Source organism: Ascaphus truei, chromosome 14 (assembly GCF_040206685.1).
Source record: "Ascaphus truei isolate aAscTru1 chromosome 14, aAscTru1.hap1, whole genome shotgun sequence".
Lineage (NCBI taxonomy): Eukaryota > Metazoa > Chordata > Amphibia > Anura > Ascaphidae > Ascaphus > Ascaphus truei.
The window spans coordinates 35506818-35650996 of record NC_134496.1 but is presented as its reverse complement, the minus strand read 5'-3'; the positions used below and the strand labels follow the sequence as shown (position 1 = coordinate 35650996).

General features: G+C 44.5%; 2 protein-coding genes across 2 annotated transcripts; one reads left to right on the top strand and one right to left on the bottom strand.

Moving 5' to 3' along the window:
- The first annotated feature begins 57498 nt into the window (after positions 1–57498).
- On the top strand, positions 57499–82911 carry PFN2 (profilin 2). The gene is made up of 3 exons (XM_075570430.1): positions 57499–57836; positions 73463–73655; positions 80145–82911. Exons 1-3 carry the CDS (start codon positions 57705–57707, stop codon positions 80240–80242), a joined length of 423 nt encoding a protein of 140 aa, XP_075426545.1. The 5' UTR covers positions 57499–57704; the 3' UTR covers positions 80243–82911.
- A 2779-nt stretch (positions 82912–85690) lies between these two features.
- RNF13 (ring finger protein 13) lies at positions 85691–130712 on the bottom strand. Its single transcript, XM_075570429.1, has 10 exons — positions 130561–130712; positions 121037–121168; positions 116358–116438; positions 112055–112183; positions 94603–94690; positions 94238–94328; positions 93648–93753; positions 93264–93357; positions 88847–88927; positions 85691–86950 (listed from the first exon to the last, which is right to left on the bottom strand). Exons 1-10 carry the CDS (start codon positions 130636–130638, stop codon positions 86589–86591), a joined length of 1242 nt encoding a protein of 413 aa, XP_075426544.1. The 5' UTR covers positions 130639–130712; the 3' UTR covers positions 85691–86588.
- Between the last annotated feature and the right edge of the window lie 13467 nt (positions 130713–144179).

Genomic DNA, 144179 nt, shown 5'->3' with positions numbered 1-144179 from the left:
TCTATACAGTATGTATAGCTGCAAGAATCTCAGGTCCCTGACATATACTTTATGCCCTTATAAAATATTAAAGGCTTTAGTGGTGTGCCGGGCCCAGCTAACAATAGGTGTACAGAAATCATGCATTATTGATTTGATGCGAAGGCAATTAGCAAAGGAGAAGTATTTTGTCACAGCTTGTGGCAAATCCTGACCAGCTAAATGAATGGATTTTACTTACATTGAGCCTATTCACCTTCCCAGTATCCACCATGTAATGAGAATTTGTAGATTTACAATGCAGAGGAAAGATTCCTATTAATGCAAAAGGGGTCTCAAACTCAGTCCTCAAGGGCTAACAACAGGCCAGGTTTTATGGATATCCCAGCTTCAGCACAGGTGACTAAATCAGTGGCTCAGTCTGAGCCACCTGTGCAGAAGCAGGGATATCCATAAAACCTGGCCAGTTGGTGGCCCTTGAGGACTACGTTTGAGACCACTGGCTTAGAGGGTTGATGAAGTAATATTGCTGAAATTAAGATACTGTTGATATATAACTGAAATGGACTGGGGGGGGGGGCGGTCTCTGGAAAAGGATTCAAAGCGATGTTCTGTTTCCATTTTGTCTGTTATGTTTTCAGTATCCATTTTGTGTGCAAGATGTGTGTGTGGTGTGGTTTCGCTCCTAAGTAGATTTACGACTGTGTCTGAGGTATCGCCCACATTCGTAGTGAGAGATTGTACCAGGTACCTATTCAGAGATGTTTTAAGCCAGTTCTAACCAGGTTTAATGATCTGTAAGATGATTGGTTTAAGAATTAAGGAGTGGTTAGTATAATTTGCCTAGTAACACATTTTGAACAAAGGAACCAGAAATGTATAAAGAGCCTGCTTGGACACTCCCTGGTAGAGAGTCTTATAGACTTTTGAATGAGTATGATCATATTTTGCAATAAACTACATATTATCAAATGAACCCCGTTTGTCAGTTTGGAACATTGACAGGGTGCAGGATTCTGATTTAGAACATCCACCAGGGTAAACAGGTTGTAGGGCAATCACAGTAGCTTGACCCAAACAGATGGGATCTCATATAACTGCAGTCCCTTAAGGGTGGCGCAAATTAATCCTTGGTGCATTAAACGGTAGTGCACAAATCATCACTGGAAATTATCAGCATTAATCTTCCATCCTTGTAGATAGTAAACTGCTTGAAGCAGGGTTGGTAATGGTTTATACTAATGTCATTTCATTGACATTGTCTCAATCCCCCCTCCCCCCCATTGTACCGCGTTTCTGTATATGTTGGACTTAAAATATAAATGATGATTTATAAAGTAGATACAGGCCTCCAATTAAGGGGACATTGCAATACTTTACCGTTAGTAGGACTACATTAAATACAATTATTTTGTTACACAAGTGACAAACAGGAAAGCCGGAGATATACTGTAATAAGTAGTTGCATTAAATAAAGAAAGGTTATCAGGGCCGCTGACAGGGGGGGAGAACCAGGGCAAGTGTCCCGGGCTCAGAGGCTGTGCAGAGGTCAGAGCCCAACTTCTGTGTCCAGCTGCCAGGCCTCTAGTTGCCTCCACCGCCAGTCCCTGGCTGCCTGGCTCTTCCCAGCTGCTGCATGCTTCTTACCACACCATCCTCTCCTGTCGATGAACACCGGAAGCTGGGTGGACCCAGATGTCAGGCCCAGCCTCTAGCACACACCGCAGCGTGAGGCAGGCCTGGCATGGGAATAGGCAGGCAGCAGCTAAAGAGTGCTGGGGTCTGGCGGCAGCGGTAACCAGAGGTAAGTGGTAATTGTATTTGGGAGGAGGGTAATTGTATTTGGGGGGGTGGTAATTGTATTTAGGGGGTGTTAACTGTATTTGGGGGGTAATTGTATTTTGTGGGGTAATTGTATTTTGGAGGGTGGTGGTAATTGTATTTGGATGGGAGAAATTGTATTTGGGGAGTGAGGGTAATTTTATTTGGGGAGTTGTAATTGTATCTGGGGGCAGTAGTGTTGTTTGTATTGGGGGTGTAGTGGTCTTTGTATCTGGGGGGTAGTTGTATCTGTATTTGCAGGTGTAGTGGTGTGTATTTGGGGGGGAAGTGTTGTTTTGTATTGGGAGGGGTATTGTGTATATATTGGGGGGTAATTATTGTGGGAATGTAATTATTGTGTGTGGTGGGGGGGGGGGGTTGTGTGGGTATTGGGGGGAATTGTGTGTGTGTGCCAGCGGAGGATATGAGTGTGAGGAGGGTGGGATTGAGGGAGCTGGATTGCGTGAGAGGGTGTATTTGAGTGATAGCGGTTGGAGGGAGAGTGAGAGGAGAGGGGTGGTGTAAGAGAGGGAGGGGAGAGTGAGTAAGAAAGAATCGGAGAAGGGTGAGAGGGGGGAAAGAAATATTGGTGTGAAAGAGAAGGCTACCGATTGGGGGGGGGACGCGAACATGCGGTGGAGGGGCGTTAACATGGGGAGGGGGCACGATGCCGACACAGGGGAGGGTGCAGTGCTGACACAGGGGGAGGTGGGGGGGGGGGTAAAGTTCTAGTAGGCGGCCCTGAAGTTTATACACATTCAGTTTACCGATGTTTCACGGACAGTTAAACATAGGATTATGGGATTATGGGCATAAGTAATATTTACAGACCGGATTAAAATTGTGTTAGAAGAGGTAGGATAGGCCTGCAATGTGTTAGAAGAGGCAGGATAGGCCTGCAATGTGTTAGAAGAGGTAGGATAGGCCTGCAATGTGTTAGAAGAGGCAGGATAGGCCTGCAATGTGTTAGAAGAGGTAGGATAGGCCTGCAATGTGTTAGAAGAGGCAGGATAGGCCTGCAATGTGTTAGAAGAGGTAGGATAGGCCTGCAATGTGTTAGAAGAGGTAGGATAGGCCAGAAATGTGTTAGAAGAGGTAGGATAGGCCTGCAATGTGTTAGAAAAGGCAGGATAGGCCTGCAATGTGTTAGAAGAGGCAGGATAGGCCTGCAATGTGTTAGAAGAGGCCCTGCCTCAAGGTGCTTACAATCTATAGGCAGGGAAAGTAGACATTGGGTATAGGGCAGGGTTGGTGAGTTTCAGAAGCAAAAGGGCAGCTGCACCATTACCAAATGGCAGCAAATGGCGATCACCCTTTGGCTGATGCCTGTGGTGCATGCAGCTATAGACTGAAGGGGTTCTGAATGAATTCATCTGCTCTTTTGAACTTCCTTTGTCCAGTCATAAACACTGCAGGGGGTGGGGTTGACAAAACACATAGCAGCAAGAAATCCCAGATGTTAACCCTTAGCACGCCGATTCTGTGCAGAGGGAGTGTGGGGATCGGACACAGGCTCCGCCCCGTCAAGCTCCGGTCGCCTGATTCCTGCCTGCTGTGCACCTGATTGGATGACCCTGCTATTTAGGCTCAGCCTCTTCCACCAGGAAGAGCATACACATTGTGTGCTAGTCACATTCACTGTTGCCTCGCCTTGTCCTGCATTGCCTTGTTCCCATCTACTATCCTGCTCTCTCCAATCCACGACCTCGGCTTCCCTACGACCACCCTGCTCTCTCCAATCCTCGACCTCAGCTTGCCTTCTACTATCCTACCCTGACCCGGCTACCCGCGACTACGAACCTGCACCCCGGACGCGATCTCGTATTTTAGGTCGGTGTTTTCTAATCCCCACCTTGGCCTCGTGGTGCTGTCCGGTTTGTGGCAAGCATCCGCTACAGGGAGCAGTTCTTGGGGGAACCCTTCCAGGCGTCCACTTTTGAGAGGACGCAGATGTTGATGTATAAATGATAATAATGATAAATTGGTTGTGCACATGCATCGCTGTGTGGCTAAGCCCTGGGTTCTCTGTTTCCAATATTTGGTTCAAGTTAGCAAGGTGCACCCGGCTTAGATGTTGCATCTTAACTGACGCATAGAAAGGGGAGAAAAATAACAGTGAGATTCTCTATTGATGACACATAAAACCAATTATGTGAGTCAAGTGACTCACGTCAACTATCTCACGTCAAGTATTTCTACTTGAGGCTCTTCTGCCGGTTGCCAGCTAGCATAAATGCCTTCATAAATTGGCATATATATATATATATATATATATATATATATATATATATAAATGTGTGTATATGTATATATTTTTTTTATTATTATTATTATGTTTTGTAGTGTCATATTACCCAGTCCTGTAGATTGTTACTTAATCCACAAAATTGCTGCCTCCCTGTAATTCCCACATTTTACATTCCTGTAATAAATACCCATTCTGTCACTTATTTATAGGTGAATGATAAGGCAGCATTGTATTATAGAATTCATTTTTTTAATTGATAAACAGCATTTTATCCTGCACCAATGTAGTTCTTTACACCCATTCTCATCCCCGTGCAGTATATTTGCAGATATTATAATGATGTATGACACAGCCTCTGTTTGTAAGATTTCTACCTATGAAAAACAGCAACAACAACACAGAGCTGTAGTGCACACATCTTTGTGTGGCCACACTCGCCTCTGCATAATCTCATCTCTGTAATACATAAGGTTGTGAGTTTTTTCATGTATGTACAGGAAAATGTGTGTTAATAAAATGGGAGAACATTGCAGAGCGTGGTTAGAGAACGTAGAACTAGAGAGAAGGAAAGAGACCTTGGAAGGAAACAACACTAATTAGCAGTAAAACAGTTACAGTATGTGTATTGTATGTTTTGCATGATCCACATAATCCCTTCTGAAATGACTGTAACAAGGATACTTGCTATCCTTCCAAACAGAGGGATTAGCTATGAGGATATTGCTAATAACTTGCAGATAGGTCCTTGAAGGAAACCTGTCTGGGAAAGTTTACTAGGGCTGTTGAGTGAGAGATTGTGCTGAAAATAGAACCATTGTCAACCATGTAACAACTCTGTATATCCTATATTGCAGGGGTGGCCAACTCCAGTCCTCAGGGGCCACCAACAGGCCAGGTATTAGGGATATCCCTGTTTCAGCACAGATGGCTCAATCATTTTGATTGAGCCACCTCCGCTGCAGCAGGGATTTCCTTAAAACCTGACCTGAAGGTGCATGCATGGCACAAAGCAAGATGGCTGCGTTCTAGGGTAGCTCCGAGCCCGGGAGGTGAACTGGGCGAGCATTGCAGCATAACAGAACACACCAAGAGCATCTAACATGCTGAGGCTCTGTAGGAAGACCCCGCGACCACCCTGATGCCGAGCGTCACCAAAAAATACTGTCCGAGACATACCGGATAGTTTCAAAACAAAAAACAGGACCCTCCCCCTGTACCAAAAGATGGCGGCTCCCTGTGGGGTAGTGCTATGTATGGGGAGGAAGGAGAAAGATTAGCACAAAAACCCTGCACAAAAAAAAAAAGATATAGACGATCTTTACCCAAACCTACTCACGAACCTAAAAACTGCGTTCCAGTCTGAAATAAAGCAGGTGGTGATGGACCTCAGAGGCAACATCACCCATTTGGAAGAGCAGACAACGTCTTGGAGAATAAAATGTTGACTGTCTCCACCGCCAGGAAGAGATGTCCCAGGAAATGATAAGTCTACAGTCAAAGTTTGAAGAAATGTCCAAGCACCACCCCTGGATTTCATGGGCCTTGCATAAGGTCAGCTGCAGAGACATCACTTATGAGGTCTGAACAACAAATCATATTGTCCTGGGACGGCAGCAGTAGAAGAACAGTAGAGGCTCCTCTACCCCACATCTTCCTTTCCACCTGCATTCGGTTTGCTTTAAGATGTTAGTTGAGAAATTACAAGTTACGGTTCCCACATTACGTTATGTAAGATCCTAATTACAATAACACACACGTTCCACGAGTGGAACAGCCTACTTAGAGGGCCAAACAAATGGGCACACTGACACGCAGCTACCCCTATGAGTGAGGCTGTAGGCAGGAGTAACATCCCACACATCCTATATGTCATAGAGTAAAAATATCACTAATTAAGGGTGTGTTACGAAAAGGGATTCATACTCTACACATTGTTTATTGTTCGTTCCTGTGGTGTTATTTGCTTGCAATATATATATACATACATACATACATTCACACACATATACATATATACACATATTTATCTGTTTACTTTACGCCTCCCAGGCCCTGCCCTGAAGGGCAAGATTGCTTGTGCCGTGCTATGTTGACGTCCAAATCAGGTCCATTTTTTTTAGTGCCCATCCTACCCTAATAATGGGAGGTGCATTACCATTCCTGGGTCCAGGTTCTTTTTAGTTCTGTATTTATTTTTGCCCCTTTTTTCTGCGTTCCTCTTTGTCTGTCACTCATGCTCCTTTTCCCACCCGCGCTACATTATTTAAAAGATCCACCTTGCCTGCTGGGTGGGCGGGTCTTAGAGTTCCTTTCTTGCCACCATGGCAGCACTTAAACTAATATCCCATGATGTCAAGGGGTTTGATAGCCCCCACAAGCCTTCTCAAACAATAAACGGGAGGCTGCGGATAAAATCTTCCTACAGGAGACGCACGTTACCAGACGCTCCTCACCCACATACTGCCACAAACAGTATGCCCAATGCTACCACTCATATGCACTGCTCAAGCAAAGAGGAGTAGCTGTACTCATAAACAACAATGTTCCATTCAAGCCTGATCTTATAAAGGACAGTAGAAATGGAAGAAAGCAAAGGATGCACTGCAACTGGATAGTTGTTTGAAAAAATATAGGGCTATATATATAGCCCTATATTTTTTCAAACAACTATCCAGTTGCAGTGCATCCTTTGCTTTCTTCCATTTCTACTGTTCTACGACATCAGGAGTGTACGCAGAGGAACCTTTACTTGGCTTTGGCGTCCTGGATTTCAGCTCACCCCCAGGGCAGGTAATGGGCATTAGCCCTCATTTTATTACCTGTTATCTCCATGGGGTGTTTATACTAATCTGGTGGGATGTGCATTATTGACCATATATGCGGTAGTCATGCAGACTGACCGCTAGGTCTTTATTTTTGCCTCCCCGCATAGGATGAAGCTTTACATATGAGCCTAAGGACTATATACAGTGTTCCTTCTCTGGACTTATGTTTCTAAATACCAAGATGTTTGTGCACACACACAGTATTTGAGCATCGCTCTATCAACCTCTCTTCTGATCTTATAAAGAAGGCTAAAAACAGTTGTTTCATTATACTGGTTGCAATGCTCTGGGGGTTACAAGTCACGCTAGGAAATCTCTATGCCTTCAACTCATCTAGAGGCTTCTTCGTTGAATTCTTTTTCACTCATTTACAAGATATTTGGAAATGCCGACTATCATGGGGGAGGTTAGACAGAGGTGAAGAAAGCTACCTATTGTGTCGCACTAGTGACTAGAGAAACACCCCTCATCGGGCTTCATTTTTTTTTTTATTAACACATTAAATTAAAATATACATGTAGTGCAGTAATCACAAAAACATGAACCAAAAGAAAGTAAAAAAATTTCAAATAAATTAAAATGAGGAGAGACGTCAGGGTGCTAAATCTGAACGCTAATATTGGTCACGAAATCAGCTATTAACTTTATTATGAATCACAATTATACTATTGAATTAATTGTGATGATGGCTGATTTTGTGAAAAACCTTGGAGCGTCAGAAAACAAGGTGATCCTAAACGTAACGTAAAACCCTCTCATGTGAAAAGGTTTTAGTGTGTAACTAGCTGATATACCCGGTGTTGCCCGGGCGTGGAAGGGCAGGGGGCATGGAGTGGAAGGGCAGGGGGTATGGAGTGGAAGGGCGGGGGGGAGTGGAAGGGCGGGGGGGGGGAGTGGAAGGGCAGGGGGGGGAGTGGAAGGGCAGGGAGGGGAGTGGAAGGGCGGGTGTGTGTAATAATGTGCGGGAGTGCTTTACTCTGTTATAAGTGCTCTGATTAACTATACCTTGAATAAGGTGGTATGTCAGAGTATTGTCTCACACTCTTATTACTAAAAATACCAAAAAATGCTGGTTCAATAATTGTGAACCTATAAATCTGTGGTGTAATTATCTACAGGTTGTTAGTGTTGCCAGGTATATTACAACTCTATCCAAGGGATACAAATTATCCAGACTTCTGCTCCCTGAATATTACTAGAGAAACAGGTACAAGGATAAAGAGCCTGCAGACCTATATTTATATTGTGTATAGGATGCTTGATATGCTGAGGACATATACTCCTTGTAATTATAGTCAGATGTTAGCTCTGCCTAAATAATATGCTATTTCCACAACCCTATACACATAAATATCACCAGACCGACAGGTGCAAGAGATTTTGAGCCTGTAGGTCTGTTCTGGTGAACACTTAGCAAACACTATCAAGGCTCTCCTATAAGTGGAGTGGAGTCTTAAGTCAAATGACCCCTAAAACTCCATACTAGGTAGTAGTAGTAGCACAGGATAGTATATAATATATATAATGATAATATTTAATCAAATATAACTCAAATGGTATCAAATAGGATCAGAGTCAGAGCGTTGCGCTTCCAACGGTGAAGGCTCCGAAACGCTCTGACAGGACATCGCACCCGACCTCTCCGATTAGCCTGCGCACCCGGGAGTGACGCTGGACATATCCTACATATGTTTTACCTGATAGGCTTCATCGGGGGCCATTCATTTCAGCTCCGGGGACCCCCTGTTTCAAGAGATACTTATCTTCGTAGGGGCGCAGGAGGATCGCAGGAGCCGATCCACTCGGCTAGCAGGGTTCAAATAATTGCGGAGTTTCAAAGCTCCTCCAATTGGAAGCCGTAACGTCATCAGGTTCGACTTCCTATTGACGCTGGAGCTTTAAACTTTGCCATGATACCGGCACCCCCTTTGGAGATAAGTATCTCTGGAAGCAGGGGGTCCCCAAAGCTGAAATTACTGGGGTTCAGCTCAGGAGACCCCTTGCTTCAAAGTTATGTTAATGTAGCCCTCATTCCCTATGCCTAAGGGAACTACACGGCAACTACGCGGGCTGCTGTACCTGTTTGCTCACAGGAGGCCTAAGCCTCCGCCTCTGGGAGCCTGGGGTGAGCTCTTGCAGTGCAGCGCCTCCACCTATGAGGGAAGCAGCAGAAATATCAGTAAGGGGAAGAGTCCCTATCTGGGCCTTCCCTGCAACACTCCTCTACTATGGCTCAGGGCCAAACTGGGGCCTAGGGGGCAAGATCTAGGCCATGAAGCACTTTTCCCTGGACCTTTTCCCAGGACCTTCTTCTTTGCCTCCTCTGTCAGGACTGGCGCTCGTGCTCCCTGCACACGGAGGATATCCTGTTTTCCTCCTTGCTACAATCCTATTGGCTGGGCAGTCCCATGTGGTACAGTCCCTCCCTCTACAGATTCTGGGACTTGCAGCTCCTCGGCTGCATCTGCGGAGCTATACTAATCTTGCCGCCGCCGCCGCCTCCAACAATGCGCATGCGTGCCTCGCAAAATGGCCGCCCCATCTCCCTATCACGCGGAGGGAACCACTAAACAGATCCCCCTGCACCGGAGGCAGGGTAGGGGGACTCGGCTACATCAAAAATAATCATTTTTAATAAAAGCGCATGAATTGCTTCTTTTAATGCCTTGTTTTAAAATGTTCTATTTACTATTACGGTGTGACTGGTTAGAGCCTGTGGGAGATTTAGTCTGATCTAAGGAGGCGTCCATGGTGATGTTAAAATCTCCTGCAAGGATCAGATGTCCTTTGGCGTGCATGGAGAATAGGGCCTTAAAGAAGTGCCTTTTGTTATTATTGGGCGCCAAAAACATTTCCTAACCTTATCTCATTTCCGGATAAGAGTAATATTCTGCCATCTTGATTTTTTTTGTTTTATTTTAAGTGAAATGGGCAGGTCCCAGATATTAGGGTGGCTACCCCCTGCTTCTTAACATTCTTAACACACCTGACTATTTTGCTTGTCAAAGAACGTCGGGACTTAATTATTTTTGAAGAGAGTCTCTTGTGAGACCAGAATATCACCCGAGAGTATTTTATAATGGGACATAGCTATACAGCACTTAATTGATCTGCTTAACCCCTTAGTGTTATGAGAAATGTTACTGGCATAGAGCAGATGAGGGATTCTGCTGAACATACAACCTGACTGAATATCCACGGATGGTCGTTTTAGGCCATATGGGAAGGCTGCTATTGACCTCCGTTTAATACAGGACCTGAGTAACCGAGTTATCTGAATAACTAAAGCAAAAAAAAAAAAGAAAAGGGAAAAAAAGTAAGTTAATAATATTAATAATAATAATCCAAGGATTAACCATGACCTGGACTAAGCCATTCACTAATTAGAAACATAATTACACTGGGGTAGCACGGTGACGCCACGCAGACCTGCACTGATGTAACTGTGCTTAGTCAGAAAAAGGAAACTCCGCACCCGCAGGTCTATAAAGAAAATATCCGGTGCTACAGAGGTAGATATGTGGTATTGGGTGCAATGCAAAGATTTCACAAGCCCAAAATGGTACCGTATATACATATTTAATACTTCCTTTATATTACCTTGGTGCATGCTGTTTCTTCAGTCTGCAGCCCACCTATACCAGACATAGGGGCCTATCATAGTAGCTCTGAAGTGTGACAAACCGCTTGTAAAGTTCATTTCAGAAGCAGATTGACATGCTGTGCTATTCTGTAAGCCCTTCTCGCATGTCCATGCAGCTTTTAAAAGGCTTTTTTAGAAGCAGTTTCACTCGTGCTCTAACAATCCGATTGGTTTGTCAAAAAAGCCTCCAACTCGCATTTTTTCCCCCACGACTGCTATTCTCGTAGCTCCGCTCTGCAAACCGCGTCTAAAAACTCACAATTTTTGACCACGACCTAAAGAGTGGTGAGATTGGGATTGCGAGTTACATCCAGAGCCTGAATCTTGGGTTTAGCTGAGAGAGCAAAACCCATAAGACCCGTAATATAGTGGGCTCGCTCGCTCGCTCGCTCGCTCCGCGGCACTATTAATTGGCGGTTTTTAGCCAGCCGTTCTATTCTAGGGCCGCGCGCGCACGGCAGCGCGTGGAGCCGGCCAATCGGGGGAAGACAGGGAAAATAATATTTTCGTGCCGCCACAGCTCAGAGTGAGACTGCAATGTATGTGTATGTATGTATGTATGTATGTGTGTGTGTGTGTGTGTGTGTGTGTGTGTATGTGTGTGTATGTAAGTATGTGTATGTGTGTGTGTGTGTGTGTGTGTGTGTGTATGTGTGTGTGTGTATGTGTGTGTGTGTGTGTGTGTGTGTGTGTGTGTGTGTGTGTGTATGTGTGTGTGTGTGTGTGTGTGTGTGTGTGTGTGTGTGTGTGTGTGTGTGTGTGTGTGTGTGTGTGTGTGTGTGTGTGTGTGTGTATATATATTTATCAAAGTTGCACAATGTTAATAACTAATTTATTATTAATATGTCTTTTTTTTTTATATTATATAATATACACACACATATACACACACAGAGTCCCCAATGACATACAAACACACAGACCACTTCAAAGTAACACACAGTTACCCAGTGACACACAGACCACTTCAAAGTGACACACACAGTTACCCAGTGAGACACACACAGTGACTGCTTCCCAGTGACAAACACACACAGAGAGACAGCATCATAGACCGTACACAACAAAAAAGTGTGCATCACGTGCACGAGCATTCGCACACTATATTACGGGCCTTAGTCAGACTGGGGATAGAGTTAGCTCAACCTCTGGTCAGCCGCTAAGGTAATGAAGTTTACTGTAAATGCATTTTTATTGCATGGGATTCATGCCGGTGGTCTCCGGTGCTGATATTAATGGGTATCCGCTCTGGAAACCCCAACATCATCCGATGCAGGCAAAATTCCTTTTTTTTCTAAGTCCTCTCTCGCCGCCTCTGCAAGTTCTCCCCAGCCTCACGCCAACTTTTCCTGACGTGGGGATTTGGGGAGAAACTCGCCATTCTAGAGCCACGATTAGCCTCGATCAACTAATCAAGGCTACTAGAATTGCAGGAGTTTCAGAACCTGCCGATAAGTGGATTATCGCTGCACACCCGGCGATCTGTTTTGGTCAGATCAAAAAATGGCCGATTTATGCCTTTATCGCCCTAGGCTTACAGAATAGCAATAGGCATTTTGGGGGTGAAAAGACCTCGATAAGTGGGTTATGAAGGCTTATAGAATAGGCCCCAGGTCTATTTAGAAAACCCTTAATACAGATACCTTCACAAGCATCCAGGCTCAGAGTTATTAAAGTAAAAATAGTGCAGAATAAATGAGTACTTCAGTATTAGGTGCTACCTTTTTTTATTTGGACTAACAATTGATATTATCCCATCATATATATTATAATATATCAATTGTTATTCCAAATAAAAAAGTTATCACTGGAACTGTGGGTAAGGGGGAAGAGTTACAGAGGGAAATACAAATCTGTGATGCAATGCAGATAGGACTAATTAATCGATTTAAACTTTTATTTAGGTTTTTGTTTGTCAATGTCTAAAGTATATGTCATTTTAATATATTATTTAGTGGTTTAGTGTACAGTTAAATGTAAAGGAATATTGTAGTCACTGTAAACTGGTATTTTGTGGTTTTGTTGTTATGGAAAACTTAATAGAAATATAATGTTAAAAAAAGGTATCACCTATTACTGATGAAGTATTCATTTATTCTGCACCATCACAACTGGATTAAAACGGCTATTTCTTTTTCATTCATAAAGTAGGAACTGAGCAGAAAATTGTGGCCAGAACACTGTGAGGTCATCAGTGACATCAGAATGGGAGGGTGTGACTAAGTTGCAGCTGCTGCCACTTGCCTGGAGTAATCATCAATCACTGGTCAAATACGGTCTGCCTTCAGCTAGCTAGCCAGCTGACAACAGCATTGTGAGGTCACGTGAGCTCATCGGGACATCATAATACACTGAATGTCGGTGAGCTATAAATGCTGGAGCCGGGAGTGGTTGTAATTCATTGTCAATATGGAGCAAAGCAGGAGGAGAGTTTCCTTGTAACAGCATCAATAACATCCTGATGACCAATGGAGACGCAGAGAGATGTGAGTGCAGTTTATTTTAAGGCCTCGGCCATATTAAGTGCTTGCTGGCGGAAGCGCGCTGAGGCGCGCTCCCGCTCAGCACTGAGCCCCTACAGCCGCAATTAGTGCGGCTTTAGTAGGGGCTCACCTGCGCTTCCGCGCTTGCGGAAGTGCAGGTCTTAGGGGAATTTAACATTCCCCCTCTTGCCGGCGAGACAGGCCGGTCACGTGAGCGGTTCGCCCAATGAGGGCGAACCAGCTCCGTGACGTCACTGGCCTGCCCCCGGCCAGTGACGCGCCCGCCCCGGCCCGCCCCCTGAAGGCCCGCTGACGGCACGTGCGGTAAGCAACCGCAAGGCCAAGGAAAGCACCCGCTTCCCCTGCACCTCAGCGCAACAGCAGGCAGCATGGACTCGGCCTTACAAGGGCCAGTTGGGACAAGTGATGGGAGGCCAGTCCACGTGTGCATGGGGAATTTGAGATAGTTGTTGGATTGGTTGAATATTCTTCTTAAAAGCAGCAATTCCCCAACAAACAAATGGGTTTGTTTTTGGTGTCCAGCCATCTTCCGACACACGCAGTTCAGCCCCCAATCCACACACAGACACCATTCAAACACCTATGCACAGTCCTGCCCCTTACACACACACAGTCACTTTCCTAACCCTCTGACTTGTCCTTCTCTCCCTCCGCAGTGGTCACACACAGGCAGGAAGCCAATCAGGATGCAGCCCAGCAGCACTTCTCCTTGGGAGTGGCACCTGCAGCCTCCCTGTCAAATCTGAAGATGCCCCTGATCTGGGCCAGCGAGAGAGTGACTGGCCAAAAACAACCTGTTTGTCAGAAACCCACCCAGACAGTGTCACAGATCCTTAAAAAGAGAATTTGTGAAAGTTGACGAGTTTGGTCAACGACTGTGGCACTAAATTTCTAAAAATGTGGCTACCATGTCTAGCCCAGGTGGACATCCCTGGGGTGAGTATAGCTACAATTATGCTTTAATAGGACAAAATGTGTTCTCCCTTGACGGAAGTGGAGAAGATTATGATACGTTATGAAATCAACATGAGATGATGTTGGTGAAGTAGGCAGAGGTTATGGAAGAGCCCACACAGGGGACAAGATCCTGAGCATATCGGAAGAGGATCTAGCTTGTCCTAGAAGATACTGTACTTCCCCCTTCCCCCCTAGTTAGGTATTTTTTGCTTTTCTTTAAGTGAAGGTGTTAAAAAAGCATATGTAAATATGGTGATATGGAATTTTTGTATGTTGCGCCAAAAATTCAATAACATTTTGAGATTTAAAAAAAAAGTGTGTGTGGATAAAACCGGACATCTGGTAACCCTACTCCGGTGCAGCAAGCTCCAAAGAAAGCCGCATCTGATCCACATGAGCCGGGTGTGGGAGGAGCAGCTGCTAGAAAAGGCAGAATCTATAGCAGAAGTCGCAAGGGGCTGCAGAGATAATATACTGTTATATTGTTACAAATAAAATTGTAATTCTAAAAATGTGTAGACAGCTTCCTATTAAATAACATAAAGGACCTTTCAAGTCTACTGCACTTTTCAATTATGTCAGCAGCAGCCGCCACCCATGGGGTGAAATCTCTACAGAACATACAGTATATTAAAGATACTATTATCTAATTGCTATCAGAGATGCCAAATATATAAACAATGGGTTTTATGTATCAAACGTGTTTTATAGGGATTTTAATTTATTGCTCAGAAATTAAGAATGATATCACTAGGGGTGAAAAAACGTACCAAGAAATACTATATCAAAACAGCACCAGGTAAAGAAAAAGTAACCCAGTTGAATGCAGAAGGATTTATTGCTTTGATAAATATATTGCTGTTATTTTCTCCAATGTTGTCACAGTTTTGCAGCCAGAAGACTTTGATAAATAGACTGTGCTGCCTTACAATACTGTTAGTACTACTACTACTACTACTACTACTACTACTACTACTACTACTACAAATAATATATGCCAGTTTCCTGGGGTAGGTAGCTGGGTAACTGGGATCCTCTCCACCACATTGTGATGTTATCTGGCTACATGACTACAGATGGGATGATGAAACTTCTGCAGCAGTGAAACACGTTTTCTGGCTTGGGAGGGGGGGGGAGGAGGTAGGTAGCTGGGCTCCCTAAAGAGAGAGAGACAGAGAGAGGGGGGTGGAGAGAGATGGAAGAGAGAAGGGGGGGGAATAGAAGGGGGAGAAAGTGAAGTGGAGAGAGATGGAAGAGAAACGGGGGGAGAAGCAGAAGGAGGAGAGAAGGATAGAGTGAGATGGGGGAGGAAAGAGACGGGAGGGGGAGAGAGATAGAAGAGAGAGGGGAAGAAACAGAAGGTGGGATTGAGAGAGATGGGGGAGGAGAGAGAAGGGGGGGTACAGAGAGAATGTGAACGGAGTATCAAAAAATGACAGCTCTTATTTATTTATGTTCTGCACTAGTTATTTTAAAGAAAAAGGTATTTATTGTAGAGTCTCTTCCTGTGCCCGATGTTACAGCATAAATGTTACAGTATGTGTCTATTGCTGTGATTCCCAACCGGGGGTTGAGGAACCCCATAAGGGTTCGCAAAGGGTTCGTCAAAAGAATATAATTGGTGGATCCCAGGGAGTACAGTGGGCCAGTGTGAGGGTCCCCCCCAAGGTCTCTAACTACCCCCTCCCTCAGGTCTATAACGCATTGCTCTGGCAGCGAAGAGGTTAAAACAGGCATTTTTTTTAGTATAAAACCTGTCATGTATAGCTATGCTGAGTTGTTAAAATCATTAAATCCCCTTCCCTTCGCGCCCCAACGCTGATTAAATAACTGCACACTTTTATTAAAAAAACAAACATAGGCCGGAGCCAAGGCTGCCATCTTGTTCTGTTCTTCCGTTCTCCCCACTACCTCTTGAGCCACACCAACTACTCAACACACACGAAATGTCCCCCACCGCAGCTAAATATATAGAAGTAAGAGCAGAGTAAATATGCAATATGAAAACCCCACAGTGAACGCCCGAGCACCTGCAGACTTACTCCAATTCATTTCATTCATGTTTACCTTCAGCCGGTACAAATAACAGAATACAATAATACACACAAACTCTGGCTCCCAATGACAAAATGGTACTGTAATATATACCTTCACCTATAAATTGTTCCCATTCAACCCCTTAGTTACATAGATCAATTTTCCTTAATACTCCAAGCATTAGAACAACAAAACAAAAGTCCATTGCAGACGTATTCGATATTTACCTTCCATTTTTACATAATTAGTATGTTCCTTAAAGGTTATTAAAAAAAAGGCCATACCCATTGCCTGGAAATCTAGTACAACAATTTCTTGTTGTTGCGCAGAGTAATTATGTGTCAGTTTAAGAGGCTATTTTCAGTGAGATTTGTACAATAACCATTACAATTATCATTTCAAATGGAGTCATTTAAAAACACAAAGCCCCTACAACTAAATCTTAATCTACAAAGACATTTTTAATAGAGATGTAATGCGTCTATCTCTGCAGTGGATTTACATAAATTAACTGTAAATCTGTATTAGAAACCCGGGCGTAGCTAGAGTCCGGGCAAAGCCAGGGGACCCGAGATCTAGGGGGGGCCCCCTCTCCTCCCTCTGTCAGCGGCCCATCTCCTCTCACTCTTCAGATAGAGACAAGTGGGGGAGATGGTATATGGTGGCGGGCCCCCGGCGTTAAACAGTGGATACGCCGGCAGAGGAATTCGCAGTCGTTAGAGGCAGAGCGGGGCGGCTGGCGAGGAGCACACTTTAGCGGTCTGACCCGGAAGTCTTTCTAACTTCCGGTATCTGCTGCTGGAGCATGCTCCTCCTCTATTACCACCTATAGGTAGGCATGGAGGAGGGAGAGAGATGATGATGAGGAGAATTGATGATGAGGAGGAGAGGTGAAATGAGGGGAAGAGGTGATGGTGGTGATGATGATGAGGGGGAGAGACGATGATGGTGATGATGATCAGGGGGAGAGCTAATGATGCTGATGATTAGGGGGAGAGATGATTATGACGGGGAGAGCTGATGATGATGAGGAGGGGGAGATATGAGGAGGAGGAGGGAAGAAATGAGGAGGAGGAGGGAGAGATGAGGAGTTGGAGGGGAAGAGATGATGATGAGGGGGAGAGATGAGGAGGTGGATGGGGAGTGATGATGATGGGGAGGGGGAGAGATGATGATGAGAGGGAGAGATGAGGAGGTGAATGGGGAGAGATGAGGAGGAGGAGGAGGAGGAGGAGGAGGGGGAGAGATGATGGGGAGGGGAGAGATGATGGGGAGGGGAGAGATGATGATGATGAGGGGGAGAGATGATGATGGGGATGGGGAGGGGGAGAGATGATGGGTAGGGGAAGAGGTGATAATGGGGACGGGGATACATGATGATGGGAAGGGGGAGAGATGATGATGGGAAGGTGGAAAGACGATGATTAGGAGGTGGAGAGATGAGGAGAAGGAGGAGGAGGAGAGATGAGGAGGAGGAGAATTAGAAGGGGGAGAGAAGATGAGGAGAGGGAGAGATGATTATGATGGGTAAAGTGGGAAAGATGATGAGGGATGAGGAGGAGGAGGAGGTTGAGAGATGATGAGGGATGATGATGAGGAGGATAGGGAGAGATGAGGAAGGATGAGGATGGGAAGGGTGAGAGATGATATGAGGAGGGATGATGAGAGAGAGGATCAGAGAGAGGATGGGGAGGGAGAAAAACATTGCAGTCAGTAAGAATATTAATGGGGCCTTGAATTTTATTTTTGCTCGCGGGCCTGCTCATATCTAGCTACACCACTGATTAGAGCAACTGTTTATGTTCAGGAATCCATTTAAAATCTCCCCAAAAAGGGAACATACAGAAGTAAAAAACAAATAATGTGTATAATTACAATTAATGCTTTCTATACAGAGTAGGAGCTTTGGGAAGCAGAAGGTGTGTCGAGATACGTGGTATCTGTAAGGTACTGCATTTTAATGCGTGTTTATTAACCGCTGATTTCCAAATAGCAAGAAATAAAGATGTATAGTTATAAACAAAAAACTTTTTTTAAATCTTCATTTTAACCTTTTATCTGCTGGGATTTAAAAGAGCAATCCAAGCGCTTTTAAGATTTCTTTTTTACACAGGATTGAAGCATGCGGTCTCCCATTCAGTTCAGCTCCGGACACCCGCTTCCAGAGATACTTACCGTCACAGTAGGTGCCGGCAGCTGCTCTGGCTGAGCTAGCTGGGGTTTAAAGTTTAGAGCTCCTGCTTCACGTGAGCCAATAGGAAGCTGAGTCTAATGTCGTCACGGCTTCCAATTGGCCCACAGGGCACAGGAGCATTGAAACGCCACCATACTATGAACCCTGGTTGTCGAGCAGAGAGGCTCTTGGTACTCCTTACAGAGGTAAGTATCTCTCAAAGCAGGGGTACCCGGAGCTGAAATTAATGGGGTTCAGCTCTGGAGACCAAGGCCACCAACAGAAATCGTGGGGCCCAGGACAAACATCTTAAGCACCCCCCCCCCCCCGTATTGCGAGCCGCCCCCTCCCCCCCCCCCCATTTCACACCTCACAAGCCCCCTCTCTTCCCATGTATTTCTCTCCCTTCCGTCTCACCCCCTCTCACTCTCCCGCCTCGCATGTATTTCTCTCCCCTGCGTCTCACTCTTACGCCCTCTTTTCCTCACTCACCTCCTTTCCCTCCGTCAAGTCAAGTACCCCACACTCACTCATTCCCCCCCTCACACAATTCCCCCCCACAAGATATATACCAATAAACTTCCCACCCCCAAATACATACAAAAAAATAACCACCCCCCAAATATATACAATCCCCCCCCCCCATGCATACAAAAAACCCTAAGCTTGACCCAGCTTCCGGCGCGCTTTGCGCTGATGTCAGAGAGCCCCGTCGCGTGCCAGCAGTGGATGCTCAGCGGCATGGGGCAGAGAAATGAAGAGGCTTATAGGCAGCTGAGAGTCGGGGCCCAGCCGCAACCGGCAGCAGGGCCTGGCCAGAGGTCGGGGGAATTGTGCAGCGCCGGCCTGGCCCCCCGAGCCAGTGGGCCCGGGACACCAACCCCGGCAGACCCCCCTGTTGGCGGCCCTGCTGGAGACATCCTGCTTCAATCCTGTGTAAAAAAAAAATTTGTAAAAAACAAAATCGCTTGGATTGCCACTTTAATGCATTGCCACTGAATGTATTTAATAGAACAAACATAATTTCAGGGTCACTGAGGAAGCTAATGCGAAACGCGTCTGACGGTTTTTGGACATCACAGGCCACCATACAGAGGAGAAAAAGCATTTCCAGTTTGGCCAGCATTTCGACCGGAGCGCATGCGCATGCGCGAAGGAGTGTGTGAGGAAGGAGGCAAACGGAGGGAGACCCGGTTTGTGCACGATTTCCTGGAAATCCCCCCTGCTGCTTACTGGACCCTGCGCACCATCCTAAGACCTTACCAGCTGGAACGGAGGCCACGAGAGACCAGTCACTCTATGGAAGGACGCTCTGTGGAGTCTGGATATATCTCCTCTCTATGCCAAATATAATTGGCCGCTTGGGAGTTTTTAATCTCTATTTTTCTTATTGTTAATAAATAGTGTTACACTATATTTCCCTTCTCTTCCCTATTTTGAGGAATCAAGGGTTTTTTCCCCTCTTCCCTCTCCCCCCCCCCCCATCTGTACCAGAGGACCAGTCCATTGATAGGATCAAATTTTGATGTAAGTGTGTTCCCCCCCCTTTCTCATAAAAAGCTATAAGGTACTCCTATGTTTTGAATTACCCCTGATTGTGGTCCCCCATTTCTTCTTTACGTTGCATGTGTCCTGGAATCACGAGTGGAACGACGCGCCGGAGGATCCTCCCCCCCCCCCCTTTTTTTTCTGCATTACTACAGAGGTTGGTGAATCACCTCTAAGAGACTCGGGCAGCGGGATTACAGGACTGAAATCTTGGACTATACAGTAGGACATTTGGCGCAACTATTCCATTTCTCTTTTAAATAATTTCAGAAGTGGCTCTATCAATGGGCTTTCAGACTAATTCCCACCCTGAATAACGTGATACACATCTGTTTGTCTTAGATACGAACAATGTGGCATTATACTAAGTAGCCACATCAGCCCATTATGCTTTGTTTAAGTGAAGCGTCCCCTCCAAACGCTTTACATGTGTGTATGTATGTATATATATATCTTTATTTATATAGCCACATCCAGGTACATAGCGCCACACAGCAGTGATACACGTGACATCATATTATAACACTTAATGGGAATAAGCGCTTCAGACATAAAACAATAAGTAAAGGAGTTTCTGCTCCGAAGAGCTTACAATCTACACATGGCTCTGAGCATTTACATTACTTATTGGTAATAAATAAAACTCCCATGTGCTTGTTTTAATAAAGCTCCGGCATTGCAGGGAACGTTTCCCAATGTTCAACCCTTTATAGGGACATCTTCAGCGACCAGTATCCTAATCCCTTAAAGGAGCAATCCATGCAATATCTTACGTGTGTTTAAAAAAAAAAGTTCTGTAGGTTTAGATAATACTTACTACATTTGTTTTTTCAACTCTTAATGCCATTTTTAATGAGTTTTAATATACTGAGCATCCTTACATTTCTATAACAGGTTTTAGCACACTTCCCCAGCAGTGCAATATATGTGCAACACTTTCCTGTTTGGGATTATTTGTTGCCAATATTCCCAGCAGTTTGAGCTACAAACTGTAACAATAGTTAATGTTACCTTAGTAATATAAGAATACATCGTAGCTGCTGAGTTCCACTGACTGAAGGATTGATTTGAAATGAAAAGGCAGCCATTTAGTGAACCCTGTGAAGCAGGATCGTTCATGGGAGAACTAATTGATCGGCAGCTTGGGTAATTCATTTTCAATAAAGGTAATCAAAGATTGCGTATATTATTTGAGTGGTTTTTATTGGTTGATTGGGTAAGTATGCACACTGGTGGAGGTATAAGTTATAGTCACGTTCATTTGAATACCGCACCATCCTGAAGAAGGTTCCATTTGGGGACTGAAACGTTGTTTTTTTGAGTGTCTATCTCTTCAATATATCATCTGAAATCTACCCCACGTGTGCTGTCTCTCCTTGCTGGACTACAATCTGGTAACTATCTATATCTATATCTATATTTTTTTTATTATTATTATTATTTTTTGCCATTATGATGGCATGAGGTGGTTCCTATGCACCTTAATTGCTTAATTGCATATTATAAGCCATGAATGGTGTGCAGTCTCCTTTCTTCATTTACAAGATACTGATAATAATGTTACGTTGCTCACAAATAATTATTTGGTTTTGTTTTGTGCTGTGCTTCTGCATCAAATGTAACGTGATCATTTCAAGTGATTTACATTTGACTCAGATTATAAATCTGAGAAGCTTACACCAAACCCAGATCTGGCAGAGGCAAATAATGATGGACAGAAGTGCAGAATGACCAAAAAAAATGTAAGTTGTCAATCCACGTTGATGTATGACAAGGGAAATAGATTAAAAATATCCTTATACATATGTTGCTGAGATACACAAGGTCAAACATCTCTTAAAGAATCAATTCCATGGCTTAAATGCCTTGTTGTGAATCCCTTGAGACATAACCCTCTTTATAAGACCAGAGACAACCTCTGTTATTTCCATTAGCTATATAAACAAATATAATGATAACCAGCAGTGCTAAGCACTTCTATTTATGTATTAATATGCTTTTACAGATATAAATAACACAAACTTAAGACGTAAGAAAAAGCAGTGCAGTAAGTACTGACAAATGGTACTAGAGGGTCTCTGGGAAAAAAATAAATTTTTCTTTGTGTTTGTTTCAGGATTCAGTCAATGTCTCTACTTATACACACAAACAAAACACTGCTCTACTCACGGAGATAGTCATTAAAAACAATGGAGGGATGTGACCTTGTTTAAGATACCAGTGTTTATGCTTCGTTTTGGAATTTTTGGCACAGCAATACCAAGGTCCAAAAGTTATTCCTGACCCAATTAAACAAAGCAGCTGAAGGTCTTCTCCTCCTGAAGATGGCTGGTCGATTCAGTGCCAAGATCTCCCGACTAGAAACAGTTTCCTTTTTCTTGTTTTGTTTCGAAACGCAATGTACGCCGATGGCAAAAACAAAGTCTTAGGGCTGTCGGCTCTCTCTGTGTTCAATGCGGTAATTACCTACACATTATGTACATGGATAACTGACATAAGCCCATATTTAAGTGATGCCATTCCATAGGACACTTGAATAGGCCATAAGGTGTCTTATGAAATAGCACCTGTTACTAATATGGGCGATAGTCTTACCCTTGCATGCTTATTTTGTATTTTTTAAAGACTTCGTCACAGTGCTGTACAGTACAATATCTGTTTTCACTTCTCTAGTTTATTCCCTGATCACTGATATTTTTTTATTGTGTATTTTATTCCTAACAAAATGAGTCCAAAACCTAAATTAATATGGCTGCTAAGCCCCTCTCCGTGACATTAGTAGTCTTCAAAGAACTTTATCTAAGATAGGACATTTTTGCTCATACGATCTAAGTCTGCATGGAAAACAACTCCGTGTTTCTTGGTGGAATGGAGATGGTAGAAGACACAGCAGGAGTTGCCACATGAACACTGTGCTGTAGGCTTTGGGCTCTTTAAAGCAGCAGTCCAAACTGCCGGGTTTTTTTGGGGGGTTTTTTTTAATAAAAAAAAAAAAAATCCCCTTTAATATGTGCATCAATACAATCCACACAATTATAATTAATTTGCCAAGATGCCGATCGATCCGTTCTCCTGTGATCAATCAACGAAGATTCAGCTCGGGGGGGTTCACTAAATGGCTGTTAGTGCAGCAGAAGAGGACCATAGATGCAGAGTTCTGTGGAGAAGATCATGTGACCAGGCAGTCACTAGATACAATTGGTGCACTGCTAGAGAAAGGGCAGGGCTCAAAAAGGGGTGTGCCAGACCCTGTTTCAGAAGAGGAAGGGGGTGTGACTTTGTAAATGGTTGCTATAGAAACAAAAAATGCTTGTTACATTATAATACATTAAAAATGCCATTTAGAGTTGTTTAAAAAAATGCTACAAGTATTTTCTCATAGTACAGAACTGATATTTTTTAAAACACGCATGTAGGATATTGCTTGGTCTGCAGCTTTAAAATAAAAATGTTAATTAAATGATAAAACGTGCCAGGAAAGAAAAATGAAGTTGGTAATAGGCAATCACATAGAGCTCACTGACAGAATAGCTTATATCAGACACCTGGGTCCCGAGAGTTTGTCAAATATACTCCATGGAAAAGTTAACAAATATTTCACAGGACAAAGCTGAACCGTTTGAGGAGACCTGGTATCCGTGGAGGTCACTCCGCTAATTTCAAGCATGAATAATGACACTGGCACTCCCGTCATGTGAAAAGCCCCGTTCTCTCCTAGCGTATTTTTTGGACTACTCAACTCTCCAGTTAGATGGTAATATACTGAAAAGTTCCACGATCTCTCATTTCAACTCACTATCTATCTGGTCACGAAGATGAGCGGAGAGGGTAGCTGTGAGCAATTCGCAGGATCATTCCCATAAATTAAGCTCTCGTTTTTATTCCTGTTCCCCACCCCCGCGCCCCCCCTTTGGTTTACTGTTATATTAAGATTATCCTTTCTGTAATGACCCTAGTTTTTTTTTTGGGGGGGGGGGGGCTCATTATGTTTTGGTTAAATCAAAAAATCATTTGGAATTAAGAGATGACAAGAGGCAAGAAAATGGAAACAATTAAACATTACGCTTATATGATTTACTACTGGTAATAATTCATGATCTTTTCTTACTGGTCATTATCTGGTTTGCCCCATAAATTATATAGGATTCTAGCATAGATTTTAAATATTTAACATTTAAATACACTATAGAAATGCACATGGGAGATTGAAAGTGTGTATTTTTACTGCATATGTATGGATACTGTGTGTGTATATATATATATATATATTGTGACAAACGGCTTACTCCAGGGCTCCGCCGTCTGTCCGGGACTGTTAGAACACGGTCTTTTAGGGTAGGTTAAATGATGAGACGTCACGTACTGTTCCTTTAAACAGGCTATGCCTGGTTTATTCAGTCCCAGGCACTGAGACTGCCACAGTTTAAACAGAAAACAAAGCCAAACAAAAAGCTGCTCGTCTGAGCGATAACTTAAACTTAGATGTCCCTGACTCAGAGTTGGAAGTGGCTTGTCCACTTCCACCAACAAAATAAGTACCTTTGCAGTCTTTAGACAAACTAACAGAATGAATGAAGCGATTTGGGAAAGAGGCTTTCTCACCCCTCTGCAGTTCAGCAGCCTTCCAGGCTCTTGGGCGGGGCCCAGAGGAAACAGGAAACAGGTCTTATATACCTGAACTCTAATCAGCATGACAGGTGACAGAAAACAGGCAGCAGACAAACTGTGGAATGGAGTGCCTGTACCACGAGGCTGCCCTGTTCAGCTTAGACAGGACAGAAACTGTTCAGTATCCTGGGAGCCCTGTATATGGAGTTTATTACCAACCCCTGGTTTCTGTCACATATCCTCCCCCCCAGCTCAGACCTCGAGGGGTGAGCGACCATGGATATTAGGGAGTGCATCCTTGACAACCCGTCGGCATTGCCATGTTTGTGCCCCGACCTGTGTTCCACAGAAAATTTAAAGGGCTGTAGGCTTAGGAACCACCTGGTCACCCTAGCGTTCTTCTCCCTATTTTGACACATCCAGGTAAGGGGTGCATGATCTGTGACCAATCGGAACTTTCTCCCCAACAGATAATACTTGAGTGTCTCTACAGCCCACTTTATTGCGAGACACTCTTTCTCGACTATGGAGTAATTTTTCTCCTGGGGATTTAGTTTCCTACTTAAATAAAGGATGGGGTGCTCCTCCCCTTGAGACTCCTGGGAGAGTACCGCCCCCAGCCCTACCTCAGATGCGTCGGTTTGGACTACGAACTCTTTGGAGAAGTCAGGTGTGACCAACACTGGTTGGGCACAGAGAGCTTCTTTCAGGCTTCTAAAGGCCTGTTCGGCTTCGGGGGACCACTTTACCATTAGCGGTCCTCTTGCTTTTGTGAGGTCGGTTAGTGGGGTTGCCTTAGTTGCAAAATTGGGAATAAACCTCCTATAGTAGCCAATTAACCCCAAAAAGGTCCTTACTTGTTTTTTTGTGACTGGCCTTGGCCAATTTTGTATCGCCTCTACTTTGAGTGTTTGTGGTTTGAGTAACCCTCTACCAATAGAATACCCCAGATACTTGGCCTCCTCCAGACCAATAGTGCATTTAGCGGGGTTAGCAGTTAGTCCAGCAGACCGAACTGCGTCGAGCACAGCTTGGACCTTTGGAAGGTGGGACTGCCAATCTTCACTATGGATTACCACATCATCCAGGTAGGCGGCAGCGTACCGAACATGTGGTTTTAAAATTTTATCCATCATTCTTTGGAATGTGGCGGGAGCTCCATGTAAGCCAAAAGGCAGCACCTTATATTGAAAGAGGCCGTCTGGGGTTGAGAAGGCTGTTTTTTCTTTTGCCCTTTCTGTGAGGGGAACCTGCCAGTACCCTTTTGTTAGGTCTAGGGTTGTGAGATATCGGGCTTTGCCCAGTCTCTCTACAAGTTCATCCACCCTGGGCATAGGATAAGTATCAAATTTTGACACCGCGTTTAGTTTCCGGTAGTCATTACAAAACCTTGTTGTACCGTCTGGCTTTGGGACTAAAACTATAGGGCTGTTCCACCCACTTTGGGATTCCTCAATTACGCCTAGTTTTAGCATTTTTTTAACCTCTAAACTTATAGCCTCTCTCTTGGCCTCTGGGATTCGGTACGGTTTAAGGTTAACTCGGACCCCCGGTTCAGAGACTATGTCATGTTTAATTACGTTAGTTTTACCTGGCTGTGTAGAGAAGATTTCTTTGTTCCTTCTCACTAAACTCTGGACCTCTCGTTTCTGATGCACGGACAGTGTTTCAGCTATGCTAACCTCTGGGTCAGTTTCTTGATTCTCTGACGGACCTGGGGGTACTAGGGTTAACAAGACCTCTCTATCTTTCCAGGGCTTGAGTAGGTTTATATGGTAAATTTGCTCAGGTTTCCTCCTACCTGGCTGCCTTACCCTATAATTTACTTCTCCCACTCTTTCCAAGACCTCATATGGCCCATGCCATTTAGCAAGGAATTTACTCTCCACGGTGGGAACCAGAACTAGTACCCTATCACCTGGAAAAAAAATTCTGACCCTAGCACCCTTATTATACGTATTCCTTTGTGCTTCTTGAGCTTTCTCCATGTGTTCCCTCACTATGGGTAGGACTGCAGCAATGCGGTCCTGCATTTGGGCAACATGCTCTATTACACTTCTGTAAGGGGTAACCTCGTGTTCCCAAGTTTCTTTGGCTATATCCAGTAAGCCCCTTGGATGTCGGCCATACAATAGTTCAAACGGGGAGAAGCCTGTGGATGACTGGGGAACTTCCCTAATGGCAAATAACAGGTATGGTAACAAACAGTCCCAGTTTTTCCCATCCTTATCGACCGCCCGGCGTAACATGCTCTTTAAGGTTTTATTGAACCTTTCCACTAAACCATCTGTTTGTGGATGATAGACTGAGGTTCTGAGATGCTTGATTTTTAGGAGTTTACATAGCTCTTTTGTTACTTGGGACATAAATGGTGTTCCCTGGTCAGATAAGATCTCTTTAGGAATTCCGACCCGGGAAAACAGAAGTACTAACTCTTTTGCTATGTTTTTAGCAGAGGTGCTACGTAGGGGAACTGCCTCCGGATATCGGGTAGCATAATCTAATATTACCAATATATGCTGATGTCCCCTAGCAGACTTTATTAGGGGTCCTACTAGATCCATAGCAATCCGGTCAAATGGTACCTCTATTATGGGAAGGGGTACCAATGGGCTGCGGTATGCTTTGAACGGGGCGGTGATCTGACATTCTGGGCATGAGGAACAATAGTTTGTAATTTCTGCCAGAACCCCAGGCCAATAAAAGCTTCGGAGAACCTTTTCTTTTGTCTTTTCCACCCCTAGGTGTCCCCCCAATGGATGACTATGTGCGAGGTGTAATACTACGTTACGGAATGTCCGTGGTACCAACAATTGTTTAGTTGTAACTGATTTTCTTTTATCAACCCGATATACTAGGTCGTTCTCTACCTCGAAGTAGGGGTAAGCAAGTGACCTATCTGGTTGGCCATGAGTACTATTCTGGTCCCGTATATTTCCCCTTGCTACCGCTAATGTGGGGTCCTCCCACTGGGCCTTCTTAAAACTCCCAGGACTGACCTCTAGGTCAGCGAGGGTCTTATCCTGTACTGGGGTGGTAAGTGCCTGATCAACATCTTGATTTGGGGTATTCCCTACCAAAGTAGTGATGGGGAAGGGAATTTCACAGCACTCCTCCTTTTCCCCCTTCTTATTTGGGCCCTCGTCAACCTCCATTTCTGAAAAAGGGAAAGGATTTGTTTCTTCTAACACTTCGTTATGGTCTGCTATTGAACTCTGGGCGCTATTCTGAGCTGGGGACCACATTTTTAGAAAATGGGGAAAGTCAGTCCCTATTAACACATCATGTGCCAGTTTGGGTACAACACCCACCTTGAAATCTAAAGAACCAAATTCTGTTTCAAAAAAAACATCAACAGTGGAATATTCATGATTATCCCCATGTATACAACAAATTGCCACTCTTTGTGAACTGTTTACCTGTTTCTTCTTAATGGGCAATAGGTATTCGGACACTAGTGTGACCATACTCCCAGAGTCAAGAAGTGCCCGAACCCTCTTACCATTAACCTTTACAAATGCCCACAGATGGTTATTCAAGGGGTCCTCTGGGCTAGGGCCCATACATTGGGACAACAGCGAATAAGGTTCCACGCTGTTGCATTGCATGGGCTCATCATTTAGTGGGCAGATTTTTGCTGTGTGGCCCCTCTCATGACAATTTACACATTTAGGTACATAGTCTGTGTCCCACTTAGAGCCTTTTCCCGGCTCCCCATGTTGGCTATTGCCCTTAGTGTGCGAACCACTGTTGCTGGTGCTGCGTGAAGGTGGTCGCCGCTCTTCAGCTCCCCTTAACCCCGGTACCCTTTTACCGTCTCTGGAAGAGTCCTGGAACCTCGGGTAGTGGGGTTGCTCCACGACTGTGGGTTGCGGGTGCTCTCCTGCTGCATTGTACCTTTCTACGAGGGCCACAAGCTCATCCGCATTGTGGGGGTCACTCCGACTGACCCAATGGCGTAAGGCAGAGGGAAGTTTCCTCAAGAACTGGTCCATGACCAACCGTTCCACGATGTGGCTTGCTGAGTTGATCTCGGGTTGTAGCCACTTCCGGGCGAGGTGGATGAGGTCATACATCTGGCTTCGGGTGGCTTTATCCATCGTGAAGGACCATGCGTGAAACCTTTGGGCGCGAACAGCCGTGGTTACGCCGAGGCGGGCGAGGATCTCGAACTTCAATTTTGCATAGACGTTAGCTTCGGCTGGCTCTAGATCAAAGTAAGCCTTCTGGGGTTCGCCGCTTAGGAAGGGTGCGATTAGACCAGCCCACTCAGCTTCTGGCCATCCCTCTCTCTGTGCCGTGCGTTCAAACGTGAGAAGATAGGCTTCCACATCATCCGAGGGTCCCATCTTCTGAAGGTAGTGGCTTGCCCTGGTCATTTTCGGAACTGGGGCTGCCGCTGCCAGTGGAAGGTTACTGATAGTCCCCCTCAGGATCTCAAGTTCCTGCTGTAAGCCCTGAGCGAACCGCTGTTGCTCCTCTCTCAGCAAGCGGTTTGTCTCTTGCTGGTTTGCATTCGCCTGTTGCAGGGCTTCATTCGCGTCTTTCTGGACAGCGACATTGCGTACCAGCGCACTCACCACGTCTTCCATCTTGTTTGGAGAGAGAGAAAAAAAACCTTCTTTTTTTTTTTTTTTTTTTTTTTAAAGTTCTTTAACCCCCAGACCTTTCAGTGTTCTGCCCGCATTCTCCACCATATGTGACAAACGGCTTACTCCAGGGCTCCGCCGTCTGTCCGGGACTGTTAGAACACGGTCTTTTAGGGTAGGTTAAATGATGAGACGTCACGTACTGTTCCTTTAAACAGGCTATGCCTGGTTTATTCAGTCCCAGGCACTGAGACTGCCACAGTTTAAACAGAAAACAAAGCCAAACAAAAAGCTGCTCGTCTGAGCGATAACTTAAACTTAGATGTCCCTGACTCAGAGTTGGAAGTGGCTTGTCCACTTCCACCAACAAAATAAGTACCTTTGCAGTCTTTAGACAAACTAACAGAATGAATGAAGCGATTTGGGAAAGAGGCTTTCTCACCCCTCTGCAGTTCAGCAGCCTTCCAGGCTCTTGGGCGGGGCCCAGAGGAAACAGGAAACAGGTCTTATATACCTGAACTCTAATCAGCATGACAGGTGACAGAAAACAGGCAGCAGACAAACTGTGGAATGGAGTGCCTGTACCACGAGGCTGCCCTGTTCAGCTTAGACAGGACAGAAACTGTTCAGTATCCTGGGAGCCCTGTATATGGAGTTTATTACCAACCCCTGGTTTCTGTCACAATATATATATATATATATATAGCAAATGGATATATTACTGTATGCTCATTTGCATGTCTTAGACAGGTCTGCAACCCCGCCTTTCACTATTATCACCCAGCACACAGCACTTCCACTACCGCAAGGGATTCTGGGAAATGACATGCAAACAAGCACACAGTGCCACTTTTTGCTTCAAAACCATTCAACATGGTTTCCCTATAGGCTTAAGCTTGCTGCATGGTCACAGCTTTGAGCACAGCCAGGGTTAAGATGCATAGCTAGCAAACCCACCCACAGACAGACTGTTTCGACCTTAATGGGTCTCTATATATATATATATATATATATATATATATATATATATATATATATATATATATATATATATGGAGACCCATTAAGGTCGAAACAGTCTGTCTGTGGGTGGGTTTGCTAGCTATGCATTTTAACCCTGGCTGTGCTCAAACCTGTGACCATGCAGCAAGCTTAAGCCTATAGGGAAACCATGTTGAATGGTTTTGAAGCAAAAAGTGGCACTGTGTGCTTGTTTGCATGTCATTTCCCAGAATCCCTTGCGGTAGTGGAAGTGCTGTGTGCTGGGTGATAATAGTGAAAGGCGGGGTTGCAGACCTGTCTAAGACATGCAAATGAGCATACAGTAATATATCCATTTGCTATATATATATATATATATATATATATATATATATATATATATACACACACACATACTGTACGTACATGATTGGTTCTTTAGGAAACACTTCCCAAGAACTCATGGATAAGGAAAGTTTGGTTTGGCAGATCTCACGAAAGGAACTCTGGCTGGCATCCACTTCCAGCCCGCGATGAAACAGCTGATACTGCATCTTTTGTCCGGGTGCTGCTATTTTTACATTTCCCTGTATCAACAACCAATTGAAGCCTAATGTTTTGGCTCCATGAATATAAAAGTCAGCCATGAACAGACATTGGTAAAGTGGAAGATCACAAACATTGCCAGATACTTCAACAAAAACCACAGGGATTCTAATATATCTGTTTTTCTTCCCATCTATCTTTGCACAGGACAGAAAAGACACATTATTATGGATGAAATTCAACGTTCATAAACTTTTCTTTGCTCTTTACCTCCTTTTTTCTGCATTATTTAAATCAGCTTGTCGGTGTCTCTATGTACTATATATATTTAGCCTGTGGCCATGGGACAAAGAGTTCCAGAACAAAGAAAAAGTATTTTTTTAGGAATATATATGTAGCCAGACTTGCTCCTTGGCTTTGAACAAGTTGATATTGTTCTGTAACGCAAGAACTGTAAACAGATTCACCACCATTCCTAATGAATTATAGATTGATTGTGACACAATGTAACTGTACATAAACCAGTAATTCATAATCACTGTAGCCCAGGCATTTCTTACATTCATAATTTATCAATGTTTTCTATTGGATTTTTCCCCCAGTGGATATGGAAGCTTTGCTTTCAGCTACTGTCTGTTTAATTCATTTCCTCTTCCAACAGTTTTACTCAGTATTTACAGTTCGCAAAAAATTATGCATATGGCAGTATGTACTACATGTTATTACTTCTATTTTTGTTGAGCTGTTTAATTCACTCTTAAAGACATAAGCAAAATAGCTTTTAGAAGTTTTCAACGTATTGAGTAAACGGAGGTGGTAATGCACTTGGTGAGGCAGAAACCGTCTTTCCCAGGCAGTTCTGAGGTCCTTCACCGCATTACATGCACGGCCACCTCTGTACAATAGGATTCTTTTATGTGAACCCACTGTCTGTTTTGATAAGGAGAACTATGTCCTCAAAATTGCACTCCATTTCCCATCACCTTGATAATCCCTTACTCTACGGTCCTTGTTGAAAGGTACATGCAACCACACACGCGGGTTCTTTGGATAAGGCTTATTTATTTGAGCCTTAAAACATACAGCACACCAAAAACAAATAGCTTCTCATTAGCAAATAGCTTCTTCTTCAGCAGACAAAACAAAATAGCTTCTTTTTAGCAGACAGAACAAAATAGCTTCTCTTTAGTATGCAGGAGACAGACAGTTCATTACACATGTACTTTGCACCACAGAACTTACAGCAGTAATCTCTTCACCACTTTCAGCACTTTCTGTCCTGTCTCCTCACCAGCTCTCCTGCATGTGTGTACAGCCTGGGGTTTTAACACCTTAATTATGCAGCTGGGGTCAGACTAATTAAGCAGCCCTTCTCAACTTAACCTCGTCACTGCTGCACTGCAAGCCTAAACATAGGTTTTCTAGGCATATGGCTGGTGACGTTCATTCACCCTGTCACAGTCCTCTTCCCCCCCCAAAAAAATGTCTCCCTTTGCTGAATGCAATCAATATTTAATTCAGTTCTGGTTCCTCTTATCTCTGATTCGATTTAATTTATAATCACGATTATTCCATGTCCATTGGGATATGTAGCACTGCTGTGATCAATCTTTTTGATCTTGCTGCTCATTGGTTCAATGGCCTTTCATCTGATTGGCAAAAATTAAGTTGTCTGGTTACCTGAACCTATTTACACTCTGTTTTTTGGCAATGTTGTCATCAATACTCCCCTAAGTCGCTGTTTAAGTGCCAAAACACGTTGAGTGAATGTCATTTGATGTGAGTGACGTCATCTTCGTGGGACAGTCAGACAGAGTTGAGCACATTGCTACGAGGCATGTTTCCCTATTTACCATACTGGGGACCCGTCACAAATATTTGTTGCCGCTCTTGTCCTAAATCAGCCACCTGACTGCGGATCTCACAGACACATCGCGTTCTGTGTGATCCTGACTCCAAGGTGGTGAATATTGACCTTTCCAATGTCTTCTACGTTTTTTATTGATGCGAGTACATATCGTACCACTTTGCAACACACACACACACAAAATGCAACACACAAAATGCAACACACACACACTTACCCTGGTGGTCTCTGATGCCCGGCGCTCCCCAGCGACTGTGAGCCTCTCTCTCACCTGTGCCCGGTGGAAGCTGGGCCACACAGGAAGTCTAGGACAGCTTCCGGTGCGCACCGGCGAAAGAGGGGAGAGGGAGGCCCGGCTGGGGGTAGCCGGGGCCTGGTGGCAAACAAAGGCCTGGTGGCCGGACACAGAAGTTGGGCCTTACCTCTGGCCAGGCCCAACTTCCAGCCCTCTGGCTGGGCCCCCCGCCACCACGGGCCTTGGACACTTGTCCAAGCTCTCCCCCGGTCGGTGGCCATGGTTATAGCTAGGGTCAGAACCCTGATTATGTTCGGATCCCAAAGAAAGTTTAATTGACTCCAATATAATATACGAGGTGAAAAAACAACATGCCATAGAGGGCCTGAGTAACGAGGACTCCTGGGTGCTGACGGATCGGCTCTGACCATGGATCAGCATTAACCGTCCTCTCCTGTTGCAGGGAAGTAGCACTTCCCACACCAACAAAAGGTATTGGGGTCACTTGTATAGGACCCGCTAGGATTCCCAATGGGCCTAGCACTAATGTGATAATACAGAGGTGTATCCTGCACAGAAAAAGAGGGAGGCCTGGGTCTCAAAACAGTTGGGCAACTGAGAGATATACCTCCCTCTGAGTCTTTAGAGTGGGAATTCATGGAAGCACATAAAGCATCGATAACAATTAATAAAGAAATGTTGTTTGAAGATTGGTGTGTGGTCCCCCTGCCTGGGTATATAAATAAAACTGTTGTATTGTATTGTATGTCTTTATTTATATAGCGCCATTAATGTACATAGTGCTTCACAGTAGTAATACATGTGGTAATCAAATAAATAACAGATAATATAAATAACAGATCATGGGAATAAGTGCTTTAGACATAAAAGTAACATTAAGGAAGAGGAGTCCCTGCCCAGAGGAGCTTACAGTCTAATTGGTAGGTAGGGAGAACGTACAGAGACAGTAGGAGGGAGTTGTATGAAAAATTCCTAGCGTCCATTATTCTGCGTCCTTGCTACCTTATCGCACATCTGGCTGAATCCAGCCGCTGAGTCAAGGTAACGCATGCGGAGCAGCCACACATAACCCACCAATGTAATCTCCCTAGAAGCCGGGCGGGAGGGCTACTTATATATAAAATGTTTTACCAGGAAATAATACATTGAGAGTTACCTCTCGTTTTCAAGTATGCCCTGGGCACAGAGTTATCATGACAATACAAACTCAGTTGAACACCACTTCTGTTTTATATACCAATATTTCCACTTTAGACAACAGATACCATTTTTCGGCGGTTTGCCTGTGTAGCCCACAGAGTCTTTATTCTGTTTGGGAGAAGTATTGATATTTTAAAAATATATATATATATATCAAATGGAAATATTACTGTATGCTCATTTGCATGTCTTAGACAGGTCTGCAACCCCGTCTAAGACATGCAAATGAGCATACAGTAATATTTCCATTTGCTATATGCTTTGCTGTGGAGGGGTTTTGCCACTTTTTTTACCCACCATAACTTAACCAACTATATATATATATATATATATATATATAAAAATTATGACTGGACTCTTCAATATAAAACACTATTGTGATATCCTAAAATCAAACAAGCCCCAAAGAAAATAATTATTCATTGCACTTTCCGTGATGATGTTGTTCTACATTTCCTATTGAACCATAGATTCAAATTTTTGAAGCTGAAATCATTACTAAAAACAGCAGAAAGGCTATTCATTTGCAAATCTAGTATGGGTTAGGGGGTTTCCCCTGTAAGAGGTTGGACAAGTTAGAAAAGGTTGTGAACTTAGATTGTAAGCTCTTCGGGGCAGGGACCCCATTTCCTATTGTTGCTTTAATGTCTGAACCGCTTATTCCCAGTATGCGTTATAATATTATGTGACGTCTATTACTTCTGTGAAGCGCTATTTGTACCTGGATGGCGTTATATAAATAAAGATATACATAATGTGGATCAGATATTTTTTTTGTTTGTGTGTTTTTTAATCTGTGCTGTAATGCAAAGCAGAAACCCTTATCTGCCTGATTTATGTTTGTTTATTTTATCTCCTGTGTACACCCTGCAGGCTCTTAGTCTATGTCATTTATTTAGAATGCTCCTATCTTTTTGATATTTAATATCTTTCCCCCAGGAAATTGTTGGAATTCCTGGGCTGGAACAGCTCAATGTTCCCCGAGCCCGTACCAGCAGCACTACTCACAGTTTTTTTTGCCAATTGTAACAATGCTTTCTGTTCTTATTAATGTAATACCCAATTTAAACATTTAATCCCACTTAGCAGTGTGTACTGAAGATCTAATCGCGGTTTCAAAACCAAAGAGGGTTTACAGCACTTTAAATACTTACCTTGTGGAACAAATATACTAAAACCATAACAAATAGCTTGGCACCATTGTTTCAAATGATTATGATCTCTTAGGTCCCTATTCAATATGCTGTGAAACCATCTTCTCTTTGTCAGGGAAACCTTTTGGGCCTATTCAATTGAATAGGGCTTACATTTTCCCTAGCAAGGACATGACATCTTGACATCATATTAAAGCTGCAGTTCAGTCTTTTTTTTTTTTTATATATATATTTTTACTTCAATAGTTTCATGTGTACAATCTTTAATTACCTAAAGAACTGTATAGCTGCAGGTCAATTCGTTCTCCATGTATTGATAGGCGAAATTTGGTGACATAATTAGTGAAGGGATCTGTTTTTCTTCTGCTTCTTTCTCTCAGTGGAAGCTCATGAATATTCATGAGCACTCCTGCACTGACATGTGCTAGAGGGAGGGCAGGGCTGACAAAGGGGTGTGCCAGGGCTTGCGACAGGACATGAAGGGGCAGTGCCTTAGCAAATGGCTGTTAAAATAGAATACAAGAAAATTGGTCTTTCAAAGTTGTTTTTTTAAAAACAGAAAATGCTAAAAGTATTTTTTCTTACTACAGAACTGATTTAGTAAAAAAAACACACATGCAGGATATTGACTGAACTGCAGCTTTAAACAGAACCCTACATTTAAACACGGTACCATTACTTTTAAATGTAATTTCAACCAGATATACATCCTACTTCATGAGCTCTTCCATAACAATGCTTTCCCCACCCCCCATTTTTTAAAATGTTTAAAATAAAAATACACTAAAAACAGACAACAAATGTAATGCACAAATTAATATTTTACTTTGGGAAATTAATTGATTGTATGTAACAACCACAGAAAATCAGTCGACAAATATTTGAAACGCTGCAACCACATATAGAGTAATAGTCCCAATTTAGATTCTTCTGTAGACTGAAGGGAGGAGAAATCTGGCCAGGACATATCAACACTCCCTCAGCAGAGGGTAGGAAGCTGATATCACCACAGCATCAGATATCACTCATTGGCAGGTTGGCAGGAGGGAGTGTGCATTGGAATGGCCAGGATAGATTCCAATAGTGTGACCAAGACAAAAGTATGTCAAGATATTGAGGAGTTTTTATGCCAATATAACAGTTTGATTATGCACCTTTGCCGGGAATACTTGTTTCTATATCAATAACTTACTACTTAGAATCAGTGGTGAAAGCAGATTTTTATTCTTAGAGATACTCCCCCCCCCCACATCCCCCCCTTGTTGGCAACCTTGCGTGAGACCCTGTTCACAGCTCCTCGCCGCTCCCAACCCCTTCTATTACCCCCCTTCGCTCCATGTGTTTCTCCTCCCCCCAGCTGTCTTACTCTTTCCCCCTCACTCTCCCCCTTCACTCTTCCTCTCCCCCACCTGCCACCTCTCTTACACCTCCCTCTCAATTATCACTCAATGACCCCACTCTCACTCAGTCCCACTCCCTCAATCCCCCCTCACACTCATTCCCCCCTCCACACACAAACACAATTCCCCCCCCCCCCTCACATACACAATTAAACACAATCTCCTCCCTCCAATACCCATGCAATTCACCCCCACAATAAAACTCCCAAACAATACACACAATATAACACCCACCCACACAATATAATACCTGCCAACACTATAATAGCCCCCACACGATAGACACAATATAATGCCTCCCCACACACAATGTACACAATATAATGCATGAAGAGAGACACGGAGAGACGCGGGGAGATGTTGGGAGGCACGGAGATAGAGACAGAGAAACGGAGAGAGGCACGGAGAGAGACAGGGAGAGATGCAGGTATAAGGAGGGAAGCGCGGAAAGAGACAGGGAGGGATGCATGGAAACTGGGGGAGGAGCGGAGAAAGACAGGGAGAGACGCAGGGAAACAGAGGGAGACATGGAGAGAGACGAAAGATTAAGAACCCCTATAATTCATACCGGAGCGAAGTACTGGCACTTGTTGTTTAACCGGTACTGCGTACTGTACCGGACTACTTTCACCACTGCTTAGAACAAGATGCCAGGTTCTCTGAAATGTATTTAGCAAAAAACCCAGCAACATTTAGAAAAAATATTCAAGGCAGTAGTTACAAAAAAGACAAATCAGGTGTTTCTACAGTATTAAGAAAATAACTCTGAGGAAATAATGCAATGTTCAATGAGGAATCAAGAAACCAAATGATTTTGAAATAACATTAAAAATCCCTGTTTTTGGACTATTAGGCTACATAGCTTGCACCGAAACAAACTCTAGGACGGCAATGCATTAATGCATATTGTGCGCGCGAGACCGGTGCTTCACGCTACAAACCTGTTTGTAATTCCCACGTGACGGCTGGGTCACGTGAGCGGTCCGCCCAATGAGGGCGAACCAGCTCCGTGACGTCACAGACGCGCCCCCCCCCTCCGACGCGCCTCCGTGTCGCCTCTTCCTGCAGGACAGGAAATATCCCCTGCTGCAGGCGAGCGTGCGCTGCGCCGAGGAGCGCGGAAGCGGGCGCGTTCCACTATGGATGCAGCCTTAGGATGACACTTCCCGAGAATGTTTAATGACTACCGATCTGTTAGCGATCGCATTGCATTACTGGGTTGTATTGTCAATATGGGACCTAAAGAAATAATAGTTTCAAGTTTCGGTCCCTTTTGGAAAAACTCACATGAACGTTCTTCAAAGATGGTGCAGTTTGCAGTACAAAATAAACCTTTACGGTTTTGAAAGCTCATTAAAGGAGTAATCCGACCTTTTAAAAAAAAAATATTTTTTTTTTACCCAGGCTTGAAGCAGGGGGTCGCCGAAGCTGAGCCCTATTAATTTCAGCTCTAGGGACCCCCTGCTTACTGGGATACCGTAGGGGTTTCCGGTAGCTGCTCTGCTACCAGGGCTCTCAAGTTTAAAGCTCCCGTGTAATGCGGGCCAATAGAAAGTCGAAGTTGATAATATCACGGCTTCCAATTGGTCCACAGGGCATAGGTCTTTGAAACGCAGCCAATACGTGATCCCTGCTATCAAAGCAGAATGGCTGAATGGCAGAATCTGTCTCAGCATCTCCCCTCCTGAAATCCCTCTCCTGGCTTCCGATCAAATCCCGCATCTCACACTCCATTCTTCTCCACACTTTACACTCTTCTGCCCCTCCTTACATCTCAGCCCTAATTTCTCGTTATGCACCATCCCGACTCTTGCGTTCTTCTCAAGGATATCTTCTTTCTACCACCTTTGTATCTAAAGCCCTCTCCCGCCTTAAACCTTTCTCACTGACTGCCCCGCACCTCTGGAATGCCCTTCCCCTCAATACCCGACTAGCACCCTCTCTATCCACCTTTAAGACCCACCTTAAAACACACTTGCTTAAAGAAGCATATGAATAGCACTGGATAATCCTGGACACATGATACATAAAGCTTGGCCCCCTGCAGACGCACTTACCAGAACTCCCTCCTACTGTCTCTGTACGTTCTCCCTACCTACCCATTAGATTGTAAGCTCCACGGAGCAGGGACTCCTCTTCCTTAATGTTACTTTTATGTCTGAAGCACTTATTCCCATGACCTGTTATTTATATTATTTGTTATTTATATGATATGTATTACTACTGTGAAGCGCTATGTACATTTATGGCGCTATATAAATAAAGACATACAATACAAATGGCTGCCGGCACCCCTTACGGAGGTAAATATCTCTGGAATCAGGGGGTCCCCGGAGCTGAAATGAATAGAGTTCAGCTTTAGAGACCCCTGTCCCAATCCAATGTAAAAAAAAAAAAAAAAAAAGAGGAGCATGGATTGTCGCTTTAAAATCCATAAAGAGTTCTGAATTGCTACAATTACAATCCACAACATGTGTGATGATGTGATTCCTCCGGAAACTGACCAGGTGTAACGGAGAAGTAAATAGCAGGTGCTTCCTGCTTTTAGGAACCCGTTATGCAGGATTTCCCCTAAATATTTAAAACAAAAAAAAAAATATTGGTCTTCCATTAAATTGAAAAACATCCTAATATTGTACACATTCTCATTGCTTGATCTCCTCGAAAATTAGGGTACCTGGTATAAGGGACCGCACAGCATCTGAAATGATAAATAGCTAGGAATGACCCCTAGTGATGCTGACCAGGAAAAGTCCATGTATTAAAGTATTATACTTTTTAAATCTTCATATTCCTCCACACAAAAACAGCTTTATAAACTCAGGACTCCAATATCCAAAATGTTATTGTCCCTTTAAACACCACTACACATAGACTCCACTAGCCTACAACAGGTATATCTTATGTGGTAGTCAAAGTGGTTTTGGGAACTGGATGATCACATGAATGAAGTAACAAATGTAATGAAGTTACTCACTGCTGACCGTGTGGAAATGCTGGTGCTGTCGGCGTGCTCCTACCAAGGAGTATCGGCATGCGATGGTTGTGGACGGCGGTGCAACTGCTGTTGGAAAAAATATGACCAATACTGCAATACTGAAATGATAAATGATTTGTCGCTTACTAAATATTGTACACTACATCCTTTTTAATTGTGTCAACATACCGTATATTCATAATGGATACTTGGCAATAAACGTAAAAAAATGCATTTTCACTTACTCTTATCTCTACCTATTAACCCGGGAGCTGATCTTTACTCTTTGGGAGTCAGTAACAGTCGATGAAAGTATACTAAAGTGTACTGTAAAGTGTATCAAAGTGTTTGCTAAAACTGGGATAAAATACAAGATTCTGCCTTTCCTCGCGCCCATGACCAAAATGAGTTGCAGATTACTTTGTAACTGGGAGCAAATAGATTGTAAGCTCCTTGGGGAAGTGCCCTCCTTACCTACTGAACAATGTGTGTTAAAGGAGAAAATCATGTCGATTTTTCTTCATTCGTTTTTTATATAGGGTTGAAGCAGTAGGTCATCGGAGCTGAACCCCATTAATTTCAGCTCCGGGGACCCCCTGCTTCCAGAGACACTTACCTCTGAAGGGGGGTGCCGGTATCTCTATGCAGTTTAAAGAACCCCCGTCACAAGGGCCAATAGGAAGTGTCACCTGATGACATCACGGCTTCCTTTCGGCCGGCATTGCCCGGGAGCTTTGAAAAGCAGACATAATGTGAACTATGAAGTGGCTACCGGCACCAACTATGGAGGTAAGTACCTGCAGAAGCAGGGGGCCCCTGGAGCTGAAATTAATGGGGTTCAGTTCCAGAGACTCCCTGCTTCAAATATATATAAAAGACAGACTTCTGGTGGGAGGACCCTAGCAATGGCCGCACTTTAGAAGAGCCCTGCATAAGCCCCCCAAAATATCTCCCCAAAAAAGGATTAAACCCACCACAAAGCCGCACAAAAAAGCAGGAGAGGACAAGAAAGCAGGGTAAAACACCGGAAGACAGGTCGGGCAGCAAGACAGACGGAGACTGAGGACCGGGGAGTGACTGGAGGTGAGCAGCGCACGCGCGGTCACATAGAGCAGAGGTGAGGAGTCAGCTGCTGCAGGAGTGATCGGGCTGCTGAAAATGTCGCACCAGCTGGAAGGCACCCGACGGAGACAACGGGAGTGGAGCTAGTGAGGTCTGAGGTCTGGAAGCACCAGAGAGACGCAGGCACACACGTGCAGACCCATGGCCAACGGGACGCGTGGGCTGTCGGGCAGAGGCACGAAGGGTGGACGACGGCAGCTGCATCAGGCAATAGTGAGACCAGCAAGATCAAAGAGCGTGTGCACCAGCCTGCATGCATCAGTGCGGAAGAGGTAAGGAGGAGGCCCTGTTATATGCACTGTAAGAGACGTGTTCAGAGGTATGCAATGGAGACCATTTAAAGTGAAACTAAAATTAGGCTTTATTGCACCTGTCCCTTTAACACTGCAAAGTATTTAAATGAAGCAAAAGAAAACCTACTCCACTTTGGAGAATATCTACACATGTAGTCCAGCCCTCTCTTACTGGGTGGTTAGCTAAGCTAAATACCAGCCCCAAATATATATATACATTTATATAGATATATAACCGTTCCAAAAGAAAGTCTTATCTGTCTCTTGTAGCTGTAGGGGAAGCCTCTCTGCTCTCCTGGGTCAGCACCTTTGTGCAACTCTGCACTGGAATCTCCTGGAACGCCAGGAGGAACAGCGCCAAGAGCAATATCGGAGGCTCCAAGGAAAAGCCCCAGGACTGCAGAAATATTCGGACAGCCTTGCTGACGCTTTTTTAAAAGCTCCAGTTCGTGGGTGCATTACCTCTTTAACCTTCTTGTCTAATAAATAGCTTTTATACACTACACCATTGGAGGTTCTCTTGTCTGCGTTCTTTTCCTAGACCAATTTGATTGAGGGATAGGACATTACTAATGCCTCTATATGAATGACAAGAAAGAAAAATCATGTAAACAATGTCCTTTCCTTACTGCATTTTATGAGTAAACTGGACTTCAAAGAACTGAAAGGAAAATCTGTTATAGGACGTGCGCTTCCTTAAGGCAAAAAGTCAACTGCAGAGCAGGAAATGCAATAATACAGCGGAACTGTGCACAGAATGTGAAGCATCTGTGAACCTTACTGAATTTATCCTCACAACTGTGAAAGAAAATATACTTTAGACCAGGGTGGGCAACTCCAGTCCTCGAGGGGCACCCACATGATATCCCTGCTTCAGCACAGGTGGCTCAATCAATGACTCAGTCAACGACTGAATCAATGTTTCCTGCAACAGGAGCCAGCAGCTACGGTATATTTAAAGTGCCAAAAACCCAAACAATTAAAGACAGAAAATATATTCACTGTAATACATACCGTATACAGGGGGTCTCCGGAGCAGAACGCCGTTAATTTCGGCTCCGGGGACCCCCTCCTTTCGGCGATACTTACCTGCGAATTAAGTGCCTGTAGCAGCTCTCCTCGGCTACCAATGTTCACAATATCCACTGTTCAAAGATTTCCGTCCTGTGGGCCAATAGGAATCTGTGGCATCCTCGGTGCAGCTCCCCATTGGCTCATCATGGGCGCTTTAAACCTCATCCAGGTTTAAGCCCGCTTGGTTTCACCCTGGATGAGGCCTTAGGCTAATGCCATACCGACTTCGCCCGCGCGGAGGCGTGCGAAGGCTGTGACGTCACCCGCGTGAAGCGGGTGCGTTTTCTGTCCATGGTAGACGCGCCGTGGGGGGCGTGCCTAGGGGTGTCACGGAGCTGGTTCATCCACATTGGGCGAACCGCTCACGTGACTTGGCTGTCGCGCCGAGAAATCAGCTTCAACTGATTTCTCGCACGACGCGCGTCCCCTCCTGTGGCCGCGCGCGTGGTCTATGGGCGTGATCAATGCTTTTAGGCAATGTGATGGCGCCCCGCGTGGATGCCTCCGCACACTCTGCCGCAGTATGGACCTGCCCTTATACTTTAAAGCACTGCTTGCTCAGCCGGAGCAGCTACAGGCAACTATTTTGGAGGTAAGTATCTCCGGAATCAAGGAGTCCCTGGAGCTGAAATAAATGGGGTTCAGCTCCGTAGAGCCCCTGCTTCAATGCTATATAAAAATGTAAAAAAAATTGACCCGCTTGGATTTCTCCTTTAACAGCGGCAGGCATCAGCTCAGGGATCCATGTTCAAATGGATAAAAAGCAAAAAGTGACACTGCTGTGAGTGCCCATTTGCGTGTCATTACCCAGACATTGCCAGAGCGCCCTCCTACTTTCTCTGTACGTTCTCCCTACCTACCAACTAGACTGTAAGCTCCTCGGGGCAGGGACTCCTCTTCCAAAATGTTACTTTTATGTCTGAAGCACTTATTCCCATGATCTGTTATTTGTATTATTTGTTATTTATATGATTGTCACGCGTATTACTGCTGTGAAGCGCTATGTACATTAATGGAGCTATATAAAGACATACATACTGTACAAACATACCCAGAATGCTGCAGTGGAAGCATTGTACTGTATGCAGAGAGATTAGCGGGGAAAGGCAGGGTTGTGGACATGTCTGAAATGTGAATGTGCTCAGAAGTGGTATTTTTATTTGCTATGTTGCTTAATAGTGCAATTCCATGTGCACGGCCAGAAAACATTTTTTGTAAAAAAAAATGTACCAATCCAACTGGCTTCCTTAAACAAATGTAGCCATGCTAATATTCACTGTTTTGATGCTTTAATCTTTTAGAAATGAGTTACAAGTTGAATTTATTGGTGGCCTCAAAATTGGGAAAGTGTTTGTCAATGAAGTGTTTTCTTTACCCTTATCCCACCCTGTCCTTATCAGAGAACCAATAAAGATAAGGGGAGTTGGGGAGATGGGGGTGATGATTAGACTCTGGCTGTACAAGCACTTGCTGAACACACAAAGGAGAGAAGCTAGAGGAAATCAAACCCAGTCCATGTCTACCTTTAAATAATATATAAAAATACTTATAGGCGCCAGATTTGGGTAAAAAAATATATATCCATTACCCAGATGAGAGACATATCAGCAGAATTAGTTCCCGTTGGTCCAAGGAGGGATTACCCCTTTAATGCAGAGCTACAGCTTTACAGTCTGTAATGACGCCTATAAATGGCAAATGTAGTCTTTAAACCAAGACTTCCTTCTCATCGCTTGAAGTGGAGACATGGTTTTATCTTACTAAAGTCCCCTTCAAGCAGCAATACTACAAGCACACACCCCCCCCCCCTTTTTTTTTTCTTTTCTTATTTGTATATGTAAAGCATGTGACAATGTATAATTCTACATTCTTGCCTAAACTGGCAATCGTTTGGTGCTCCTGTTATAAATGTGTAAAAATCCTGATTGCGTGTCTGTGTTCTTTTGTCCTATTCTGCTGTATGTAATTACGTTTCTCTTACATGAATTTGGGAATCTAGTTTGTGATTTAAATACATAATGCATAGTATCAACAATTATAATAAATGGGAATAACTGTTTTACCCATTATAATTATTGCCTGTACAAATGAACCACACAGTCTTAAAACTGAAAACATTTGCAAAATGATTTAGGGTGCAGCTTAAAACAGCAGTTTGCACGGAACATTTTTCTTTTCTTTTTTTTTACCTAAGAGTTTTCTTATTGCCTTTTCCAATGCCATTTTTTATTTTATTTTTATAAACTGATGCTCCGTTCAGGAGATATAGGTGTTTTAAATATTAAGTGTCCAGGGGGTTAAAATGAAGTGAATGAAGCCCAGGGCAGTCTATAGGTTACTATGATAACCTCAGATGTTAGAGATTAATAAAACCCTTATTTTTTAACATTAAAAAAAATAAAAACCTCAAGAGTAGATATCTGTAGAACTTGTCCAAATTTACATTGCCTATTGTTTTGGCAATTTGGAGAGGGGGACAGGGAGAAAAGGGGAGAGAGAGGGAGGGTGAGAAGGGGGAGGGAGATAAGGGAGATAGAGGGAGAGAGGGAAGAGAGAGAGAGAGAGAGAGAGAGAGAGAGAGAGAGAGAGAGAGAGAGAGAGATACGCCACAGACTCCTCTAAACCAGGGGAGCACAAACTTTTTCCCCTGCGCCCCCTGCCGGCAGTTCCCTCTCTCGGCGTTCCCCCCCGTTACCTTTGCTCCAGAGGCGGCGTCATGACGTCACGTTGCCATGGCAACGTGACATCACATGACTTTGCGGCGTCATTCGACACCGCTTTGCCGTGGCGACGCGTGTAAGAAGTCGCCGGAGCAAAGGTAAGTGAGGTTTACAGAGGCCTTTGGGAAGCGCGCGTGGCCTCTGTAAACCCTGCGCCCCCGGTAGACTGTCTCGCGCCCCCCCTGGGGGGCGCACCGCTGCTCTACACAACACATGGAGGGATGACAAATAAACTCATTTAGATATGCAAATGAGCCAAGTCAGGTTTGCCAATTTCTAAGTTACATCATCCAGTCCTCTGGGAGGATACAAAGAAGAGCCCAGAGGAGGCTAGGAAATCCTGCTCCGCTTACTAATGTATGTAGAGGATAGACTAGAACCTAGGGGCACATGCTGGCAAGGAACTAGTATAACAGTACAGGCCGTCCTCGGTTATCCACCGGAATCCGTTCTGGAAGTAGCGTGGGATAGTGACACCGTTGTAAAGTGAGTTCCATGTTAATCAGTGGCGGTGAGTGTTGGATAACGCATTCCCGCGTCGAAAAACGACCCTTAGGGTTGCATTGTAAAGCGTTGGATATGCCATTCGTTGTAAAGTGAAACGTTGGATAATGAGAACGACCTATACATATCGGAGAGAGAAAAATAACAGTACCCTTGTAGCTGCACTCCAAATAAACCCCTGAATAAGGGTAAAAATTTACTTTATACAAGTACAGGCAGTCCTCGGTTATCCGACACAATGCGTTACTCAAAATGGCGTTGGATAGTGAAATGTCTTAAAGCGAAACACGTTTTCCCATAGGAACACTGTTTAAATGAAAGGTTCCGTTCCAGAGGGCATTTTTAACACTAAAATACACCAAATATTTTATGCAGGCAATAAGATACGCAGCACACACATAAATTATATGATGGATATACTGTATTATATATATAATATAACATAATATATCATGTAATTTAATAATATAATATATTATATAGTATAATATAATATTATATTATATGATATACTGTATATATATATATATATATTATATACACATAAACAACTTTGCAAAGCGTTGTAAGAGCGTTGGATAAGCCGTTTTGGCGTTGTAAAAATGAACATAGGTATGTGCAGGCATACCCCGCATTAACGTAAGCAATGGGACCGGAGCATGTATGTAAAGTGAAAATGTACTTAAAGTGAAGCACTCCTATTTCCCACTTATCGATGCATGTACTGTACTGCAAACATCATATACGTGCATAACTGATGTAAATAACACATGTGTAACAGGCTCTATAGTCTCCCCGCGTCAGCACAGCTTCGGTACAGGTAGGGAGCCGGTATTGCTGTTCAGGACGTACTGACCGGCGCATGCGTGAGCTGCCGTTTGACTATTGGGCGATATGTACTTACTCGCGAGTGTACTTAAAGTGAGTGTCCTTAAAGCGGGGTATGCCTGTATTGCATAGCGTTGGATAAGCCATTCGTTGTAAAGCGAAGCGTTGTAAAACGAGGACTGCCTGTATAAGTAAAAATAGATATATGTCCTAATTGATAACGAAAAAAGACTAAAGTCAACAAAGTCACACCTCTGAGCACACCCTCACCTCTGGGACGATTGCTGCTTTGACCTCTGACGATGTGCTACTTATTGTGCTACTGTGAAAAGCATTAAAATAATACAGTATGTAAAACAAAAACATCCTCATTGCCCCTAATATTAATCGTTATTAGATCCCTTTGTATTTTCTAATGTTTCTCTACTTGAATAAAGGAACAGTTGTTATTTTCCCTTATTATTTTATTATTTGAACCACTACTTTCCAGCCATCAATTCACTATTATTTTATGGTACCACAGGTTATATATACTCCTTCCCTAACCTCTACTATCTGTCAGATAGTCACTCCCTGCATAGCTGATACAGACATGTAGTATAACCATAGTACATTATAGTCGCAATCCTGCCTACTTATTTATTTATTTAAGGAATTAGCATTAGGTCTTCCGTTTGCTTTTTTTTTTTTTTTTTTTAACTCTGGGAACTCCAGTTCCCAAGGTACTTATAGATTTAATTTTCGGTGTAAAGCACCTGTTCAGGGAATCAAAATGGCTACCACATCTCATGGGTTCCGCTGGCCAACAGGAAGCTGCAATGGATGACGTTGCGGCTTCCTGTTGTATGACTGCTTGTGCCACCTATAATAATCTAGGAAGTAAAGCGGTACATACCTCAGGAAAGAGCATTTCAGCTCCTGGAGACCTACTTATTCAAATTGTGTACAAAAAACAAATGTCAAAAATGGGCGGGATAGCTGTTTTAATAGACAGCAGATCACGCATTATATGCAGTAAGCAACTTTCTTTTCTTGTACTCACTGTGGGGCACAAATGTCTAAGCCTTATTTCGCAAAACCTTCACATATTTAGGCTACGGGAGCGGAATGTGAAATACCTTTTTTTCCAGTGACTGTCTACGTCTTAGAGCTTTTGTATTTCAGGCTCCTCCAGGACAAAAAGAATTAAAAAGGAAACACTCCTGCTGTTGAAGCAGTTAATATTTCTGGCATGTTTTAGGGGTGGTTCCCAAACTTTTTTTTACATTGTGCTCCCCCTGCTAGAAAATATTTGTTTCACGTTTGTTTTAAGGCAAAACAAAACCATAAACCAAAAGGCCTACTCCACGTTAGGGAGACTGACTAAACATAACTAGCCCTGACTAACCGACTGGTCAGCTAAGCTTATTACCAGTTCATACAAACATACAGTACATCTGTAATCAATATAAATTCTTGTCGGAGGTGCTGGATATCCGTCTCAGGAGTTTCAAGGTAATCCACCTGGGAACTGTTACACCTTGCAGATTGGGCAGCCCTGCTTCCTTAGCAGGCTGTGGAACTCAGGCTCTTTGAGACAAGCCCTGCATTCTGTGGGGCGTGGGGCATTACATGTTTTATATGTAGTTACATAGTTGATAAGCTGGGGGAAAAAATACATACAGGTGGTCCTCAGTGTCCGTCGTTTCATTTTCCGACGAATGGATTATCCAACGCGTCATAATGCATTCCGCGGAACACATTATCTGACATTGGAATGGGTTATCCGACGAACGTGACCACGGATTACCATTGGATTCGCAATCCGACAGTTCACTATCCGCCGCGGTTTGGCGGAACGGATTCCGTCGGATGACCAAAGACCGCCTGAATATCCATCGAGTTCAATCTATGTTAAATTTAGATGACAGGTGCTTATCCTATTCTTGTATTTACAGTGTATTGATCCAGGGGAAGGCAAACAAAAACCCCAGTGAAACATTATCCAATGATATCTCATAAGGGGAAACAATTCAATTCCTTCCTGACTCCAATAATTAGCAATCAGATCTCTCCCTGGATCAACATCCTTCCCATGCTTACTTATTGTGTATGTCCCTGTATACCTTTCCTTTCTAAAAAGAGGTCCAATTTTTTTCTGAATATATCTATTGTATCTGCCATCTACCATTTACACACACACAAACACACAACTAAAAAGTAATTGAAACATCATTAACTAATAAATAAAACAATTGTTAAAGACACAATAGAATTTTTTGCTTAGAAGTGCTTCCAATTCATTTACATTGCTATACAGTATTTGTTAGTGTGGACAGAGAAGCATTGTTTCTATGGGGATTATTAATTAAATTGCGATGGCGCCAATTAAGGCTCTATTGTGTCGTTCAGGGCATTATAACACGGAAACTCCCATTAGTATCAACGACCTTTGATATTAATGGGAGTTTTCGTGTGGTAATGCCCCGATCGGCACAATCAGAGTTTAAATAATATAATCCCTTAGGTGTTTTCATGGTGTCCACACAGCTGATTAGTATCTGCTCTGTAAGAATGTTCTGCAAAACTTTTGGCTCTTTCGTTATTCTGAAGGTATCTTTACAGTGAGTTTTGTTCACTTTCAGCAAGAATGTCTTCCTCTCTAGCAGCAATCTTGGGAAACAATCTATATTTTTTTGCTGTCTGCTGGGAAAATGCAAACATAAGCAATTAGGCCAGTATATAGCTAATCTGTCTTGTGTTAGAACGATGTTCTTCTGATTTAATTAGGCATCATCTGTCCTATGAATTACAATAGGGGGGTAGTTTCTTATTTCTGTCTTCTAGTTCTAAATGTAAACAGGTTTGATCAAAATAAAAAAAAAGTGACACAACCGAAGCACAAAAGTCTGCTAAATTCTTTAATCCACATTGTACAGCAAATAAAAATAGCACTTGTGGGTACATTTTCACGTCTCAGACAGGTCTGCAACCCTGTCTTTCCCCATTATCGCTTAGCAAACAATGCTTCCACTGCAGCCAGGGATTCTGGGTAATGACCTTCAAATGAGCACAGTGTGTCACTCTTTACTTGTTATCCATTTTACCATGGATCCCTATAAATGTATGCCTGTCGTATTGCACAGCTTTTCAGCACAGCCTGGGTTAATCCACCTTCACATTTCTGTAGATTAAATTTTGGAATTTAGTTTTCCCTTCGAGCTATTCTGAGCTCTGGTAACCGACAAGATGCCAGTTTACCGTTTCTTTCCTATACTTTCTTACCAATACATTCATAAAGGATGGGTAAGGGATACAGAATAGATTGGGATGTGGTCAGGGTGAGGGTAGAAGGTTACAGGTACATCCAGAACATTTAGCAGCATGTAATTAGGCATAAGTCGATAAATGGAGGGTACAACGTTTGGGGAACACAATCTATAAGCAATACAGTGGGGGGGTGTTGTTGATGCAGATTACGGAGAATCAAATGACACAAGAAGCACAGAATGTGATATAACATGTAACCCCTCCTAACTGACACCCATCAGCTGACACAAATGGAACAAAACCGGAACAAAAGATGTTGGAAAATGACACCAACTGCTGAGAGATGAGCATGTTTCTCTCTGCGGCAACCTTGCTTGGAAATAATAATATCAATAAAAGGGGATAAAGTGACTTCATCAGCAATGACAACCAGATACTGGGATTTTCCGCATGTTCAGCATCTTCACGGGCCGTGTTCCTAGCACTAATCTTTATACAAGAAGCGTGATATGCAACCTCGCTGTCAGGTCACCGTAGGTGTTCTTGCGATTAAGATTAAGGGGCTAATTCTGTTTCAGGCGAAGAGGGGCCCCTTTCAGCCATAATTCCCCATTAAAGTCAATTGGCAATTTCGGCCAAAAACAGCCCAATCGGCCTCTTCGTCTGATGTTAAATAATCCAGTAAAGGAGAAGCCCCGTCCTCTGACTTAAACTGCAGCATTTGTTGGTTAACAAATCCCTTTAACAAGCTTTTTAACGTGGACACTTTCGTGTCCTATTAATGCCACAGCGCTTCAGAGATAACCTGCTTGGAAATGTGACGACTTCTGGGCACTTTTAAATAGGCTGCGATTCCTAATAGGGATACGTTCTGCGTGATCTAATGATTTGTAATAGGAATTAAAATAACAATCTACCATCTTGCGTTTTTTTCAAGAGGGTTCTAATTTTTTTTTTGCTATTTCCTAACTTTTGTTATAGAGAGACAGTCATTTTTTTGCTACAGTTTGCAGCAGGTCCTATTGTGCAGAACCCGACCCAAATTTTCAAAGAGGCTAAACAAGAATTGTTATAACAAATAAGGCCAACTGAAACCTTTAGTGTCTGACCCAAACTTGAAACAGTAAATATTATTCCATAGGGACTTTAGACTGTCAAAGACATCCCTATCTGGGGGTCACTATGTGACTAGTGTAATCACACTGCATGCAGACAATGGATTTCCTCCCTAATTTTAGTAGTAATTAAATAGTCACAGACTCAGTGCTGGATTACCCTCTAGTCTAGGCACATGCCTCGGGACTCCCAAGATTAGGGGTCCCCTGTAGGTTGCAGTGGGTCCATGCTGTGGCTCCCCATGCAGCAGCCAAGCAGTAACTGTCTGCCATACGCTCCCTCCTACTGTCGGCCCCGGGATCGAACGTTCGCCCGACTGAAGGAGGGAGCTGCAGAGTGCCCGAACCTCACCAAAGGTAAGTGTGTGTGGGTGTGTGGTTGTGTATGTAAGAGAGAAAGGGGTGTCTCTTACCCTCCTTCTGCAGCTTTGCGTTGTCGTGGCGACCCGATGTCAAATGACGCCGCGATGCTGCAGGAGGAGGGCTGCCTCGATGAATGGCCCCCCAAAGTCTTGGTGCCTAGACACCACAGCACATCTTAAGGTTTGCTTTCTGAGGCCTTGTCCATGCTGCTTGCGCGCGAGAGAGCTGCGCGAGGAATCACATTGGGGTAATGTGATCGTGTGTGGTACACGCGCGCGAGCACGTCAGCGTTGGCCAGAGAGCTGCTTGCTGAGAGAAATTATTTTGTACCTGCGGCGCGACCGCCGGGTCATTTGCGCGATTCGTCCAATGAGGACGAACCAGCTCCGTGATGTCACAGCCACGCCCCCCACCCCCCGCACACAACAGCTCAGTCCAGAAATCGCCTCTGCTGCAAGCAAGCGCAACGGCACGGTGCTCCGTCTCGCGCTCGCGAGCAAGCAGCATGGACGCGGCCTAATGCAGCTAGCGTTTTAAAACAGCAGCCTGGACCGATGGCTGTTTTTTTTTTTTTTTAAACGTTAAAGCTGTTTTTATTTTTAAAATCAAATTCTTCCTTCAGGAGATATAAGCATTTTAAATATTAGGTGTCCAGAAGGTTAAAAAAAAAATAAAAGTTATCCTCAGAGCCCATTACAGTCTGAAGGTTACCATGGTAACTTCAGAAGTGAGAGATTACAAAGTCGTGTTTTTTAACACTAGAAAAACATTTTTTAATTTTTTTTTGCAAGATGAGGGCCTGCTGAGGGGGGCAAGATACTAACATTATATAAATTTAAGTCATGTAAGCTTTTGGTGGGGGGGCGGTGCTGAAAATGCAGTCCTCTGTTTTTCTGTCTGAAACTGTGTTACATATTATTAGAAATCTAAGTTTCACTGCTTGAAATGAATCCCACATGCGTGAGAATCTGAGTCTGGATCTCTTTTACGTACTGTCTTTTTCTGTAAGGATGACATTAACAGCAGTATGTGACGTATCGCACTGTAAAATGTAATGTAGTCCTACTATTGAATGATAATTCTTATCAATGAAGTACCATGTGTTTAAAAAAATAAAAAATAGACAGGGTGTGAGTAATGTCAATGTATCATTTTCTTTAGCAGTGAAAGAATTAAAGATACATAAATTAAAGGTGTAGTCCATGCAATATACTACATGTGTTTTTTGTATTTTTTTTTTTTTTTTAAATAAATCAGTTCTGTAGTACTAGATAATACTGCATTTAAAAAAAAAAACTCTTAATGCCATTTTTAGTGAGTTTTAATATACTGAGCATCCTTTGCTTTCTATAGCAGGTTTTCAGCAGTGCAAGATCTTTGTAACATTTTCCTGTTTGTGATCATTTGTTACCAATATTCCCCGCAGTTTGAGCAGAAAACTGTAACAATAATGTTACCTTAGTCATATAAGGATACATTGTAGCTGCCACATGACACTGACTGAAGAATGTATTGTAACTGAAAGGCAGCCATTTAGTGAACCCTAGGGAGCAGGATCATAGCTGGTCGAACACGGGAGAACAAATCGATAAGCAGCTTAGGTAATTCGTTTTCAATAAAGGTAATCCAAGGCTACATATATTAAAACAAAAAAGTGCAGCTTGGACTGGCTCTTTAAGATGTCCTAAGTTTTCGCCGATTATGAATTGGGCAAAGTTCACTACATTTTTTCCCCGCCAACAGATTAGTAAAAACGGCAAGCTTCAAAGTTTGTGTTTATCAAGAATAAAAAAAAATCAAAGTGCAAGGTCACGTCACACTTTATATCAGGAGTAGCCAACTCCAGTCCTCAAGAGCTACCAACATGTCAAGTGTCCCGGATATCTCTGCTTCAGCACAGGTGGCTCAATCAAGCCCACATGCGTGAGAATCTGAGTCTGGACCTCTTTTACGTGCTGTCTTTTTGTGTAAGGCTGTAATTAACAGCAGTATGTGACGTATCGCACTGTAAAATGTAATTTAGTTCTACTATTGAAAGATAATTCTGATCATTTAGAACAGGCCTGTCCAACTCGTAAAGTGAGAAGGGCCAAACTGCTCCAAGGAAAAAAAATTTGGGCCGCACGGGTTAAATCATCATCATCATCATCTCTCCTCCAGCACCTCTCCATCATCATCCTCACCTCTCCTCCAGCACCTCTCCATCATCATCATCCTCATCTATCTCTCAAACCCCCATCTCTCCCCCTCACCCACACAATACCACCCTCCACATCAAAAACACAATACCCCCTCCACATCCCCCCAGCCCATTCCATGTCAGCAGCCCCCCCCCAAGTCAGCATCCCATGTCAGCATCCCCCCCATGTCTCTCTCCCTCAATATAACACTCTCTCCCCCTCCCCTAAATCACACCCACTCCTCCTCCTCTCAATGACACTCTCCCCCTCCCCTCAATATGACACACTCTCCCCCTCCCCTCAATATGACACTCTCTCCCCCTCCACTCAATATGACACTCTCTCCCCCTCCCCTCAATATGACACTCTCCTCCTCCCCTCAATATGACACTCTCTCCCCCTCCCCTCAATATGACACACTCTCCCCCTCCCCTAAATCACACCCTCTCCCCCTCCTCTCAATATGACTCTCTCCCCCTCCCCTCAATATGACACTCTCCCCCTCCCCTCAATATGACACACTCTCCCCCTCCCCTCAATATGGCACTCTCTCCCTCCCCTCAATATGACACTCTCTCTCCCTCCCCTCAATATGACACTCTCTCTCTCCCTCCCCTCAATATGACATCTCTCCCTCCCCTCAATATGACACACTCCCCCTCCCCTAAATGACACGCTCTCTCCCTCCCCTCAATATAACACACTCTCCCCCTCCCCTCAATATAACACACTCTCCCCTCCCCTCAATATAACACTCTCTCCCCCTCCCCTCAATATGACACTCTCTCTCCTCAATATGACACTCTCTCTCTCCTCAATATGACACTCTCTCTCTCCCTCTCTTCAATATGACACTCTCCCCCCTCCCCTAAATGACACTCTCTCCCCCCTCCTCTCAATGACACTCTTTCCCCCTCTCCTCAATATGACACTCTCTCCCCCCCTGCAACTCACATCATACACCCCCCTGCACCTCACATCACTTCCCCCCCCCCCCTGCACCTCACATGTCAGCAGCCCCCCCCTCACATGCCAGCAGCCCACCCACCCCTCACATGCCAGCAGCCCACCCACCCCTCACATGCCAGCAGCCCCCCACCCCACCCCCTCACATGCAGCAGCCCCCCCTCACATGTCAGCAGCCCACCCCCCTCACATGTCAGCAGCCCACCCCCCCCTCACATGTCAGCAGCCCACCCCCCCTCACATGTCAGCAGCCCACCCCCCTCACATGTCAGCAGCCCACCCCCCTCACATGTCAACAGCCCCCCCCCTCACATGTCAACAGCCCCCCCTCACATGTCAGCAGCCCACCCCCCCCTCACATGTCAGCAGCCCACCCCCTCACATGTCAGCAGGCCCACCCCCCTCACATGTCAGCAGCCCACCCCCCCTCACATGTCAGCAGCCCAACCCCCCCCCCTCACATGTCAGCAGCCCACCCCCCCTCACGTCAGCATCCCCCCCCCCTCACATGTCAGCAGCCCCCCCCCCCTCACATGTCAGCAGCTCCCCCCCCTCACATGTCAGCAACCCCACCCCCCTCACATGTCAGCAGCCCACCCCCCCTCACATGTCAGCAGCCCACCCCCCCCTCACATGTCGGCAGCCCACCCCCCCTCACATGTCAGCAGCCCACTGCCCCCCATCATGTCAGCACCCCCCCCCTCACTTGTCAGCACCCCCCCCTCACATGTCAGCAGCCCACCCCCCACCTCTGCACCAGCCCACCCCCCACCTCTGCACCAGCCCCGTTTTTCACACACCCCCACCTCTGCACCAGCCCGTTTTTCACACCCACCCCCCACCAGCCCGTTTTTTCTCTCACACACACCCCCCCACCCCCCCTCTACCTCTTGTAGATCAGCACATCCTCTCTCCCCGGAACTAAGCCCCGCCCCTAGCATGCTCTGACCTCCCTGGCATCCTGCATCCTCCTCATGCTGCTTCTGCCCCCGCGCACTGCAAAACCCGGGGGCGGTGGAGGAGGGGGGGGGGGGGCGGTGGAGGAGGGGGGGGGGGGGGGGGCGGTGGAGGAGGGGGGGCGGTGGGGGGGGGGGCGGTGGAGGAGGGGGGGGGGGGGGGCGGTGGAGGAGGGGGGGGGGGGGGGGGTGCGGTGGAGGGGGGGGGGGGGGGGCGGTGGAGGAGGGGGGGGGGGGGGGGGGGGCGGTGGAGGAGGGGGGGGGGGCGGTGGGGAGGGGGGGGGGCGTGGAGGAGGGGGGGGGGGCGTGAGGGGGGGTGGGAGCGGTGGGGGGGGGGGAGCGGTGGGGGAAGGGGGGGGGGCGGGGAGGGGGGGGGAGGGGGGGGGGCGGTGGAGGAGGGGGGGGGAGCGGTGGGGGAGGGGGGGGGAGCGGTGGGGGAGGGGGGGGGGGGGCGGTGGAGGAGGGGGGGGGGGGGGGGGGGGGGGGGCGGTGGAGGAGGGGGGGGGGCGGTGGAGGAGGGGGGGGGGCGGTGGAGGAGGGGGGGGGGGCGGTGGAGGGAGGGGGGGGGGGGCGGTGGAGGAGGGGGGGGGGGCGGTGGAGGCGGGGGGGTGGAGGTGGGGGGGGGGGGGCGGTGGAGGAGGGGGGGGATGAATCGCCGCCATTTTTTTAAACTTTAAAAAAAAAAAAAAAAAAAATTACATTTATTTAATTCATTAACTGGCGCCCCGGCCGGAGTCACCGCGGGCCACACAGAGAGGCCAGGGGGGCCGCATGCCGCGGGCCGTATGTTGTGCAGCCCTGATTTAGAAGTATCCATGTGTTTAAAAAAATATATATATATTTATACCCGGGTGTGAGTAAGGTCATCTTCATTATTGAAGCAACCTGTGCTGAAGCAGGGATATCCTGAAAATCTGACCTGTTTGTAACTCGAGGACTAGAGTGGCCACCCTCCGTTATATTCTGTCATTTTCGTACATTGTGGCAAAAAGTGGCAAAATGATTGTAGCCTTCTGAGCAATGTGAACTTTTGTGAACATGTTTCACTGGGGTTTTTTTTTTTTGTTTGCCTTCCTCTGTATCAAAATACTGCAAATACAAATATAGGATAAAGTATTTGTCATCTAAATGTAACATAGGTTGAACTCGATGGACATATGCCTTTTTTTTCCAACCTCATCTACTATGTAAAATGCTAAATTGAAGAGAAAAACACGAATATTTTTGCGAAGCACATTGGAAGACATTGGCACATCTCTAAACACAGGCATTAAAACAAGCGGTGGGTTTCCCTTCAAACTTTTCACTGCCAGTGAACACAATTGTGTTGCAGGCTCCTCTGGTAAGGAAGAGGTTAATAAATCTGGTGATGTTCCTCGAACAATGGGGGGGGGGGGGGGATTTATGAGCTCTAGCCCCTTTGTGTTTGGCTACTTTACAGCATGCAGGTGCTGGTGATGGGATATGACAGGCATGGACCAGTCTGCTCCCTGCAGCAGTAGGAGGTGCCTCTGTTACCATGGCAACAGGAGCAGCAAAGATGCTGCTAACACCTCCATCCCTGTAACTCCCCCATTCATTCTTCCCTGCAGCTTCTCTCTCCTTCCCAAGGTCCCCCTCCTCCATCACTTTACCTCCTCCTCTCACATCCCTCCCACCTTTCTTCTATGCAGCATTCACCTTCCTCTCCCCCTTCCTTTTTCGCCTGCATCCTTTTCTCTTACAGCTTTTTTTCTGTGCGTGCCCTGCCTTCTCCCTGCCCTGCTCCTCCCTCTGCCTCCTCCTACCCTTGGCAGTGTAGTCATCATAACCACCTCCTCCTTCACTCCCCCCACCCTCAAATAAGAATACTAAAAATGCACTGAAACAAAGGAACCCTGCAGTGTCCCAGGACTACCAAATACGCCCAGCTCTTGCTCCTGTAGGGCAGCATCTACAGTACCATGAAACCCACAGTGGAACAAATATAACATGAGTCACAATGCACACATCGTTAACCCCTTGCTTCAGCTCTGTAATACATGATATGATCACACAGCCTCACTTATAATTTGATTGCTACTCAACATGCACGAAGAATGCCCTGCCTATAAGCAGATGAATACAATTTCTACCCATCTTCACCTAAAGTGTAAACACTATGGGAATTAAGTGATGTTAGGAAGACATAATTGCCTAATGTTTCACTTTTGGGGTTTTGTTCGCCTTCGTCTGCATCAGTGTAAATCTAGGATGGGTATCTCAGTCCACTGATAAATTGAACGTGATGGACATACAGCTTTTTTTTCTTTGCAGCCTCATGTACTATGTAACTATTATTATTATTATTATTGTTATTTCATACCCTCCAATTGTACCTCATTAGCAGGCACTGCACGTGCTTTTTATGTCCTGTACCTATTAATTTCAGCGGCACTTTTTGTGCTTATGCCAGTGATTCAAGTTGGAAACCTTCAACTAATTAAAGCAGGTGGGAGATGAATGAGTGAGTTGATAATGATCAGCTGGCTGGGGGGGATGTCACTTCTATTGTGTGTGCATTTACACATAAATGGCAAAAAAAATAAACATGCTATTAAGTATATGATCTTTGCACACAGTAAACTGCATGCCATACGCCATACAACAGGAAAGTGACACCCTGTACTGATGTAGCAACTAAAAGCTTCCTATGTGCATGTGCTGCATGTGATTTCTGCACAGCTGTCCCTTATTACAGGGATGCTCAGTGCACGTGGAGGTGTGACTGTGTCCTTCCGCCGTGCTCTGCTCTGCTGCTGCTGCTACTACAGCTTGCTGCTGGCGGAGGGATCTTCAGCAGCAGCGCCAGTGGACGGGGGAGGGGGAGTACACCCGGGCGCTGCCCTATTTCCTCGGCATCTCCCGGCTGTCGGAGCTCACAGTATCCCCGGCCGTGACGGAAGCGCTTCCTCTCGGCACCAGCGCACACCCCCGCCCCTCCCCCTCGCTGTACCGTTACCTCGGCCTGTCTCTTGGTCTCTCCCCCCCCTCTCCCTGAAGATGTCCGGCTGGCAGGGTTACGTGGATATGCTGATGGCCGATGGCAGCTGCCAGGAGGCCGCCATTGTCGGTTACGTTGACGCCAAGTACGTCTGGGCCACGACCCCAGGGGGCATCTTCCAGACCATAACGGTAAACCGAATCCCTTCACGTCTTCCCCCCCCCCATCACCCCCTTCCCCGTGTTACTCGCCGTTATGTGCCTGCGCACCTGCTGGGAGGGGAGCCTTGCATATAACGGGAGGGGAGCCTTGCATATAACGGGAGGGAGGGGGTAGGATCTGTAGCATCCTCCATCGTTGTAGCTCCCGGGCATATATATTTATTTCACCGTGATCACCTGCAGGGCCCTGTGTGGTTTCATGTGCTGCACTTGGGGCCCAGTCTAGGTGACCTGGGGGCATATATTTGACCTAGGGGCAGATACAGGGGGGCTGGGTGACCTGGGGGGAGGGGATTTCTGTCCCTCTTCCTTGTATAGAAGGGCACGGTGGGTGGGATCCATTTCCCCCCCCCTCCCCCTCCCCTCCGTGCAAGCCGTTGTTTTAGCAGTAGCGCCGGTATTGCGGGGACAGAGGAGGCCCGGCACACACTGCGCTAGTTTTGCGTAGCGGCCCCGGCCGGTGTCAGGGGGAGATTCATGTGTCCGGTGACTCCCGCCGCCGCCTCCATGGTCTTCTGCAAGATGGCGCGTTCCCATTGATTATCCTTTTCTCCAGCCTGCGGGTGGCCGGTTCATCTCACTCTCTTGGAGGTGCAGAGACCCCTATTTCCCCCCAACACAGACGGGAGATGTTGGTCTCAAGGAACATAAGACATGTAGTTATTGGTATAAATAAGTGCTACTTGTCTAGGTTGTGTAATCCACCATCTCACTGCTGATCCACAGTCCCTGGTTTCATACAAATTACATTATTGCATAGGGTAATGAATAGGTTTTTTTTTTTTTTAATGCCCTCTCCTTACTCTTATGTATGGTGCAATGACAAATGACACTTTTTTTTTGTTTTTTGTTGGGGGTTTGGAAGTTGTGAGCCATAATATAAAGATACTTTGATTTTCTTCAGAGGTCTAAGAAGGATGAACATTTATTGGTAACTGAGATTTTCTTTGAACTGGAGCATGGATGGTCTTCTATAGGTGGTGTGGCCTAGAGATGGTGTAATATCAACTAAAGGATTTTTTGGGGGCCTGGATAAAGCTCAAATTACACTGTTGTCAGTGATGGACAAAAACTATAGAAGTAGGGTTTGATATTGTACAAACCATGCTTAGTTTTTTTTTTTCTCTCCAGTATGCATAAATTGCACACATACCTAAGAACTTATCACTCGACCCAGCCTTATGGCTTATATAGCATTATAAAGGTTACATTTTCTGTGTAGTATGGCAACTGAGTTTAACCACTGAATACACTTTTTATTCTATTTCCCTCTGGCAGTGAGTCGGTGCCATAAATTAAGATTTTATGGCTTAAGTGGTAATCAATTTAAGAGAGTACTAGGTTGCCTTAAGACTAACTTTACCACCAACTTTGGCTTGTAGTACAATGACTGGTAAGGTTGCACTACTTGTTGCAGAGATGCTTGGAAGGAGGCTCTGTAAGCTTCAAAAGAATGTATGTATATCTTCCTTAAAGCTGGAGTAGAATGTTACAGATTAACATGAGTTAAGTAATGCCATATAAAAGTTTGAACTATGAATGTACACGCTGGTCCTAATGTAAATACTCATTAAAATATTCCTATGCCACGTAACGGATATTTAATTTCGCCTTCACGGTTACGAAGGGCTCCGTTACATCTAATGAGCAGCAGGCAGATTCTTCTGAGTATAAGGATGTGGGTACCATGAATCTGTTTATCATTCTTTCCAAGTAAAAGTATTTAACTCCCTAAAATTGAAGAACTGCCCTCTCCCAGGTCCCGTCATAAATGTCCCTGGTCAAAGGAAAGTGACAATTGACTGATTACACACCATTGTAGACCTGTCAAGGCATCTGGAGCCTCGCTGATCAAATAATTGTGGGTATAAAAATTGTTGGAGGGGACAACCGGAATTCAACTGGTTGGATATCCTCATCCAATGACCCCCTGAGGAATCTAGTACAGGACTTTGTAAAGGAGCAAAAACAGGCTATAAATTACCAAACGTTAACCTTAATATTACTGTTACTTTGTAATGTATTTTGTGTTAATATTTTGCTAAATTAGGTTTTGTTCGTTTGCCCAATTTGGGATCAGCTACCTCTGAGGTGTAAGCCCTTTAATTAATCCTGGTGGTGGCCCTATAATTTGGGTGTAGTGACTCTTCTAGGGGGTCTGGGTACCCATTCATTGTGCCCTGCGGGAAGGTGAGTGGGACAACTAGGTGACCAGTTAATCCCTTTCTCACACGTGCATGGAACACATTTTTTTGACCCTTACATTCTTTTCATTTTGAGAATACTTGTGTATAGCCCAAGCGGTTATTTTTACTGTATGATCTACTTGCTACTTTTTTAAATTGTTCAATCCACTTATAATAGAAGTGATTGTGAACTCTTCTTGGCAGAAATTCCAAGTCAAATGATTGTAATCTCTTGAATGCTAAGCAGCCATAAAGGGTTATGGAACTTGGGTGCAAGACAAGTAAAGGGTTTAATAAACCTTAAAGCACCGTTACCATACCTCCCCAAAAGACTTCCAACCCCCTAGGTTTGATGTAGGGGGGTCTATGCAGCAGAAACAGGCTGGTTTCTCCCCCCCCCCCCCCCCTGGCTTCAAACAGGTTCATTTAAACTAAGTTATTAAATCATCTTTCACTGGCCCATAAAAAAAATGACGTGGGTTGAGGGGGAAGTAGATTTTTCTTTCTACTGTTTATATTGAATCCCCATGGACATTTCTATTAGTCGGTTCTTTGTGGTAGATCCTTCATGTGTGCCCAAATCTGTGTGGTCACATCTAAAGAAAACCTGTTAATGTATAGCTTTATCTGGGGGTTTTTACTAAATAAATGTATCAACTTTTATAGCCAAGAGAATCTATTATATGTAACTTAATTTCCAAGGTACAATGTGTTTTCCTTTGATTTATGAAAGATATGCTGAATCTCTTGAAACATTAAGTTTTTATCTGTCTACACTTGGGTCCTGGTTTTTTTGGTGGGAAGGGAGGGGGATGTTACACAGCTTGCTCTAACTTTGCAATAAAACAAGGTTACTTATACATAACATGATGCACACTGCATTTAGGCCAAAGATGTAACATTTAGGATTGTGTTTAGTGTAACACTAAACCTTAAAGTTGGCCTGTATTTTTGCCAGCAGCTGCAGTTAATTCTCCTTCAATGTGCTGCTCTATTTGCCTCACTAACTTAAGTGATTGACACTGCTGCTCCTGTCCACTAGATGACACTTTCACGGGGACACATTTCCTGGGCCTGTTGAATAGGGAATAGCTGGGTCTGGAGTGACTCTGCAGTTCTTTAGGAGGCCATGGCTCCCTTTCTCCCAAGGTCTGGTGTTGAGTTGTGAAAAGCTGTGCCAGACCTTGGCAGTAAGAGGTCACTTCCATACACAGAAATCTGTTCACCCCTCTCCTCTTGGTAGTGTTGCAATCTGACATGGCAGGAAAAGGTTAATGTACAAGATTGCTTTTGCTTCATAAATACTTTATCTCCTGCCGATTCTCTAGTAGTTTTGGCAAAGGCCTAGGACAGTGATTTGGTTAACTCATGTGTTGCAGGTCTTGATGGAAGCCAAGGGCTTAATTAACTGCATTGCAAGCTGTGCATTTATAGTCTCTTAATTAAAGGTGTAATATGCAATACTTGATCATAAATAGGCCAATATAACTTCATAAAATCATTAAGCAGCCTAATTCCCTCCACAGTGAACCCATGTATTTAAATATACTCCTGGTTAATGCATAAAATGGCACATACCCCACCTTCTAGATAATTTTTACTGCCCACTATTTGAATGTCTTCTGCAATTCTTAAACCGCGTCCATAGTGGAGGATTCGGCGCAAGCTATATACCTCGCGCCGAAACAAACACTAGGACGGCAATGTATTAGTGCGTGCACATGCGCTACAGGGAGAGCGGCGCTTCTTGCATCTTGTACTGTGTAGCTATGTCTGCATAGATGTAGAGGGATTTCACTTTTAAACAGATTATAAAGGGAGTTATGTATTGCAATGTAGGCGTGTGTATATATACTCGCATGCAGAGTATGCTGTGGACTCCATGCACTGTAAGAATTCCTGTGATCTTGTTGGGTGTTGAGTAAATTTGGTTCTTGCATGTAATCAAAGTTCAGAAGCCTACTTTAGAACAGCGGTGGTGTGCAAACTGGGGGCGGGAGAATGGGGGGGGGGCGCGCAGGCGGTTGCAGAGGCCCCGTGCTCTTCCCTACGGCATTTAATTTAATGTCGGGGGAGACGTGAGGCCTCCGTAACTCACCTCCTTTCAGCCAGGTCTTCGGCGTCACCATGGCAACACTGCGTCAAATGACGCCATGGGTCATGTGACGTTAAGTGACCCGCGACATCATTTGGCACCGGGCCATTGGAAGTGGGGGGGGGGGGGCGCGAATGCTGCGGCTCCCGGGAAGGGGGCCGCAGCTCAAAGTTTGCGCACCCCTGCTTTAGAACACATATTAGTGCAGAAGATACAATATATGGATAGTGTCAAACCTTAAAACATAACTTGGTGACCCGGAGTTGAATACAATGCAGCTTTTAGACATTCACAATGGAGATGGTCCGTAACAGGGTCCCTGTAGTGTTGTAACTTTTAATTAAATAGCACGCCAAGGACGCCAAGGAGAGTTTTCATTAAACTGCTATAGTGACAATTGGGCCACCGGCACATGGCAAGTTTCCGTGCAATGGTGTCTCGATCGGCACCATCTCAGTTTAATGAATAAATCCCCTCCCCTTTTTTTAAAATACCACCTCATTTTAATTTTGTATGTGTCCTACTTTTATTCTGACAATCCAAATGCCCAAGTGTAGCAATACTGCATACAATACACTAGGGGCTTTTAAAACCATACGTTCCATTTCAGTAATGACTGTTCTGTGTTTTTTCTTAACCACCTGTGAGAATCTTGTTTTTTTTTGTTTGAAGGAAGCAGCGGTAAATATTTGTACAGGACTAGAATTTGATAATAAAAATCAGATTGTTAAATGTCCTGCACACTAACCACAAAATGTTTTACTTTTTGACAGTTGATGGAATATAAAATGTTTGTGCTGGTGAAGTACATTTGGTATCTTATATCTTCAGTTATAGTTCTTAAAGAAAAAATACAATAAAGTGCTGCCTTCCATTATTGATCTACTCATAGTATTTTGTGCAATCCTCCTGCTTTAGAAAAAGATTCGTACTGTTGGTAACTGTCGGTTTCCTAGCATGCCCTCTGGCAGTAGTTAAACTGGTAAATATAATTGGCGACAGGCTGCTGCTGCTGCTGTGGCATTGACTTTTGAAATACTAATTTTAACCTATTCTCTGTATGTTTACAGTTTTTTTTTTTTTTCTTTTCTTTTCATGTACAGTAGGGCCCCGCTTTAAGGCGTTCCATTCATATGGCATTTCCCAATGTATTCCCATATTCAATAGGTTCGGCGCTTGTTCCGTTTTCCTGGCGATTTTCGGCATGAGGCGCTCAGCAGCAAAGTATCTGTCTGTCACTAAACAACAATTTTTAGCGCGTGCGCAACTCCTTGTCAGGTGCCATTTGTCAGCAACAGTCTGTTTACAGCTCTGCATCTGTTTTCAAAGGTACAGTAGGGCCCCGATTTACGGCGATTTCTGTTTGGTGGCGGACTGGAGCGGGGCACTACTGTACTAAGAAGGTGCCCCATTTTTCATAACATTTTTGTATGTTGTGTGACAACTTCTATAAACTAAGGCTTGTCATCAATTGAGTCTTGATGATGAAATTACTTGGTTGCTAAAAAAAAAAAAGTTTGGTCATTGAATTAATTGTAGTGTATTTGCAAATCTGTCTGAAATGAGCACAAATTTATTTATTTATTGCTACTTGGTATGTTTCCCCAAAGGCGCCCATAGGTAAATCTATGGTAATAGGTCAACAAGTAAAAAATATATACTTTCTTGTTCGCCCTGGCAGTAGCCACTGTAGGATTAACTCTATCCTCCGCTTAGTAGGACAGGAAATTGAATTCTTGCAGGTAGACCATAAAGGCCCCCTACCACTACCTGCAGCTTAGTCTTTTTCCTGTCCTACAGCTAGGAGCAGGGTTTGTTTAGTTAAAATAGGACTCACCTGACTGTTGGTGCAGTCAAGCCATGGAATCTCGGCTTCTCTTTTCCCTGAAGCTCCAGTCGATGTGCCCTGGGGGGTAGCATGATAGAGCCCTGTGCGACCGGGCAGCTCCATGGAAGCGTCGGTTGAACGCTGGGGACGAAACAGCAGGGCTGCTTCAGTGAATGGAGGCTCAGATTGTACCGCACAGGTGTGGGAGAAAAGGCGGCTGGGTGTTTCAGGCGAGTGCATAGCGCATGCTACGATCCCACCAGCGGGAGCCGAGGGCTCCAATTGGGCCACCGGCACATGGCAAGTTTCCGTGCAATGGTGTCTCGATCGGCACCATCTCAGTTTAATGAATAAATCCCCTCCCCTTTTTTTAAAATACCACCTCATTTTAATTTTGTATGTGTCCTACTTTTATTCTGACAATCCAAATGCCCAAGTGTAGCAATACTGCATACAATACACTAGGGGCTTTTAAAACCATACGTTCCATTTCAGTAATGACTGTTCTGTGTTTTTTCTTAACCACCTGTGAGAATCTTGTTTTTTTTTGTTTGAAGGAAGCAGCGGTAAATATTTGTACAGGACTAGAATTTGATAATAAAAATCAGATTGTTAAATGTCCTGCACACTAACCACAAAATGTTTTACTTTTTGACAGTTGATGGAATATAAAATGTTTGTGCTGGTGAAGTACATTTGGTATCTTATATCTTCAGTTATAGTTCTTAAAGAAAAAATACAATAAAGTGCTGCCTTCCATTATTGATCTACTCATAGTATTTTGTGCAATCCTCCTGCTTTAGAAAAAGATTCGTACTGTTGGTAACTGTCGGTTTCCTAGCATGCCCTCTGGCAGTAGTTAAACTGGTAAATATAATTGGCGACAGGCTGCTGCTGCTGCTGTGGCATTGACTTTTGAAATACTAATTTTAACCTATTCTCTGTATGTTTACAGTTTTTTTTTTTTTTCTTTTCTTTTCATGTACAGTAGGGCCCCGCTTTAAGGCGTTCCATTCATATGGCATTTCCCAATGTATTCCCATATTCAATAGGTTCGGCGCTTGTTCCGTTTTCCTGGCGATTTTCGGCATGAGGCGCTCAGCAGCAAAGTATCTGTCTGTCACTAAACAACAATTTTTAGCGCGTGCGCAACTCCTTGTCAGGTGCCATTTGTCAGCAACAGTCTGTTTACAGCTCTGCATCTGTTTTCAAAGGTACAGTAGGGCCCCGATTTACGGCGATTTCTGTTTGGTGGCGGACTGGAGCGGGGCACTACTGTACTAAGAAGGTGCCCCATTTTTCATAACATTTTTGTATGTTGTGTGACAACTTCTATAAACTAAGGCTTGTCATCAATTGAGTCTTGATGATGAAATTACTTGGTTGCTAAAAAAAAAAAAGTTTGGTCATTGAATTAATTGTAGTGTATTTGCAAATCTGTCTGAAATGAGCACAAATTTATTTATTTATTGCTACTTGGTATGTTTCCCCAAAGGCGCCCATAGGTAAATCTATGGTAATAGGTCAACAAGTAAAAAATATATACTTTCTTGTTCGCCCTGGCAGTAGCCACTGTAGGATTAACTCTATCCTCCGCTTAGTAGGACAGGAAATTGAATTCTTGCAGGTAGACCATAAAGGCCCCCTACCACTACCTGCAGCTTAGTCTTTTTCCTGTCCTACAGCTAGGAGCAGGGTTTGTTTAGTTAAAATAGGACTCACCTGACTGTTGGTGCAGTCAAGCCATGGAATCTCGGCTTCTCTTTTCCCTGAAGCTCCAGTCGATGTGCCCTGGGGGGTAGCATGATGGAGCCCTGTGCGACCGGGCAGCTCCATGGAAGCGTCGGTTGAACGCTGGGGACGAAACAGCAGGGCTGCTTCAGTGAATGGAGGCTCAGATTGTACCGCACAGGTGTGGGAGAAAAGGCGGCTGGGTGTTTCAGGCGAGTGCATAGCGCATGCTACGATCCCACCAGCGGGAGCCGAGGGCTCCAATTGGGCTGACGGCACACAGTGTTTGAGAGGAGCCCAGAAGCAGCCGCAGCATGGAACACTCGGCAGACAGAAGAAATCGGCTCCAAGAAGCTGAAAGGAGTTTGGAAGCCAGCATGGGCGCTGCTGGAAGTAAAGGGTCGCTGACAAAGTAGGCGAGTCCTTAGATTAGTTTACAAAAGGCCTGAAGAGTTGATTTCAGAGAACTGAAGGAATTCTATTTTAATTTTGTTTTTAACTTTAGTACTATGGTTGTTCAACCAGAAGAAGGAACTTCTAAAAGGGCAGTGAAGTCCCTACATCAGAACAAGAAAGCTGCTAAAGAAAACAAATGGTGTGTGGCTTTTGAAAAGCCAGCCTTAGAGGGCAAGAAGCATTGTGCAGACTAGCAAGGGAGTCAAATGAGCAAATGAATACTTTCCTATCTTGGATGAAAGATATAGTAAAGCCGGGTGTAGTGTCTGCGGTGCAGTGAAGCCAGCACAAAAGAGAGCAAGGTCTCAGACCAGCCTGGATAAAGTGAGACTCCTCATCGGACGAATCCGAGATTATGTATCACCAGGTGTCGGAAGGGGAGTGTGGTTTGTCAGAGCAAGAACTGCATGCTGAAGTTTTTGTTTTTTTGAATTTTGAAGAATCAGAATTTGATTTAGAAATGGTGGATCCCTTTTTTTTTTTTTTTTTTTTTAAATAAGGCAATGAGAAATTGCTCAGAAATTAGATAAATTATTTGGAACAAGGCAGAAGAAAAACAGATGTTCTCCAATGTATCAAGTAATCAAGGATATGATACAAATGGAATCTTAACAGCCTTATAAACTAAATATTCCCCAAAAGTTTAACAGAATGTATCCTTTTTCACAAGATGACGTAAAACACTGGGAAGTCAGTCCTAAAATGGATGCAGCAATTTCCCGGGTGTCAAGAAAAACTAGACCAGTTGAAGATGCGTCTCTCAAAGATGTAATGGATACAAAGATGGATATTGTTTTGAAAAAAGCATGTGACAGCAGGTACAGCATGCAAACCAGCAATATCAATGACATCAGTGGCAAGAGCAATGCGGATATGGATTGCTAATATAGAAGCATTGGAGAATGGAATGAAGAACTTATAAAGGCGTTGTCAGAAATCAGATGGGCAGCTGGCTACATAGCAGAAGCGTCGCTGGATGCAGGGACACTGGTAGTCAAGTCAATGGCCTGTATAGTAACAGCAAGAAGAGCGCTATGGCTCAGACAATGGCTGGCAGACACAGCATCCAAGACCAGTTTATGTAACTTGCCCTTTGAAGGGGAATTTCTATTTGGGAATAAATTTAGATGCAATTATAAATTAGGCGGCAGGAGGTAAAAGCACATTTTTACCACAAAGTGGAAATAGAAGCGATGGCCCTACATTCCATCAGATGGCAAGAACATATCATCCTGGAAGACCGTTCTCAAGGCAAACGTCATGAAGAGGCGGAAAAATAAGCTTTTTCGTGGTGCCAGAGGGAGAGCGTTATTTGCCAAAGGAAATTTCTCATGAAGGTCAAGGGGTCCAGCGGCTTCCAGTTGGAGAAAGACTGAGCCAATTCGAAGCAGCATGGGCCCAATCAGTAAGACTGGTGGGTACTACAGATCATTTTCTTTGGGGTACCACCTGGAATTCAAGAACATTCCAAGACGGGATATATTCTTAAGGACAAAATGTACAAAGACAAGAGTAGATAAAACAAATTAGTTTTATCTTGAAGGATTTATTACAGGCCAACGTAATAACAAAGGTTCCTCAAACAGAGAAGAAAAGGGATTTATTCCAAGATCTTCTTGGTAGAAAAAGCATTAGGAGGTTGCAGCACAGTATTGGATCTAAGAACCATAAATACTTACAGGTAAAGTTCAAAATGATCTCACTAAACATCATCCAAGGTAAAAACAAACGATTGGATGATGTCAATAGATCTAAAAGATGCCTATTTACACATCCCTATTGCGGAGACATCAAAAATTCCTCAGATTTACAATACATCAGGAACACTACCAATATACGGCGCTGCCATTTGGACTAGCAACATCTTCCAGAACATCTTCCAGAACATTCACAAAGGTGTTGACCCCATTGATAGCAGAATTAAGAAAAAGGGGCGTAGAGATTTATCCATATCTAGACGAGAATCTGCTACAAGAAAAACATTGTCTTTTCTAGAACAGCATGGCTGGATCATAAACGTTGACAAAAGCCAGCTAGTACCAACAGTCTTTAAAATTCTTGGGAGTAGAATTTCACACTGCAGAAGGAGAGGTGCGATTGCCATATTCAAGGAACCAAGATATTGGAATCCAGACATGAACACTCAGAACAGCGAACATATCTTCAGCAGCAGACTGCATGAGACTCCTAGGACAGTTTACGTCAATGTTAAATGTAGTAAAATGGGCAGGTCTACACGTGAGACCATTGCTGCAACATTTCTTACAGCAGTGCAGTGATGAGTGGGGGAAGAGAGGGAGATCAGCACAAGGCATTAGCTGTGTGAGAATTGGGAGCAGGGCTGATCAGGGTTTGGAGCGGTGGAGCTGTTGGACACCCGCGCACCACGGGTGGGGCGGAGGGGGGTGAAACAAATGCTGGTTACTATGTATTTTATATTTTTGGCCATCCCTGCCCGTTCAACCAGCGCTGGACTGGCAGTCACCTTGGAATGTCTCACCCTGACAGATATTGGATTATCTTTGAATGCCAAATTAATTGCTGGACAGAAATGTGTAAAACTTTAAAATTCCTGTCTTTCGGACCACCCAAAGAAGACTTTCTTGGCAGAAAATGGAACACAAAAGCGCACCAAGGGTCAAGATTTAATTAAAACAATTGAATAATAACAATAATAATAACAATAAAAACTTACATAGTGGGGTAAGTATGTCCAGTAGAACAGGGCAGAGGAAAGCAGTCCTGGTGGTGTCCTGGGCACAGGGAGATGGTGCTGAGGCTTACAAGGTAGACCCGCGCGCTGGGGCTGCTTGGCTCGGCACCACGTTGCTCTTTCTTCCGGGTTGCAGCTCTTGTAGGACCCTTAGGCTAAGGCCCCGCTCCCAGAGTCAGCGCACCTGCGCTGCTGACAGGCGGTGCGCTGAGATACACAGACCGCGATCTGCGGTCTGTAGGGAGCGGGAGGTGGGAGGTTTGATCGGGAGGTGGGCGGTTTGACAGGGAGGGGGGGCGCAGTTTGACAGGGAGGGGGGGCGTGGCTTGAGCGGAGGGACCCGCTACTCTCCCCCCCTCCCTCCACGGACTCGGGCTGGAGCTGGAAGGTAAGTTTAAACACACACACGCAGGCACTCATTCATACACGCGCACACACACACACAGGCAGGCACTCATACACACACACACGCGCGCACACACAGGCAGGCACTCACGCACTCATACACACACACACACACACACACACACACACACACACAGACAGAGGCAGGCACTCGGGCACACACACACACACACACACAGACAGGCACTCACGCACTCAGACACATACACACACAGACAGGCACGCACTCAGACACACACACAGAGAAAGGCACTCACCTGCTTTCACTCCACACTCCTCCCCGCTCCCCGAAGCCTCTCCTCCTCCCGAAGCCTCCCCTCCCCATTGGCTCACAGCCACACACGTCACGCGTCAACGCTAGAAAACACCATTCTGTGGTGTCTCCAGCGGCTGACGCGCTACAGCGTGTAGTGCTCTGTGCAGCCAGGGGGGACCGGGACCGGCTCGCGAGGATTCCCCTGCTGGTGGGGAACTCGCGACCCGCCGCCCGCGCCAACGAGCGCAGCGGGACCGAGGCCTTAGATGGTAGCCCGCCTCAAATGCCGGTTCCCAAAGAAAATTACTCCGGCGTACCGAAGAGTCTCTAGATGTTTGTGGGACTGCTGAGGCTTGGTATACTAGTGGACTGGTTCCCAATAACGCTGTAGGGCTTTCGCAACGCGTTTCACACGGAGTTGTGCTTCATCAGGCGAAGACTTTCTTGGCACCTCCCAATGGTGGTTTCCTTTAGGTCAGTGTGGGCTTTTGAATATTTGGAAGCCTTGGGCTTGACATTTTTGGCTGCATTGCTGGATCGATATGCTTTTATTGCTGGCCATTTCTGTGTACTTGTTTGCAATTACCTACACAGTTAATATTTACCATTACAATCTGATACTGGTAAATTGTTATTTTGCGGTGGGTATTGCAATGTTCTCGCATACCATTCCTTCCATAATGTGAGATCAGGAGAGATGCATATGGGCTGCAAGCAAATCGAAAGCTTTGCTGGGTAGAATGAAGCAGGATTCAAGCTGATGGAAGCAGTTATTATTTTAACATGCCATCCATGTGCTTCTTTTGAGAAACTTCTCAAGCGAATGGTGTGGCTAAACAAAGCATCTCCCACACAGATTGTATGTATAATGTGGGGGTTGGCAGCTGAACCACAAGCAGTCCTGCTTGTCATATTAGAGCTGCAGTAAATTAAGCAATGGAGTACTTTTATTTATTTTATTTTTTTAATTGTGAAACAAGCTTGGAAAAAATTGAAAATGTCTATTGGCTCTATTGCAGGAGTTATGAACTCTAATCCTCAAGGGTTACCAACAGGTCGGGTATTAATGATATCTCTGCTTCAGCACAAATGGCTCAATTAGAGGCTGTCAATGATTTTGAGCCACCTGGGCTGAAGCTGGGCATATCCTTTATACTGACCTGCTGGTGGCCCTTGAGGACTGAGTTGGCCACTCCTGCTTTACTGGATGAAGCAAGAAAGCGTAACACCTAGCGCACACCAACAAATATCAATAAATGCACATGGAGAAATGGCCACAGGAATAATCACACCATATTTTTATTTCCCCTTAACTATCTTTAAGGCTTTGAAATATAACAAATCTGAGGAGATGTAACCCACTGTTAAACCTATATTTAAAACATGAATTAAGGCTGTTTAACTTGATACCGGTCAGAGTATACATCACAAATTCTTGCAGGTGGTTGTAAGATGTGTTGCCTATAAAGGAATTAACTTTTAGGTTTTGACGTTGAGCCAAGACGTTACCATTTTTGGTGGTTATTTATGGTACCAGGCCTCTCTGGTGGCTTCAGCTCCTTTTATTAAAAGATATATAAATATATCTGTATGTCCTTTTGAGGTCTGTATCTAGGGAAGCAGGGGGCCCTAGAGCTGAAATTAATGGGGTTCAGCTCTGGAGACAACCCCTCTTCAAATCATGTTAAAAACTATAGACAAGGCCTTAATTGCTCCCTGAAATTCAAATTTATGCCAACTATTCTTTTACACAATATTTATTTGGGGGGATTTTTAAAACCACAGCTAATGTTTTGGAGGGTGGGGACAGGATGTATGGAATTCACCCCTAATCCAATCACAAAGGTGGTGTAGAATATTGATCTGGCCACAGTTTGCCCTTGCCCAGGCACATCTAAAGAGGAGAATATCTGCTTGTAACCTGGCATATAAATTGCCTTTGCAGAACTGCTTTTTTTGTACAAAAATGTAGCTCCATACTACTTGGGCAAATTAAGCTTTGTATGAAGTAGGTGTTCTGCCCATAATATTGGTATTCTCATTCTGTCCCTGCAGTAGCTGCTCCCCTTTGTAATGTCAAGAAGGGTGGCTGACTAGAGGTGCCAAATAAAAGTCCCCACACAACAAAAATATGCTGGTCAAAAATATAGTATTTGCTATTCATACTTATGTAACTCTCCCTGCCCGACACCTACAGAGTACTTCAGGGTGTATTATGGCTACTACGCATGGGTTACCTTGACTCGGGCTGGATTCAGATTGCTGGGCAATGAGCTAGCAAGGTTGTTAGGCGCCAGGAATTTTTGTTGGGCCGCTCAAACATTTTAATGACGTTGCACTGTGTTTTATTTTTATAAGACATGCATGAATACTGTTCCAGCAGTGCTCACTCTTGACACTTCAATGAAGGTATTTTTGACTTGGTTGCTCTGAGTAACTGTGGGACCCGGCCCCCCCTAGCTTTTCTTCAGGACCATAAACCGTATTGATCCTATTACTCTGGGCCTCTACAAGAATCCTGGCAGGTCTTTTCTTACTTGACCCAATACCTTTTTGACCTGTTCGGGAACTGCTACTTCCATACAAACTAAGCACTGATCCGTCGGCACCCAGGAGCCCTCATTCCTGAGACCCTCTATGGCATGCCATATTACTTTTTATTAGTCTGGATTCCATTCCTTTTTTCAGTGCTCGTAACGGTACTGTCCCATCTACAACATAATAAACGGGGGGGTTGGGTGGCCTATACTATTACTTATCTACGCTCCCTGAGACTCCTCATGTTGTCCTGGAACCTAACCTAGAATATTCCCTCTATACCCCTGTGACATCTGGATCCCCATAGCAACCCAGGGTGGGGCCCAGCATACAATAACCATATTCGTAACCCTTTAGGAGGGGGGTTACATTCATAATTACCACTTCACACTGTAACCTTCTCAATTACATACTTAATCTACACTTGCAATCTCTGTATGAGTTCTGGGAATTATTGGGGTACCCACCCAAAGCTCCCATTCCTGTTGCTCTTTGGTGGTAGATATATAGGGGCACCCCCAAAATGTGACCATGCCCTGATACTTCTATTTTTGTAGGCTCGCAAGTTGCTGCAATGTGCTTAATGCTACAAAGCTCTTTTTTAGGGTAAATGGAATATATCCCTTGATAGTATGTCAGTGATGTCTGTAGCATTATTAGATTATCTAATGCTTGTAATGTATTTGCAAACCCAGTAGAACAAACCTTGCACTGACCCCAAAGGTCAAAATGGCTTTCGGTGAGCATGGCTTGCTGGCCGTGCACTTTGTTAACCCAGGTTGTACTGAAAAAGCTGTGTGATACGGCAGGCATAAGCTTATAGTGGTTCATGTTAAAATGGACGTGAAGCAAAAAGACACTGCTCATTTGCCTGTTACCCAGAATCCCTGGCTGCAGGTAAGTAAGGGGTGTGCAAACTGCAGGCATGGGAATTTTCTGGGGGGGGGTTGCTGAGCCTACAGGCCCCGCTCTCTTCCCCCAAAGCATTTAAATTTAAAGGTGGGGGCAGCGCACAAGGCCTCAAAGTTCCCTTACCTTGTCTCTGGAGGCTGCTTCTGGCAACATGGGGTCACTTGACATGACGTCAAATGCCAGAGGAGAGCAGACAGTTTGCGCACTCCTGTACTAAGCTACATTTGGGAAAGCCAGGTTGCAGACCTGTCTGAGACGTGAATATGCTCACAAGTGGTATATTTGCTATCCATGGAATACAATTATCTCAAGTATTTAGTACTAGTTATTTTAAAAATGTGTATGTTGCCATTTATACACATTTGTACCCCGTTTGGTTGTGTCACTATTGCATAAATTATGTGCACTTTGATACAATTACTTATAACCAGCAATTGCATTTCCCTTCACTAATTATTTTATTTTTTGGGGTGCAGCCAGCAGAAATAGATGTGCTGATAGGAAAGGACAGAGAAGGATTCTTCACTGGCGGTCTAACCATTGGAGGAAAGAAATGCTCTGTGATCAGAGACAGCCTGTATATTGAGAATGACTACACAATGGATATCCGGACAAAGAGTCAAGGTGGAGAACCAACATACAACGTTACTGTAGGCAAAGCTGTAAGAGGTAAGAGATGGATTTCTAGATAATGCTGAACTCGTCCTAATCACGGGTGTTTATTTCAAATACAACTTTCTCGTCCTGATTCTTTCCTGTGAAATTTTCTAGTTTATACAAACCAAAGTAGTTCAACGTGCTACAATAGAAATGTTAGACTAAAATATATATTTTTATTTATGGATAGCCATTTTAAAGAAATATTACTTCTATTGAAAGGAACATGTGCCCATTTGTTCTAATTTCACAATGTAAAGTACATTCCAGAACTTTCCAGGTGATACTGTGATTACCAATCAGTGATAATGGTAATTGAATTTGTGGTCTGGAACCTGAAGACTAAATGTCCATAAACTCATCTATATTTAGTGCTTTGTTGGGGGGGGGGGGGGGGGGGAAGAAAGGTCATACTTCAGGATTAACTGGGGATCGTCCATGTCAAATGGCGCAAAAAGTAGTTGTCGTTGGCTATGATGCAATCAAAACAGTCTCCGGTTTTCACTGTGCCTTGTAACTTTTCAGAACTGGTGTGAGCTAAAATGTTAATGGTTGGGTTAATCACACATTTGGCTAATTTGGAAGGCACAATAGTGCTAAAGGCAATGCAGGTACAGTACATCAGCTGCTGCCACTCACACATTCACTAACTGTGTCTTGGGCATGCTTAGGGTAATGGTACCTGCGCTTCTCAGTGTTGTTTTTATTTATTTTTTTTTCCCCTTAAACTTTGTCTTCTAAAATAAGATGAGAACTAAAAATGAAAGGTTCTTTGCTTTTTAGTTACTTGGGCATATACATCTTTGTTAATGGGATTAATTTAGTAACACCTGCTAATTACCGCTGCAGCACTCAACTGGAGAGCAACAAATTGGTGCCAATGTGAAGCCAGAGTTGAATTTGTATTATGCGATTATCTTGCCCTGGTTTTTTTTTTTTTTTTTTTTTTTAAGGGGGTAATTCTATATCCACTGACACAGCCGGTAGGGCCACTTTTTGGACGGAAATCCCCAATTGAAGTCTATGGGTATTTTCATCCAAAAGTGACCCAAACTGGGGATAGCGACTAATGAGAACATTTATGAAGTTCTTGTATGGCTTATTGCACCCGTTCTGCTAACTCCCAAAATTAATGCCGTTAAACTTAACATGGCAGAAACAGAGCTCCTTATACTTCCTCCCAAACATGGCCCTACTACCTCCTTCCACATTACTGTTGGAAGTACTATCATTCACCCAGTAGCCCAAGAATGCTGACTAGGTCAAACTACTCCTCTCTCATTCTCCTCTCACATTCAAAATGTATCTAAAACCTTCACTTTTTTCCTTCAATATTACAAAGATACGCCCTTTCCGCTGTTGCTCGACTGCTAACTTTGACTCTGGCCCTCATTCTCTTCTGTCTCGACTACTGTAACCTCCTGCTGTCCAGCCTTCCTGCCTCTCACGTGTCTCCCCTACAATCTATTCTTAACGCTGCTGCCAGAATCGCCTTACTCTTTCCTAAAGCTGTCTCTGCGTCTCCCCTGCTGAAATCCCTCTCCTGGCTTCCTATCAAATCCTGCATCTCGCACTCAATTCTCCTCCTCACTTTTAAAGCTTTACACTCTTCTGCCCCTCCCCACATCTCAGCCCTTATTTCTCGCTATGCACCATCCCAACTCTTGTGTTCTTCTCAAGGATGTCTTCTTTCTACCCCCTTTGTATCTAAAGCCCTCTCCCGCCTTAAACCTTTCTCACTGACTGCCCCACACCTCTGGAATGCCTTTTTTCTCCCCCCCCCCTCAATACCAGTCTAGCACCCTCTCTATCAACTTTAAGACCCACCTCAAGACACACTTGCTTAAAGAAGCATGAGTAGCACTGTGGCTAATACTATACACGATACATAAAGCTTGGCCCCCTGCAGACGCACTTACCAGAATGCCCTCCTACTGTCTCTTTACGTTCACCCTACCAATTGGATTGTAAACTCTTTGGAGCAGAGACTCCTCTTCCCCAATGTTACTTTTATGTCTGAAGCACTTATTCCCATGATTTGTATAAATAACAGATGTCACGGGTATTATTACTGTGACGCGCTATGTACATTAATGGCACGATACATTCATACATTCATACATACTGTGCCCTCCTGTGTTTAAAACAAATATTGTATTAATCTTTAGTCTAAGGTTACCATGGTAACCTCGGACTGCCCTGCCCTGTGGAGACATCCATTTCATCTTCACTTGACTCGGACACTTAATATTTCAACTGCTTGTAACTCCTGAACTAAGGATCAAATCTGAAAAACAAAAACCTCCCCTATAAGGACAAGTAACCTAAAAATAGCCCTAATATTGATATGAAAAATAGTCCTCCTTGGCGCTGGTCCTCAAAGTGTAGTGGGCAATATGTGAAGAAAATATAATGAAGTGTCTAGTATCAAACTGTATAAATGTTGCATTGCTATTAAACAGCCATTCGTTAGTGTTTATGAATACAGTCAATACAGTCAATTCACTCAGGCACTGAATTTAGTGAAATTACAGGCAGTCCTCCGTTATCCAACAGCATCCGTTCTGGAAGTAGCGTTGGATAGTGAAACCATCCCGTCAGTGGCGGTGAGCATTGGATAACGCATTCTGGCATCAAAACGGCCCTTAAGGTTGCGTTGGATATGCCATTCATTGTAAAGTGAAATGTTGGATAACGAGGACTACCTGTATTTATAGCTGCAGTCCACTCACTTAAGACACGTGAAATTAGAACAGCAGTGGTCTCAGTATTCCACAGCACCCTAAAGACTGGGAATCCTGTAATATATATTGTATATCCCCTTAATTGCATATAGACATAACAAATCACAGAAGAACTCGCATCTATATTTGCATCTTGTTAAGGATTGTTACTCCTTGGAAATGGTGGAATGAATGAGTCATATGGGATATTAATCAATAGGAGGAAAAAGCAGAACGGCGCAATACTGTATAAAATGTAATAACACGACTATCACTCACGGATTGTCCTTTCTTCTGCACTTTGTACAGAATAGGGGTACATTGTCCCTCAATGCTCTATACTTGGTCTCTCCGGTCCTGGCTTCAGCGTCCGCGTGTCTCCAAGAATTAATGTGGTAGTGCTGGCCACTTCCTTGATTGTGCTCTGGGCCTGCCTCACGTGATTGTCATATGCCATCACGACACTCCACTTAAGGAGTAACCTCAAAATAGCCCTAATATTGAGTGGTTTGGGATTTGTGTATTGGCAAGGCAGTTCTTAACCCTCTAGCAAAACAATTTGAGCTTAAAATAAATCCAGTGGTAAGTTTCAGCAATTTCTGCTTCAAGCTTTAACCAACATGTGAAAAGAACATGGTTTAAAGTAGAAATCCCTCCTATTTTACATAGTTTTACAGAATTGAACTGGTTACTTCTGGAGTGGAGCTGCAATATATCTAGCTCCAGGAGCACCCAGTTCCCAAGATACAGAACGAACCTGTTCAACGCGAGAGAATAATATAGAAATTAAGTTGCATATTAAAGACTGGATTGCTGCTTTAAGGGACAGCTCAACCCCCTTAACGCTGTGCTTTGGGTCCAAAGAATCACATAAGTGGATCGTGTTAGAAATAATGTACAATTGTATGAATTGTACAATAAAGTATTTAAGATGCCAATCATGTTGTAAAGTATTCATCAATACAAAAATTGGGAGCCACGCTTGCATCGCATTATAAGCGGATTCACGTAACTGATCGTGTTATAATGGGGTTGAGTGTATTTGTTTAAATTTAAAGATTCCTGCGTCAAATGCGGTGTAACGGCACTTTATTTTCTCAATCCAGAGACTTTTTTTTTTGTTTTTCAAAGGTGGGTTTTAATTGCAGAGAATGTTTGTCTGGAAAGTTGCTGTTAAAATTGCAACAAACGTACCAATTAAGGCTTTGTATTGGAGTGTCAACCATCAGACTTGCTAAAACTGTTAAAAGAAAAACCCATTTGCTACCTGATGGTAGTAACGATAACGGCAGCCCGATCAATTGGTTCTTATGACCAGGGTGCTATGAAAGTGTGACATTGTAGGGTAACAATTGTTTGGATTTTAGGAAAGTAGTTACTAAAACATCATTGGGGTGTGGGGTATTTTTTTTATTTTTTTTGGGTGTGTCCCTGTTGGGGCAATGAGTGCTGTAACTATTGGTTCTAATGGGAGCTTTAGGAAGGGAGGCCAATGGTAACTTAAAGGGGCAGTTCCCCCATGGTGTTATATGTATAGTTGTATAGTACCTGAACCGGGATCCTGCTGATCTGTGATTCCCTGAAGTCCAAGAACCCCCTTGTTCCGGAGATATGCAACATGCTCTCCTGATGAGGCCACTGCATATTTTTACATTGCTTACTGGGCAGAAGCCTGACCCCAGCAGCCATATTGCTTACCTAAGATTGCTGGCTGGACTCCTATCATGACTTGGTTTGCCACACTTTAACCATGGGTCGCCAGACACGGGGACCACCGATGGGACCCCCCCTGCGTCTTGGCCCCTTCAGCACTCCGATCACGTGACTGTCACTGGAAGGAGAGGAGTTATCCCCTTCCGTTCAGATCGTGGGAGCGCAGGACCTGATGAGCCCTAATGGCATTAGCAGGATTTTTGGGTGCAGCTACTACATCCTGAGGCACTAGCATTGGGTATTTCATCAAACCTTTATATTTGAACTTATTTTTTAAAAAAATTTTTTTATTAACTTTGTGCACACGGAGTGTAGTTTCCCTATAACTTAAAAAAATGTAATTTTCAGTCTAGCTCGTCTAGTTGATGACCTTTTAAAGTCCTGGGAGACAGTATGGCTGTACTTGGTTCCACAAGATATTATACATGGCTTGTTCCAGTAAGTGAGTTGAAAAATTTCAGAGCAGTATAACAAATGATCAGCTTACAATGTCCCAGTTGTCAGGCTATCAATCCCCACAGAGCATCTGTGCAAGTGATGCCTTACAGCAATCTCATGATTACTGTGAGTCATCCTCTCCTCACCAAGGAGGAAGCTGTGAAGTGAGCTAGCTTGTCCAGAACAGCATTATACCGAAAGTAGTATTCTATACCATTCTGTTTGCATTCACACTACAGATGTGATCTAGATGTCACTTTGATAAAGATTAGCTTGTCATTTAAGGCATAGTTTCACATTCACAACATTAAAATGCTGCATATTTGTGAACACTTGACATTAAACGTAATCTAATTTTACCAGGCCTGCCAAGCCGATTTTTCCTTTTCTTTTTGGCTAGGTACTTGATCATTCCCAATGCTAATGGTTATTCTTGTAGTTGGAAGAGGGTTATGGGGCCTTCTAGACCACACGCACACAATCCAGTCATGCAAACTTAAGATCAGTTTAAAAAAGGAATGAATGTATAATAAAGAAATGTATAATAAAGAAATGTTTGTGTGCAGCCATAATCGGGGCCTAATGTTTCTGATGGCGAGAGCTCTGAGGCGATGTTCATACCTTGTCTGGCTCTAGCCTGAAGCAAGCCAAACTTGTTATTTTCAACTGCGAATGTACTACTCTGAGAAGCAGAAATGTATGCATATTGAAATTTACATGATGGGCCACATTAAGAATAAATCTTTCCAGTGTTATGGCTTCCAATTCTAAATTCTCAATTGGATGAGAATGGAATTGAGAGCAGACCTTGGCATGGGTTCAAGTTGGTAGTTTATATAGGTTAACTTGCAGTCAGAATCAAATTTAGCCTTTCAATTCTGGTTGTCTAATACTATAATTTACTAGTTCTAACATTGCTAAGCCAATAGTTAATTTGGGTAACATTACATCCCATGTTCCAAGGAAATGTAAATAGGGTAACCATTGTGCATGTTACAATAAACTTTACAGATTGACACCACCTAATGGGCCAACAGGCATACCCCGCATTAACGTATGCAATGGGACCGGAGCATGTATGTAAAGTGAAAATGTACTTAAAGTGACGCACTGCCTTTTCCCCACTTATCGATGCATGTACTGTAATCGTCATATATGTGCATAACTGATGTAAATAACGCATTTGTAACGGGCTCTATAGTCTCCCCGCTTGTGAGATGTACTTACTCGCGAGTGTACTTAAAGTGAGTGTCCTTAAACTGGGTTATGCCTGTACAAGACTTGTTGAGCTTTCAGATCCTCTCTACTGTAAACCTTATTTAAATCTAATACCATACCAACTTATATTGGTCCAATACTTATTAGATCCTGCATGGACAATGTGTTAAACTGATGCAGCAATTGACATTGTGTGTGTGTGTATATATGTATTCAATTTTTCTTTACTGGCCCAATAAACAAAGTATATTCTACATGCAAATGTTGGAATATTAAAATTCCGTAAATGCTGTAATGTAACTTTCAGGCCACTTTCATTAATATTTGGATGGGACAGGGTATAACAAGTATAAGAGTTATGATTTGGTTTTGCATGATTATTAAGATGCCTTTTTTCTTTTTTTTTCAGTCTTGGTCTTTGCAATGGGAAAGGAGGGAGTCCATGGAGGCGGCTTGAATAAGAAGGCATTCTCAATGGCAAAATATTTGAGAGATATGGGATTCTAGTTGTTAGGCCGACTTACATTCTAAGGGGGAAATTGCTACTAAACTTTCCTGTCTGAACAAAACCTTTTCATCTGGAAATGTTGTTAGCAATGCTGGGGTGGATGGGGGATGAACCTGTGTCTCCTTTGTATCCCTATTTTGGTGGGGAAAGGTGTGTGTTTTTTTTTTTTGTGTACTCAAGCATTTGATTTCTTATGGCAAATGGTGTCCACAAAGGGACAACTCAACAAGAGCTTTGTCCAATTCGTATACAAAGGCTTCAGCATCTCCCTTTCTACCTGGTATCTGTTCTTTACCTTCATTGCCATGTGTCTCAGACTTTAGATGATATATCATTTTTTTATTTTTACCCGTATTTAATGCCCTAATCTAATTTTGATTTTCCATGTTAATCACTCCATGTAACTAAACTACATGTTTATGCAGCACCATTAGTCAACAATATATATGCATGACAATTCAGAAGTGGAATATGCCAATGCTGGGGCTAGGTGTACTATATTGTAGGCTTTTTACCGACAGGTCTCATACTTCATTGCAACTGTGTTCTGTGAACCTCAACAATAAATTGGCGAGTTAATTCATAACAGAATGTAGACCTTGCCACAAACTGCACTTAAACTAAACCCATTCCTGGTTACCTTCCTTTTTACAAATACTTGGTACTTGCTGAAATGTAAAGCGCTCTGCTTTAGGAGAGCTTGTAAGACACTGAATTGTAAGCCCCCATTGCCATAAAGCAATGCTGCCTTGTCATGTTGTGCTAAATTAATTGAAGCAGGCTTGCAAAGTCTGGGCTTAGTACAGTAAGTAGAAGCCTAGCAACTGTTAGCAAGACTGTACCTACACATGGATCTAAACATGTTGTGGTGATGGATTGCTGCTCAAAACACTAAGATGCAGATTTGTACAAACATTGGATTGATGCGGCTTGAGCATTCACACTGCTCAACTTGGTCTTCCTTTGCTCAAGCACGGTTGGAAAATCATTGCAAGTAAATCTGAAATATTACCCCCATGTTCACTACATTTTTGGTTTGCTTAAACTGGGGTTTCTTTTGGTATGTGACCCATAAATCCCTTCTGTAATTGGTACTGCAGGCTGCAATGCCTTGAGTCCGTTATTTTCTTGGTGTTGAACTGCAGTAAAGCTCTGTTTTGGAGAGGATATTTGTACATTTTCTGTGCAATGGCCTAATTTTCCTTCCCCTCATGTACTCCAACTAGATTTATATGCCAAACCAAGCGTGTTTTTAATTTTATTTTTTTTGTAAATTATATTATGAAGCGAACACCTGTTCTATTTGCTAGAATTGTTTCGGTTCTGGTCCAGGCAGAAGTTCACATCAGTGCGTTTCTCTTCCAGCTCTACTACCCTTTTCCACATCTTTTGCCCGTGGCTGTCAAAAGGCTGCTGCCTTTTTTTTTTTTTTTTTTTCTCATGAATGAAGAGGTTAACATGGGAATAAGATCAGGCTAAAACTGATGCCACAAAACCATGATCCGCTACTTTTTTTTTTTTTTTAATATGGCTAACCAATCCAATCATTAACGTTTCGGTAGCCTTTGACTATTCTATTGTGAATGCTGGAGCAAACTACAATATTTTAAAACTGCTAAGCGGGGTAATGTTACAGCTCCCAGCTACAGCAGAGGTTTAAATTGAAGGCAAACTGATCACCTGGTGCTGAATTTTTCTTTCCTGGTTTTAACAGCCACATGCCACAATTTAATTCTGAATATTGAAATCATGGGCATCAGACGTCACTACTTTGGCAACAATTATGTGGAATAAGCTACAAATTCTAACACTACAGTCCAAAATGTTATGCCCTTCATTTTTGAAGGGGCTATAGCATGCATTGTGCAGATTGAACTAGATTAATGTACAGGGCATTCCATCAACTACAGTAACCCAGGCACTTCGTTAGGATTAGCCAACTCCTGCTCTGTAAGGAAAACATAACAAATTTGTACAGCAGACATCCTAATCACCACAATGTCCCGTTATGTTTTTCTACATAGGACCAATTACAGCTTGAAATTTATGGGCTTGTTTTAAAAAGGGTAACTACCGCCTTCACTTTCATGTCCACTCATTTTCATTGGCAGGGTTTTTGAGAACTGCTTTTGGAAACCAGTGATTGGGGTTGGTAGTTTGCGATACGGCTACTGCGACTTGTACACTAAAATTGCATTTCATTTGTCAGACCCTTGCTGCAGAAAATGTTCAGTACATTTCCTTGTATTATCTGAAATGTGTAAAATCAGATTGTCAGTTTAAAATGTGCTACTCACTGTCTATTTTAATAAAGGAAAATCAGAATTGTGTACTAAAACATAGTAGATGGTATTCTTTACAATGAACATGGTTGTATTGTGTGTTTCAAATGTATTCTGTGCCATACGATTACAAAAGATGGGTTTTAACTGACAGATTCCTTCAGAATGGCACTTCTGTAAAGGACATTAGTATTTGCTTCAATTGTTTTGGGTCTTGTGTATCATGTACAAATGTAAACATTCTTTGTCCATTTCTTTCCCTGCACTTTTGTTACATCTGGGATACAGTAACTCATCTGATTTAATATGCATTTTAAAAAACAAATGCCATAAACTATTAAAACACCTTGTTTACAGACAGATGAAATAAATTTATTCCAACCAAACATTTTGTGGTTTGTTCTTAAACATTTAACAGTGCACAGTACATTTAAACAAGCCAGTCATTAAGGTCTGACCTGGCGTGTGTACGCAGGAGAAATCAAATGCCCTTTCCCTCAATGTGAGCAGGGGGAAGAGAGAATACTGCATTGTTATGAAACATTTAAAGGTGGAAGATGAAGCTGCCACTTTAGTATTTATGGTATCGCATAACCTAGTTGGCAGATAAATGTTGTTTCTTGTATCTAGCAGCATAGACATGTGTGCAAAAATATGGGGTGGGGGGTTAGTATGCTGCTGTTCAAAGAAAATACATTTCTGGCAAGCCAAATTCTTTACCAAACTGTCCCAGACAAGATCATGACATCACAAGTAACCGTTGAGTAGTACAGTTCGTCAGCACACCGTCCAGTATGTAAATTTTATTTGCATTTAGCCTGCTCAATTAATCTGATTACCTTGCATAACATTTGGCAGTTTTATTTTTCCTGGTTGGATATAGCTTGTGTTCAGATGGCTAAAACTTTTTTTTATTTACCATCGTCCAGTTTGAGGTTGACACTGCGATTCAAAGTCCATTCTGTATTCCATAATAAACCATGCACAGTGGTGCATTTGCCAATTCAGGAAGCCACCATCTTTGCTGTGTTTAGGAACTCACCAGTATTGGCTAGATCTGTGCAAAGCAGTGTTACCTTTGCAAAAGTATGCACAGCTGTCGTAAGTTTGATTTTTCATAATTACCTCATTTTCATAAATATTCCAAGCAGCAGAATATTTACATTTAAAAAAAATTGATAGCTAAGGATTTAACCACTTGGAATCCATATATAATATCCTGGTTTGGGAGAATAACCACCATTAAAATGAATATTCTATCTAGACGCCTATCTTTTCCAAACTCTCCCAGTTAAAATCTGTCAGACCTAAATACAGGCATACCCCGCATTAACGTACGCAATGGGACCGGAGCATGTATGTAAAGCGAAAATGTACTTAAAGTGAAGCACTACCTTTTTCCACTTATCGATGCATGTACTGTACTGCAATCGTCATGTATGTGCATAACTGATGTAAATAATGCATGTGTAACAGGCTCTATAGTCTCCTCGCTTGCGCACAGCTTTGGTACAGGTAGGGAGCCGGTATTGCTGTTCAGGACGTGCTGACAGGCGCATGCACGAGCTGCCGTTTGCCTATTTGGCGATATGTACTTACTCGCGAGTGTCCTTAAACCGGGGTATGCCTGTAATTCACAGAAGAAAATTTGAAAGTTTGTCTGGCAAAATAGGCGACCCAGAGATCATAAAGATATTTTTATAAGTCCAAATCAGAAGGAGGCTTAGCTCTCCTGAACTTACAAAACTACTATAGATCCGCACAGCTAGGGCAACTTATTAGCTGGCATTCAAACCCAACTGAAAGGAGGTGGGTCGAGAGGACTTGATTTGTTCCCCATGTAAAATAAAAAATCTTCTGGCTCAAAGTCTAGACCACCTGAGATTTACAAGAACCCAGTGATATCCTTTGCCTCTGGGACTCCCTCAAAACCAAGTTCCAACTAACTGATACCCCTTCCCTTATGCAACCACTATTCTCAGACCCCTCCCTTCCTTTTTACACAGGAAACCTGCACTCCCATACCTGGATTCAAAAAGGACTCAAGAGTTAAGGATATCCTCACCCAAGGGAAAGTCCCCCCCATTCGCTTCGTTACAAACAAACCATGATATCCCCTCCGAATTCTTCAGATTTCCCCAGGTTAGGCATTATATCCAATTAGTCTACAAGCCAAGTCAACCCCAGGCTTTAACTTTGTGTGAGGACTGGTGTCTACATCAGCCCCACGCAAAGGGCATCATCTCCAGAATATATCACCGTTTATCCTATCAAGAACAACCAAACCCCTGATAACTATATGCTGTCCTGGGGAAAGGATCTTGATGTCTGTATAGATCTCAATATCTGGACAGACATCTGGGAAGCTGCTTCCAAAAATTCATCATGCGTTGTAATTAAGGAGAATATTTACAAGTTAATATTCAGATGGTATATGACTCCTGCCTGGTTGCACTCTTTTCTCCCAGGCGTTTCCCCTCTGTGCTGGCATGGTTGTGGTGAAGTTGGGAATATACTGCACATTCTGGTCATGCCCCAAAATCCAACAAGCGTGGATGGAAGTGTTCACCTTAATACACAAGATACTAGAAATCTATGTCCCACATGACCCAGTATATATATATCCCTCTTCTCTATTGTTCCACAACCAGTTTATTTGCATTACTGTATCCCCTTTTTTTCCCCGGTGTCATGTTTTGTTTACCTTATTTTGTATGTACAAAAATGCTCAATAAAATTTAGTAAAAAAAACCCATTAAAATATAAAATTAAAAAAAATCGTTACATCATACTACATTCTGGGGGAAAAGGTGATAATGTTTTGAGAGAAAATGCTGTCATTTCAAAAAAGCTATTTTGATAGTACAAGCTGAAGATTAGGTGTCTGCAATTCTAGTTTAATAGAAATTCCAAGTGAGTTCCTTTTGTGAGTTTGCCAAAAATGCACTATTGAGTTTTACCTCCAACTACTAATTCTCTGCACTGCTTTAACCCACTCACATTTTGAAACTACATATTTAAATAAACAGTTTAACTCCACAATGCCACTTAACTACAGTGAAAGTGGTTTTGATCTGCAAAGCACATCCATGTTGTAAGCAAATTGCAGAAGTGTTTGATTCCTGCTTCTCATTCACCGTGCCTCTAAATACCAGTAAACAGTACTGCAGGTGAGAATGTTTTATTATTGTCCTTCACTCTGATCTAAACAAAAATTGAACTTGCATATTAGTATAGTGATTTTCTACAAAGGTACAGTTAATTTAGCTTTCTATAATACAGTGGGAAAGTACATACATGTGAGACGTTCCATAGTGCATACATTAAGAAAATACTCTCAGTGTAGATTGAATAGCATTCTTGTTGAAAGTTTACCAGCTGTATTTAGTTCTGCTGCTGTTCCCTACACTAAATAGTTCCAAGTGTAAGGTTTACAAACTGTGTTCTATGCATTGGTATCCTTTGGCCGGTTGCCTTCACACCTTCAGTTGCCCAAGAACTGGTGACATTTTACCAGTCTAGCCTGGTCCTTTAAAAAGGAGGGGCTTTTATTATGCCTGAAGTAGAGGTATAAACTACATGAAGACAGTTAAGTTAATTATATGCAACCTTCTGTAGCACCAGCCCTGTACATGTAGCAATTTATTTACAATCTTGTTACCTCTCCTCAGCCTTCCGAGGAATATGTGCTGGTAAAGGCTGAGTAATCAAGTGGATGACAAAGAACCATGCAATTATTGCAGGGTCACAGACCCCATTTTGTGACCAGTTCCTAAAAAAAACCCAAACTGGTAGATACTAATCCCCTTGATACCTAGAACCAGTTATGCATACATAAATACTTAATACAAATTTACTTGATAAGTAGCACTGCTGCCTCAACAATGATAGTATCCAGCTTGTGGCTCATTGCTAAAGGCTTAAGCTATTTAATTTTGCTTAATGTCATAAATGGCTTCTAATATAATAAGCAAATGACTATGGCGTAAAGTAACCATAAAGGTCTTTCTTCACCAATATCCTTTGGTTAGTAAGGACAACCGAATCTGACTCCAGTCTGACTTCACACAGCATTCGTTTCACTGGACTCCCTTTCCCCAGTCGGTTGCAGTTGGACCACTACACTTTCTTCATTGTGCTCTTCCTCGCTGCTGTCACTATCATCTGCATCATCATAATCAGCCTCGTCTGATGATTCTACCACATTTTGTTGTGAGTGCGATTCTGATATAGCTCCAAATGACTGAGTGCTAGCAGACGCTGTGGGTCTGAGCAGTGGTGTGTTTTCCGAGACCTCATTTTCTTCCTGGCTGCTGTCTGAATCGGACTCTGAATCTCCTTGCGATGGAACAACCTTCTGCTTGCACACAGGACAAGTCTTCTTTGTCTTGGTTAGCCAGGGGTCTACACACTTGCAGTGATAAGCTGTTGGAGAGAAGCCACCATAGGGAGATTAACTTGTTAAAAAGCTGTCAAGTACATTTGCGTGTAGCTACTTGTGTATTATTGCTGTTCCTATAACCCAATCCATGTAGCAACATCCTTCCCTACAAACACCCTTGTTTATTTTGTACAAGCATCTCCCAATGACAAGTTGCCCACAATAGATGTGTCTATCGCTTTAGACATCGTGTTTGCAAAGCACCACCATTTATCCTCTAGGTTAGGGCTGCTCAACTTCAGTCCTCATGACCCCCCTTCCAACAGGTCAGGTTTTCAGAATATCCTAGCTTAAGCCACCTGTGCTAAAACTGGGATATTCTGAAAACCTGACCTGTGGGGGGGGGGGGGGGGGGGGTTAATGAGGACTGGATTTGAGCAAACCTGCTCTAGGTCACTAGTGTACCACCCCTACCTTATCCTGGCTATGTGAACAGGCAGAAGCAGCAATGAATGGGTTGGAGTTGCAGAATGATTACATTGCAGAAGAGCCATCAGGACCATCAAATGACAATATGTAACATCTACACAACTTTGCAGCCTGTGCACTGTTCAGTGATAAGCTCTTCTGCCCTTTGTTTCCATCTTCCAGTAGCTATTATAGTTGAGGCCTGTTTTATAGTGGCGGGCGTGCGCTACACCATGCGCGGATTTTTAGTTGGCTGACGTTAGCCTTTCTATAGATGTGCCGCGCGCACGGCAGGGAGAGGGGAGCCGACAGACAGCTGCGAAGATGAAGAAATTCATATTTTCGCGCAGCTGCCTGCGCTCAAATGTATGTATTAGTGTGTATGCATGTGTGCGTGCATAAATAATTGCACAAATAAAAAAATTATTAAGATTTAAAAAAAAAAAACACACAAAAGGGAATTGAACAGTATGTCAAATATACATGAATTTTAACAAACCAAATCAGGTTGTGGATTCAGAAAAAGGGCCAGTCCATCCTTGTGATTTTGTGTAATTGGCTTCCGTAAAGTAATGGTTTTACTTATTTGTACCTTGTGGGAAAATGTATGTTTTGCCTTTCACGGTGAACACAAATCATTTATGTTTATCTGTTTTACCAATGGTCACATCAGCATTACTTTGCAAACAGGAAAAGGAAGGGCTCCGGCGCAACTGCGCATGACAAAAGTCCAGACTGCGTCCGGATTAATATGACAAAAACTTTATTGGCACATAACACACTTGGGCTACACCACGATCTCCCCCTCTACGCGTTTCACGCTCTAGTGCAGCGCTTCGTCTTGGAGATCGTGGTGTAGCCCAAGTGTGTTATGTGCCAATAAAGTTTTTGTCATATTAATCCGGACGCAGTCTGGACTTTTGTCATGCGCAGTTGCGCCGGAGCCCTTCCTTTTCTTGTATCTACATTGAAGGCTGCACGCGGGAGCAGAGGAACAGAGGAGAGTAGGACCCAGACCGGAGTTTCAACATAGGTAAGGGTTTTATTTCCCTCCTACTCCGGTCAACTTAGTGGCCATGCGTTGCTCCCTCATTCCCATCCACACATGACTATGTTGACACCATAGGTGCATCACTGACTACCGAAGCGCAGGACAGATTTTTCTTTGGTTTACTTTGCAAACAGAACAGAGCTTGGAAGAACAAGATAGACTTACTCTAATTTACTTCTAAGGGTCCCGCCAAGTCCCTTCGCACACCCCTTTTGGCCTGCGGGCTGCTAGTTTAAGTCACGATTCAACCTATTAATGCTACGGTCCTTATTTCACTTTCATCCTAGCACTTTTTTAATTTTTTTTACTGTATTTGAAATGCCAATGCAAAGTTAGTCAATGTTTGTTCTACAATAAAACATGTTTTAATGAGTTGGCTTTAGGAAACCCCCTTTGAAGTTTACTCCCCTGGTCCACTTACCATGTGAGCAAGGAAGAATCCTCAGCTTATCTCCTTCCTCATATTCATCCAGACAGACAGCACACACATCATACTCATCCCCTGTAACCAAGAGCCACAGTATTAAACAAATGTACAACGTACAGCAACAGAGAACCTTTACTGGAAAAAAAAAAAATATGGATACATTTACAAAATAAATTAAAATAAATTTTTTTAAAAAAAGACAGCTTCTGGGGTCCTTCGAATCACAGTTAAAGCCAGTTCAGCCCAACTATTTCCTGTAAGTTATCACAATGACCAATGTGTGTCAAGTTAATAGGTTCCGACACGCATTAAAGCAAAAAAACATGAAATCTTACGTGTTAAAAAAAAATGTATAATTAGTTCTGCAGTATTAGTTAGTGACTGTTTCTTGTTTTTAGACTCTTAAACTCAATGCCATTTTGAATGAGTTTTAATGCATCCTTTGATTTCTACAACAGTTTTAAAGAGCCCCAGCGCGCGGGACTGATCTGTGAGCCTCTGCACTTAACCCTGCGCCTAGGAACCCACTCGAACTGATTACCTGTGCACTGATCTACTGGACCTATATATTCTTATATGTAAGTTTCTACATGTTATTTATTTAATTGTTATTACATAAATCTTGACCCTTGGTGCGCTTCTGTGTTTATTTTTCATATATATATATATACAAACACACACACACACACACATATATACATATACACACACACACACACACACACACACATATATATACATACATATACACACACATATGTGTATACATATATATGTATACACATGTGTGTGTGTATATGTGTGTGTATATATATATATATATATATATATATATATATATATATATATATATATATATATATATATATATATATATATATATATATATATAACCCTTGCTGTATGCTGGGTGATAATGGGGAAAGGCGGGGTTGCAGACCTGCCTAAGACATGCAGATGAGCATACAGCTATATTTGCATATATATATATATATATATATATATATATATACATATACTCGCCCGGGGGTTAAATCCACTCGCCCGGGGCGAGCAAATGTATAGGTCTATCGAACACTGTATATGTGCGGGGTCACTTGACCTGGTGGCGTCAAATCCCAAAGCAAAGTAAGGCTTCGTCCCTGGTGGCCATGGCTGGGCGACCTATGGCGTGCCCGCCACACACAAAGTACAGCCCACTATGGGGCAGGCCCCAGTCGGCGTGTGTGCCAGTGCACACACAGCACGATCAAAAAAGACAGGATTTGTCTTTTGGTACGGCTTCCGAGGGTTGGCCACGTCACGGCGGCGGTTCAGCCAATGAGGGCGAATCAGCAGCGTCACGTCATGGCCGCACCTCCATCACGCCTTCCCCTGCTCTACTCAAGATGCGTTTCCCATCGCTACCCCTAGACCGCTGATCAAACTGGTGCACGTGCGGCCAGGCGCTTCGATGCGCGTGCGCACTACACAGCCCTAGAGACTCCGCTGCTGCTGGAATTAGCCGCACTGCTGATCCGGGCAGTGGAGGTGGGGGGGAGAGAGGGAAGGGGGGGAAAGAGGGCGAGGGGAGAGGAGTACCCGGCCAGGGCAGCACTCCAGCAGCCTACTGACAAGGGGAAGGAGAAGAAAATGCTCACCCCTTCCCCGCTCATAGACCCCAGGACCAGAATAAACTAGTTTCATGGGATCAGTTTATTACTCTAGACACATTTTCTTCTAGTCTAATCTCAAAGAGTCGAGTTAACCCTTTCATTGGCTGTCGTGTTGGGCGCAGAAGAAGAAAAAAAACACACAATTGAGCCAAAAAGTTGGCATATCAGCACATTATATCTGTGCTGCGTTCGCTAAAAATAGAGCGAGGCTATGGTGTAAGCAGCCTTTGTTAAATACTTTCCTGCTGATTCTTGTAGAGGAGGAGGGAGGGAGGAGGACTCTGATGGCATCTAAATATTTACACATATGAAAGCTGTTCGTGCTTCCAAGTCTGCATGGTGACTATCCCCTCACTTTACCATACAAGGATAAAAAGTAATTACTTCACTGCTCTGTACCAATGACTCATTTCAGCGGTGTATCCATTTTCCATTTGTGCGTTCCTGCAGCTCTGTCTGCAATGACCTGGTCAGAGAGTCCATTTCCCAAATGTATAAAGCAGAAAGCCGTGACCGATTACACAATGATGTAAGCCGTGCCGGTCTGAAATGAACTGAAGGACTTTCTCCAACCTAGCCCCTGAATGCTGTCCAATTCAATCCCACTTGGCAACAAATATTCGAGTTGCTGTAAAGGGAACGTCCTCACACATCCCGTATAACCCCTTCCCTAACATTTCAAAGCGTTGTATCATCATTTATTTATAACGCGCCAACATACGGTCGCAGTACAATAGGGTACCTAAAATATCAAACATTAACATACATTGTGGTACAGTAGGTAGGAAGGGCCCTGCCGCAAGGAGCTTAATGGTCTCTATACAATATACCTGTTAAACAGATTTAGGCTCAGAAGCCTGTTACAAGGGGTTTAGGGAGCATTCAATATAGGCTGCAGAAGTAATTATTGCCGAGACCAGTAATAATTTGGCGTTTCCTCCAAGCAGAAATAGCTTTTGAAAAGTGGAAGTACACAGTTAATCTGCAGCCATGCAATACTGTGGCAACCCTTGAAAGTTATACTCAAACATTAATCTTCATGCATTGCAGGTCCCTTTGGCAACAAAGGGATTACGATCAGATTAAATCCAGCGCATGTGCTACTGGAAAAGAACTGGACTTTACTGTGCTCTGGGTTTAACTCTTTGAACTATACCAACCCTTTTAAAAATCGACAGGTTTCTGCAATGAAATACAGCCAACGGACATACCAGGTGTGAATGGTACTTCAATTTTGCTACGATGGTATTAGAAGCACGTTCTCCGCTGACTCAATGGGAACAGAGAGGTGAAACACGAGAGTTAGGGTGAGAAGCAGAAATATGAACCACGCGGAGGGATCAGACCAGAGCCCCGGAAGGTGAAAATCATTCAATTTAGGAACAAGGAAAGGACTGAGAGGAGGACAGACGGATTCTCCTCCCCCCCCCCTTCTTTTTTGTTTCTTGATTTGTACTTTGCTCAATGCAAGTGTTATAAGTTATCTTTGTTACCTCTGTGGAAGACACTTATACACATTACTGTGTGATGGTAAAAATCAATAAAAATCTGAGTAAAAAAAGAAATACAGCCAACGAGTATTTATGTATATACATGTGAACAGGGCAATATGCTGCAAGAGTTAACGCGTGCAGAAACTGCAGTATGGTTCGCCACTCTCCAGGTTCATAAATCAAAGTTAAGACGCACAGTATAAACTGAGGGATGAGCAGAAATCTTGGTGCCAAGCCAACTGTCTGATAGAATCCACATTTAACAATCGTTTGTTTTCTAGCTCTTGACAGTGCAAATTACCAGCGAGACAGTCAACAGATTAAAGGGAATTGGTCTAACCGGTATGCAAGAAATACAACCCATGTCCACAAACAATACATTCAATCAGTCCATCTGAATGGGGTACTTAAGGCCTTTGATTGGGCAGTGTGTCGTTATGGCCCGATAAGCATGGCTCTTTAATGCAGGCCTGGCCAACTCTAGTCCTCAAGGGCCACCAACAGGTCAGGTTTTCAGGATATCCCTGCTTCACTCATCTGTGCTCACACAGGTGAGTCACTCATTGAGCTACCCCTGTTGAAGCAAGGATAGCCTGAAAACCTGACCTGTTGGTGGCCCTTGAGAGTTGGCCACTCCTGCATTTATGTATGTATATCTTTATATATATAGCACCATTGAAGTACATAGCGCTTCACTGCTGTCATACACGTGACCTAATAATATAACACATAATGGGAATAAGCGCTTGAGACATAAATGTAACATTAGGAAAAGGAGTCCCTGCTCCAAAGAGCTTACAATCCAAGTGGAACATTATAAGTAAACTTGGCAGGTTAGGGTTTAAGGGACAATATTGTTATTTGGCCCCTCTTACAATAGGTATAAGGTTGCAATCTGGCTAAAACACTTGTGAGATGCCTTGATCATCCAGCAATGATCCATCCAATCCATGATCTTAACGGTCATGGACGAGTTCACCAAGAATATCCAAGAAATGTAGGATTTCATAGCAAATATACATCCTAATAGCAGTCTGTGAATCCATCAATATTCACATTTGATCATTCCCTTTTATAAAGATGCTCTCCAAGGGATTTCCATGATGGTCCAATAGGAAGACAAGATTACAATGTGGCTTCCTATTGGCCTGTGGACCCAACTGCAATACGGTGGGCCATTCTGTGTCCTACTGTAGTGAGATTTGAAACATAACTTCACCCCTGCAATTAAAACATCCAGTGTAACTGATCTTATCTGCTTACCTTTCTTATATTTATGTATGGGAAGTTTTTTGAGTTGATCTTTGCGAAGTCTATTCCTCCTTGCTCTGTGTCTGTCCTGCACAAACTTGGTGATCTAGAAGAGGACAGAGAACACAAGCCAAATAACACAGCGGCAGAGTGAAACACTGCATTCTCAGTAAGCTCCAAACTACTATCCATGTTTTCAGGATATCCCTGCTTCAGCACAGGAGGCTCAATCAGTAGCTCAGTCAACTCCTGAGCCACCTATGCTGAAGCAGGGATATCCTTAAAACCTGACCAGTTGGTGGCCCTTGAGGACTGGAGTTGGCCATCACTGTACTAGAGCATTCATTTTTGCTCTTAATGGAACTGAAGGGAGAGAATTTGAGCAGAGATACATACCATAAAGATGACAATAAGAACGAGACAGATCCCCACTATAATTAGGAATGGTATTAAGTAGTACTCCAATGGCAGGCTGAGTTCTGGGATTAACACAATATGGCCACTGTGGAAAAGTCAGTAAACGGAAACACTAATTAAAAGGGATACATTTTTCAGATGCCCTCATCCACCCCACCCATATAATGTAATGTAATACATCCCCACTCATATTTTCCCTTCCTCCAATCTGCCTCCCACTTACAAAGTGTTAAACCTTCCTGAAGCCTTATTGCTAATCTTTTCCTCTAAACAAAATTTTTTAAGTAACCAGGAAATCCACTTAACTCATAATTGTAGACCCTATATACCTTCTTAACATCTGTACAAAATTATCAACATACTGCTGAGGCCTATCCAGGAGGGAAAAATCTGTACGTCAAACGCAAACAAAGACGACCTTCCTTGTTGATAAAAATGTACCCATGTACCAACACGTTAAAACCGTTAGCTACTGTACGATGTGCAATGCACGGCATAGTATAAAGTACTGTTGTAGAATGTTCCCTCCATGCAGGGAAACATCAGAATGAGATTAGGCTCAGCTTTACCCCTTGTCCCAGGTGAACTCTTCCTTCAGGGCCTGTGCGGACGACTCCCCGATAAACACTGATGGAATGTCAATCTTCTTTAAAATATCAACTGTAACACACAAAACCATCCAGGCTTCAGGAAAGGGGAGTCTCGAGAGGCATTATTTCAGTCGCATTTAATGAATGAATGCTGCCCTGGTTTTAAGTAGCAATAGTGGTCTTTTTATAAGAACAAAATTTAGGCCGTGTTTAAAAAAAGAGTGCCGAATAAATAAGAACTACTTACAATACAAAAGTATGTGGGAATAAACAAAGTGTGAATTGTTCTCATAATACTAGAGCATTTCTGAAACCCAGTTGGAAGGTAACCAGTGCATACATACCGTCATTCGATCCCATACTGATAAGGTCATCTGAATCCACATTGTGAATGATGGCGGCCTTGTAGCCAGCCTTCTGGGCATTTAGCACCTACAAAGAAACACAGTTTGTTGCCGGTTATTCCCCAGACCTATAAGAGTTGGAATAAATATGGCTGGATATCCCGTTAAAACAGGGGATCATAACCAGGGGTTATTTCACCCCCAGCGGGTGATTGAGAAGATGCTGGGATTTGTTGAAGATTACATTTTTTCAATATTAAAAATGATCTAAACTCCAGACAAACATTCGTTTCTATTCTTTATTTGTAACATTTTATTACTTTTATTCTGTTAAAATAACATGTGGCCGATACATCGTGTGAAAGCTTCTTTAACTCCCGCCACATAAATGCGTGGTTGATAGGGATCCACCCATTATTTTCTGTCTCAATGCGTTACACTCATTACTAAAAAGAGAGGGCCCTATACTAAACGTTTTAGTCGAGCTACTGGCGCGGTTCAACTCCATCGTTTACAGGGGTCCTGTGGAACCTGTTAAGCATTTAAATAAAAATATAGAAATGGTACCGGTACGTCATATATAAAATTAGTATGGGGGATTAGTGACCTAGTTGGTCCCTTAGGGGTGACTAATGTACAAAAGGTTAAGAACCCATGCATTAAAACAAATTTATTGGTTTATGAAAAAATGAAAATTCCAAAAGAACATTTTAAAAGGGGTTGAGTCAGTCAGACGAATAGTACAATCAGCAGAGAATGTAGGAAATTCAGCGCTCGTGCTGCAGATATATGGTTTGCTGGAAGCATTAATCCCCTTGCAGCATGTGTGTAGAGCGTCTCCCCAATGAGCTCCTAAAGCAAGGTTACCCCCAAGGGAGACACTTTGAGATGAAAAGAAGAAAAATGCACACCATGCGCACCAGGGAATAAGATGATGTACATTATTTATTAATAAAACAAAAAATAACTGAGGGGATCCAACCCCACCTCAGTACACATGAGCCATAGATTTGGGTAAAAGTTACAATAAACAGAAGCCACATCAATAATAAAATGTATCTAATTAAACTAAATCTATAAACAACATAACAAAATTAAATAAAAAGACAAGTGGCGTGGTCCGGAACCCTTAACGTTCACCGCGGAACCCGCTCGGGGCTGCAAGTCTCCGTCTCCCCCTTTCAGCCTCGGGCAGTTGTTCAGCTATCACTTTTAGCCCATTTCTGGATATATGTATCCCGTCTTGTTGAACATTGTCTTTTTATTTAATTTTGTGATGTTGTTTATAGATTTAGTTTAATTAGATACATTTTATTATTGATGTGGTTTCTGTTTATTGTTACTTTTACCCAAATCTATGGCTCATGTGTACTGAGGTGGGGTTGGATCCCCTCAGTTATTTTTTGCTTCATTAATAAATAATTTACATCATTTTAATCCCTGGTGCGCATTGTGTGAATAGTACAATCAGGCATACTTTATACCAGAAGTGGGAAACTCTAGTCCTCAATAAAACCTTGTTCCTATTACTCTGGCCATCCATAATACCATTGTTCTGAGGCAACTGGAGAACAAAAGGCTAGGGAGGCCGAAGCCACCTTCACTTTAAACTATATTGACTATGAGCAAATCTAGCTTGTGATTCACCTGAGCGTGTAGACCGGACTAAATCTGGGGTAACTAATATAGCAAATCAGAGGGTCCCATTTCTTCTGAAACTTAGCACAAGTGTCATGCAGGAGACAGGTATATGTATCAGATGGAAAAATGCCCTAGACGTTCTCCTTCATCTGTTGGGATTTGTTTGTTCCAGTTTGGCAATTGCGCATCTCATGGGTGAAAATAAGTTGACTGCCAACTAACAGAGGTGTCTGCTCATGCCCTAAATTGGCTTGTTTAGAAGACAAGTCCCTGTGTCCAAGGTCACATTAGCTACAATTACATTAAGCTTTCTGTAGCACTCAAAACATCCACTACACAACCAGCAGTATTCAGATGTTCTTTATTTTAACAAATGTTGTAGCATCTATTCAGGAAATGTCTCAAAGCGAAGTTACCATACAGTGGAAGCACTCACTTCCGATCTATAACCATCTTCTTTACATTTTGATAAAAGGAATGATTTCTTTCAGGCATGGGTTGGTTTTGATGAAGGCCTGGGATAGAACAAGATGCTCTCCGGCTTCACTGCTTTCAGAGTCAGTACTCAGAAAACACCAGGCTATACTTTATATAGCCTGATTGATCCCAAGCCTAGAGGTAATATGAAGGGCCATGACATTTTATTATAGTAAAGAACACATTATTTCAAAGACATTCTTAAACTAAATCTTGGTGGGTGGGGTTTTATAAATTAAATTCCCCTGGGATTTGTGTGTTTGGCTTTACCAAGATCTGTAAAAACACATAAATGAAACAAAAAAAAGTCAGATGGATGAACTGCACATAATTTAATTCAGCAATCCAACACAAAGCACATCAAAATTAGTTATGATGCAGCCTTTGTTCCTTTGCTTTCTTTAGTTACTGATGTTTACCCCTTGTGTGCCATTCAAAAACCACAGAACCAGACATTTGTATCCCATCTCTAGGACCCCACTATGGGCCTCAATATCGTCAAATGGCAAGAGAGAAAATTAGGGTTAAGGAGGGTGGAGCCAGTTTCAAAAAAGGTTCCAGATATCTACAGAAATCCCGTTCCCAGTCAGGCAAACCAGATTACTGGTTTAAAATAGGTGTACAGATTTCCAAAAGAAGCCTAAAAGGCTGAACTGTATGCTGTCTGAAACAGCCTGTCAAAAATCACTGTTCAATTAAATAGGGGGGGGGGGGGTTTCATCCATTCGCACCTCGGACAAGATAGCATTACCACAGTAATTATTACTATTGTATGCTTTTGGACCTCCCACCTAACTCACACCTTTTTTAAGTGGTGGGAGTTAAAACAGAGATCTGTGGATTATCTACAGATGCACACGAAGAGACTAACTCCCAGCAATATTTGCCAATAATTGTTTGAGCATTTTTTTTTTAAAGAAGCAAAAAGTGACAGTCATTTGCATGTTATTACCCAGAATCCCTGGCTGCAGTGCAACAAAGTATGGTCAAAGGCAGGTTTAAGGACCTGTCCGTGACGTGAATGTGCTCATAAGTATTTTTATTTCTGAGCACTGCAAGATTGTGTCAGCCCACGCACATGCCCACTAACACTCTCCAAGTCATCTGAGCAGTAGATCTGCAGCAATGGGACAACGATTGGAACGGTTAACCATAACATCCTTCAAATTGCTCCTATGAATTCCCCAACTAACTACTTGTAGGGCCAGCCCTGTACACCGATTACGAAGCAGTGAAAGAAGCAGTTTCTGTAGGCTAAAAAAATCACTGAAAACCCAAACACAACACTAATACACACACACACACACACACACACACACACACACAATCCAATTGCTTCTACCATGAGAACCAAAAAACACGTCATCCAAGCATCGCCATGTTTTTTTTAGGAAGGAGTCTCCTGTACCATATTACAGGTTCTAATCCGTGCAAAGGAACAGAAGTACAGATTAACCGAATTTGCAACAGGTACATCCAAGTGAGAAAGTTGAGCACAACATTTACACCAAGGACTTGACTATTGTGTGTGTGAAGTAAGAGCTCTGGGGAGTTTGAAAATATACTTCTTATAAACACTGCAGCATATTTGTTGAGTGGGGCAGATTTCCCCCACAGGTCTTTACTTCATTACCGCGTTCTTAAATTGGAATGAATGGTAACGCTTTAATCAGGTTTTACAGTTTACATAAATTGCAGATGAAATGTATGCATGTTTTAGCAGAAATAGGACAATATTTTTTTCTCTCAAGTATAGTGCTCTTTAGTAAGGCAATGCTACATACATCACACGATTATACTACACACACACACACGTTACACAGATTACATTTTATAGGCTGAAGCCGTTGTTGTTATTCAATCATTACCAAGTTATAAAATACGAAATGTAATTCAGCAATATTGCATGATGTGTGCAGCATTGAAAAATCTGGCATCTTCCAATTACATTATTATAGTTTATTTGTAAAGCGCCAACATATTCCGTAGTGTGGTACAGCATTATGTATATTACATAAGAAGAATGACATCACAAATAAGTACAAACAAGCGCAAACAGATACAAAAACGGGAGTGAAGCCCATGAGCCAAAAATAGTTCTCACAAAACACCATATATACACACACTATATATTTATACAGTGTGTGTAGGAACCGAGGTTCCATGCACAATATGCAGTATACTTGAATGGTTTAACAGCTATTGGAACTATACTCCTGTCATTTCTTTGGTAGCCTCTTAGAGCCTATTTAACTCCAGTGCCATATAATTCACTGTCCCAAATCTTTGGCGAGTAGTAAAAAGTGATGCTCAATTTGCAGCCTCTAGCTCCTGTGCTCTGTAATACACAGGGATGCCTCAGTATGTCCCGTCTGCTGGAAGTAGAAGGTTCTGCCGCATGGATACTAGAAACAAATCCATTGCCAGGTTCTGTTGGATGTTCTTGGCAGCCGTGCTCCTTCTGTATCCTATTCTAACACCACACGGCCTCGCAGTGTTAAAAAAAGGCTTCAGAAAGCAGCGTCTTTACAACACTAAGAGCTGATAACCTTTATTCTACTCCCCCCATGATCACTCCACTGGGGAGTTATTTTCAGTCCGCGCAATTGATTTTATTCCTGTTGCCAGATGGACATGGAGAACCTTCGCTCTTCTACAAAGCTGCATTGCAGGCGCGTGCCGTGAGAAGCTGCAACGTGCACTGCAGCAAAGAGATTGCTGGTCCCTGGGTGAACTTAAGAAGCAGCAGGCCATGCTGATTGCCTTTCATAAACCTCAGGGGATGTTTTTATTGTGAAAATCCCACACTTCGGTCAGGAGATATGGGCAGTTCAGATAATAAAATGTCCAGGTCGTCAAAATGGATGTGTCCCCATAGCCCAGGGCAGACGCTAGAAAGAATGATTTAGGACAGGGATGTTCAACTCCAGTCATCAAGCCTCCTCTCTGCCCTCCCCCCCTCCCCCCACCAGGGCAGGTTTCAAAGATATCCCAGCTTCAGCACAGGTGGCTCAACCAGAGACTCAGGTCTTTGACTTAGCCACCTGTGCCGAAGAAGCATGAACATCCTGAAAACCTGACCTGTTGGGTAGAGAGGAGGGGGAGGAATTTAAGCACCCCTGATTTAGAACACTAAAAATAAAAAATAAAGTGTGTGCGCTGAGTACGCGCATTTTAAGTGAAACTTCGTCTTTTGTCACTGTTTTGTCACAGAAATTGTATTTGTAATTAAATCAAAAACACAATTTTAGTGCCAAATGCAATGAAGTTTGACTTAGAACACTTTTTTTTTTTTTAGTTATTTACACTTCTATATTTATAATAAGCCCCAGAGCAGCCCCCACTCTCCCCCCGGTGGAGCTGTGTCCTGCTCGGCGTAGGTGTTCGGCGGCTCACTGGAGGGGGGGGGGGAGGGAGGTTGTGCTTGGTGGCTCACTGGGGGGAGGGGAGGGTGTGCTCGGCGGCTCACTGGTGGGAGGGGAGGGTGTGCTCGGCGGCTCACTGGGGGGGGGGGGGGGAGGTGTGCTCGGCGGCTCACTGGAGGGGGGGGGGGGTTGCTCTGCGGCTCACACTTGTGTTCGGCAGAGGTGTACAGGGGATACAGTAACCATGCTGGTGCAGGCAAGCTCCATATCCCCGCCGCTGTCAGAGTCCCGGAGCAGCCCCCACTCTCTCCCCCTTGGCGGAGCTGCGGCCGGAGTGTGTGTGTGTCCCGTCCGTCCAGCGCTGCCTTCTCCTGGTGGAAGCTAGCAACACGGACGGCCTCTTCTGCCAGGAGTTATGTCACTTCCGTCCCCAATCAACTACATTCACGCTGCTAAAGACGTTTCACTTCAAAATGTTTTATGTAAATTACGGTTACATTTTAAAAAGCACTGAATTCTCAGGGGCATGAGGCTACATACAGGCGTTGGGAGGATTACTGCATTAAGCATGTGCCCAAACCAGAACCATCACAACATCTACACAGGACAATTGGTTTAACCAATTCAGTGTTAGAGAGGGCAGTCCACATTGCACCCAAGGGGGTTCAGGTGAACAGATAATCAAAAATGTAAAGTGAATAAGCAGGGTTATTTTTTGCTTTCTGTAAATAATATTGGGAGTGAATAATTATATATCTATATCTATCTCACAACCATGTCACTTCAAAACTGAAACACACCAGAGTATTTCACAACATGTGATGTGATCACGATGCAAAAGGAGAAAGTGGAGCCAATTCATAGAGACTATATATTTTCGCAGCAAGGGTGGTGGGGAGGGAGTGAAACCAAATCAAAATCTAAGTGTACAGCACATACTTTGATATTTTTGCCAAAAGATGATTAAGCTTCCTCAAACCGAGAGTTTACTTTCCGTAATACCAGGAGATCTGCAGGATAGTTCATAGAAGGATATCTTGCATAGATGGGTTATTCGAAGTAAATGGAAAGCACATTGCAGACAAGTCTGAGTAAAAACACTGTGTTGCTATAGGTTTCCCATAATGTTTCCTACAATTCTCTCTGGAGTGGAGGGGAAGGCTTCCCAGCATTTTATATAGGGGCTTCAGTGAGGAAGCCAAGCTTTACACCACAGCAAATATACCAGCAACAAAAACTTGGTGCCTTTTCAGGAGATGAACTTCCTGCAATGTATTTGAGAAAGCAGAAAATGTTAGGAAGAGAGAAAACTGGCACTGCAATTTAAAACACTGAGTCCCACATCATGCTGTTTGTGCATGGTAATATATACAAATATTTATAGGTAACACACAATGGAAGGTCTCCTTGATAATGAAGGTTACGATGCAGAGATGTCAGTGACGGGAGCATTCGGAGATCTGAATTTTCAATCTACAGCACGGCGATTCCCTGGCTGCCCTTTGGTAATTGCCACACTTCAAACAACGGTATATTCCCATTGTTCTTCAATCTGAGCGCTGACACTTCCGTACTCCATGTTTTATTCAGCTTTCATGGAATAGAGAGCTGCAACGTAAAACAGCGGGGCTAAGTCACTGATGTGCCATAGCCATTATTGATCACTCATTTGAATGGCTTTGTTTTAGTCACCAAGGCTATTGTAGTCAAAGGTTCACAAATGTAAAAGCTTGTAGATAAAGCTTCTCTAAATGCCACCAGATAGACATGATTCCTGAGAATACAACAGATATACAACACACACGTGTTTCCAACGACATCTGAATATATCTAAACACCAAACTGATCATCTAATACAGGGAGGGCCAACTCGCCACCAACAACAGGTCAGGTTTTTAGGATATCGCTACTTCAGCACAGGTGGCTCAATCAGTGGCTTAGTCAATGCCCGAGCCACCTGTACTGAAGCAGGGGTATCCTTAAAACATGACCCGTTGGTGGCTCATGGAGGACTGGAGTTAGCCACCCCTGATTTATAGCACTTTCGGTTAAAACCGATAAACACCGGAAATGAAGCATCTTCTCCTATTAAATTCCACCTCGTGGCAGCCTGTCCGCACGTAGGAGACAAAAAGGCATCACGGGGGGGGAGTGTGGAAACCAAAAACAAAAGAAGTGCACCGATAAACACCAAACACAGATTGTTTAAAGAGAAGATGCAAACACCAGAAAACAGGAAAATAAATAAATACAAAAACGGAATCTCTAAATACATCCTATAAAGACATCACAATAGTATTATTTTGCCCATTCTAAAATGTGCTGAAGATTTTAGTGGTCTTGGCTAGTACAGCACATACCAATCTGTGCTAGTTTATAAGACAGGGGAGAGCAATCTTTTTCCCCTGCGCCCCCCCCCCCCCTGCCGGCTGTCTTCCTCTCCGCACGCCCGGAACCCTCCCCTCCCCCCCCCATTAACTTGGTTTCCGGCGTCTGGGCATCATGACGTCACATTGCCATCGCAACGCATCAACATGACCCCGCAGCGTTATTTGACTCCGCGTTGCCATGGCGACTCCAGAAGCCGGCTGAACCAAGGTAAGTGAGGTTTACAGAGGCCCTCGCCGCTTCCCTGGCATTTAAATTTAAGTGCCTTCGGGAAGCGCGCTGGGCCTCAGTGAACCCCACGCCCACCACAGATAATCTCGCGCCCCACAGCTATAAAACACCTTACAGCAGATGGCTTATGGAGTAGCACCGCTTAGCAACATGGAACTACATGTGCTTTGACAGAAATCTTGGCTGCATTAAAGCTGCAGTTTAAACTGCCATTTATTTAAAAAAAAAAAAAAAAAAAATCCCCATTCAATATGTGCATCAATACAATCTGCACACTGACAAGTGATTAGCTAAGCTGCAGATCGATCCGTTCTCCTGTTATCGATCGCTTGCTCCGGGTTATTTAATTCAGTTCTTCCACAGCATTGTGGGCAATGTAGTCCTGGAATATGATTGACTGGGCAGTTACTAGATACAATTGGTGCACTGCTAGAGAGAGGGCGGGGCTCAAGAGACAGAGTCTATCAGAAGGAGAAGGGGACGGTCACTTTGGAAATGCTCCCTACATTAGAAACATTAAAAATGTCTTTTTTAAATGCTACAAGTATTTTCTCATATTACAGAACTGATTTATTAAAAAAAAAAAAACACGTAGGATATTGCTTGAACTGCTGCATTAACCCGGGAGCCCTGTACCAAATAATACATTCTCAGCCATTTAAAAGGAATGTTTAACCATTTACGATATGATTAACTCATTTACAAGTCTGTCAAAATGCCTACCTTAAACTGCAGCACAACAAATAGCTGTACATATTTTAATCCAGTTCTGTGCTATTTAAAGAATAAATGCATATTTTATACCTGACTGAGGAACGAATTAAAGAGGCAACCCAAGCAGTAAAAAAAAAAATTTTAAAAATAAGGTTTACAAATATTTTAATATATGCAGCCTTTGATTACCTTTATTGAAAATTAATTTCCTAAGCTGCCGCGATCGATGAGCTGAATCCTGCTTCCCAGGGTTCACTAAATGGCTGCCTTTCACTTTCCAACCAATCCCTTCAGTCAGTGCAACCCAGCAGCTACAATGTTTCCTTAAATGATTAAAGGTAACATTATCTATTGTTACAGTTCAACCTCTGGGAGTATTGGCAACAAATTATCACAAACGCAAGTGTTGCAAAGATCTTGCACTGCGAGGGAGGAGTATTAAAATCTAGAAGTGCCAAGATGCTCAGTATATTAAAACTCATAACAAATGGCATGAAGAGTTGGATTTTAAAATAATAATGAATAAAAAAAAAGATTGTGTGTGTGTGTATCTTCAAAGATAACATTCTTCTCAACAAACCATTTGATAAGGACAGCAAAGAAAAGCAAAGTCTGTATGTACATAAGAGCCAGGTGAGCACAAATGCATATGGGAAAATGTTAACTCACCCAGACATCACTAATAAGATAAATAGTGTTTATAAAAATCGCTTTAATTAGGTTCACATCAAGTTTTCTGCTCCGTTAGCTTTTAACAGCCTGTTCCAGACGCCTGAACACTATAGACTCGAAGGATTATGGGTATGAGAATGAAATGATCCTGAGGATAATAATGCAACTGCATTTTGAAGTTCATTTTCGTTTCTAACACCCCTTCTCTTGAATTATTCTGTCATTAGACTTGTTCAGCGTATCCCTGGAAAAGGAACTGCACAGCACCTGGCTGTCTAAAGACAGCTGGAAGAATCAATACATAATCCTAAACCAGCCTACCTCGAATAGGTTTGGAAGTTAGGTATACTTACTGGGAGCACACACCTTTAGGGCAGAGTTTTTGCTCTGAATAATCTTAGACATGAAATTTAAACGTGCAACTCTGTTTATACAGACGTGCACGCACAACACACACCAAAAATACCACTTGTGGTGCATTTGCATCTCTCAGACAGGTCAGCAACCTGTTATTCCCTATTATCACTTGGCAAACAGTGCTTCAACTGCAGCCAGGGATTCTGGGTAATGACATGCAAATGAGCAGTGTGTCACTTTACTGGATATGACGTAAAAAGTAACCATAGGGCTCGTTTGCATGTCATTACCCAGGATCCCTGGCTGCAGTGAAAGCATTGTATGTGAAAAGATAATTGTGACGGGTAGTTTTGCAGACCTGACGTCAATGTTCTCACAAGCGGTCATTTTATTTGCTGTACATAGGCCCGAATTTAGGCATAGGCAAGGGCCTAGGGCCCAAATTTCGGGCCGGCAGGTGCTGCGGTTACAGGGGCCCTGCTCTCTTCCTCACAACAATTAAACCGATTGCCGGGCCTCTGTAAAAGGTCTCTTGCCTCCTCCTGCAGAGTTGCGGCTCGACGTCACGTGGCGACGTGTTGCGATGACAATGTGACATCCCATGGCGTCATGTCATGAACACGCGTCGCAACGTGACATCGGGATGCTGCAAGAGGAGGAGGCCAGAGCTGCAAAAAAGGTAAATGATCTGGCCCTGGCTATACACTGTACAGTAAAGGGTTTTTGTCACTTCCACCATAACCTTTAAAGATATAGACAGATATATTGTAGCTTCACTAAAGAGGCACACGGTCTGCAGACACTTCCTTGCAAGGGTTAAAGCAACATGTCTTAAAGCTGTAGTTCAAGCAATATCCTACATTGTTTTAAAAACAAAAATTTAATAAAATCAGTTCTGTACTATGAGAAAATACTTGTAGCATTTAAAAATTTTTAGAAAATATAAAAATTATTTTTTAATGTATTATAATGTAAAGTGTTTTTGTTTCTATAGCAACCATTTATAAAGTCACATCCCCTTCCAGTTCTGAGACAGGCTCTGGTCCACCCCTTTTGCCCTCTCTCTAGCAGTGCACCAACTGTATCTAGTGCCTGCCTGGTCACATGATCTTCCACATAGACCTTTGCATCTTGGGCACTCTTCTGCAGCACTGGAATGTTTTAAAGAATCCCAGAGCCATGTTTGCCAACCAAATTACAGGATAAGGAATCGATCGGCAATTTATCTAAATCACTCGTCAGTGTGCAGATTGTATTGATGCACATAATTAATGGACTTTTTTTTTATTTTTATTTTTTTAACGGCAGCTTGAACTGCTGCTTTACAGATGTAACAAGGTTTCAATTGTTTTTAAGAAACGTTTCGGGCCCGCCATCAGGTAGGTGTGGCCACACTGTGGAGACCAGCACCTATTACAATTGACGGTTTTCCCGCTTGTATCCTTTTTTGCCAGGTTTGCTTCAATAAAGTGGACATCTTTGGCCATTTAACATATCCACGATTTTAATAATTTACCTTTAACAACTATTCTATTATGCAAATAAATCCATCCTATCAGCAATGCATTGCAGATGCAGCCTCCAGCGAAGGGGTTAAACGGCTCCAGGAAAGTGTTTACACAGAAGCTTGAGGAGAAAGACTGACATTCCTGACATTCCAAAGGCAGCCTGATGGCAAGAGGCCCACCTAAATACAGCCCACCTAGTGAAACCAGGACTTCTGCAGTTGGGACTGGTGGCATATGGCTTGCATACCAAAAGCACAGGGCAATTAATCAAGAGCTGTGTTTAGCTGTGGAATTTGGTGGTGTGAAACACAGCAAAGGCAGGGCATGCACAAAGGAGCATCATTTCCATGCGCACAGCTGCTCTTCTGTGATCAATCACACACTGTCATTGGAATAATAGTGTATATAATCGTTACTGGTTTCATATTGGAAGTGCTGTTAAAAATAACATTGTTCAAAATTCCATCTACAGAGTAAATAATCTGGGAAAAATAACAGAGTAAATTCCCTCAGCTAGGCAGGTGCTATTTCTTCCAACTTCTGGTTCATTGTACCTCCAATGACAAAAATTAACAATTTATGGACAATTAACCAGTTCTGTTAATTTGTTTTTTTAAATTGCAGTTCTAAAGTAGATGTGCACAGTTTATCCAATCTACATCCGACCGTATTTTAGAGTTTTCTATAATAAGCTATGGAGGAAATCAGTGTTACTCAAAGAACAGCAAACAAAAAGCGATTTACTGACACGCGTGTGTATATATATGCTGAACGGATTATTGAATTGTAGCCAAGTATAACCACTGTGCTTCCAGTGACTTAGTAAAGGAGGAGACTTCTTAAAAAGGGTCATTATTGCATATCTCATGTGATGCAACACACTTTCACACAGCGAGATGTTGATCTGTAACCTTCTCCAGAGGAGCAAAGGGTATAATTTGGCGTCTCGTGAGATCTGCAAGTTCCAAAGCATCTTCGAGCACAAGAAGCAACAAAAACATGTTGGATCTACGAAGCTTTCTGATGTAGAATATTTAAAAACATGGTGAGGGAAGGATACATTTCCTCACCGCTTGATAGATCTTCAATAAATAAAGCAATTTTTAAAAAAATGCAGTATTGGTAAAACTTCACCTCATTGCAAAGCAATACACTGCTGGCAGCCGAGGGGTTAAAAATTCTGTTAATCATTACAATGCTTTAGATTATGCTTTTGGGGGAGGGGCGGGGGGGGTCTAACACCTAAAACACTCTAGACCAGGGGCAGACAACTCCAGTCCTCAAGCGTCACCAAACAGGTCACGTTTTCAGGATATCCCCACTTCAGCACAGGTGGCTGATTGAGACACCAATGCTGAAGCGGGGATATCCTGAAAACGTGACCAGTTTGGTGACCCTTGAGGACTGGAGTTGGCCACCCCTGCTGTAGACCCACAGCCCCACAAAAAAATGCATCTTAGAATAATTAGAAAGGTTGTTTGTGAAGAATGTATAGTACAGAACAGAACAGTAAAGGGTCTGAAGAGCAGCAGGATTCCACACCTTATAAAGGCACGCAAAAGAACAGGAGGAAAAGTATGGCCTTTGTTTTATGAAGCTGTAGTATAAATGACTCCAAGAAAGGCTTTCCAAGCAGGTTAGCCTCACTGACCTATCTGGGGGATCTACAATATACACAGTGAGAGTGTACACAGAGCTATGCTGTGTATGTGAGACAATATATTTACGCCTGGAATGCGTGGGTTGGTTTTTAATCATTTTGCTGCATGATGTCCTTGTGTCTTTTTATTTATCTTCCAATATGGCATGAATGAATATTGATCTATTCTTACATATAAATGTCAAAAAATAAAATAAAAAATGATGTGAAGCAAAAAAACAAAAACCAGTGAGGTATTCCAGGATGAAAAACTCTATTCCTATTAGGAATATCACATTGCGGAAATATTGGTAGGTGTGTTACACATCTGTCAGATTTGCCATCACTGAGCTCTGTCCTGGGCTGGTCATACTTATACTGCTTCCCACTTCCTGCACAGGGAACTGCAGAAAGGGATTTTAAGTCGTTATAAGGGGGAAAGTCAGAACACTGCCGTCACATTGAGAATGAAGGGGTTGAAATGGACTTTCAATGTTTACATTTGCAAGGTTCCTCTACAGTTATCACCCTGATGAACTCCTTCCCCCTGTGCAGCAAACGTGATATAATGCTTCTTTGCTGGAACACACACACACATAAACACACACAAACACACGAAAATCAAATTATAGCAGGGAAAGCTGTGAGCAGATATTTCCAATCACTGGTCAAGAAGAACATTTGTACTGAGCAGAAGTAGATGCTGGAACTGGAATTGCTGCTCCTTACAAAATACTAGCTGAAGTGTCCCGCGTTACTCGTGAAATCTAAGAAACCATTAAATACTGAGATTTATAAATGGATAATTAGATTTTGTTTTTAGTTTCTGAATGCAAAATTGCCTGCTAATAACTACACCCATAATACAGGTAGTTTCATTGCCTCCGAGGTCCTGAAGTGTTTGATCGAGAGCCTCCAATACGTGTTTGTGGGGCATTGTACTCTCGTCCCAAACAGTGATTTTCAGAGTGACCAAGATTAAGTAGCAGCTTGATGGATGTGTGATGGGATCAGGTCATTGGTGAATTGTATCCAAAACAGAAAAGAACCTGCTCCTTTATCTCAGGAACCATCATGCAACATTTGGTTCCGATATCTAAAGGAGGTGCCCAAACGCATAGCAAACAGACAAACAACTTTCCAAAATATGTAGTAGACTAGGAAAGTGAAAGACACCGTGACTGCAAGTCCCAGAATTCTATGCGGTGAGCTTTTGTACCAAATAAAAAGGTGAATGACAAACCTAATGCTTTGTATTCAATGGATTACCTAGAAAAAATGTTTTTAAAAACCCACCAATTTTGTTGGGGCTAATTCAGTGAAAGCCATTAGGAAGAAAGTGTCAGGGTTAATAATCACATCCTAGCAGTTAACAAAATACATATATTTTTGTATTTGTCAGTTATGTTACATAAGATACATTTGAAACCATTGAACTGTAATTGCAAATACTGTATTGCACAAAACCAGAAATAAAGTCAGGTGGTCATTAAAGTGTGCAAAAACATTAAAAAAAGGGGTCTCCTGACCTGACCCCAGTGCAATGCCATCAGGAATACCAACTCTCCATTACGTTACTGAGGATGTGAGCAGCCACTGCTGGATGAAGGCCTCCCCAATGGTCTTCCAGGTACCGCGGTTGCAATATTCTCCATGTTGCTCATTTCATCCTCCCCTCTTATTTGTGGTGGTCGTCTTGGTCTTTTAATTACCCTTGGAAACCAGTCCAGTCTGATCTTTGTCCAACTGTGGTAATTTCTTCTTGCGATATGTCCGGACCACTGCCATTTCATTTCTTCACACTTATGTCAGACACATGCCTCTTCAAAAAACACTCAGCATACACCTCTCCATACCTCTTTGCATTGTCTGAAGCTTCTGAATTATCTTTGTATTTAGGGTCTAAGTTTCACATCCATACAGTACGTGAGTCTAGACAGAATACACCAGTCGAAAACTTCCCTCTTGAGGCATTGGAGAAGGTTCCCCTGAAAGATTGTCTTACTTCTTCCAAATGCGTTCCATCCCATCTTCATTCTCCTGTTGATTTCGTTGTAAAGGTTCCATCCAAGGTAGTCTTCAATTTCTAATTCTATTCAGCTAATTTCAATCTTTGCAGAGTTGACACCTTTGTGGACCACCACTTTGGTCTTGGAGATTCATACAGAGGCCCACTTTCTTACATGCTTTGGGGAGCTCTCTGATTTGTTACTGGACGTGTTCTGGACTTATGGCAAAAATAACAATGTCATCTGCAAAATCGCAGGTCACTGAAATATTCACTGTTGATTTTGATTCCTTTTTCTTCCCAATTCAATGTCTTGAATAATTCGCCAAGTGTTACAGTGAAAAGCTTTGGTGATATGGTGTTTCCGTGTCACACTCCCTTGCCGATCCTCATCTTGCTTTTAATCGTCATGTAATCCAAATGGTTGATGTAGCATTGTCGGAAATAATATTAATGTACACGTCATCAATTTGTCTTCTTAAGCGTTTTTAAATGCCTTAGGTGTAGACAGAATCAAACGCTTCTTCGTAATCTACAAATCTGAAGCGTCGTGGTAGATTGCATTCATTACTTCAGGAAATATACAAGAATGAATTATATCAAATGTACATAAAGATTGATGAGACAGTGTATATGAAGTATGAACAGAAAGACCCTCTTACTGCTCAGTATTCCTCCAACGAACATCATTCAGGAGCTCAATGCCATTCAGCACAAGGCTTTAAGAAAAATGATCTCCAAAACCAGGTAATGGAATGCAAATAATGTGATTACCTAAAAAGGCCTGCAGTCTGGTACCAGTACTTCAGCGTAAGCATGCCTGGGGCGTTCAACTTTAACACTTTCTCTCCCAGAATGGGTAAAAGAACAGCATCTCCATGGATTCAATAAACTGGATTATCTGTTAATTTGCTTAAACCACTCTGGTGAGCTACTGGATTTATATGATCCAATTGCTGGAGCTCTCTAATTATATCACGTTAAATACATTTAAAAAGTCGCTATAAAACATTTTTCCAATCGGAAATCAGGCTACTATTTTGACAACAATACATAAAGATCTCCAATGATGTATTTCCCCTGGGAACCCTTTCAAGTTAGAGATGTTTTATTATCCAAAACAAAATTATAAATACAAAAAAAAAAAAAAAAAAAAAAAAAAAAAAACAAGAAAAAAAAGTAGCTATGTATGTATGTATGAATGTATGTATGAATGTATGTATGTATGTATGTATGTATGAATGTATGTATGTATGTATGTATGTATGTATGTATGTATGTATGTATGTATGTATGTATGTATGTATGTATGTATGAATGTATGTATGAATGTATGAATGTATGTATGTATGTATGTATGAATTTACTTGGCGCTTCACAGCAGTAATACACATGACATAATATAAAATAACAACTATAAATAAAACATAATGGGAATAAGAGATTCATATATAAAAGTAACATTAGGAAAAAGAGTTACTGCCCCGAAGCGCTTACGATTCAAGTGGTAAATAGGAAGAACGTACAGAGACAGTAGGAAGGTGTTCTGGTAAGGGACCAAGGTTTAAAGTGTATAGCATCAGCCACGGAGCTACCCATATGCTCCGTTAAGGGGTTGTGTTTTAAGATAGGTCTTAAAGGTGGATAGAGGGTGCTAGTCGGATGTTGAGGGGAAGGGCATTCCAGAGGTGTGGGGCAGTCAGTGAGAAAAGTTTAAGGTGGGAGAGGGATGGGGTAGAGAGAAGACATCCTTGAGCAGAATGCAAGTGTCCGGATGGTGTATAGCGAGAAATTAGAGATGAGATATATTAAAACAAACCACCATTTACAAAAAATTTAAAAAAATTGTTTCCTTATGGTAACAAAATCTCTTATGTAAAAAATACCCATAAGCACAATTATAACAAGTACTTTCAACATAACCATTTCCCTTTCTTCATAAGTATTTAAAACATTTACATGGTGATCCAAGAGGGATCAAAAAAAGATTACACATGCACCCCATAGATCTAGATACTTCATTGTTACTTGTTTATTAAAGGTTGAGCGGTTAGTATTTTTCTGTGTTTAAGTATTTAAAACTCCATCGCTGCCCGAGGGGGTCTGCAACTCATTGCACAAAAGGCTGGCACCATAATATCGCACGGATATACAAATACATGTAGTTTACGTGACAATGATAAGGAGAAAAAGGAAGAACACTGGATGCAATAACTCTATAGTTACAGCAATGTACTGCACACTACTCACCACTTATTGCTTTCAGTTTTGTGGAGAATTGTTTAGAAGAGGGGGGGGGAAAAACCTACTGCAGAAATAAACCCCGAAACATTAACAGAACACAAACCATTCTGTAAGTCACAATTGTTGATAATGTTTATCCACTATGACAAGGGTCAAGTTTTCAGGATATCCCTGCTTCAGCACAGAGGGCTCAGTCTTAATGTCATACCTTCAAATCAAAGTTACACTCCAGTCTTCGGATGAGTACAATGTAGACACTGGTAGTATTGTCTTTCTGCATCGGGGGAGGAGATATTGGCTCACAGGCATTTTCTGGTTTGGAAGTCACCAAAAAGCCCTATAAAACAATAACCAAATTGACAAACAGTTGTAGAAAGTAGATCTTTGTGGCTAAAGCACAATCTCATAACGTGTGCCAAGTCTTTTCAAAATAAAAAAGAAAACTGCACTAGTATCAAGTACCTACAATGAAGGCGTTTGATAAGGAAAATATTCAATATTGGGAGATTGTAGGTTTGGAAAAATGGTGTAGAAAAGTTTCTCCCCCTCAAATTATTTCTTTATGGGTTTGTGATAGATTGATCTGCATTTTAACATATTTTATTTAATATGATATTAATTTACAACATTATTTTCTCAAAATAAGCATTTAATCACAAACAAAATACAACTATACTTATTACTACTAGAAAGGTACAGTTGTGTATAAAGGATTGTGATTTGTAATTGTGTGTAGGGTTTTGATTGGTGAAGGAAAGGGAGATCCAAACATTTACTTTGAACCAATAAACACTGCATTATAGAGAAAGTATTTAATAAACGTTTATTTATTCTGAGATTGTAAGGGTTTAGTGAATAAAAAAAAGATCTAGCTTAGCCACTAGCTGCATCTTGAAACAGTCCTCAGTATGTTGATAAATAGCCATACCAGATCTCTACACAGGTTACAGGAGGCTATAGTTTCCATTATTCACTGTTTACTTTATTTTCTTTCACAATAAAAGCAAAGTTATTTACTGCTTGGAACTGCCAGGACTTAATTTCACTAGTTATTATAATGCATTACATCTGTAGTCTCTTCTAACTGCACTTCAGCTTGAATAGCTCCATCTAGTGGACACCAGGCCAATGTTAGCACATTTTACTGCACTGCAGCCAAAATGTTAATTCTTCCAGCATTGCAGTTACTGCTACAGTCCTATTCTCACTTAGGTCAATGCTCATGCATGCTTGTAACAACTATATGAAAGAAGCATGTGAAACAAGGCGGAGTAAAAACAACAGGGACAAGCAGCTGAACTATCCATGTGTATAATGAAGCAATGCAGATTACAGCTAGAGACACCAATAGGATGTAATTATTATTATTATTTCACTGTTCACTTAAATCTGTCAATCAAATACAGCACAGCAACAGAATGGCAATGCAGTGAATGACAAACTAAATCAGAAAAAGCAGCTTTGCACTGAAATCTAGTATACAAATGCGCATTGCTCATAGTCCAATGCAATGCACAAAAGGGGGAAAAGAAAGAAAAACTGCTATAGTACATTTATTTATAAAATATTTTACCAGGAAGCAATACATTGAGAGTTACCTCTCGTTTTCAAGTATGTCCTTGGCACAGAGTTAAGACAAATAATACATGTTTACAAATACAGTTACATAATGAGCAGGGTATACATTATATACAAGACATTGCTTGCACAGTTAAAGATAATTTGTATTATGGGCGTATGAAACAGTTACAGACCAGATTAAAATGTGTGACAGCCTTAGATTTGAAAGAACTTAGACTGGTGTCGGCTGTGAGAGTCTCCGACAGGTTGTTCCAGTTTTGGGGTGCACGGTAAGAGAAGGAGGAGCGGCCGGATACTTTGTTGGTACAGCATGGCCAACATAATGCAGGCAGACACGCAGGAACACAATAATAAGATCTGTAGCAGAATAAGGCCAAAGAGCAGCCACTGTATCCCACTAAAGAAATGACTGAATAAAACAGGAAAAGGGCTACGTGATATAAGGGGCCTATGTGAACATTGAGAGGACAGCAGGCTGGGATTCACCGTTTATTGGCGAGTCCTGCTGCTTCCGCCAATCACAGTCAGTATCTATCTTGCTCAATGTGATCTGAAATCATAAAGCATTTGCATGTATTACACTAGGGGTGCTCAACTTCAGTCCTCAAGCTCCCCCTCACCCCAAAAGGTCAGGGTTTCAGGATACCCCTGCTTCCGCACAGGTGGCTCAATCCCAGCTTCAGCACAGGTGGCTCCATCAGAGGCTTAGTCTTCGACTGAGTCACCTGTGCTAAAGCTGGGATATCCAGAAATCCTGACCTGTTGTGGGGGAGGGGGGGAGCTTGAGGATTGGGGTATAGTACCCCTGGTTTACACGGCTCCATCAGTGCCCTGCCGGCACTTACCTGTACTCTCCACCTAACAACTCGAAATCAGTGTTCTTCAGCCTTATAAGAGCTGTGACACACTTTAACAACCTCTTACAAAACCCTATTTTAGGATCTCGTGTAGGAATTAAATAACTGCTTTATTAGGGAACCCACAATAACATTGGAGCAACCAGAGTTTAAGTAAAAAAATAAATAAAGCAAAAAGAAAATGACATTATCATTAGTTACCCTGGAAACGCTCACGGAACCCCAGGTGTCCAGGGAACGGCTTAAACACTGCTTACATAATTAACCTGAGGCATTTGAAACTGATAATACAGAAGATCCCAGGGGAGACGGAGGCAGGCAAGCTCAGACTTTAAACACCAGAACAACTTAAGTGTTTGCAGGGGGAGGGGGGAGGGAGGAGGGAGGGGGGAGGGAGGAGGGAGGGAGGAGGGAGGGGGGAGGGAGGGGGGAGGGAGGGGGGAGGGAGGGGGGAGGGAGGGGGGAGGGAGGGGGGAGGGGGGAGGGAGGGGGAAGGGAGGGGGCAGGGAGGGGGGAGGGGGGGAGGAGGGAGGGAGGGGGGGAGGAGGGAGGGAGGGGGGGAGGAGGGAGGGAGGGGGGGAGTTCTTGGGGGGAAGGGGGTCATTTAAGGTAATTTCACTCAACTCTATCATTTAATTTCATTTGCACATAAATTACAGCATCTCATCTGCAGCATTTACTGCTTGGGAAAATGAAAATTATTTTGCACCAACAAATTATAAAGTGGCTTTTCATCTGAATTCTCCAAAGTCAGATGTTGTTATATACTGTGGCAGCTGACACTGTTTACAAGAAGCTACATTGACTGTACAGACATCTGACTAATTACACCAGTGACTTCCATAACAAGGCTGCTAAGAGGAGCAAAGGTCACAACCCCCATTATAATTAGGGAACAGACATCACTAAATGTATTTATGGCCGTCAAGCTATAAACTAAAATAGGTATACTAAAATGCGAAAGCATTTCAAAGCCATCCCTGTTCTTAAACAAGCGTTTCTGGGTTGTCTGTTATAGAAGTACAATTCTGAGAATGTATAAATAGTTAATACACTGCACTGGTATCTTGAAAAAGGTCTCAAAGGTCTATCTCACCTGCAAATAAAACACGCACTATCGTTTTCCTTGTGCATCTCGCTGTAATCATTACTTAGGAGCGCGGGCATCGGTAGATATATAGATATGTACACACCCATACAGATATACACACACATACATTGAGTGAGCATTCTAACATATTTTTCCTGCGTGTCTTGATATACGTATGCAAAAGGTAAGCATGTGGTTTCAATTTTCCACTTTCAAGATATGCAGAAATGAGATCTAGAGAAAAAGTGAGCAGCCATTTCTATCCACTGTTTGGGAGTCGATTCTAGGAATCGTTTGAACTACCTTCCCAATTCTATTTGTTGTTTGTAGAGAGTATTTTGAACACAGTAGAGCACTCCAACTTCTCCCTCCCTTGTTTTTTCTGCTTCCATGTGCCCATCAGAGTGATTATTTTTGTATATTTTGTAACCTAAGTCCAATTACTTTGAGAGGAAGCAGACACTAATTTATTTTTGCCATAAAATATTTGCTCTAGATGTAATCCCACACGGCGGATAACTGGAGAAGCATCTTGCTATACATTTTGTATATAGCTCGTCTGTACATGTGTATCTTTGGATCAGTGTTTTTTTCACATTTCTACATACCTTGATAGTGGTGAATTAAAACCACATACCTACCTTTACATACTTGATTATATGTGATACGTTGCATATGATTTTCATGTATTGTATTTAGCTATGAATCCGTAAAATCTCTATTTTTTGCCATTATTGACTCATTTTTCCTTTGACATTTTTTATTGTATCCTGGATTTTGCTGGACTGCTGGGAACCATTTGGTTACTATTAACACAATGTCCATTAGGTTTAATTACCATTTTGATGCCATTATGTGTAATAGGAGGCCCATTGGTAGAAAAGCACTACATGAAATAAAGTAATTGTCGTCATTACCCCATTGGAACTGTGCCATGTGATTTCCTAGCATTTGGAATCAGTGAATGTGGGGCCTCTGCTTACCTTTAACCCATCACTTGGGAGCCTGTAGCCAAACCTTGCTGGGAGGTCCTCGAACGTCCGGGTTGCATTGTCAGATGAATACTGAGAGAGAAAGAGAGAAAAAGAAAGAGATCACAATTTTAATATATATTTCTACAGACCTGGGAAAGAAAATATTGGTGGATCCGAAAAGGTATGTTTCACTGCAATCAGACTACATCATTCTAAATGGGACTTTACATTTTACATACTAATAGTTCTTTCAAGGGGGGGGGGGGGGGCGATTATTTAAGCTGCTACAATTGGGCAGAATTATAAACCATTTCTGAGAAAAGCCAAAATTGTTAACATTTGTATTTATTCAAGCAGGTTTTATTATATTTGTTTCCTCCCTCCATTGTGAAACCTGCATTAGTAATCTTTTCAAACAAAGCTCATCTGATTGATAAGGGGAAGTGTTGTGTGTGATTATTTTTGTTTACAAGACGGCCCAAATTAACAAGGAATATGGGGATTTTATGGACAGTCGTGAATCTTTCGGTGCCGAAGTCTCTTTCGGGACGGCGACAACCTGATCATGTGGTTGAGACCGCCCCCCAGTGATCGAAGTGGGAGGGGACTGGACATCGATCCCGATAACACCATAGAGCAGAGGTTCTCAAGTACCACTGCAGGTTTTAAGCACACCTCTGGTTCAGTTAAAATAATTTCGCCACCTGTGCTAATGAGAGGGTAGCCTTAAAACCTGGACTGTTAGCAGTCCTGGAGGACCGAGTTGGGAAACACTGCACTAGAGAACAAACACATGACATTTCCTAAACTTAATAGCAGCCCCTAGAGTGCCAGGAACATCATAAGAACACCCTGAAAGGTTAACTCAACCCATTACTTCATCTTCACAGTGCACTTCCTCAAACACAAACTACCTACTAGAGAAAGCCTTTTTAACAGAACTTCCACGAATGTTAGCTACCAGCTCACAAGCTTTTATTTATACTTTTCCAGCACTTTTATTGAGACTTGTTAATTTTTCCTTCAGCAGTATAGTTCAATTGTATGCACGGACAATATCCTAGTGTATCTGTTCGCCTACCACTACACTGCTATCTTGCTTCGGGGCATGGACGACATCTCTCACTGTTCCCATTTATGTCAGCACAACATACCCACTGACATACTGTCTTGTTCCACCAATGTGGACAGTGCAGTGAGTGAGTTACATAGGAATAATGGGGAGATTGGAGATATATATATATCTCCAAACAAAAACCCACCAAGTTTTTAAAAAACAAAAAACAGAAGGCTTCAGGTAAAACCAGGTTTGAAGCACTTGTACCCAAGGAAATATTGAACTTTTCTACATGCCTAGCATTTAAAAAATGTGAAAGTTTTGCGAGTTTGTCTTTTCTATTACCCGCCTGATTATAACTCTATTGCTTCAGCAGATGGATTTTTTTCCAAGAACATCTCTGCAATTACAATTCTATAAGCAAGCTGCTCATATCAGGAACCCAAACCCGTCACTTGAGGTTATTATGATCTACAAGTACAATACTCTTTAATGAATAATACTTTCATGAACATTAAATACTGGGCTTTTGCGCAGTGTCAATTTAGCCAGGAAAAGGGATCCAGGTTGCTGCATGACAACTTGTTCAAATGACAGCAGCATTTATAATTGTGCTCAACCACACTAGATTCAGAGTATATTGCAATACTAGAAACAGCAAGGAGAAAAAACGGCGCAAAACCCAGTCAGAAAATAGAGAGATGCGTGTCCCAATAAATGTAGTATTTTTTCATTACTTTTAGGACACGCACCTCCCTATTTTCTGCATGGGTAGTGCTCAGTCTTTTCTCCTAGTTGCTTGTTCTTATATAGCGCTGTTAGTTTTACGTAGCGCTTTACAGAGACATTTTGCAGACACAGTCCCTGCCCCGTAGAGCTTACAATCTATGTTTTTGGTGCCTGAGGCACAGGGAGATAAGGTGACTTGCCCAAGGTCACAAGGAGCCGACACCGGGAATTGAACCAGGTTCCCCTGTTTCAAACTCAGTGCCAGTCAGTGTCTTTACTCACTGAGCCGCTCCTTCTCCTTGCTGTTTCCAGATTCTACTTTCAGCGGACTGCACACCAGGTACCTCAGGACACCAAGATTAACATTTGGATTCAAAGAAGGTCCACGTGAGTCACATGCTACCGATATTATTAAGGATCTGACCCTTGATATACACTAGCCAATTTTCTGGGCACAAGTTTGCGTTTGCATCTTGGGAACATTCCAGTTAGGTGTGTGGGTGATGATAAATTCCCTGTTATATACTCTATCAGTTACCGGACAGGTACCATGCACTGATATCTTCAAACAAAATGCAACAGATCTGTCTAGGATTCTCTGAGCACCACAAAGTTTTCCTGAACTTTAAATTGCAATACTAAGCTACACTTAGGCTTGGTTTTAACTCTGTTCTGACCTCTCACTTAAAGCTGCAGTTCAAGCAATGTCCTACGTGTTTTTTTTTTACATTTTTTTTAAAATAAATCAGTTCTGTGCTATGAGAAAATCCTTGTAGGCATTTAAAAAAAAAAAATTCTTAAGCCATTTTAATGTATTATAATGTAACAAGCATTTTTGTTTCTATAGCAACCATTTACAAACTCACATCCCCTTCCTCTTCTGAAACAGGCTCTGGCACACCCCTTTTTGAGCCCTGCCCTCTTTCCAGCAGTGCACCAAATTGTATCTAGTGACTGCCTGGTCACATGATCTCCCCCACAGAACTTTGCATCTTTGGTCCTCTTCTGCTGCACTGACAGCCATTTAGTGAACCCCCGAGCTGAATCTTCACTGATCGATCACAGGAGAACGGATCGATCTGCAACTTCGCTAATCACTTGTCAGTGTGCAGATTGTATTGATGCACATATCAGGACTATATTGGCTTTTAGCATTTCTTTAGGGATAGGGGCCCCTCTTAGGACCTGGTAAAAAAATTTTTAAAAAGAGTGAGTGAAGCAATGTTGCAATTTTTTTGTAATAGAGAGGTTAGAACAGTCACCTTGGCCTGGGATTGTGTTTGGTTTTAGCCCTCTGATAACATAGGCCACTACCGCTACAATGATAAACTCGCTCAGTGCTTTCTGAATCGCACTATTTAGTTTGGGTAACGTGATGGAGCTCCGAATACAAATTTGGTGGATCTGGAGCGGTAGGGTTCTGGGCAGGGTTATTGCCCTCAGAGGAAACTATAGAACTTATGGAACTCTTTTAATATTAATTTCGGATTTGACGTCGCCGGAACTTTGTCTGATGGCCTGGATATTTCTGGCCTGGATCTTATTGTTACATTTTTTTGGTTAGCATGGGGTCCGGTTTGCTCCCTTTTTCATAAAACCTTTGGTTGGTCCTGCTCAACGCCTTTTCAGTGGAATCAGTTTCCCCTCTAACTTCAGTGAGCTCGGACAGGCGTTTGTGGACTCTCTCTCCAATTAGTTTAGTTGATGTGTAAGGGAGTTTATTTTCTTGTTACAATGTCTTTTACTATTTTAATTAGAGTCCCCCTTGTGGTGGCTTTGTGAGATATCCACAGTAGGGCTGGTGATAGGCAAGTGTCTTATTTTTTAAAGTGTTTTAATTATGTACCCACTTCAAGGAGAACTTCTGGCACGTTCAACAGGGAGTTACAGCCTCCATGTTCTTGGGAGATTTGGAAGGACAAAGCCTTTTAGACTGGGTTCGACAAGGGCAAGGAAATGTTATGGCTTTGCGAGATTGTAACTAACAGGACAATATGTTTGGGGTGGGGTGGAGAAGAACGTACAGTCTCTTTCTTTGTGATGTGTCAAGGTGTCTATCATGGTTCCACTTTGGAGCCTATTACAGTAGTCTGGAATCTCTGTTGGGCAATCAAGTCGAACCCTGGTCAGTATTTTTAAAAGTTCTGTCTATTTATGCTCTTTTTAATGCATTTTTGATTCACTAAGCTTCATTGGTTTCCTATAACAGCCATTTAGGAAGCCACAGCACTTCCTCTTTCGAAATAGTCAGCCATATTGGGATGCCCTGGGAAGCAGGATCTGTGCTGATCGATCGGCAGATTCGATAACTGAATTGATTGTAAGTTAGAGGCAATGCAAATTTTTTTTATACACATTTTTTAAATATTTGTGGTTGAACCAGGGGGGTTCTGGAGCTGAAACCCATTAATTTCAGCTCCGGTGACCCTCTGCTTACTGAGACACTTACCTGTGAATTAGGTGCCGGAAGCCGCTATCCTCAGCAAGCAGGGTTCACAATATGTCCCATATTCAGAGATCTCAGGCTCTGCGGGCCAATAAGAAGCTGTGTGGTCGTGGGTGTGGCTTCCTAATGGCCAATGTGACACGGGAGCATCAAAAGTTGAAAGCCCTGCTTGCTGACCCGGAGCAGCTACTGTGGTGGTAAGAATCTTTGAATGTAGGAGTTCCCCAGAACTGAAATGAATTGGGTTCAGTTGCAGGGAACCCCTGCTCAGTTCTAAATAAAAAAAAAAAAAAAAATTGCCAGCTTGTATTGCTCCTTTAAGCAACAGCTGTATCTATTAAACCGGAAAAGATCCAATGCCATTTTAAGATGGTTTTCACCGCTCCAGTGTTGGGGGGAGAGAGGGGGTACGATTCACATTGCAGAGGTACTGGAGAGAGATTCTGTTGTACTTACAGCTGCAATGTCGGCTTCCACAGGCAAAAGATAAATGAAAGCGAAGACCTGGAACATCAAAAGGCTACAGAGGTGTTTGGCCGAAAGAAGCCACATCTTGAACGTCTCCATTTTTCCTCGATGTCCAAACACCTGAAATCACAAACACAGTATATGGGCTTTCCTGCTGAAGGTACCGCGGTTAATAGGAGGTCTGGCAGAAGGAAAAATCCTGAAACAAACAGCTTTGAAATATTCCTGGGGCCTTTACTGACATACTCGTAATATTATTAATTCCTCAGGAATTCTGCACACCAAAATAAAATCAGCAAATATGTATCAGAGACCAAATCATCAATACATATCATAGATCAGCTAGAATCTACTACTTATTATAGTGTTAATCAAGGAAATGTATTTGCCCAAGATCACACAAAGTGGCATTATATCCACAGCCTTTTGTATTCAAGTCCAACCCTTAATTAAAGCATGTTCCAGTTTGCCCTTAAGCATAGCATGAGAAACTGACAGGACCCCAATAAAGTCACAATGGTACTAAAGGGTCTTGTGATACTTTCAAAAAGCCTATTGAAAATTGTTCAGGACAGTAAACAATACGCTTTCTTGCCATAGTTTTACTACTTCAATATCTTTTTTTTTGTTTTTATTTAACCAGGCACACGCCAGAAGGCAAATCATAATGTCACACTATAGGTCACTACAGGGTCACATGCAGGTAACGTAACTCCAGCGTGCCTTCCTGACATAAAAGCCATTCGCAACAAAGGCCATGCAATTCAAAGAGGAACAATTATGGCTTCAGACAATTTTATTAACTATTATAAAAAAGGAGGGTGCAGGACAAAAAACACTTTCTTGGCTAATGACCTAATTAAAAGCGTGGAAACCAGTAACTGCACGTACCCACAGACAGGGATGAACAGAGACCGCAGGAGCAGCTTCCGCGCACTGCCTTTGTGAGCAACACAAAAGAGCATCTATAGGGTGTAAATAAGTGAATGGCAAGCAAGAGTATAAGTGGTGCTATTATAAGCACAATAACAATACAGTCCTGCTTCGCACATATGTTGGAGAAGCAATGCATTTAATAAGAGCTGTTCTCATACGGATCGCCAATGGTGGTCTATGAATCTACAGGAAATTTACTTCAGGCTCTTCTAACACTGTCAGCAGATCAATGCTGAACGCTGGTGCGTGAGGGGCTGTTTATTCATGTAATATATAGTTAGTAGAGCAAAATGGCCGCACACACACCGTGAAGTCCCCATTAGAAGGCATTCATGATGCATGGTACAGGGAGTTATATGCAAGTCAATATAGATCACAATGGTGATCTGGAATACCAGTACAACACAGTAATCGTGTTTTTAAAAATAAAATAAAAAAAGGGGTAATTTATATCCAAAGGACAGTGGCGGATTTCCCATTAGGCCCGGGCCACAAAAATGACCGCCCCCATATACTTTTGTCGCGCTCTCTGGCCTGATGGGAAGTCATTTAGCTGTTGCGTCCGCCTCCTAACCTGCAATACCCCCTCCTCCTCCTGAACCACAGTGTCAAATGATGCCGGGGACGTCACAGCGTCTCATTGCCATGGCAACGCGACGGCACGTTGGTAACATCCGCAGCGTCATTTGACGCTGCGGTTCAGGACGACGACGGAGGGACGGCAGGTAAGGAGGCGACCACAACAGCTGTGCCTAGGGGAGGCGGATTTTGAAATCCGCCGCTGCCAAACAGCAAACATAAGCCCGACCTTTCGGTCCCCAAGGGGAGCCCTGAAGAAGGTCCACCTTGGAACAGAAACACCAGGCTTAGGTTTGCTCTTTGGACATAATAAAGTAGCCTTTTTTGCATTCATACATACGATCAAAGCAAAGTTACATGGTGATCCTTCCTAAAACAAATTAATTCTGAAGTATCCCTGTAATAGATATTCAGCCGTGCAAGATGTCCACCATTATGGTGCATCATTAAGATAGGCTACATAGCTTTTAGAGTTTGAGAATTAAATATCAGTTTTGTCATAGGATTGAGTGTTACAGCTACATATCACTTACATATATGTGCGCACACGTGAACTGGCAACAATATCAATATTTGCAAAAAGCACAGCTCAGATAATGCAAAATGACCTTGTGCCGAGTGATAAAATGCACAATGCAGATAAAACATGGGCCTGTTAGCTCTTACCACTGAAAGTCAGGGAGAGAAAGGAACAAGCTTTATTGTATTAACCCACACCAGTTTTCTGCATGACCCACTAACTAAAGTTATAAGCGCAAAGAAAAAACAAGTTTCCAGTTGTGCTTGCTGTAGGTCACAGGATATGATTTCACGAGGTAAGTTTAGCTGGAAGCATAAAAACGGAAGGATTTTTTTTCGTTATTTATGTCAGAAAGGGTCACTAGCATTAGTGAAGGGTTACGTAATGGCTCAATCAGCTTTTTTCTTACTGCAATGCACTAAAGGGCTTATGCAGTGGTAAGCTCACCGAAGCATAGAGGGTCGTGTGCAGCTTTGTGAATAAGACATTACATAGTATTCTAATTAGTCTAAAGATACAAAAAATGATGTGGATGTTAACCTCTGTTCAATATGGTATGAATTGGGGAAATATACTGTTTACAACATATTCCATTCAGGTAAATGAAAGTTGATGCAAGTTTAAGTGTGAGCTCTCCCACTCCCTGGGGCGGCAGAGACAATCCAAGCGCTCCACCACCCCCCCCCCCCCCCCCACGTGCGATTTTGGGAGAAAATAGAAGTTATGCAACACACAAACGATAAGGGTATTAAGCAAATTTCAGAGCAAGAAATAGCATCCTGCCATCTACCAATGGAAGGTCAATTATGGTCACCTGCTGGCTTAGACTTGCTACATCCTAGTTATGTCCAGCCAATGACACCGCTAGAAGCAAGTCTTATGCGTGAAGCCATGTGAGAGGTTTCAGAGACCCCCTTACAGTCTCTGCCAACTCTGACACCAGGGCAGAGTGCGTCTCTCCAATGCTTATGAGGGAATAATGAGGGGCACATTGTTGATGCCTTACAAAATAAAGTTTGCTTCTTTGTGTTTTATCTTTGGATTTGCTTTGATAAGCAAATGAAAAAAAAAAATGAAAATAGCAAAGAGAAAACACCATTTACATTTTGGGAGATCAAACCTTAAACCAACCTGCCATAACTGATACACTGTTTGAGAACAATTATTTCCCACGTCAAACTCAGTTATTGTTCCATCTGTGCCTTAAAAACCAGAAACTGCCGAGCTCCACCTCCCGAAAATAACCTTGATGCTAAGCAACGATAAACAGCAACAGAATGCTGCACTTACAAATCCAGATTGCTTGGGAAGGGCATGTTTAGCAACCACATACGACGAACATGACAGATCTAGCAGGGATCTCCATGCTGCTGCTAATTCAAATGATAATTTCTTAGAAGTTTCGGGTGGGTGTCAGCGTTTATGGAGATACTCAGCACGAATACATGGTGCCGCATTATTACCAGAATGCTGGTTTTATACCAAGCCGAAGGAAAAATATTCGATATGTTTGAGATCAATAAAACAAGAACAGTTTCACTTAACTCGCAAAATAAAATTACAACATTCTGAATGTATTGCGTTGAGTGGCTGTCGGTCAAGGAAGTGAAACCCCTCCTACGTTTACGCTTATGTTTGGAAATGGTCTAAAAAAATTCTATTATTTATAAACGCAAGGCATCGGTTACCCAGATTTATCCTTTAGATATGTGCCCAACTGATAACTTTTGGTCCTTGGAGGGACTCCTCCATATATCCCATCGGCGCCAAAATGATCGCAGCACCATAGCGTCACAGATTTCAGATCACCAAGACCACAGACATGATCACTAATAAGTGAGGACATGCTGTAACCCCACCCGATTTCAGAAACAGAATCGACTCCAGAAACAAGCACTCTAGGCATGATATCCACTAAACATCACTCACGTACTCCTGTGACAAACTTAACCCATTCACCAACCTCAAGGAAACGTGACAGGATGAGGCAAAAAGACGAAATTGTGCAACAGTAAAATGTACAGAAGATTCCTCAAGAACCATCTTTTGAGTAATAACTAATAACCCTGTCTGCCCATGGTGCAAGATTGAGGTTACAAGAAAATGTCAGTCTCTTATTTTTTCCTTACTGGTTTAAATTAAATTAATGTAAGGTATGATTTCCTAGCGTTAGGTTATTAACCTTTTTGACTGACTTTAAACATCTCAACAGGAACTTTAGACAGAAAATGCAACACATACTACTCTTGTTCAGTGGGAAGTGGTCTTACCAAGCAAAACATTGATCACCACGTTTATGTGATCAGAAACAATTTATAAAGCAGCTGTGAAAAAACTACAACAGTAAAAGAAGCCACCAAGTTGCCTTAAAAAAAAAATTTTTTAAATAATTATTCTACTTGTTTAAACCTTAAAATATCCAAGTATTCTACACGAAGGTAAACAGTGACATTTTATTATATGCTCATATTACTAAAAGGCACAGCCAACAGTATGTGGAGAAACCCGCTAGACCTCTCGGTGCAACACTTTACAGAAATGTGCCCATAGAAGATATGGATCTGCAGAAATAACCCTAAATTGCCAAGCAAGACATATTTACTACCCAGAAGAACAGGTCCAAACTGGGGGCATGCAAGCGGGCACTAAAATAATTTAATAAACTTCTACGTAAGAGATATATGATGTAGATGTATATTATATATTATTCGTTTATGATAATTACATCAGTTGAATTGCTTCTGCCTTCTTTAGTATTCAATTTTAGGCTTGCGACGCCTCAGCAACAATATGTATTGTATCCCTAAAGCAGTGGTTTCTAACCTTGTTTTTGGTTAAGGAACCCTAAAATTATATTGTGAAATTCTGCAGAAAACCAACTTTCTCTAATAGCGCGTCTGAGATCAGATGCATTGTAAGGAACCCCAACCCTCTCTAATAGCGCATCTGTGATCAGATGCATTTAAAGGAACCCCAACCCTCTCTAATAGCCTTGGGTCACTAAGAGGCGGTACAGAGACACTTCAGCTTCCCCAACTTTACTTCAATCACTATTCCATTCCTATTATTCAAAAGAGTGTACTTTAGAGTAGAAATGATATGCTATATTTATAAAAATAAAAAAAAAAGGTATTTTAACAATGTGCCTCAAACAATGTTTGCCCTTGATAGTCAAGGTTTAGCATTCATTATGACAACGCTGCACATATCTGCAGTAAAGGCTGCTCTCACAGACCACAGCTATAATGAAAAAACACGGCCCTATCAAGATAATACTATTATGTTATAACAACAATATATTTCAGGATATAAACCTGATTATAATTTCATCTCTATGGCTCCTTGCCCTCCTTTCAAACTCACTACAGGCAGTCCACGTTTTACAACGCTTCGTTTTACAACGAATGGCTTATCCAACACTACTGTATGCAATACATACCTATGTTCATTTTTACAACGCCAAAACGGCTAATCCAACGCTCTTACGACGCTTTGCAAAGTTGTTTATATGTACATAATATATATATATATATATATATATATATATTATACTATATATATATATATATTATACTATATAATATATTATATTTTTATATTACATTATACATTATGAGATATATATATATATATATATATAATTATATATATAATTATATATCTCTATATATAATTATATATCTCTATATATCTCTATATATATATCTCTATATATATATCTCTATATATATATCTCTATATATATATCTCTATATATATATCTCTATATATATATATATATATATATATATATATATATATATATATATATATATAATACAGTATATGCACTACATAATTTATGTGTGTGCTGCATATCTTATTGCCTGCATAAAATATTTTGTGTATTTTAGCATTAAAAATGCCTTCAGGAACGGAACCTTTCATTTAAACAGTGTTCCTATGGGAAAACGTGTTTCGCTATCCAACGCCATTTTGAGTAACGCATTGTGACGGATAACCGAGGACTGCCTGTAGCTGTAAGGGATCACCATCAGTAGTAAAGTAGGGTTATTTGATGGGAGTTCCTGTTGGTCCCATCAATGACGTGCATTACTACAGGACCTCTTAGCAGCACTATGTGCCGTCAAAGCATAAGGCTTTGGTCCCGCTGCGTCCGGCGGCGCGCGCAACTAACCATGTGATGGTGTTGTCCCGAGCCGGTCCCAGTCCCCCCTCTCTGCACGGCTCACTACACGCTGTGACGCGTCAGCCGCCAGGGGATGCAAGAGAATTGCGATCCCGAGCGGTGACGCGTCACGTGGTGCGCTAGTGAGCCAATCAGCGGCGGGAGCTGTCAGAGCTTCCCCACCTCCAAAAAGGTAGGGGGGGGGGAAAGAGAGAGAGAGAGAGTGTGTGAGAGTGTGTGTGTTTACCTTCCGGCAGCAACACCCTCCTGCAGCCCGGGAGACCGACCCCCGCTGCAGCCATCCGCTGGGAGGAGGGGTTATCGGACGGGAGCTGGGCATGTGGAGGGGGGGTTATCGGAGGGGAGCTGGGCATGTGGAGGGGGGGTTATCGGAGGGGAGCTGGGCATGTGGAGGGGGGGTTATCGGAGGGGAGCTGGGCATGTGGAGGGGGGGTTATCGGAGGGGAGCTGGGCATGTGGAGGGGGGGTTATCGGACGGGAGCTGGGCATGTGGAGGGGGGTTATCGGACGGGAGTTGGCATGTGGAGGGGGGGGTTATCGGACGGGAGCTGCGCAGAGGGCATGTGGAGGGGTGGAGGAGTAGGACGGAGAGCGAGGGCATGTTGGGGGTCCCTCCTGCAGCCCGGGAGACCCCCGCTGCAGCCCTCCGCTCAAACCACGCCCCCGCACCCGCTCCCTATAGACCGCATATAGCAGTCAAGTGCCTCTCCACGCGCCGCCTGTCTGCAGTGCGGGCGCGTGGTCTGAGGCAGCGGGGCCTTAGCCTAAGACGCCCATCAACAGTGTGCAGATAACAACTGTATTCTGGCCCGCTGTGCCACCAAAACCTATGGATCACAACAACTGCACAGCCACATTTAACCATGTCAATACAAGAGAGAACTACAATGCATGAATGGACTAAGCACTAAGAGAGCTAAAGACGCCCTTTGTTAACTTAGCAGACAATTTAAATGCCCTTGTGCTGTAAAATTCATGATATGTCACCACCTCTGATGCCCTTAGAAGCCTTCACCCAGAACTAATCATCATCTGTATTGTTTTTATCAGTGGTTTTCAAGAGGGGTTTCTAGGAAGCCTCGGGGTCCCTGCAAATTTCAGGTCATTTGAAAACTACCAAATACAGAAGAATTTACAATGCATCTGATCTCAGACGCGCTATTAGAGAGGGTTGGGGTTCCTCACAATGCATCTGATCTCAGAAGCGCTATTAGAGAGGGTTGGGGTTCCTCACAATGCATCTGATCTCAGAAGCGCTATTAGAGAGGGTTGGGGTTCCTCACAATGCATCTGATCTCAGAAGCGCTATTAGAGAGGGTTGGGGTTCTACAGAATTCCACAATATACTGTAATTATAGGGTTACTTATTAAAAAAAAAAAAGTTGAAACCACCGGCTTATATGGCTGTAACCCTCAGGTGTCAGAAATAGGGGTTGACACTACCCAAGGAGAGATCAGGAGCCACCCTTACTGGTCCCTGAAATGCGTTGCCACCCTCCCTGGCAGCGAGAAATTTAAAGATATAGGACAGCAATTCTGAACCGGACACAGAAAATTTGTTCTCAAAAGCACCTTCATATATGTTGATCAGTTAAAAACACACAGCAAAAAACATATGAAAACACCTTCAGCACTGCAAGTTCTGACTGCGGCCCATATTCACTTAGCGGTCCTATTCCTGCTTAAGGCACCTCCACTTGAATGGCCATAATGCATCTTAAGAGTAGCACTGCTTAGTAACTATGGTCCTAAATGACAAGAGTCCAACATGTGGTTAGGAAGTATATCAGGTCAAAGGGTTACCATCCTATATATACCACCAGGGTCTCCGCCTACACAGCCCCAGGATGTTATAGGTCATATTAGGGAGACTGTTGATGGGGGAGGTGCCACCCTCTTCCATAGGCATGCCTTATTATTAGAGCATTTTTATCAAGGAGAAAGTGGCAACATAGTTACAGCTGCTGTCTAAACATCAGGGAATCCATCTTGATCCCTAGGGAGGCTTGGGGAGCCCACCAGGTGATGCAGATAGCAGGGACAGTCAGGTGATGAGACACCATCCCCAGGGGGGATATACTGAGCCCCCAGGGGGGGGGGGATATACTGAGCCCCCAGGGGGGGGGGGGGATATACTGAGCCCCCAGGGGGGGGGGATATACTGAGCCCCCAGGGGGGGGGGATATACTGAGCCCCCAGGGGGGGGGGGGATATACTGAGCCCCCAGGGGGGGGGGATATACTGAGCCCCCAGGGGGGGGGGATATACTGAGCCCCCAGGGGGGGGGATATACTGAGCCCCCAGGGGGGGGGGATATACTGAGCCCCCAGGGGGGGGGGATATACTGAGCCCCCAGGGAGGGGGATATACTGAGCCCCATGGGGGGGGGGGATATACTGAGCCCCCAGGGGGGGGGGGATATACTGAGCCCCCGGGGGGGGGATACTGAGCCCTCAGGGGGGGGGGGGATTTACTGAGCCCCAGGGGGGGGAGGGATATACTGAGCCCCCATGGGGGGAGGGATATACTGAGCCCCCATGGGGGGAGGGATATACTGAGCCCCCAGGGGGGGGGATATACTGAGCCCCCAGGGGGGGGGGATATACTGAGCCCCCAGGGGGGGGGGGGATATACTGAGCCCCCAGGGAGGGGGATATACTGAGCCCCATGGGGGGGGGATATACTGAGCCCCCAGGGGGGGGGGATATACTGAGCCCCCAGGGGGGGGGGATATACTGAGCCCCCGGGGGGGGGGGGATATACTGAGCCCCCGGGGGGGGGATATACTGAGCCCCCGGGGGGGGGATATACTGAGCCCCCGGGGGGGGGATACTGAGCCCTCAGGGGGGGGGGGATTTACTGAGCCCCCGGGGGGGGGGGATATACTGAGCCCCCATGGGGGGAGGGATATACTGAGCCCCAGGGGGGGGAGGGATATACTGAGCCCCGGGGGGGGGGGTGTTATACTGAGCCCCGGGGGGGGGTGTTATACTGAGCCCAAGGGGGGGGTGATATACTCAGCCCCCGGGGGGGGGGGATATACTGAGCCCCCAGGGAGGGGGATATACTGAGCCCCTAGGGGGGGTGTATACTGAGCCCCCAGTGGGGAGGGGGATATACTGAGCCCCCAGTGGAGAGGGATATACTGAGCCCCTAGGGGGGGGGTATACTGAGCCCCCAGGGGAAGTTATATCAGCTAATCCTTTCCATGAGCTCATGGGGCAGGTGGAGGGCGGTGAGTGACCCAGGGTGGAGGGACACCACCCTGACACACGGCCTCTCGGTTACCTGGCTTCGGGACAGCGGGGAGGGAGAGGCCGGAGGAGACGCAGCTACACCGGATCCATGGCCGCCCCGAGCTCTCATTAGCGCCAGCCAGCCAGGGAAGCGATACCCCGCCTCCCATCACCTCCCATTCGCTGCACCGGAGGCACTGGGGGAAGGGGATTGGTCGGATTGAATGTCAGTCAGCAACTCAAGCCCAATATCTCTGGTAGGCAGGTTTGTAGCGGCTGGGCACGTGATGTAGCAGCATGGGAAGAGGGAAGGGAGGAGAGAGAGAGGGGGTGGGGGGCATGGAGGAGGGGGTGGGGGGCATGGAGAGGGGGTGGGGGGCATGGAGAGGGGGTGGGGGGCATGGAGAGGGGGTGGGGGCATGGAGAGGGGGTGGGGGGCATGGAGAGGGTAAGGGGGGGCATGGAGAGGGTAAGGGGGGGCATGGAGAGGGTAAGGGGGGGCAGAGATGAGTGACAGCGAGTGCAAGGAGGGAGTACAGTAGGGGCTGGTGTAGAGGTTTTAAGAAATCAGGGGACAGATGGAAAGGGGGAAGAGGCAGGGACATAGAGAGTGAGGGGCACAGGAAGGGACAGATAGTGAGGGGACACAGGAAGGGACAGATAGTGGGGGGGCACAGGAAGGGACAGAGTGAGGGGGCACAGGAAGGGATAGAGAGCGTGAGGGGGCACAGGAAGGGACATAGAGAGTGAGGGGGCACAGGAGAGGACAGAGAGAGTGAGGGGGCACAGGAGAGGACAGAGAGAGTGAGGGGGCACAGGAGAGGACAGAGAGAGTGAGGGGGCACAGGAGAGGACAGAGAGAGTGAGGGGGCACAGGAGAGGACAGAGAGAGTGAGGGGGCACAGGAGAGGACAGAGAGAGTGAGGGGGCACAGGAGAGGACAGAGAGAGTGAGGGGGCACAGGAGAGGACAGAGAGTGAGGGGGCACAGGAGAGGACAGAGAGAGTGAGGGGGCACAGGAAGGGACAGAGAGAGTGAGGGGGCACAGGAAGGGACAGAGAGTGAGGGGGTACAGGAAGGGATAGAGAGTGAGGGGGCACTGGAAGGGACAGAGAGAGTGAGGGGGCACAGGAAGGGATAGAGAGTGAGGGGGCACAGGAAGGGATAGAGAGTGAGGGGGCACAGGAAGGGATAGAGAGTGAGGGGGCACAGGAAGGAACAGAGAGAGTGAGGGGGCACAGGAAGTGACAGAGAGAGTGAGGGGGCACAGGAGAGGACAGAGAGAGTGAGGGGGCACAGGAGAGGACAGAGAGAGTGAGGGAGCACAGGAAGGGACAGAGAGTGAGGGGACACAGGAGAGGACAGAGAGAGTGAGGGGGCACAGGAGAGGACAGAGAGAGTGAGGGGGCACAGGAGAGGACAGAGAGAGTGAGGGCACAGGAAGGGACAGAGAGAGTGAGGGGGCACAGGAAGGGACAGAGTGAGGGGGCACAGGAAGGGACAGAGAGAGTGAGGGGGCACAGGAAGGGACAGAGAGAGAGGGGGCACAGGAAGGGACAGGGAGTGAGGGGGCACAGGAAGGGATAGAGTGAGGGGGCACAGGAAGGGATAGAGAGAGTGAGGGGGCACAGGAAGGGACAGAGAGAGTGAGGGGGCACAGGAGAGGACAGAGAGAGTGAGGGGGCGCAGGAGAGGACAGAGAGAGTGAGGGGGCACAGGAGAGGACAGAGAGAGTGAGGGGGCGCAGGAGAGGACAGAGAGAGTGAGGGGGCGCAGGAGAGGACAGAGAGAGTGAGGGGGCACAGGAAGAGACAGAGTGAGGGGGCACAGGAGAGGACAGAGAGAGTGAGGTGGCACAGGAGAGGACAGAGAGAGTGAGGGGGCACAGGAAGGGACAGAGAGAATGAGGGGGCACAGGAAGGGACAGAGAGTGAGGGGGTACATGAAGGGATAGAGAATGAGGGGGCACTGGAAGGGACAAAGAGAGTGAGGGGGCACAGGAAGTGACAGAGAGTGAGGGGGCACAGGAAGGGATAGAGAGTGAGGGGGCACTGGAAGGGACAGAGAGAGTGAGGGGGCACAGGAAGGGACAGAGAGAGTGAGGGGGCACAGGAAGTGACAGAGAGAGTGAGGGGGTACAGGAGAGGACAGAGAGAGTGAGGGGGCACAGGAGAGGACAGAGAGTGAGGGGACACAGGAGGACAGAGAGAGTGAGGGGGCACAGGAGAGGACAGAGAGAGTGAGGGGGCACAGGAAGGGACAGAGAGAGTGAGGGGGCACAGGAAGGGACAGAGAGTGAGGGGGCACAGGAAGGGACAGAGAGAGTGAAGGGGGCACAGGAAGGGACAGAGAGTGAGGGGGCACAGGAAGGGACAGAGAGAGTGAGGGGGCACAGGAGAGGACAGAGAGAGTGAGGGTGCACAGGAAGGGACAGAGTGAGGAGGCACAGGAGAGGACAGAAAGAGTGAGGGGGCACAGGAGAGGACAGAGAGTGAGGGGGCACAGGAGATGACAGAGAGAGTGAGGGGGCACAGGAGAGGACAGAAAGAGTGAGGGGGCACAGGAGAGGACAGAGAGTGAGGGGGCACATGGGATGACAGAGAGAGTGAGGGGGCACAGGAGAGGACAGAGAGATTTAGGGGGCACAGGAAGGGACAGAGAGATTGAGGGGGCACAGGAAGGGACAGAGAGAGTGAGGGGGCACAGGAAGGGACAGAGAGAGTGAGGGGGCACCGGAGAGGACAGAGAGAGTGAGGGGGCACAGGAAGGGACAGAGAGTGAGGGGGCACAGGAAGGGACAGAGAGTGAGGGGGCACAGGAGAGGACAGAGAGAGTGAGGGGGCACAGGAAGGGACAGAGAGAGTGAGGGGGCACCAGAGAGGACAGAGAATGTGAGGGGGCACAGGAAGGGACAGAGAGTGAGGGAGCACAGGAAGGGACAGAGTGTGAGGGGGCACAGGAAGAGACAGAGAGAGTGAGGGGGCACAGGAAGGGACAGAGAGTGAGGCGGCACAGAAAGGGACAGAGATTGATGGGGCACAGGAGAGGACAGAGAGAGTGAGGGGGCACAGGAAGGGACAGAGAGTGAGGGAGCACAGGAGAGGACAGAGTGAGGGGCACAGGAAGAGACAGAGAGAGGGGACACAGGGAGGACAGAGAGAGTGAGGGGGCACAGGAAGGGACAGAGTGAGGGGGCACAGGAAGGGACAGAGAGTGAGGGGGCACAGGAGAGGACAGAGTGAGGGGCACAGGAAGAGACAGAGAGAGGGGACACAGGGAGGACAGAGAGAGTGATGGGGCACAGGAAGGGACATAGAGGGGAAAAGATGGTAAGGGGCACAGGAGGGGTAGTGGTACTTTGGAATAGGGGGCTAAGAGGGAGCAAGGAAAGAGGGGAAAAGAATAGCGAGATGTGCAATGCAAGGGGAAGTGTATAAACAGATTACAGATTCTGAATGATGAGTTTCAGTTAATTAAATATATGTATGGGGACTTTGCAAACCCTTGTAAAATGTAGATCACATGTCTAAAACATATTTATATATATACTAGCTGAGAGACCCGGCGTTGCCCGGGATGTAAATGCGTAATAGGTAGTATTATTTATAAATCGTGGAACAATAGGTGACTGTTTGTTGTAAAGGTTGGATAATAATATTGAAAAGAAAGATGGAAGAAAATGTAATACGATGTTGTATAAAAATGGTTTATTGTAACCACACCACAGTACAATGTATATTTTGGTGGCATAAGTGATGTAAAAATCTGAGTCGTGTGTCCTGCTAGGGTGTGAGGCGGCGGGTGGCGCGTGGGTTGTGAGTGCTGTGTGCGAGTGGGGGTCCTGCTAGGGTGTGAGGCGGCGGGTGGTGCGTGGGTTGTGAGTGCTGTCTGTGAGTGGGGGTCCTGCAAGGGTGTGAGGCGGCGGCTGGCGCGTGGGTTGTGAGTGCTGTCTGTGAGTGGGGGTCCTGCTAGGGTGTGAGGCGGTGGGTCAGTGATGTCGGTGCGTAGGGGCGGGAGGCAGCAGGTGTGTGTGGCGGCAGGTATGTGTCGAGTGTGGCGGGTGTCTGTTGAGTGCGTGCAGCGGCTGTGAGGCGGTGGGTGAAAGGCAGAGGCGGCCGGAGTAAGGGCGGGTGAAAGGCAGAGGCGGGGGTGGGGAGGCGGTAAGGCGGGCATGAAGGCGAAGGGCGGCGGGAAGGGGAGGAGGGGGTGGAGGAGGGGGGCAAGGGGTGGAGGAGGGGGGCAAGGGGTGGAGGAGGGGGGCAAGGGGTGGAGGAGGGGGGAAGGGTTAGAGGAGGGGGGGGAAAAGGGTTAGAGGGGGGGGGAAAGGGTTAGAGGAGGGGGGGGAAAGGGTTAGAGGAGAGGGGGGGAAGGGTTAGAGGAGGGGGGGGGAAGGGTTAGAGGAGGGGGGGGGAAGGGTTAGAGGAGGGGGGGGAAGGGTTAGAGGAGGGGGGGGAAGTGTTAGAGGAGGGGGGGAAGGGTTAGAGGAGGGGGGGGGAAGGGTTAGAGGAGGGGGGGGAAGTGTTAGAGGAGGGGGGGAAGGGTTAGAGGAGGGGGGGAAGGGTTAGAGATGGGGGGGAAGGGTTAGAGGAGGGGGTGGAAGTGTGGGAGGGGGTGGGAGGGGAAAGGGGAAAAAGAGGTGGAGGGGGGGGGTGGAAAGGGGAGTGGAGGGGGGGTGAAGGGGAGCGAAGGGGGAGGAGGGGGGAGGTGGTGGAAAGGGGGAGAAGGGGGGAGGTGGTGGGAAGGGGGAGAAGGGGGGAGGTGGTGGGAAGGGGGGAGGTGGTGGGAAGGAGGAGGAGGGGGAAAGTGGTGGAAAGGGAGAGAAGGGGGGATGTGGTGGGAAGGGGGAGGAGGGGGAAGGTGGTGGGAAGGGGGAAGGTGGTGGGAAGGGGGAGGAGGGGGGAGGGGGGAGGTGGAGATGGTGGGAAGGGGGGGAGGTGGTGGGAAGGGGGGGGGTGGTGGGAAGGGGGGGGAGGTGGTGGGAAGGGGGGGAGGTGGTGGAAAGGGGGAGAAGGGGGGAGGTGGTGGGAAGGGGGAGAAGGGGGGAGGTGGTGGGAAGGGGGGAGGTGGTGGGAAGGAGGAGGAGGGGGAAAGTGGTGGAAAGGGAGAGAAGGGGGGATGTGGTGGGAAGGGGGAGGAGGGGGAAGGTGGTGGGAAGGGGGAAGGTGGTGGGAAGGGGGAGGAGGGGGGAAGGGGGGGAGGGGGGAGGTGGAGATGGTGGGAAGGGGGGGAGGTGGTGGGAAGGGGGGAGTGGTGGGAAGGGGGGGAGGTGGTGGGAAGGGGGGGAGGTGGTGGAAAGGGGGGGGAGGTGGTGGGAAGGGGGGGAGGGGTGAGGTGGTGGGAAGGGGGAGGAGGTGGGAAGGGGGAGGCGGAGGGAAGGCGGGGGGTGGGAGGCGGGGGGTGGGAGGCGGTGGGAAGGCGGGGGGTGGGAGGAGGTGGGATGGCGGGGGGTGGTAGGCGGTGGGATGGCGGGGGGTGGGAGGCGGTGGGAAGGGGGGGAGGCGGTGGGAAGGGGGGGGGGAGGCGGTGGGAAGGGGGGGAGGGAGGCGGTGGGAAGGGGGGGAGGGAGGCGGTGGGAAGGGGGAGGGAGGCGGTGGGAAGGGGAAGGGAGGCGGTGGGAAGGGGGGGGGGAGGGAGGCGGTGGGAAGGGGGGGGGGGCGGAGGGAGGCGGTGGGAAGGGGAGGGAGGCGGTGGGAAGTGGGGGGGGCGGTGGGAGGCGGTGGGAAGGGGGGGTGGGAGGCGGTGGGAAGGGGGGTGGGAGGCGGTGGGAAGGGGGGGTGGGAGGCGGTGGGAAGGGGGGGGAGGCGGTGGGAAGGGGTGGGGGGAGGCGGTGGGAAGGGGGGCTGGGAGGCGGTGGGAAGGGGGGGGGCGGTGGGAAGGGGGGGGGAGGCGGTGGGAAGGGGGGGAAGGGGGGAGGCGGTGGGAAGGGGGGAGGCGGTGGGAAGGTGGAGGGAAGGGGGGGGGAGGCGGTGGGAAGGGGGGGGAGGCGGTGGGAAGGGGGGGGAGGCGGAGGGGAGGTGAAGGGGGGGGTGGAGGGGAGGTGAAGGTGGGGGGGTGGAGGGGGGGTGGAGGGGAGGTGAAGGGGGGGGTGGAAGGGAGGTGAGGGGGGTGGAAGGGAGGTGAAGGGGGGTGGAAGGGAGGTGAAGGAGGGGGGTGGAAGGGAGGTGAAGGGGGGGGGTGGAGGGGAGGTGAAGGGGGGGGGTGGAGGGGAGGTGAATGGGGGGTGGAGGGGAGGTGGAGGGGGGGAGGTAAATGGGGAGGTGAAGGGGGGTGGAAGGGAGAAGTGGAGTGAGGGGAGGTGAAAGGGGATGAGGGGAGCTGATGGGGGGTGAGGGAAGGTGAAGGCCGCTCACTCACCCGTCCGGCAGGTCCCACGTGGATCTGAGGCGGGAGGCAGCGTGTTGTGGCCGCTCTCCCGCTGTGTCCCGGGCGCTCGCTCGCTCCCCCGCTGACTGTAGCGGCGCCGGGGGGGGGGGGGGTATCGGGGAGACACTGACACTGGAGGGGAGGTGAAGGGGGGGTAGAGGGGAGGTGAAGGCCGCTCACTCACCCATCCGGCAGGTCCCACGTGGATCTGAGGCGGGAGGCAGCGTGTTGTGGCCGCTCCCCCGCTGTGTCCCGGGCGCCGCCATCTTGGGCACTCGGCGCCGCGAGGCAGCCTGCCTGGCCACTGGCTGTTCCCCCGCCGGGGAGGGGTGAGTTGTAGCGCCGGGGAGGGGGGGGCATGTATATGTGTGGGGGGGGGAGAGGTGGGAGATATAGAGGGGGGGTCTCGCACGGCCGCTGACACTGGGTGGGGGGGGGGCGCTGAAGGGGTAATAATAGTGTGTGTGTCCCGCTGACTGTAGCGGCGCCGGGGGAGGGGGGGGTCGGGGTGAAAGCGCGGGAGACACGGGGAGAGGAGGAGGTGCGCGCGGGAGCTGCTAACACTGTGAGCCCCGCTAATGTATGTAACAGTGTGTGTGTGTGTGTGTGTGTGTGTGTGTGTGTGTGTGTGTGTCACTGTGTGTGTGTGTCACTGTGTGTGTGTGTCACTGTGTGTGTGTCTGTCACTGTGTGTGTGTGTCCCTGTGTCCCTGTGTCCGTGTGTGTGTGTGTGTGTGTGTGTGTGTGTGTGTGTGTGTGTGTGTGTGTGTGTGTGTGTGTGTGTGTGTGTGTGTGTGTGTGTGTGTGTGTGTGTGTCTGTCAGTCACTGTGTGTGTGTGTGTGTGTGTGTGTGTGTGTGTGTGTCCCTGTGTGTGTGTGTGTCCCTGTGTTCCCTGTGTGTGTGTCCCTGTGTTCCCTGTGTGTGTGTGTCCCTGTGTGTGTGTGTCCCTGTGTGTCCTTTGGCCCGTCACTCCGCCTCAGGCCAATGAGAGGTGTGCGGGGGCGGGCGGGCCAAGGGACCAATGAGATTTCCCCTAGGGACACCGGACATCCAGGCAGGCATGCATGCAGGCAGGCAGGCAAACATACAGTGCTTTCACTAATATAGTATAAGATATATATAGAGAGAGAGAGAGAGAGAGAGAGAGAGAGAGAGAGAGAGAGAGAGAGAGAGAGAGAGAGAGAGAGAGAGAGAGAGAGAGAGAGAGAGAGAGAGACTTTACAGATGAGTTGGGTGTATAAGGTACTTGTTTCGCTTTATTTAATTGGCACTCGTATAAATAAATAAGGGACTTATTCAACATAATTGAACAGACAGCAAAATAAATAAAAGACTTCTTGAGCTTGACACTAACCTGCCACCTTAACCCTTACTTTAATAATGCCACCGAACCTTTATACCTATATAACCGTAATAATTCTAGCCTAACCCTAATATGCCAGCCTAACACTAACATGCCAAGCTAACCTTAATAATGCCAGCCTAGCCCTAATATGCCAGCCTAATAATTCTAGCCTAACCCTAATATGCCAGTCTAACCCATACTCAAATAATGCCAGCCCGACCCTAATATAAAAGTCTAACAAAGTTTACCCTATTATGCCAGCATAACTTTTATCCTAACATGCCAGCCTAACACTAATATGCAAGCCTACCCCTTACCCTAATCAGAAGTTCAGAACCCTAATATGCTGCGGTCCCAGTCACTGCCACAGCGCACGCCTCGGCGTGCGCTGTGCGTGTAAGCACCGCCGCTCAATGGGGCTGGGCCCAGTAGTCACCTTCACGCTGAAGGTGCAGCCGCGCCATACTGCAAGATTTTCTCAACTCAATGAAATTGAGTTCAAACCTTGCGACGGAGGCGTGGCCACGCCCCCACCGGCGCGAACCAGCCGTGTGATGTGATGGCCACGCCCCTGCAAATCCCCGACCACGCCCCCTCCCGTCGCAATCTTCCCTCTCTCCTGGAGATCGCGGTTAGCGCTGTTCACGCGCGCCCCCCCTGCCGGGCGCGCGTGTCACAGACATGACTGGGACCGCAGCCTTATAATCTGGTACTGTATCTGTTCAAGGTGCTTACATGCACCGAAACATTGGATGCTGACATATCCTTTTTTTCTTGGTGTGCTTGACTGTAGATGTTATATTTGATTGTTGTCTCAAGCAGGGTTGTATAGTCTTTAGCACCCTCCTTGTTTCTTAATTATTCTTTTCATTGTTATGATTAGACCCTTTTTTGTGTGAGTAATAGTCTGGTAGACAATAATTGGCATCTAAATAAGGGAGAGAGAGGACAGTGAGAGAGATCAATGAATAAAATCTTTTTGCATCATTTTTAGTTCCTGAGAGTAGCTGTTGGAACTCTATTTTTGTGTATCTACTACAATGTACTCAGGAAAGTTTCTTTATAGAACCGAAATGTTGACTGTTTAATAAGACTTTTTTTAAAGTCCCTGCAGTGCCTGATTTTTCTATGATATCTTAACCTTCTTCGTGTGCACCCCGGCGAAATTTGATGGAGCAACGTGGTGAAGCGAGGTTTGCAACTGCAGTACCTTGAATATTATTTGGGGAGTCTTCACCAGAAGTGGATCGACAAGGGCTGCTGCTGTATATATACAGTTGTGTGAAAAAAAAGTACACCCTCTTTGAATTCTATGGTTTTACATATCAGGACATAACAATCATCTGTTCCTTAGCTGGTCTTAAAATTAAGTAAATTAAACCTCAGATGAACAACAACACATGACATTTTACACTGTGTCGTGATTTATTTAACAAAAATAAAGCCAAAATGGAGAAGCCATGTGTGAAAAACTAAGTATACCTTATGATTCAATAGCTTGTAGAACCGCCTTTCGCAGCAATAACTTGAAGTAATCATTTTCTGTCTGACTTTATCAGTCTCTCACATCGTTGTGACAAAAAGAAAAGAGGTTGGGGCGCTCCCTATTTGTATAGGCTTGTGATGTTGCCTCACATCTCACATCGTTGTGGAGGAATTTTGGCCCACTCTTCTTTACAACGTTGCTTCAGTTCTTTGAGGTTTGTGGGCATTTGATTATGCACAGCTCTCTTAAGGTCCAGCCACAGTATTTCAATCGGGTTGAGGTCTGGGTCATTTGCATGTCATTTCCCAGAATCCCTTGCTGCAGTGAAAACACTGTATGCTGGGTGATAATGGTGAAAGGCAGGGTTGCAGACCTGCCTAAGACGTGAATGTGCTCACAAGTGATCTTTTTATTTGCTATATGCAATACGGTAGAGGTTTCTTGTTGTCTTTTTCACCCACCATAACTTAAAACGTGATGGTAAACCCTACAGCCTTGAAAATTGTAAAGCCACCAGTACAACCAACTTCACATTGATGATACCCATTAAGGTTGAAACATGTGTGTGAATGGTTTCTCTGACTTTGCATCTGATTCCCATGCTGTGCTTTAAGGCTGTGTTAACAGCAAGCATTAGCTTATATGGGCTCCATGTAACAATGGTTTTTCAGGCAAAAGGTGACACAGTGTGCTCATTTGCATGTCATTTCCCAGAATCCCTTGCTGCAGTGGAAACACTGCTGGGTGATAATGGTGAAAGGCAGGGTTGCAGACCTGCCTAATGTGAATGTGCTCACAAGTGATCTTTTTATTTGCTACATGTAGCCCCGCTCTCATTGGGCTTCCATTTACCCTCCTTACCTTGGCGGCAGTCGCGGGGGCGGAGTAAGTGACGGACCCGCCGGCTGGCCGCAAGGGTGGGGGCATGAGCGAGGGGGCGTGCTGGTGTTGGAGCTGCGTGACGAGGGCGGCTGGTGGGGTGAGCCAGTCGCGGGAGTTCGCGGCGCACCCGGTTAGCGGGGGCCGCCATCTTGGATTGTGCACGCACATTGAGGTTAGGAGTGGAGGAGGCCCTCTGGGAGCTCGCGCATGCGCAGTGGTAAGCGTGTGAAGGGCAGCCAATCAAGAGGAGGCTATAGTAGGGGACTACAAGTCCCATGAGTACCATGGATGACCACCTGACGCCAAGGAGCCAATAGGGTGTGAGGATTCCTCTAGGGAAGTGAGGAAAGGGCTGACGGGAGCACGTTGAGTCAGTCAGCGACAGGAGAGGCTAGGGGTAGGTGGTGAGTGTGCAGGGGTCAGTGACCCTCTGCACAAGGCCAGAATCCCCCTAGGCCCCAGTTAGGACCCTGAGACACCCTTCAGTTTGTGGCTGCTGTAGGGACAGGCCCTAGGATAGGGAACCTGCCCCATTAGAGCTGCATAGAAAGTTAGGGATCCAGCGGGCGCTGTATATCCAGGAGAGGGGTCTGGGACCAGCCCCCTCAATCCAAAGAGACTACCCCAAGGTGGGATCACCTCAGAGGACAACCTTCCACGTGGAGATCACGACGCGGGTGCAAAGGTCGCTGGATCGTGGATCCATTCTGGTTGCACCTGGAGTGACCAGGTGCTGGAGCGCCCGGCAGGTAACCTTACAAGTGCACCAACTATAATACTCTCGCACTGGTGGGCAGCGCGGTCACCACACACTTGGGCTTTAGTTGTTGGACATTGGACATTTTCAGGGGGACGTGGTGGAACGCAGTTCCCATCCCTTTTTTCATAGACGTGGTACATTTTATAGCATTATTATTTAGAAAAACGTATTTTTACATGTTTTATAAAACAATTAGAGTGTAATCATTAGTTACAAAAATAATAACAGAGAGAGATTAGAAACTATTTTGAAATCTGAATAAATATGACTGTTATTGCACATGTCCAAGAATAATTTTCAGCCCAGCAATCTGGCAACGCGCGTGTCGGTTGTGCTCGGTCTGTGTGAATCCAAGAATGTGATTCCATTGGGCATCATTCTGCAATAGACACCAAAAAGCAAATGGCGACATCGAGATACTAATCCCACTGAAGGCGTGACTCAAATTTGAAGTCTCTTGTGAAACTTGTCCAAAGTTACGTCAAGATTTTATTGTATTGATTTTTGTGGTTCCCTTTTCTCATAGAAAAAGAATTTCTTATACGGTGCGCAAACTGGGGGGGTGCGAGATTGTCTGCGGGGGGAGGGGCGCGGGGTGTACAGAGGCCCCACGTGCTTCCCGAAGGCACTTAAATTAAGTGTCGGGGAAGCGGCGAAGGCCTCTGTAAACTGCACTTACTTTGGCTCTGGAGACGTGTCACCATGGCAACGCGTTCATGTGACATCCCGTTGCCATGGCAACGTGACGTCATGACGCCGGAGCCGAGGTAAGAAAGGGGGGGGGGGCGCAGTGAAAAAAGATTGCGCTCCCCTTGGGTTACATAAAAACATGCAGTGTATTCTTGCGGTTTTAAGAGTTTAGTTACGTAGTCCAAACTGTGGCTTTTCAAGGATTTTAAGAATAATGTCAGGACATCGGGATGTTTAATAAAAATCCGGGACATACGGTCACCCTATGTGTAATGAATGTTGGCTGCACATCACCGCTTCTCGTGCACCCTAATAAGTGTTATCAAGAAAAGAGTAAAGTTGAATAATAAACGAATGGTAAAGCTTAAATTCCAGGGCTTGTTTGGTACTCTGTGTTTCCTAGCTATTGAGATAAGCGTAGTTCTAACGAGATAATGGATAAACAAAACAAACAGAAACTTGTTCTGTAAGCCTGTAAACACACGCCTGATTTATAGACTAGTTTTAGGGCATTGCAAAATGTCTTCTTAAAATGTTTATTGAAGGCTTGGGAGGGAGAGAATAAACTAGGAAAGGCTGCAGGAGTGCTCGTATTCTTTATTACATAATATATTATATCCACGCACAAGGTTATCCATTTGATACATTTGCGTTTTATAGTATTAAAACTTCAGGAAAAAATAAATGTAGGGTTTTTTTTTTAGTGTCTATTTACAAGGAAATTGCGTAATGATCTCCTTCTCTATAGCTTAATCTACTCCCTCTAAGGCAGGGGTGGGGAACGTCAGGCCCGAGGGAAGTATAAGGCCCTCAAAATCATTTGGTCTGGCCCTGCTAAGGCAACTGCTATAACCGGGGTCGCGCTAATTTAAAAAAAAATGGCCGCCGTGCGCCCGATCGGGGGAGGGAGGAGGTGGTGTGAGGCGCCGGAAAACCTACATGATCCCCAGCAGCCACTGTTCTAGCCCCAGCGATCCCCCAGCAGCCACCGTACTTCCCCCGCACTCCCCCCGCAGCATTCCCCGCACTTCCCCCATGCTTGTCCAGCAGTTCCCCCCGCACTTACCCCAGCATCCCCCCTACACGATCCCCCCAGCAGCAGCAACTACCAGAGGTAGGGGGGCGGGGTTCTGTGTGCCTACATGGCTGCTGTGTGCCTGCCGTGTGCCTGTCTGTCTGTGTCTGTATGGCCCGCAAACAATGTTATAAATATCCAAATGGCCCTTGGCAGAAAAAAGGTTCCCCACCCCTGCTCTAAAGCTTCGGCCATGTTACTTGCTTGCTGGTGGAAGCGCGCTGAGGCGCACTCCCGCTCAGCACTGAGCCCCTACAGTCGCAATTAGAGCGGCTTTAGTAGGGGCTCGCCTACGCTTCCGCAAGCGCGCGGAAGCGTAGGTCTTAGGGAAATTTAAAATTCCCCCGCTTGCCGGCACGACAGGCCGGTCACGTGAGCGGCCCGCCCCCGGCCAGTGACGTGCCCGCCCCCGGCCCGCCCCCTGACGGCGCGTGCGGTAAGCAACCGCAAGGCCAGGGAAAGCACCCGCTTTCTCTGAGCATCAGCACGCCAGCAGGGAGCCTGACCGAGGCCTTAGGCACGTTCTATAGTAGGTGCGGGCGCGCTCCTGTGCGAACGCGCGTGCACGTGACGCACACTTTGTGTATGGTGGTCCGTGCTGCCGGGAGCAACATGTTGTGTGTGTGTGTGTATATGTATATGTGTCATTTATTATATATTTTTCAAATTAAAAGACACGTTGGTAAAAGAATAAAATATTTATTAACATTATGCACACACATACATACACCGGCAGTAGCGGCACAAAAACTTAGCCACCGCACACAGCGCTTGTTTTAAAGGGCAGTCTCTGCTAAGACAAAAGTGAGCTAATGACAATGGCATGTCATGTAGGTTAAATGTAGGTGATTGACACAATTTTCCTACACTATTGTCTGGGCCAAGAATATGATGTTATATAGTTTAAGAAGTATGATTATCGTTGTGCACATATGCCTTAAAAAAGTAAACAAAATTTGTCGTGTCAACTTTCATCAATAGTTTTAATTAAAATAAATAAGGAAATGGGAGAAATGGATAATTATAAAACTTAGTACTAATGACTGGGAAGACATTTAGACCAGGACTT

Bases quoted from the DNA above. Each gene is read 5' to 3' on its own strand.
- PFN2 (XM_075570430.1), top strand. From the start codon at position 57,705: ATGTCCGGCTGGCAGGGTTACGTGGATATGCTGATGGCCGATGGCAGC. The intron at 57,837-73,462 runs GTAAACCGAATC...TTTGGGGTGCAG, and splicing joins GCATCTTCCAGACCATAACG to CCAGCAGAAATAGATGTGCT. The intron at 73,656-80,144 runs GTAAGAGATGGA...TTTTTTTTTCAG, and splicing joins TGTAGGCAAAGCTGTAAGAG to TCTTGGTCTTTGCAATGGGA.
- RNF13 (XM_075570429.1), bottom strand. From the start codon at position 130,638: ATGAGAGCTCGGGGCGGCCATGGATCCGGTGTAGCTGCGTCTCCTCCG. The intron at 121,169-130,560 runs GTAACCGAGAGG...TTGTGATTTCAG, and splicing joins CCCCGCTGTCCCGAAGCCAG to GTGTTTGGACATCGAGGAAA. The intron at 93,754-94,237 runs GTAAAGCTGAGC...ACTTTTCCACAG, and splicing joins GAGTTCACCTGGGACAAGGG to TGGCCATATTGTGTTAATCC.